The 144,179-nt window shown below is 46.4% G+C and overlaps 1 protein-coding gene across 1 annotated transcript; it reads left to right on the top strand.

Annotated features, from left to right (window-relative positions):
• Positions 1–77,536: 77,536 nt before the first annotated feature.
• LOC147701825 (uncharacterized) lies at positions 77,537–136,417 on the top strand. The gene is made up of 3 exons (XM_086928708.1): positions 77,537–77,781; positions 117,151–117,375; positions 135,943–136,417. The coding sequence occupies exons 1-3, from the start codon at positions 77,699–77,701 to the stop codon at positions 136,088–136,090; spliced, it is 456 nt and encodes a 151-aa protein (XP_086784834.1). The 5' UTR covers positions 77,537–77,698; the 3' UTR covers positions 136,091–136,417.
• Positions 136,418–144,179: the final 7,762 nt, after the last annotated feature.

Here is a 144,179-nt window from a genome sequence, read left to right as displayed (position 1 = left end):
GATGTGAGCCAAGCCACTCAGGAAAGGGAAGAACTTCAGACTAGCTACAGAGAACTGCAGCCAGTTAAACTAGAAGCGTGAATATGGTTCTTTTATATCATAAAGATAGCCTCAGGGTTCCAACCACAATCAATATGTTGTGAGTACGACTTTTGTAAATGAGTCCAAATCAATACGTGCAATTATGCAAAGTAGTTCTATCGCCCCCAGATGAAAATGACCATGACTTTTATACATAGTATGCTAATCCTGTTATGTGCTCATGTGCAGGGGACTTTTCCAAGAATCCTCATGCATAATAAATGAGGCTAGTTTCAAGGAAACCAATCAACATTTATTCAGCACGTAACTGGGTAAAAGGTCAGTGCTAGGACCCTTATCCAGAGCAAAGTAGGACAAATGTAGGCAGGGCTGGCTTTAGCGCTGGTGGCGCCCTGTGTGACAATATCTGTTGGCGCCCTTCCCAATGGCCACCTCTGCCACGAATTTCCTCACTAGCACCCTTTAAAAGTGCCTCTCAAGTCTCCATAACCACTGCCTCTCAGATTCATTTAGTTGTATAGCACCACTCATACCAGTGTAAGGTGTCAGGGCCCTTTACGCCTCACACACATTGCACAGAGACAATCATATGTGTGTAAATCAGTGTATAGGAAATGCTACATCAGACAGTACAACAAGGTGTAGTGTAGGAGTGACATGTCATTGATATTGGTAGGCAATATAGTTAAAGTACTTTTTCAGGAAAGGCACAAATTCACAATTTAAAACGTAACATCATTGTTAGGGGGTTGTCTTTCATAATAAGAATTGTTTTCTACCCCAATGAACCATTTTCACAAGATTAGGATAATGAAAGACTGGCCAAAAAACATATAGTTGTTATACCTTGAAGTTTGCATACAGCTCTAGGATGACAGTTAATAGCTCAATGTTCTATGTTAGGATTTTGACTTATAAACAAGTATCAAAAGGAGCTCTATTACAGAAGCAGTAACCCACTGACCTAGTTACATTATATGCACTTCGTTATCTACATGGTACACGTTCTTAGCAGCAGGCACTTTAACCCTCTGCGCTACCTTAGGATGAGTCAAAACTTCCACTAGTCAAACCTCCAGGTTCTTTCCAGGAAGACGATTGATCACAGTAAGTTTCGGGATGCCAGGACCAGGAAACATGTGCTCCTAAAATAATAATACACATTTTAAAAAATGCCGCCCCCACCCTCAGTCAACACCTGGTACGGTCACACTGATTGCACCGCCCTAGAGCCAGCCCTGAACGTAGGAGAAGGGTTGTTTTGCTACTTAGACCTATTTTGGGTTACAGAACAGTCCAAGCTCATTGTGAACCATGTTTCAGAGCATTTAGAGTGGTCCAGTCCATTCCATTTCACTCAACTATGGTCAGCTCCACACGTTTTGGAGGTCAAGGAGGCAAAGTGTGTTCCTGTGGTCCAGGTGAGCCCTGACACCTCAATTCATGGTTCTTATGTCTAATGCCAAAGCAATATGACATTTTCCCTCCCCTTTGATAAACTGGGGATTAAAGGAATTTTATTGACCACTTGTGCTCTTTGTGAGTGGGTATTATGTTTTGTTCTTAAAATGGTCTCTAATAAAACGTAGTTCCAAAAAAGGTCAGGTAGACAGCACAAGGCCAGGTGACTTTGTGTACAGAATGGCGGCCGGCACTGGTCGGGGGTGGTGAGCCGGAGTAGGGGGAAGACAAAAAATTTTTTTTTAACGTAATAACTTACCATATTGCTGCCGCGTCTCTCCTCCACGTCAGGACTCCCCCAAACAGGAACCAAGAAGCACCCAGGATTCGCTGACCAGTCGCAATGCTGCAATGCAGTGTTGTGATCGGTAAGCACCCAGGCTCGCCTGACAAATCATAACAGTGCATTGCACCATTGTGATTGGTCTGAGTGCTGTGGTTTGTCTCTCCGACAGTAACTGGGGGACTGGACATGTTCTTCACGCAGGCTGTCATGCAACCTGTATGGAGAACATGCGAAATACAAATGACTGTTTGGCCAGTTCCAGAGGGACGGCCAAAGAGTCATTGTGCATTTGGAGTGGGCAAACAACTTCTCCCCTGCCCTGCTCTGAGAGCAGAGCAGCCCTGCCTACCTGCAAAGCAGCACAGAAACAATAAATTATAACTTTGTTATCATCATTTTATGTTACCTTTATTTACACTGCTTTAAAGCTGTCTGGCAATGCTCCCCCACCTTAGCAGAGGAGCCGCCACTGGCTGTACAATACAGTCAAGAGCAAAATGATTTTATGATCTAACACAACAATTCTTATCCTGTGATCTGGGGACCCATTGGGGTTCGTGACAACTAATCAAGAGATCTGTAACTGCTTAAAAAGTTAAATAATATTTACAGATTAATAACGTGTAGTAATAGAATAGCAAAATTGTTAATTGACATTTTTAAGCTATTCTGTAAATGTGAAGGAATTTTAACTCGTGGCTAAAAATTATATTTGCATCCTTAAATTGACTCGTGGGAGCAGTGCATATGCATCAAATAGAATACAGTGTGGATGTTGGGTGGCCTGAGTTGAATTTAGAAAAACATTAGCCTTCCTATTAATATTTTGGGTTCTTTATATTTGTGAATTAAATAAAATATTTTATCATTTGCATTTTTGTTTGATGAATGCTTGTTTCTGTAATTATGTGTATTGTTTTGTGGTTCAAATCATCAAAATTGTTTAGGCCTGGGTCCAGTTCCAAATAATAACTCGATGGGAGGTCCTCAGATTCCAATAATGATTAAGCGGGGGCCCTTGATTCCAGTAATGATAAAGTGGGGATCCACAGAAATTAAAACGTTCAGAACCACACTGATTTAACAAGCCTGAAAGCTCTTGGTCTTTACATAAAATATCATCACCATACCACAGCTAACACCTCACCACCACAGCCATTGCAAAAACATTCGACAGAAGCAAACTCCATGTCAAAGTGTTATTTCCTCCTTTCATCCAGTTTCATACCCCACAATAACATACTCAGCCAATAAATGCAAACAAATCAATCTTCACTGTGAACATTGAAATGATTAGATATTACATCAAAAACACAGCAACACTACAGCATTCTGGAACACTTGTCTGATCTGATTACCTATTGCTCACTCCGAGACTCAAAATATTTAATTTTAGGCGACCTCAACCTAGACTGGAATGAGGAAAACAACCCACTAATCCAATCCCTGAACGATCTAAATAACAACAACCTTATCCAACACTGCTCTGAAGAAACACACAACAAAGGGACTACCCTGGATGCCATTATTACCCAACGCAACGCAATCCTTATCGACCACATCCTGCCTGTTGATTGGTCTGATCACTACCTCATCTTATTCCGAATCAGCCAACCGATCCTATGCACCCCCCCCCCACGCTGGACCCCCCCAAAAGGATGAGAAACCTGACTCAGATCACCCTGGCAAACATGGAGGAAAAGATGAGATCTCTCCTTCCCATCTCCACGGATGATCTCTCCACAACATAACTCACCTCTCACTATAACACAAACATCACTTTCTTTTTGGACCAACTAGCCCCCCTGAAACAAAAAAAAGCAAGAAACATACCATCCAGATCCTGGTTCAATACAGACATAAACTCCGAAAGGAGACACCTCAGGGCCACAGAATGACTCTGGCGGAAAAACCCAACCTCAATCCTTCGCGAGCAACTCAAATCCACTCGCAGGAACTACAAAAAACAAATCATTAACAACAAAAACTTCCTTCTTCTGCACCACTCTCCACAATGCAAAAAACAGGCCCAAGGAACTCTTCAACCTCATCAAGCAACCCCCATCCTCGATTGTGGCCTACCAATAACTGTGCGATAACTTCGCCAAGTTCTTCAATGACAAAATCACCAAGATAGAACCCTCCTTGGATCTCAACCGCAGTCCACCTCACAGGAGCCTGTACCCAAGGACAGGTGATATCGTATCCAATCACCCACCAAAACTTTGGACATCCTTCAACCCCTTCTCCGAATCGGTGATAATTAAACAAATCTCCACCTCCAAAACTTCTTAGCATGTCCTCGATCCTATACCCACCCAGCTCGCTAAAAAACTTAAACTCGCCCTAGTCCCGCTCTGGAGCAAAACCATAAACAGCTCCCTGAGAACCAGAACCATTCCAGACTGCCTCAAAGTCGAACAAGTCACACCACTTCTAAATAAAGGGCTTGGACACTAACAATTTGGATAACTTCAGACCTGTTTCCAATCTTCCGCTCCTATTCAAAATCCTGGAAAGGTGTGTTTTCCTGCAACTGACCCAACACATGAACAATATCATCCTCCTGGACCCCCACTAATCGGGATTCTGACAAGGCTGCAGAGACAGCAATCATTAACATCATAGACGACATCCACAAGACACTAGACACGGACCAAATCTACCTACTCATACTACTAGACATATCTGCAGCCTTCGACACGGTTGAGCACAAGCTACTCATCAAAGTACTTCAAAAAAGGATGGATGAAGAAGTGGTCCTACAGTGGTTCTCCTCATTTCTCCAGAACCGCACACAAAGAACAAAAATTAAAACCTTCTTGTCAGACCTACACCCCATCAGCAGAGGTGTCCCCCAAGAGTCAGTTCTTTCCCCTCAACTTTTCAACATCTACATGGAACCCCTCACCACCATACTCAAAAAAAACAACTCAACAAAATAAAACCCATCACCCCGCCTAAGGACCTCCAACAGGCCATTCAATCGCAGGTGCTGTCCAGACTAGACTACGGGAATGCAGCCCTCACAGGCACAGCTAAATGCCACTTAGCTCCCGTCAGAACAACTCTCAAAGCAGCAGCAGGAATGATCACAGGAGCAAAGAAGTATGTTAACATATCACCCACACTCAAAGAGCTAAAATGGCTCCCAGTCGAAATGCGTGCCAACTTCAGAACTACTTACCTCACACACATTGCCCTGCAGAGAGGGAAACCCACCTACCTGGCCTCCAAACATAAGAAGGCCGGTCAGACAAGGACCCTCAGGAGCTGCAATACTCTTCTCCTCATCCCGCCGAAAACCTACAAACAAAAAATCGCAGCCCACTCCTTTTCTGGTAGTGCACCCAAAATCTGGAATTCTATCCCAGTTCCCATCAGAACTACCCCATCCTTCCCAAAATGTCAAATACAGTTCAAAGACCTCTTTCTCAATTGTTCGCTCCTGTATCGTTAGCTGCCGCCTGAGCTCACTAGCTGGAGCCTGGCAGCAGCCCAATTCTCTGCGATCAAGACATCTACCTCCACAAAGTCACCGGATACCTCCCTCGCCCCCCCATATCCATAAAGGAGGTTGGCTTGAGCCAACATGCACACTGCTAGAACTTCATCAGACTTCCTTGACTTAATTTGGTATAGCGTGCCCAGACCTCCGATGCGCCATGAACCACTATGTATACTATCCTGTTACGGTATATTTTCCTTGGTACTACTGCATTTCTGTTTGATTTCCTTAACACATATGTTGTAAAGCGCTCCAATACCCTTGTGTCTGGCCAGCACTATATAAAACTCTTAAATAAATCAATAAAACACCAGAAAACCACTGTACATCTATGCAACATACCTTAGTGTATAACCTTCTAACCACTTCCACTAATTCACACCCTTAAACCCTCCAGTTATACGAAGGACATATTCCAGATACGTAAATGTGAACGCCAGAGCTTTAAATGAGCAGGTACTGTCTGATACTGGGTACTTGCTCTTCTTTGATTTGAAAGGCAAAGTGCCTGCACTTCTCAGCACAGCTGCTCTACATTTAATGGTAGAGTCCTGGCACTTTCCATGAGCAAACAGATACTCTAAACCATGGGTACTCATAGTACGGCCCGCGGGCCGGTGGCGGCCCGGCAAACCTTCCTTGGCGGCCCGTGGACCTTGCAAACATTGTACCCATGTAGTTAAAGAGTGTCTGCTGCAGCGCGACTCTGAGAGTCTCTGCTGCTCTGTGGGGGTCGGGCGATTCTCGCATAGCCAGAGTGGAGCTGCAGGGGATTAAGATGAGGTGAAATACAACAAAGCCTCATTAGCATGCAAATGGCCTTTAATGACCTGTGAAGTGCTTGGGTGAAGCTGTGTGTGTGTGCGCCTGGAAGCTGTGTCAGCCCAGGCGCAGGGTGAGATGACAGAGGGTGACAGAGGGAGGTAGAGAGAGGGAGGGAGGGAGGGAGAGAGGGAGTGAGGGAGGGGGAGAGCGAGGGAGAGAGGGAGGGAGACAGGGAGTGGGACGGGGAGTGAGAGAGGGAGGGAGATGGGGGAGTGACTGAGGGGGAGAGTGAGAGAGGGGGAGTGAGAAAGGGAGGGAGTGAGAGAGGGGGGAGTGAGTGAGAGAGGGAGTGAGAGAGGGGGAGTAAGGGAGGGAGTGAGAGAGAGACCGACAGATGGAAGGAGACAGAGAGAGACAGACAGAGGGAGGGAGATAGAGGGAGGGATGGAGAGAGGGAGCGAGGGAGAGAGGGAGCGAGGGAGTGAGGGAGGGGGAGAGGGAGCGAGAGAAGGAGGGAGAGAGGGAGTGAGAGAGGGAGAGAGGTAGAGAGGGAGAGAGAGAGGGAGTGAGAGAGTGAAAGAGAGAGAGGAGTGAGAGGAGTGAAAGAGAGGGGGAGAGTGAGAGAGAGAGGGAGTGTGAGAGGGAGTGAGACAGAGAGAGAGAGAGAGGGGGAGTGAGAGAGACAGACTGAGGGAGGGAGAGGGAAGGAGCGAGGGAGGTGAGGTAATAGAAATTTTCAGGTAGCTAATGTGTCCCCCACTCGCACCTCATCCAAACATACGTGTTCCATGTATGTCATGTAATTCCTTTTCTGTGCCTGCTAGAAAGACGCATATGCATTTGCGTCCAACGTTAACATGTCAGTTATACAGTTCCCCAAGAAAATCACGTTAATTAGGCTTCTAGGCCTATGGTGCCAACGTTACATGGTACACTTTTGGATAAAGCACACGTTTTCTCCACGTTTCCTGGCCCAGTCGAAGCCAGGCCCTTAACGAGACTCCAAGTTCTTTTCTGCCTCTGAAAGCTGCAGTTTAGGTATACATCCCTGACCTCTACCTTACATCCTGCCCAGACGAGCGGTGCCCGGCTCGGCCTGCTTGCCTGCCAAAGCGATATTTTGCCTACAGTTATCTGCTCAGCCTCCGCGAAAACACATTCCAGTCTAGTGAAATAGGTAAACATATTCCCGGCTGCAGAGCAAAGGGCCCTGCCTTCCTGTCTCCATGCAAGTAATTTACTGCACCCGTTACCATGGTAGGCCCATGGCCCCCGCACTTTACATGAAGATTCATATACACGCACTAGCATTCAGTGATGAACGTCCTCTGCCCGAGAGACCTTTTACTTCAGACACTACATCCTCCAACACATCAGATACCAGATATGCTATAGGTGCAGGTCGTTCTGACATCCCAGACATTAGTCGCCTCTACTAGTGCAAAAGTCAAAGCCCCAGCTCTCCCCAGTTACACGTCACGCTCTGTTGCGCGCGCATCTAGGCCAAAAGTTTCTGCTGAGCCTGCAAACTTTCTCTAAATCATCCTCCCACTTGTGACGTTTCATGTTATGTTTCTCTGACATGACCAGTGCACGCCCACGTGTACGCCTTCTTACACGCCTCCTGTTACGCACATGTGTTCTTATCTCTCTCTTTTCACCTGTTACGCCTACTGTATTCGATTCAATTATAACTGTTTTACTATATATATTGTGTGATGTTAATAAAATGTTGAATGTCCCTTCCTGAACCTTAGTGGTGATGGAACTCGATGTCCCATGCCTCGAGGCATCTCATTAAAGCCCATATGACTCAGATTCCACGGACTCTGCCTCTCATTTGATTGAGCTATCCTTATTGTCATTTAATGTATAGAAAAATAGTCCGGTAATTTTATTTACCACATAATCTGGCGCCCGAACAGGGACCCCCCTTTCCCCACTCACCGGCGATGTACCGCAGGCCTTGACCCCTTCTACAGCTGTGACGGATCCAGTGCACACCTGCGGGTTTTCCTGCTATCTCCCTCAGGCCTACGGAGGAGACGGAGACTGCGACCCGGCATCCAGACGAGGCGGTAAGGAATGCGGAGGATCCCGACCAGAGCCCCAAGTCGAGAGAGAGCAAGGTCCGAGGTATCCAGAGGCCCACCTGTTCCGAAGCGCATGCGTAGGAGAATTCGTAGCCTGACGCAGTCCAGTCCAGTCCAGTTTCCGAGGCCTTCAGTTTCTGCTTCCCGGTGAGTACCGTTGTTGGGAACGCATCTAGACGGGTTCATTAATTTGTGCCCGGTCAAGACAGGTCTGGGTACACAGACCTGGTCCAGACGTGTTCACTTAGGTGAATACGGTATGACGTGTCTCTTTATGGGACCGGTATGTCTGTACTGTTCTAGCAGTGCATCAAGTAATCCAGTATTCTAGTTCTCGATAATTTTCCAGAATTATGTTTTCATGTACCAGGTAGTAACTGTTCGAAAATGTTTTAATGTGTTTTCATGTTGTGGTATGAATGATTGTTTTCAATTCATTACTGTGTTTATTGTGTTCACGTTCAAATCAGTCCATTATGCCACTGTTCTCGAAATTACGTCAGATAGGAACTAGGAAAGGGATACTCGAAGAAGCAGTTCCCGTCCCGCCTAGGGACACTCCCGGACATTTTATGTACCATAAGCATGGCTTAGATGCCATACTGTACCTAGATTTGTGGGTGGATTATACTAAAGATCTGGAAGAGAAGTATAGATGGCCTGTCTCAGGGACATGGGATGCTGATTGCATCATGAGAGTAGAAGAAGCATTATGGAAAAAGAAAGCCAGACAATCCCAGAAAGATGCCATAGAATTATGGCATAAAGAAGCGCATAGAAGAACAGAGAAAGAGATCAGGAAAGCAGAGAGAAGTAGAGAAGAATCCGAAAAAGCTAGAGAAAAAGAGTTACTAGAAGAAGGAGAACGAGTCAGAATAGAACAACAAGACAGACAAAGAAATGCACTTATTACAGGTCTGTATCCTGTTCTCGCCGAGGGCCTGCCCAAGGCGACCCCGGAAGTACCACGTAACTTGCCACCACCATTGGTCCCGACTAAAGCCCGTCATAAACAGACCGCAGCAGACATTTTCCTTTCTTCCTATTTAGATGATGTAGCTCCAGCATATACTAATGTACACGTACCACCTGCTAATAATGTACAGCAGCCTGTTCAGTCTGTTCAAGCCAGGACCCCTCCACGTCTCCAAGACTCGCTTCCCGCACCTATTGTCACTTCCCCTACTGCTACTGTTACTGTTCCACCTGTTATTGGTCCTACCAATCCTTTTTCGACAGATGCAACCCAGAGTCCGCCTCCATTACATATACCTACTATACCCGCTATGACACCAGTAGTTACAACACAGCCAGTTCCTGTTTTCGCTTCCGCTTCAGGAGGCGCAACAGGAGGTCTCCCTCTCACCCCGCCTCAAGTAAAACGACTGATGCTTAGAGAGTTAGCATTACAACGCACACCCAGAGCAGCGACATTCACATCCCTTAAACAGTACATTACAGATATGATCCAGTACCAGGCGAAGACGAGATGATGCTATTCTCACTACGTTTACGACGAGTCACAAACTATCTGACTATTCTACCACATATGGAAGAACATCTAGATAACATATACCATTTCATTAGAACAGGGGAGAGACCAGAATGCATTCACGAAGCCATGGCACATAATAAGGTTGAGACACAGAAAATGATCTTACAGTTTTTGATAAATTGTTTGATAAGGGAACGAGATCGGCCAGGTAAAACCAAAGAAGAAATGGATATCCTGAGGAAGTGGAGTAATAATATAGCTGATGGTAAACATAATACACAAGGTTGTATAGAATCCATGTACAGAAAGATCCGTAAAGAAATTGTACTAATACACGAAAGGGAAAACGCAGCTAGGGAAGCCGAGATAGAGGAGAATGAAACCACAGAAGACGACGAGTTAGATGATACAGGAGAAAACCGAGATATGATAGCGTACGTAGGTAGAGCAAGATCTTTTGACAGACCCATACGCCTAGAAAGCAAGAAACGTTTTCTTTCTCCCATACCAGAACAATGTTCTCTTGAGCATTTATTCCAAGCCACTGATAAAGTACTGAAACAACGAATAGGTTACAGTGAACTTAGTACCATGAGTGAACAAGAACTAGCACGGTCAGCAGTACAATGGGCTGATAATAACAGCGTATATAAAGATGATTCAGTAGCGCAAACATTTTTTAATCTTTCCCCAACCGAACAACGCTTAGCTGGTATGTACATGGTCCAGCATCTCATTACACTATATGAGAGTCAGCATTCTGATCCAGGTCCCCTATATAATATATTGGAAGAATTACTCCTGAAAAGATGTAGAGGCCTAGGTACCGATTTAATTAATGTCATTCTAGAACAAAGACACAAATACAGAACATTTCTGACTCCACATTTTGTTCCTGTTCCACCCCCAGTAAGGAAAACATTTTATATAGACAGACAGAATCCTCTACGAGAAGTTCATCCCGTTCAGACCCCAGGGGGTGCGCTTCAACGAGTATTCGTATACACACCCTTAAGCAAAATGGAACTATTGGAAATGAAGAAAATAGTGCCCTGTCATGATAAAGATCCAGCAGGGTTTCACCGTGAATTAAAAGACATGTAACTCATGGGGGATTATACCTATCCCGATATTCTTAAAATGTTAAAAGTATTGTTGCCGCCTGGTATTTACGAAAAACTTAAAGAAAAAGAATGGGAGGTGGGAGATAAAAAGATTATCTGGACTGAATTAGAAAACGAAGAAAATACACGAATCCCAGGTACTGGTCTCGGGGACAAAACTAAAGCATTACCAGGATTATTAGTACAGGTCTTGCCGAGGTTATTGGCAATTAAAAAGGAAGACTGGGATGCAATCTCAACCTGCAAACAGAAACAAGACGAAGACACTAGTGATTTTTATTCCAGATTCGAGAAATGTTTTATTATTAATAGTGGCCTGAAAACAAGTAGTGAATCATATCCACATCTTTTTGTGACCAAACTAGTCGAGAATTCCTTACCCCAAGTTAAAAATAGAGTACTGAAAGTCAAGAGTACATGGCAAAGCAAATACCCCTTCTCAAATGTTACAAATGGTACAGTACCATCAGAACCGAATTAGAGAGGAACATGATCATGAACAGAGGCGTATGAAAGATACGAAAATGAAAGTGCTAGTAGCACAGTCTGTTCCAGCAGACGGTCAGAAAAAGGGTACAGCACCGCCAGGTCATTCTGCAGCTCCCGTTAAAGGGAATTGCAACTATTGTAAACAGCCGGGTCATTATATAAACGAATGTACCGTTCTGAAATACAATATTGCTACCGGCAGAACGAAAGAAAGACCGCGTCCTCCTAGACAAGAACATGTCCCACAGCATAATCCACAGAATACGCAACCACCACAGCAAGCACAACAGACCGTAGCTGTACCCCAACCCCAACCTATTGCTGCCACGCAACATGTCACGCAACAAATGTACCAGTATGCACAGTCAGATTACCCCGATTATCAGCAGTACTCATGAAACAGCCTAGAGAGGGAGGTTGGCTTGCCTCTTATTGAGGTTCCTGTAGATCAAGAGGGTCCCTACGTACATAGTCAGGTATTAGGGAAAGACAGAAAATTTTTGATTGACACAGGGGCGAGCAGAACTACCATCAGTCATGACGAGGTTCCAGGGGCACCCCTCTCAGGCTCACAGAATGTTTCCCTGGGTTTTTCAGGAAAGCCTATTGTTAATGAAGTGTCAAAGCCAGTTTCCCTAGAAGTTGGTCCATTGTCCCGTACTACAGACTTGTTACTTACGAAAGCATGTCCTGAAAATCTGCTTGGTATTAAAACGTTGAAAGCACTAGGAGCAGTAATATGTTGTTCTCCGGAAGGAGTGAGATTATTTTTACGTGATTTCAAAGGTCATTATGTGTTGAGAGATTTTGATCCAAGATTGCAGAATGTACCAGCGCATTTATGGGCACAAGGTCCAACTGATGTAGGTTGTATGCACATTACACCTTAACGTGTTACACTCAAGCAAGGAGTTGTACTACCCCGAATCCGACAATACAAATTGCCCCCCGAGGCTGTAGCAGCCTTACTGAAAATTATTGACGAATTGATTGTCCAAGGAGTAGTTATAGAAACTGACTCCAATGTATGTAATTCTCCAATCATTCCGATTCTTAAACGAACTGACCCAAATGCACCACCAGTCTACAGATTGGTGATCGATCTTCGAGAATTAAATAAATGCATCATTCCTCAGTACCCAGTAGTGCCAGACATATCCTCCCTATTGACGGCTATTGATTCCGAAGCAGCGTTCTTTACTGTAATCGATCTCAAGAACGCTTTCTTTAGTGTCCCCATTCATCCGGAAAGCCAGTATCTCTTCGGATTCTCTTTAAATGGCCGAAGCTTCAAATTTGCACGTGCACCTCAAGGGTTCACGGAAAGTCCTAGTATTTACAGTCAAGCCCTGAAGAGACAACTAGACAGTATTCACATGCCTGCTGACACTGCTCTGCTCCAATATGTTGACGACCTGTTAATAACAGCACGGACCGAACGTGACTGCGAGCGCGCGTCACTGACTGTCTTGTATTTCTTGGCCGAAAAGGGGCATAAAGTGTCCCCTTCGAAGCTACAATTCTGTGCCCAGCAAGTGGTATACCTTGGGCACTTGCTGTCCAATTGGGGGAGACAGTTGACACCAGACCGCATTCAGTTAATTGCACATCTTCCACAGCCCAAGACACAAAAGGAGGTACGGGCCTTTATTGGCCTCACCTCGTACTGCAGACAATGGATCCCTCAGTATGCATATCTAGCCAAACCACTCATACAGTTGACAACACAGGAGGCAGCGACTTCGACTGTCCTCCCTTGGACTCAGGAACACACACAAGCTTTTGACGAATTGAAGAAAGCCCTATGTCAAGCACCTGTTTTAGCGACACCATGTTACAGCAAACCTTTTATACTTTTTGTTACTGAACGCGATGGCACAGCATTATCTGTGCTCACACAAGATCAAGCAGGAAAACACAAGCCTTGTGCTTATTTTTCTAGTACATTAGATCCAGTGGCCCAGGCTCTGCCTGCGTGCCTCAAATCAGTTGCAGCAACAGCTCTAGCAATCAGACAAAGCGACTCAATAGTGTTAGGACATCCCCTGACAGTCCATGTTCCACACTCCGTGGAAGTTCTTTTGAACCGAACCCAGACACAACACTTGACCATAGCAAGACTGACAGGATATGAACTGACACTGTTTCAGCCACACATAGAGATCAGACGTTGCAATACATTAAACCCTGCAACATTGTTACCCTCGAGCACCATTGACCCGACACCACATGACTGCGAAGAAGTCATCAATACTGTAACGAAGCACAGACAAGATTTGACTGACATTGCATTGCCCGACCCAAACCTGACACTTTACGTGGATGGTTCATGTATGAGAACAAGCACAGGAGAGTTAGTGGCCGCATATGCAGTGACCACTGAAACTGATGTCACAGAAACACATCGTATTGAAACGTTGTCTGCCCAAGCAGCAGAGCTCATTGCTCTGACCCAAGCCTGCATCCGAGCCAAGAACCTGAAAGTAAACATATATACAGATTCACAGTATGCATTCGGAGTTGTTCACGACTTCGGTATCCTCTGGCAAGAAAGAGGTTTTTTAACTTCTCATGGCGCCAAGATACAGCATGGTCCCCTTATTCAAGCTCTGTTAGAAGCAATACACTTACCTGCATCCATTGCTATCATGAAGTGCAAGGCACATACGAAAGTCACTGATACTATTTCCCAGGGTAACGACCTGGCAGATCGAACAGCTAAACTCACAGCTCAGACTCAAACAGACATACCGACAGATCCGACCAAGACTGAAGTACCAACACAGACACATTGTATGGCAGTGAAGGATCCCACTCTAGATGTACTCGACATACAGACACATGCCACTCCAGACGAAATCAAGAAATGGACTGAACAAGGAGGGATCCAAACAGAACAGGGATGGATGACGAAGGGAAGAACCACATGGTTCCTCCCCGACTCTATGGTTCAAGTTATCATTAATACAGCACATAGTCCTGCACACTTAGGAGAAAAAGCCATGTTAGACAGTATTCAGAATCTATGGTTCAACAAGCATTTACGAGCAGCAGCAAAACAGAAAGTGCGTACCTGCATGATCTGTTGTCAGTTCAATCCAGGCAAAGGCATTCCCGTGGAACAAGGTGTATTTCATCCTCCTGACCATCCTTTTGAAGTCCTCCAGATGGATTATATCCAGATGGACAGATGTAGTGGATTCAAATATGTCCTCGTAGTTGTATGTGCCCTTTCCAGATGGACAGAAGCATATACAGTCCCAGATTACACTGCCGCGACCACTGCCAAGCAGTTGGTTCGTGAATTCTTCCCGCGATACGGCTTGCCCCGTGTCGTGCACTCAGATAATGGACAGCCATTCTCGTCCGAGCTTATGAAACAGGTATCACTCCTGTTAGGTTACCAGTGGAAATTTCACTGTGTACGACACCCCGAAGCAGCTGGTTTGGTCGAGCGACACAACCAGACTCTGAAAACACGATTAGCTAAGATCTGTGCAGAAAAAGGTGTAGATTGGATCGTAGCCCTGCCAGTTGCCCTCTTTTATATGCGCATGGTAGCTCATTCCAGAACCGGACTATCTCCCTATGAGGTAGTCTTCGGCAGACCTCCCAATATGTGGGGTACGCCTATGCCTCGTAAAATAACCGATGTCGATAGTAATATGCTGACAGATTACCTAGCTTCCTTGATGTCTGCACTACAATCTTGTCATTCACAGGTTGCGGCTGCCTTCCCGGACAACACCCAAGTAAAACCGCATGAAATCGTTCCAGGAGAATATGTTTACGTTCGCAACTTCGACAGATCAAGTCCTCTGGAACCCAGATGGAAGCAGCCAAAGCTGGTGTTGATGACCACGAGGACCGCAGTAAAGCTAGAAGGTCGCAAGGGGTGGCTCCACTCCAGTCATATAAAACGAGTTCATGGACTGTGTCCAGAGACTGCAATTAAGGACTGCCCCCTTTCAGACACTGACTCTAAACTTCCCCTGCTAGAAAAAACTCCACAACAGGAGTACCGAGCAAAGTTGAGGTCTAGTAAGTCAGACAGCGTTTAATTGTTTAAGTCCCCCTCGGGTTAAGCGGTTAGACAGGTTTCTGACATGAATAAGATAGACCCAAGTAGTCAGAGAGATAGGCGAATCGAAAAGAGAGAAAAATATTGCAAGAACTTGCATAGTCGATGCATCATAACGTTAATTTTCATGTTTATTCTGAGCATTTCGATATGTGTAAGCTTCCTGTTACATGATTTCTTTCCTCCTTTTAATACACATGTACATACTTTCTCTAATGACTCTGTAGAACACACTTTCAGCGACCTGCCCCCTCATGAGCTGTCTTATCGATTAGCAATGCGCAACAATACATTCATTCGTATGTTACACCATACTCACCAGACCAGCAATGCCACAAATTGCTGGGTATGTGGCCGACTCCCACCGTATCAGAAATACAAGGGAGCTCTGCCCCTCTTTCCCTACCCGTTTACACATAATGGTTCATGTGGAGCATGGTTTGCTTTAATGTCTTCCTTAGACAGTGAGTCCACAGTTTCCCAAAGCAATTGGATATGGGGGAACCTGAATACAGTTATGAATAAAGCATGTTTCCCAGACGCAGACGGTCTTCCCCAGAGGAGAGGGACTGATCTAGAAAATGAAGTGTATGAATTAGGTAACTTTTCCCTCAATCTCATGATCCTAAACGTCCAGTCCGAGACTAATTCGAACTTGCCGTTTATAACAGTTTTACCAGTGAAAGGTGAATTATGCGTTAGAAAGAATGGCTCAGTACATCTAGGACACAGTGATTGTAATACTGTGGTCGAATTCAGCGATAAAGGAAAGTCTACTTTCAAAGCCTCTCGCCATTCTTATTTTATTTGTGGTCAGACAGCTTATGTACATCTGCCCCCTGATTGGGATGGGACGTGTTATATTGCGTTCCTGTTACCACCTGTTTTCCTAGCCCCGCCTGATTATCATCGAAATTCACGACTTATGCATGTCAGACACAGAAGAGACCTTCCTCCTGTTATTGATTATTCCGAATCAGCATGGGATCAGTATAAGGATTATGTTAAAGGATACTTCTGGTTCATAGGTCCTGTCCAGAACAGTAAAATAATACGCAGGTTAACAAGAACCCTTGAAGTGGTAGTGAACGAAACTACTTTTGCTTTAGGTAACCTGACCGAAGAGCAATCTGCTATGAGAATTGTTGCTCTTCAAAATCGCCTTGTCCTTGACGTCATCCTGGCCGATAGGGGCGGGGCTTGTAGAGTGATCGGATCCAGTTGTTGCGTTTTTATTCCTAATAACGCGCCATCCGTGTATAAGGCCATAACAAGGCTTCACGAAATTGCCCACCTGATACACCAGAATCCAGGCACCTGGACTTGGTCCGGTTGGCTCTGGAGTGTGATGTCTGCCTGGGGATGGAAATTGCTATCATTCCTAGGAATAATACTGCTTATTCTATTCAGTTGTTGTTTCTGTCTGCAATGTGGGCCAGCGATTTGCGGCTTGTGCGCCACAGCTTGTATTCCCCGTCCAAGTTCACGTTCCCGTTCCCGAATAAAGAAAGAAGAGCAAATGATGTTATATGAACAGATAGATGGTCTCATGAATATAGACATATCCTAAAGGGTGAGGTAGGGGCCAAGGAGGGAATGAGGTAATAGAAATTTTCAGGTAGCTAATGTGTCCCCCACTCGCACCCCATCCAAACATACGTGTTCCATGTATGTCATGTAATTCCTTTTCTGTGCCTGCTAGAAAGACGCATATGCATTTGCGTCCAACGTTAACATGTCAGTTATACAGTTCCCCAAGAAAATCACGTTAATTAGGCTTCTAGGCCTATAGTGCCAACGTTACATGGTACACTTTTGGATAAAGCACACGTTTTCTCCACGTTTCCTGGCCCAGTCGAAGCCAGGCCCTTAACGAGACTCCAAGTTCTTTTCTGCCTCTGAAAGCTGCAGTTTAGGTATACATCCCTGACCTCTACCTTACATCCTGCCCAGACGAGCGGTGCCCGGCTCGGCCTGCTTGCCTGCCAAAGCGATATTTTGCCTACAGTTATCTGCTCAGCCTCCGCGAAAACACATTCCAGTCTAGTGAAATAGGTAAACATATTCCCGGCTGCAGAGCAAAGGGCCCTGCCTTCCTGTCTCCATGCAAGTAATTTACTGCACCCGTTACCATGGTAGGCCCATGGCCCCCGCACTTTACATGAAGATTCATATACACGCACTAGCATTCAGTGATGAACGTCCTCTGCCCGAGAGACCTTTTACTTCAGACACTACATCCTCCAACACATCAGATACCAGATATGCTATAGGTGCAGGTCGTTCTGACATCCCAGACATTAGTCGCCTCTACTAGTGCAAAAGTCAAATCCCCAGCTCTCCCCAGTTACACGTCACGCTCTGTTGCGCGCGCATCTAGGCCAAAAGTTTCTGCTGAGCCTGCAAACTTTCTCTAAAGCATCCTCCCACTTGTGACGTTTCATGTGACGTTTCTCTGACATGACCAGTGCACGCCCACGTGTACGCCTTCTTACACGCCTCCTGTTACGCACATGTGTTCTTATCTCTCTCTTTTCACCTGTTACGCCTACTGTATTCGATTCAATTATAACTGTTTTACTATATATATTGTGTGATGTTAATAAAATGTTGAATGTCCCTTCCTGAACCTTAGTGGTGATGGAACTCGATGTCCCATGCCTCGAGGCATCTCATTAAAGCCCATATGACTCAGATTCCACGGACTCTGCCTCTCATTTGATTGAGCTATCCTTATTGTCATTTAATGTATAGAAAAATAGTCCGGTAATTTTATTTACCACAGAGGGAGGGACGGAGAGAGGGAGAGAGGGAGGGAGGTTGAGAAGGAGTGAGAGAGGGAGGGAGAGAGGGAGAGAGCGAGGGAGAGAGGGAGGGAGGGAGAGGGGGAGTGAGAGAGGGAGCAAGGGAGGGAGAGAGGGAGCGAGGTAGGGAGAGAGGGAGAGAGGGAGGGAGAGAGGGAGGGAGGGAGAGAGGATGTGAGGGATAGAGGGAGAGAGAGAGGGAGAGAGGGAGTGAGAGAGTGAGAGAGAGAGAGAGAGTGAGAGAGAGAGGAGTGAGAGGAGTGAGAGAGAGGAGTGAGAGAGAGAGGGAGGGACTGAGAGAGAGTGAGAGAGGGAGGGAGTGAGAGGGAGTGAGAGAGAGAAGGGGAGTGAGAGAGACAGACAGAGGGAGGGAGTGAGAAGGAGCGAGGGAGGGAGAGAGGGAACAAGGGAGGGAGTGAGAGAGAGGGAGTGAGAGAGAGAGGGAGTGAGGGAGAGAGAGAGGGAGTGAGGGAGAGAGGGAGGGAGAGAGAGAGGAGTGAGAGACAAAGGGAGTGAGAGAGAGGGAGTGAGAGACAGAGGGAGTGAGAGAGAGAGGGAATGAGAGAGACAGACAGGGAGGGAGCGAGGGAGGGTGGGAGCGAGGGAGGGTGGGAGCGAGGGAGAGAGAGAGGGAGCGAGGGAGGGAGAGAGAGGGAGAGATGGAGCAAGAGAGGGAGCGAAACAGGGAGCGAGAGGGGGAGGGAGGGAGAGAGGGAGGGAGAGAGGGAGGAAGAAAGGGAGAGAAGGAGGGAGGGAGAGGGGGAGAGAGGGAGGGAGAGGGAGGGAGGGAGGGAGTGAGTGAGTGAGTGAGTGATTGAGTGAGTGAGAGAGAGAGAGAGAGAGGGAGTGAGAGGGATTGAGAGACAGACAGACAGAGGGAGGGAGCGAGGGAGGTTGGGAGTAAGGTAGGGAGGGAGGGAGAGAGAGAGAGGGAGCGAGGGAGGAAGAGAGAGGGAGAGAGGGAGCGAGACAGGCAGCGAGGTAGGGAGGGAGGGAGCGAGATAGGGAGGGAGAGAGGGAGAGAGAGAGGGAGGGAGAGAGGGAGGGAGAGAGAGAGAGCGAGAGAGGGAGTGAGTGAGGGAGGGAGAGAGATGTGTGTATGCCGAGTCTGGTGGCTCAGTGGACGAAGGCATCTGCTGCAGGGACCTGTGATCAACCTCATGGTCATAGTTTTTTTTGTTGATCTAGCCTGCACTCTCCCCCACTGACCCCGCCCCCACCGGTGCGGCCCTCAGACACAAACCACACTGCAAATTTGGCCCCCGAGAGAAAGTTTGTGAGTACCCATGCTCTAAACAGTGAGTTCCTGCACTTCTATATTTCCAATTAAAGCACTGCTGAAAGGTATCTCAAAAGAAGATGTGACATTGTTTCTTAAAAGCGCCAGCCTCTTGTTCGCCAGGACACCATAAGACCAGACCAGAGTGCATATAAAAAAAAAAGGCAACATGTTCTGGACCGGCATCCTAGTATCTATTAAGACCAGTCTGACCCTGTTGTGGTTTAGGAGAAATCTGAAGGTACATTTTTTTAAAGAACACTACATCACCACACAGTTGGAGTCCATTTAACTCTCAGAACCCACCTATTGTTCGATCATTGACTGTATCTTGACTTTGAAACTCTATAGTGCTCGGCTGTCTTTCAACTTGGTTAGCTCTTTCCTATCATATAAAGATTGTCACCTCTGCAAGTGACAGAGAAACTATGGACTGGAAATGCTTTCCTACTCCTTTGTTGGAGGCATAGAGCCACCTTTTTCCTGGACGTAAAGAGGGATCATATGGTCAGTTCTCTCTGAAAAATAGAAGCTCCCAGTTACCTAGATGACTTGAGCTAGTCCATTTGCTTTCTGTAGCTTCAAACCGTGCGCAAGTCATCGTAAATTTAAATCATGGCAGTTCATGACCATGGGATAAATGATGATCCTCCCTCCTTAAGTGACCCTCCAGTGACACATCAATGTCATCTGCAGAGCTGCCACCAGGGCAGGTTTGCATGCTTTCCGTAAGTACCACACATTGAACACTAGCTCAAGGCCTGATGCCCCACTTGTTCAGACTATGCTGAAAATATTTGCTAGGTAAACTTTGCTGCGTTGTCTCTTTGTTGTTCTTGCTTTTCCAACAAGAGGTTAGTTTCTAAGAGCTGGGTAGACTAATAAATCACTCCTCTTGCTGGAGTTTTGCCAGATTGGGCTAGATCATGCACAATTGGGCTACATTTTTCTCGGTTGTGCAGTACAATATTGTTTTGTGTGGGTTGCTAAATTTTGGGCTATTTTATAAATTACTTTGAACTATTTTTAGCATATTGGGTTAGAAATTTGTTGCTGAATATATCAGTATTTTATCAATTCTAAGCAAGAAGTCTGGCTGACTGTGAGCTCGGAGCATTCCTATACAACACATGAAAGCATTTCATGAATGAAGCAATGTAATAACAGAAAATGAACGTTATGAACGGGCTATTGTTAATTGTCATGGTAGAAATGTTGGGCCACAGTTGAGTGTATGTAATAGTCTAGTCTCTGTTAGAGGGTGTTAGAGAGGAAAGCACAATGAACGGAGGACCACGTGAACATTAATGTGATTGACTCAAATCCTGCATGAATAATAGCATTTAAAATACCTGAATATTGATGCACTTTATTTGCTGAGTTTGCACAGCTCTGTAATATACTAGATATACAGAGCATGGTGGTTATAGATATTTAGTAAGAAACCGTTCCACCCATTTTCTATCAAAATGATTTTGTGCCATAAGTGTGTCACAAAAGTGACACGAATCGATGCAAAACAGTTTTTTCCAATTTACTTTCCAGTGCTAACCTTGTTTTGCGCTGGAAATAACATGAAAGTAATGCAAAGCATCGCATAGCGCTGCTTTGCGTTACTTAGTGACAGGGGGCGCTAAACCCAATTTACTAAATAATGTAGACTGGGTTTAGCATCAGAAAATGGTGCCCTTTTGTAGTAGGCGCAAGGAAGTAGAAATGAATACATTTCTCTTTCCTTTTCTGACTTTGTACTTGAGCTGCACTGTACAGGACACATACAAAGAGGGAAAATGGTTTAAGTCAGGATATGCATGGTATTTTGTACTGGAAGTGTACCCTTCCAGTACACTCAGTGAGACACCCTTGCACTGTGGCGCAAAGGTGCCTCCGTGGTGCACAGCAGCTGATTTCAGCACCGGCGATAGGGAAAGGGGATGAGAGTGACATATTTCAGTAAATTTGGTGCTCTCCTTCTCTCTCCTTTTCATGCAGCGCAGCATTTGCACATTATTTCAGCAATGTGATAACAGCCATTAAATGTTATGGACTGGCAATTGTCATGGCGGCCATGTTGGCTCACAGTTTATTGTTTACAACAGTTTAGTTTCTGCTAAAGGGAGAAGTGCAATGAATGAAGATCAACCTTCAAATCAGTGTGGTTGTGAGATTCAGGGTTGCCCAGTTGTCGGGGTAAGCCGAAACGCGTTGTCGTCCTGGTGTTTGGTGCCTTAACAAAAAATAAAGAATTATAAAGCATCCCACTGTTGTTGTGCAGTCCGTGTGGAATTCTGCTGATGAGGTGCAGCTGACTCTCTAATGAGAGAGAGTATTTGTGGAAAATATTATGATTATTTTGAATTTTAAATAACACTAGCTAGCTAGAACCAAAGGTTTCAGAATGCTCTGTTATGTAATAACGTTTACAAGTGGTACTTGAGGGGATTCATAAGAGTCATAGTTGAGTAATACAGCATTAAGTGGTTATGAAGTCACTCAAATGTATATTAAATGTTGGGAGTATCTCTCTAAGCTACATGAAAATATTGGGAGGAGTAGCCAATTGTCAAGACCCCAAACCATGAACTATAACAGTGGCTCCAAACTGTGCCAAATATTACTGTTACTTCATGCTTCTTAGAAGCCTTATAACTGAAAGGTGAAGAACAATTTGCTGGAATGAGTGACAGATTGTTGTCAATCTGATCATGACTAAGCACCACACAAAAGAAAAAGTGTGTGGGGGGGTACTACCATTGGTGCACCAGGGGCCAAACCCTATTGATCCTTCATAATTGATTCAGTCACATGACTACCGGTTTCGAGGATAGTCTCTCGTTCATGCTAACTGCATGTAGAAACTTTTCCTCGGTGGGCTTCAGCCGACAGGGACTGGTCTTGTGTGATTCCGAGTACGCACTGCCAGTAACCTGGCCCTTCCAGGCCAGTGCATAACAAGTTTGTCTTACGCTCTCTGCCTGCCATAGTGCTTTCTCTGTGCTCCTGACAGGTAAGAAAAATACGTATGTTAACATTTTTCAGTTGTCTGATCCTGCAGTACACTTGCAAGTCCCATACATGCTAATGAAGCCGATTCAAGCCACAATAGAAGTCAATTGAAAAAAATACATTCTCCCTACTATTTTTTTTTTATCTCCCATTTCCCTCTTCTAAAATGTTGGCATGTGTGTATGTTGTTCAACTCTATGGTCCTTATTTTATGAGGTAAAAGAATGAAAGGCCTCCCAATGAGGAATTTAAACTGGTGGCCCGGAGGCTGCACACAGGTACTCACCGCACTGTGCTACCTCCCTAGCCTCCCACACCCATGAAAGCCATCCACAGGTGCTCCAACCACTGTGCTACCTCCCTAGTCTGCCCACACCCATGAACTGAGAAAGTGGGTCGCCTCCGCTGCCACATTGTCTGCTTCCTCTTCCAGCCCGAGGACAGCATCCTGAAGGACAGATTCAACACTCTGCAGAAGAGGAAGCTTATTGAACCCAGGCCGGGAGCGCACATCGCGCAGTCGGCGCTCCCCCATCATGCAATCCGAGGTCTAGGGAAGCAGAGCTATCATGTTAGCTTTCACAAATCTTATAGTCTCACACCTCAGACAGCAGGGATATCCCCCAGGGAGGCACACATCACACATTCTCATTCACAGCAGAGCTATCCCTTTCACTGACACATCACACTGTGTGAGTGAGGTACAGGGCAGCACAGCTGTCACCATGGCTTTATCAAATCCGACAATACGGACTTCACACAGGGCGGCACTGGCACATATCACTCAGTCTTCGCAGCAGAGCTATCATTAAGACTAACACACTTTTAGGATCTCCATACTCGGAGAGAAATCCCTTGCTTGTCGTTCCAGTAACTATCGATGTTCCAAAGAGGTCGCCTGGGGGCATCACTGGTGGGCCATGATAGGCTGGTCTTTGTTCAGCCCCGAGGTCCCTGGCGCCTGTGACCCAAGCAAGTGGACTCCATGCGGCCCTTTGGGCACCTGATTCGTTTTAGTGAAGCCCCCTGCAACGTTTAATACTGTCTGGCTCCCCAGTTGGGGTGGGGGGGGACGGTGTGAGGGACAGTGGGCTTGTGAATGCAGAGTTTCAGTGAGAATCAAGCCTGTAGTGAGGGAGCTGTAGTGTTGTAGAACAGGAACAAACTACACCGACACTAGGTATGGTAACGTGGAGCTTTATTCCAATCACGTCTGCCTTCCTTTTCTGTCCCGCTTCTCACTACCTTCCCTGGCCCCTCCTCCTCCGCCTCCCTGCTATCTTCCCCACCGTCATACTTCCTCTGTCGGTCCTAGTGCCCAGCTCATCTAACAACGTTACAGGAGCAGCTCTGCTTCAGTTTCTCCATTTCGAGTCCGCGTCGCTCTCCCTTGTTACCTGGATGTACGTGGGGCGTGCGAAGGAGGTTGTGTGGCTTGCCCTGCCTTAAGCAAAAGGATTGTCTCGACTGCTTGCCTGGGGAGGGAACTGGTTCCGCCCCCACGTATGTTTAAAGACTGTGATATTGATACAGGATTTGAGAGACAGGATTCAAAATTTGCAAACATTCGTGACAAGAATTTTCAATTCTATTAAGAACTAGGAGGCGAGGATTATGCTAGTCTCATTTCTTTATTTAGAAATGTCCAGCAGCCATGTAAAAACTACATTACCCAGAAACACTTGGGTCATAACCATAGAGTCTGTACTATAAAAGAGCATGTAGACAATCCCACTTCCTCTTTCTTTGGTGAGAAGGAATTCCAGGAGAGCAGAAACAGTACATGAAAGTCAATGCAAAAGCAAACCCCAGTCCAGGGCAACGAAGAAAAGATCAAAACAGCCACTGTTGAAGGGCAGAACAGGAAACAATCTTCAAAGAAGAAGGCAGGAACAGCCATGCCGCACTTCAGGCACGTCATTTGGGATCAGATCCTGAAAAGAGATATAGAGCCGTAATACACGTTCATCATATACAGGAACATGTTAAAGAAGGGTGGGGAAAGAAAACAAGTCAATAGTAACAATTTGAACACAGTGCAAGTTGTGAACATTCTTCAGAAAATACAATGCACAAACAATGGGTGGGATAATCCTCGCCTCCTAGTCCTTAATAGAATTGAAAATTCTTGTCACGAATGTTTGCAAATTTTGAATTCTATTTCAGGACAGGAGGCTCCGATTATGCTTGTTTAAAGCTCATCCACCACAACAGAGGCAACAGTAGCAATAGGCTTAAAGTAAAAGGTCTTGAAAACAGAATCTGATGACCAGTCAACAGCTTTCATAATGTCCCACAAGGTGACTCCCAAAGAGAAGGCCTTAGAGGCCATGGCTCCACGGGCAGAATGAGCACCAAACACAGAAATATCAATGCCCGCTTCCCCCATAAGCCACCGTACCCAGCGAGCCAACGTGGCCGGAGTAACGGGGCGAAAGGGCTTCTGCAATGCAATCAACAATTGGCCTTGCATATCAGAGCGAAGAAGAGAAGTACTCACCTCATAATCTTTAAGACATTGGACAACACAAAGGTTAGGCCGAGCAGGAAACGAAGGGTAAGAAATTACTTCAGTATTGGTTTTAGTGCGCCTGGAGAGGCGAAATGTAACACCCTCAGGTGTGAAGCTACGCCCGCAAGATCCAAAGCGCGGACATCAGATATCTGTTTGCAGGAAAGCAAACACAACAACATAGTAAATTTGGCCAAAAGTTGTTTTCGAGATAACAAAGTATTGACCGGCCAGGCTTCCAAGAAGCGTAAGACAACCGAAACATCCCACAAAGAAACATATTTGGGACGTGGAGGAGTAGCCAGACGAATACCCTTAAGAATCTTAGTCACAAGAGGATGTTCCCCCACAGGTTTCCCATCCACAGGAAGATGGCCCGCCGAAATAGCGGAATGGAAATTGTTTACTGTGCGGTACGCTAGACCAGAAGAAGAAGATAGAGAGGCCAAAAAATTGGCTATCAAAGAGACATCGGCTGATGTCGGATCAACTTGCCGTTGAGCACACCAATCACTCCAACGTTTCCATGAACTTCTGTAGCGTTTGTGAGTACCTGGGGCCCAGGCGTTGCTGAGAAATCTGGTAGCGTCCGCAGAAAGTTTATAGAGGAGTTAGAGATGCACTACCTTCAGTTGAGCTTGATGCTGATATGTTTGAAATGATTTAACTTGATTTTTTCTATCTGTTTGGTTGGCGTGCTGCAAGGGTAACACGTTTGTCTAGACCGTGTCAAAACTATAAACTCCCTACCTCGAGACCATAGGTCCCGACCCCAACGCACATTTTCCAATGGGATCTACCCAAATAGTATTAACAATTTTTCTCAATGATACAAAAAATAATATATTTCACCTTTTTGAACATTTATTTTGACAACATAAATATTCACATGATCTTTAAATCATAAACTTTCATTTAAATGTAGTGTAACACATGTTATAATCTTTTAAAAGAACATAAAAATATGACAGTCTTCTTCTGTATTTCTTTTCACAAGATGCTCTATGCATTTCGGGTCTCACAGGACCCTTCATCGGGAGCAAGTGCCATCTACAAAAATAATGCACAACAATGAGCTTTTTATCACAACTGGAGTAAACAGTATTGCAAATGAACAAACAGTAAAGTTAAAAAACATGCATTCTGAATGTACTCAAAATGAATGTGTGTAACCCAAATAACCACACCACCGTGATAACTTCAAAAATCCAAAGAACTTGCTTACTTGATACTTTCAAGACCACGCCCATGGTACCTGAAAAATTCACAATAACCCTGCGCCAACACAACTTCTTAATGGATTACTGATGACCATAACCAACGTTTCGAAGTCAACTTACCAAAGGACGACTATGAATGTATCCAATCCTGATCCTAGTTTCAAAAATTACTCTGATGCGTGGAACGCGACCATGTAACAGCCCCTGGGAACAACAATACAAGAACATGGTATCTAAGTTCAACCTTCTCTCATGCGGTCTTAACAAACAACACCCTCTAACAATTCCTTATAGTTACAACCTCCCAAATCTTACCGGTGTACTTGTAGAACTCAATAAAAACTCTGCTTGAACCTCCTCCAATATTTGCCACTCCGCGAAAAACTCCGCTATCACCAAACGCTGTTGTCTACGATTTCCGCAGTAAACACTAACGTAGGACCTCTCTATTTATATATCCTTCAACTCCGCAAACTCCGCTCTCACGAGACGTAGTGACCAGCAGGTACAGATAATGGACACTAACAAAGGACTTCTGAAAGGATACTGTGACAGACAGAACCAACAACACAACACTGAAAAAGGACTCCCCCGTCCTTAAATCAGCCGCCATTAATGCGGTAAACAAATACCTAGATTTAAACTTGTCGTGAAAAACTGATCAAATAACCACTCGGTTCCAAACAACAATCAGAAAAACCACAAAAAATTATAAAATAATGTGACAAATGTGTGAGCATACTCAGAATATTGAAAACATCATATTATTCGTATATACAGGTATTGTACATGTGTACTTATCAGCAGTTGACCACAGACATGAGCAGAATTTATAAAAAACAAGACAGATCTATCCGTTCATTTAAACCATTCGGTTCTTGGGTCCCCAATTTTTTTATCCAGAATACTTCTCTCTGCAGGAGGGATCTAATGCGATCCTCTCCCTCAGGGAGAACTACTTGTTCAAGCACTCCAAATCTCAATTGAGCTATACTGTGTCTCTCATTTGTCCAATGAGATGCTAGATTACTTTTCATATTTTTGTTCCGTATTGTACTTTTGTGTTCTGAAACTCGCACTTTTAGTTTTCTCTCCGTCTTTCCTACATAAACTTTCCCGCAGGGACATTTGATGTAGTATATGAGGTTCATAGAGTTACAGTCTGAGTTGTGGTGTAATTGTATCTCCTTTCCTGATAGTGGATGCAAAATAGTGTTTCCAGGGATAACATTACTACAGTGAACACAATTCGTACATTTTTTCATGCCTCTGCTTAGCGATGGTTCTTTTTTGTGTGTAGAAAATTTCAAAATCTCTTTCAGGTTCTTAGATCTGGTGTATTCAAACAATGGTTTGATATCAAATAAACCTTGAAAATCAGCTTCCTTTTCTAGCAAAAACCAATGGCGATTGATAATATTCTTGATTTTTTGGGTGCTCGTATTGAACTTAGAGACAAATACATGCCTTTCTTTTTTGACCTTAGGTTTTTGGATTAGTAGATTTTTCCTTTCCATTGCGTGAATGCGCTTGTTTGCTTGTTCAATGACATCGGTTGGATAACCTCTTTCCTCATACTTTTTTGCTTGAATGTTCAGCTGTTTTTCAAAATCTTCTTTATTTGAACATATTCTCTTAAGTCTCATAAATTGTGAAAAAGGAAGGTTCTTCTTGAGGCTAGGAGGATGAAAGCTTTGAAATTTTAAGGCATTGTTGACATCCGTGTCTTTTCTGTACAGAGTTGTAATCAGTTTTTTGTTTTCTACTTTTAACATTACATCCAAAAAAGATATTTGGCGGTCACTTATATCGTAAGTAAATTGAATGTTGTCGTCAAAAGTGTTCAGTTGCTGAAGTTTCCTTACTAGGGTTGGTCTTTCTCCAGTCCAGATTATGAAAATATCGTCTAGGAACCTACAGAATAGTTTCGTAGATGATTGCCATTCTTGATCATTGAAAATGTTATCAAATTCAAATTTGGCCATGTAGGTGTTGGCGTACGCCGGGGCTCCAGAAAAACCCATCGACATGCCTTTCTGTTGGAGAAAGAACTGATTGTTCCACTGAAAATAACTGTGAAACAAGCAAAAGTGTAGGATTTCCAATACGAAGATCTTGTCTGCTCTGATGTTGTTTTGCTGAAGCAATGCCCATTCTACTGCCTCTATTCCTGCCAGATGGGGAATAGAGGTGTAGAGAGATTTTACATCTACAGTACATAACAACAGGTTTTCAGTGTATGTGATTTCTTCGATTTTGTTCAGAAAATAAGTCGTGTCTTTAACATATGAGTGCCATTTTTGGACGAACGGTTGAAGAAAAGTGTCTATGTATTGACCTAATGGTTCGAAAATAGTACCACATCCAGTGACGATGGGCCTCATTGGCGGATTTCGAAGATCTTTGTGAATCTTGGGAAGCATATACAGCTTCGGTTGTCTTGGTAGATCTGTGGTAAGGAACTGACGTGTAGAGGCTGAAATATTTCCTTCTTCAAAGGCTTTGTCCAAAATCGTTTTCAAGGTGACTTTGAGTTCTTTGATGGGATCTTCCTCCAGTAGTAAATATGTTGATGTATCTTGCACATGTTCATTCACCTTGGCCATATAAAAAGTTGTCTCCATAACCACAATGGCTCCACCCTTGTCGGCCTTTTGAATGATCAGTTGGTCATTATTTTGAAGGTTGAGGAGAGTCCTTTTGTCATGGAATGACATATTCTTTTTCTTTGTTTTGTTCAAATTTAATTGATGCAAGTCATGTAGAACAGTTTTCTCGAACGCATCCAGTACCTTGTGGGATACTGGGGCTTGGAACTTAGATTTGGGTTTGAATTCTAAAAATTCAGATTCTGGTCTTTGTGTTTGCTCTGTAAACACATTGTTGAAGAAATGTTTAAGCCTAAGAATCCTCATAAATTTATAAAAAGCTACCTCGATCTCCAGACTGTTCGTATCGTAAGTCGGTACAAAACTTAGACCTTTGTTTAGGATATTAATTTGTTGGTCCGTGAGTGGTGTGTTGGAAATATTAACCACTAAGTTGGTCTTTGGCTTCTCAGCCATCCTTTTTACGGATACTTCTTCTGGTTTTTCTAAGTTTTTCGATGAACTGGGTGTTTGGCTTGCATCCGTTGCCTGGGGTAAAAAATCCCAGACCCCGTCTCGTGAGAGCGGAGTTTGCGGAGTTGAAGGATATATAAATAGAGAGGTCCTACGTTAGTGTTTACTGCGGAAATCGTAGACAACAGCGTTTGGTGATAGCGGAGTTTTTCGCGGAGTGGCAAATATTGGAGGAGGTTCAAGCGGAGTTTTTATTGAGTTCTACAAGTACACCGGTAAGATTTGGGAGGTTGTAACTATAAGGAATTGTTAGAGGGTGTTGTTTGTTAAGACCGCATGAGAGAAGGTTGAACTTAGATACCATGTTCTTGTATTGTTGTTCCCAGGGGCTGTTACATGGTCGCGTTCCACGCATCAGAGTAATTTTTGAAACTAGGATCAGGATTGGATACATTCATAGTCGTCCTTTGGTAAGTTGACTTCGAAACGTTGGTTATGGTCATCAGTAATCCATTAAGAGGTTGTGTTGGCGCAGGGTTATTGTGAATTTTTCAGGTACCATGGGCGTGGTCTTGAAAGTATCAAGTAAGCAAGTTCTTTGGATTTTTGAAGTTATCATGGTGGTGTGGTTATTTGGGTTACACACACTCTTTTTGAGTACATTCAGAATGCATGTTTTTTAACTTTACTGTTTGTTCATTTGCAATACTGTTTACTCCAGTTGTGAAAAAAAGCTCATTGTTGTGCATTATTTTTGTAGATGGCACTTGCTCCTGATGAAGGGTCCTGTGAGACCAGAAATGCATAGAGCATCTTGTGAAAAGAAATACAGAAGAAGACTGTCATATTTTTGTGTTCTTTGAAAAGATTATAACATGTGTTACACTACATTTAAATGAAAGTTTATGATTTAAAGATCATGTGAATATTTATGGTGTCAAAATAAATGTTCAAAAAGGTGAAATATATTATTTTTTGTATCATTGAGAAAAATTGTTAATACTATTTGGGTAGATCCCATTGGAAAATGTGCGTAGGGGTCGGGACCTATGGTCTCGAGGTAGGGAGCGTCCGCAGAAAGGCCTGACACCGCCCATCGTTCCCCGAAATCCGCCACGCCAGGAGAAGGAGGGAGCCTGACTGAACCAGGGGATGCGGATTCTGAAGCGGATCCAATAGGAGATTCCACTTCCGAGGAAGAAGAAATGGCAATGCGCATGCCATTTCCAGGAGAACTGGGAACCACGGCTGAGCCCTCCACAGAGGAGCAATCAGAATCAACTCTGCCCGAAAGCGCGTCGCATAGGCCAGAACCCTGGGGATCATCAGGAATGGGGGAAACGCGTAACAAAGGGATGACGGCCACAGTTGAAGGAAAGCATCCGTGGTCAGAGCCTCCGGATCCGGTCTCCAACTGAAGAACTGGGGAAGTTGGGTGTTGAGACGGGACGCAAAGAGGTCGATCAGTCAAGGGCCCCAAGCCCGGACGAGCTGGCGAAACACACGAGGATGGAGTCTCCAGTCGCTGAAGTCGTTCAGATACCTGGAGTTCCAATCCGCCACCAGATTGCGACAACCAGGAAGGTATTCCGCAATAACTGTGATCTTGTGATGAAGGCAATAGTGCCAAAACTCCTTGGCAATCTCCGCCAACAACCTCGACCGAGTCCCTCCCAGTTTGTTGATGTATCGTAATGCTGATACATTGTCCATCCGGAGAAGTATGCAGCAGTGGGACCGAAGGGGTGACAGACACTTGATCGCGAACGACCCCGCCAGCAATTCCAAACAATTGATGTGGAGGGAAAGTTCCTGCGGAGACCACCGCCCCCCTGTCGAGATCGGACAGGCTCCCCAGCCCCAACGACTGGCATCCGACTCGATCACAATCCCGGAGAGGATCTGAAAAGAGCCCGGCCGTTCCAGGCCTCCATATGATCCAGCCACCACTGCATTTAAGCCTTCGCCTCCTCCGAGAGAGGAATCTGATCGGAATAACGGAGGCCCCGTTGAAGATGCTGAATCTTCAGACGCTGCAGTGCACGGTAGTGCAGCTGAGCTGCGAAAATCGCCTGCAGGGAAGATGCTAAGAGACCAACAACTCGTGCTAACGATCTCAATGACACAGTCTGACTCAAGATAACGGAAGTCAATTCCCGTTTGATATATCGAATCTTCTGATGAGGTCACAGAAGTTGACAAGTGAGGGAGTTGACTCTGAACCCCAAAAAATCTATCACTTGAGTCGGATGTAGCACAGACTTGGGAACATTCACCAAAAACCCTAGGGACTGAAGAAGGTCGATAGTCCAATCCAGATGAGTCATCAGTTTGACAGGACAATCCGCCAGAAGGAGGATGTCGTCCAAATAGATGATCAATCGAACCCCGCGACTGCGGAGATTTTCCACAACCGGACGTAACAGCTTCGTGAAGCACCAGGGTGCTGACGAAAGGCCGAAGGGTAGAACCTGATACTGATACCAAGTCCCCATCCACTGAAATTGCAGAAAGCGGTGTTGTGGAGGGAAGATTGGGAAAGAGAGGTAAGCATCCTTGAGGTCCAGACGAACCATCCAATCCCGTTCCCGCAGGAGATCCCTCAGCAGATGGATGCCCTCCATCTTGAAGTGACGGTAAACTACCCCCGCATTGAACTCCTTCAGATTGAGAACTAACCTCGATCCCCCTCCCTTCTTCTCCACCAGGAAGACGGAGCTGGCAAAGCCCTGAAGGTGGCGCACTGCCGGCACAATCGCCCCTTTCAATTCTAGAGACTTGAGTTCCTCTGTGATGAATTCGTGACTGTGCTTTGAGAAATGAAGGGGAAAAGGAGTACGGGACTGACGCAAGGGATGATAAAACTCGATTTTGAATCCCTGAACCGTCTCCAGCACCCAAGCATCGCCGGAGATTGAGCGCCAATTGTCTAGAAAAAGGCGAATCCTGCCCCCCAGAACAACACTGCATGCAGGAAGGAGTCTCACCTGAAGTGGCGGAATCCTGATATCCTCTGGAAGCGCCACCGGAACCTCCTTTCTTATAGGTGCCACGTCCTTTTCTGGAGGGGTAGAAATTGGAACGTTGGGCGTAGCCGGAATCCTGCTGTCCTCCTCTATGGGACTGATACCCCTTTTGGTTGGGTGGATTTTGACCACGGCCGGACGAGCATCCCCTGTATCGTCCGGCCCTGTTGAAAACCGGACGCATGGCCCGCTTCAAAGTCGCCTGGGCTTTGTCAATACTGCTAAAAGTACTGACAAGGTGAGTGAGCTCTTTTAAAAAAGGTTGGCCAAAAAGGAGGCCCTGAGCCGCAGCCCCTGCCTCGGAAGCCGAAAGTTCGGCCAATTTCGGGTCCAACTTGAGGAGAATGGACCGGCGACGCTCACTAGAGAGCGCACAGTTGGCGTTTCCCAACTGACAAATTGCACGTTGCGCCCATTCAATCAGCTCATCAGGATCAACTGTGGAGGAGGCTTCCTTAGCCATGAAACCCAGATCCAAGATCTTCGTAAGAGGTCCCTGGAGATCCAAGACCTTGTCCTGACAAGCCCGCCAGGACCGATCCAGACCCTTCTTGGGGTCCTTAGCGAACTTCCGCAAGTAGGTCAGCATGGTAGGGTCGACCTCAGGCGTGTCCGCTAGGTTATCCGCCAAATCGGGCCGCGGACACTCTGAGCGGAGACGCGCATGCACATCTTTATCAAATGGTTGGTGGATATGCTGCTGCACATACTCCGCCACAGCCGAGGAGGGAAGCCATGCAGTAGAATGTGGATGTAGTATGTCAGCAGGCTCGAAATTCAAAACAGTAGGGTGACTAGGAGCATCCACAAAATGTTCCTTACATTTACGATTCTTTGGCGGTGGGGGAAGGACCTCAGAGGAGGACGAGGAAGAGTGCTGGTCATTGTAGGAAGGTGGATATCTGACTATGGTTACCCCCAACTTTTAGCCTGGTGTTTTGCTGGTTTTTCGACTTAGTTGACCTGGGACCCTGCTATTCAGGGCCCCAGGCCTACTGCTCTCTCTGTAAAATGGATTCCATGTACCTTAGGTACATATCTAATTGGATACTGAGTCACCTTACCAGTCCCTGTACAGTGTACCTTAGGTACCCAGGCATAGGTGTACCCAGGGCCTACCAGGGGCTTCAGCATGTACTATGCCACCCCTGGCTGGCCATCCAAATCTAATGTGTATGTAACAAGGACCCCCTGAATTAACGAATTTTGTAATTCCTAGGTCAGGGAAATAAGCACAATTGAAAAGTAGCAACCTAGGCAATTTGACACTTTAAGTCACATATAGATCAAAAATATATAAGAGTAAACTACAGCTGGCTAAAACACAAGTTTTTATTAATCAATTGACACAATTAAAAAAGTTCATTTATATGACATTAAATAGCAGTTAAAAATTCACAGTATATAATTGACATTCACACATTAATAATTAACAAACAATAAAAAATGGGAGTAGGTGGCATGAAAATTCAGTCTCTACGCGCGTTTCGGCGGCCAGCGCCTTCTTCCTGGAGCAGCCACACAATATTAATGGGTAATTTTAGCAAGAAGTTGTTTAAAATAAATTTTCATTTTCTTGTTAGAATTCTTTCGATGTCAGATATGATAAAACTGATTGTTTTGGTGATTAAGTAGTTAAACCCGCCAACCGGAACCCTTTATGTGGATGGGTGCTGGATAAGATTCGTTCCTGGATATTCTAGATTTCTACTAGACTTTATAAAGTTCTTTTAAGATCTTGTCATTAATTTTGCAGTTTGTTAATGCATTTTTGGTACAGTTCTGAAAGCCTAAAACGATGGATTCTTGTCTTTTTCAGGTCTCAGGGACGTAAGGAGGTTCTTGGTCCTCAGGTGTGTAGAGAGTAAGGTTAAAGGATCTCCCTGCCTAAAGATGGTCGGCAGGGCTCCCTATGTCCGGTGGCAGGTAGTACGTCTCGTTGAACGGCAAGCGCGGGAAAAAGTAATGACAAGATCTTAAAAGAACTATATAAAGTCTAGTAGAAATCTAGAATATCCAGGAACTAATCTTATCCAGCACCCATCCACATAAAGGGTTCCGGTTGGCGGGTTTAACTACTTAATCACCAAAACAATCAGTTTTATCATATCTGACATCGAAAGAATTCTAACAAGAAAATGAAAATTTATTTTAAACAACTTCTTGCTAAAATTACCCATTAATATTGTGTGGCTGCTCCAGGAAGAAGGCACTGGCCGCCGAAACGCGCGTAGAGACTGAATTTTCATGCCACCTACTCCCATTTTTTATTGTTTGTTAATTATTAATGTGTGAATGTCAATTATATACTGTGAATTTTTAACTGCTATTTAATGTCATATAAAAGAACTTTTTTAATTGTGTCAATTGATTAATAAAAACTTGTGTTTTAGCCAGCTGTAGTTTACTCTTATATATTTTTGATCTATATGTGACTTAAAGTGTCAAATTGCCTAGGTTGCTACTTTTCAATTGGCCATCCAAATCTGACACAACTGGCTGCACGACAGCTGGGGCAAGGTGGTGTAATCACCCTTTGCTTTAGATATAGTATCCCTATATCTAACCCTAAAATGGACACATATATTCCTATCAGTCACTCCTATGGCAGGCCTTAACAATCCTGAAGGCAGAGTGCTTGGAATTATGTGAGATGGTGCTCTGGCATGAGCTGAGCCCGTTTGCAGCTTGCGGAACCAAGTCCTAATAGCTGTTCCATGAAAACGCGTACCATATACCCTTAAGTGCATTATAATCCTCGCGGTTATTTGCCAACTCTGGTATCGCTTTATCAAAACATGTCGAGTAAGGTGTCATACGAATTGGAATACTAACCCCTCGCCAATTCTGGCGACGGGGTTAGCATTCCACCCTTCTAGAGGGACACGACATGTATGTAACTGTGAACCCCGGTTAAAGTTAACTCGATCCTCAGCATCACAAAATGGATGCTGCCACCACAGACACAAGTCTGACCTCCTGCTGCTGGGAGTCCTTCCAGCGAGGAGAGCTTGGAAAAAGGGTTACCTGTGAGGGGCGGTGCTAGCACCATCCCAGACAGGGTTTTGTGTATCCAGGTAGGCAGGGCTGAGAGGAATTTGACTGCAAGTGGCACCCCGGTGCTCACTGTGCATATGCCGGCTTAAACCAGTTCCAGGGGCACACCAGCCCCTGAGCTGGGGAAAGTCCAGACAAGGGAGAGGGGTGTAACCACCCCCCTCCTGGTTCCACCCATGGGCAGGACCTAGTCGCGTGCCAGCCCCTTTTTTTAGAATAAAGGTAGGAGCAGGCCCCCTTCCCAAATTAGATCATTCTGAATCTTGAACTACTTTCTACGAAAGGAACTCTTGATACCTTCTGAAGACTCTCCCTTGTGGCTAAGGAGTAGCCACCCTGCAACCGCAGGCACCATCTAAGCATCGCGGTTTGCTGTAAGTCCATCCTCCGCATCAAGACTGCCCAGCTCGACGAGACCCGGATTCCCTGGCATCTCTGACCTCTACCTGCATCATCAGCCCAGCTGAGATTCGTGGGTGTGACGAGACCTGAGGGACCGGCCATCTTCAAAACTGCACGACGCTTAACCAGCACGACCGCCGAGGGATCCTCGAGTGAGTGCTTTGGGGTTTGAGAAGCCCTAACCCTGAGCAGCTCCAGCACCGAAGTCCAGCCCCCAAGCATCCACGAGATCTGCGTGGGGCCCTTCTGCTCCTTGCTGCTCACCGTGTTGTCCGGTCACTTGCCTGCTGGCTAGTGGCCCTCCTGATGATGTACCACGACGATTTCACCGCTAGTCTGGACTGGCCTTTGCTCCCTTCCAAAAGAGGAGCACCCCGGGCCCTCCTGGTCCACTCCAGACGCCATCTTGACTCCACCGCGTGGGCTTGCCTTTGCCAAGGCATGTTGCTCCAATCCTGGTCCCATCATCGCCGACAGCGGACACCTTCGTGGGACAGCTCGCACCTCCAGCCTGGTCGCCGACAACGCCTCTTGGTCCGAGGGACAGCAGAGTCCAGCGTCGCCCACTCACCTGGTCGAGGTGACTTCATCCGGTGCCATCCTGGTGCCCACACAATCACTGGCTAGTGATTAAGAACTGAGTCCCCTCTGCTTTCAGGTCATCTCCATCACTGATCCAGGCTTGGATCACTCCGAACATCTTCACTGGTCGCCTGCCAGCAACTTCTTCTTTTAGGCTCCATAGACTACAACGAGGATTCCCGACGTCTTTTGAACCCTATGCAGCCGCGGCCCCTGGGCTAGGTAACCTGAGCATTTCGGTGCTCCAACGTAGGTTCACTATCTAAGTGTCCAGATCATTTTTTGTTTTTAGTCTACCTAGTCGGATTCGTCTGGAAACAGTAACTTAAGAAATACTAGCCTCCATAGACTTTGTCCCGCATCCCGCGTGAGAGTGCACACTCTGCACCCGATCTCCCTAGGCCTCCTGCTCCTAACCTTAGTGTTCAGTAGTGTAGTCCTAGCGATCCTGAAGCCTCTGGATCTTGTTACTTACCTGCTAGTATTTTGCATTCAACTTTTAGTGTATATGGTTTTTCGTGCCCCTCGGGCATTTGTGTAAATTGTGCGACTTAAAGTATTTTCATAAGAGTTTTGTATTGTGCTTAGCTCCCTGACTCATAAAGAGTTCAGGGTAGACTTGTTATAAATAAATATCCTTTATTTTCATAACAACTTGTGTGGTGTCCTTTCACTTGGTGTTCAAGGGGTATATGTGATGGTATAACAACTGGCTTAACACGCCCTCTAGAGTTTAGCCTAAAGACTGCTCTTGTCCATGCTACTAGGAGAGCTGGTCTATAAGGTTGACTTACAACCACTCATCAATAAGGGTCGTTTGGTATGAAACACAGTGATCACTAGAATAGTGAGCACTATATATTAACATCATACATGCTGCACAGACCACTTCTGTAAGACAGTCGGGCAACAAATCTTCATTTACTGCCCCCTCTTCTTCCTTAAAGTAGCGATTCAGTCACGTGACTACCGGTTTCGAGGATAGTCTCTCGCCTCATGCTAACTGCATGTAGAAACTTTTCCTCGGTGGGCTTCAGCCGACAGGGACTGGCCTTGTGTGATTCAGAGTACGCACTGCCAGTAACCTGGCCCTTCTGCTCTCTGCCTGCCATAGTGCTTTCTCTGTGCTCCTGACAGGTAAGAAAAATACGTATGTTAACATTTTTCAGTTGTCTGATCCTGCAGTACACTTGCAAGTCCCATACATGCTAATGAAGCAGATTCAAGCCACAATAGAAGTCAATGGAAAAAAATACATTCTCCCTACTATTTTTTTTTATCTCCCATTTCCCTCTTCTAAAATGTTGGCATGTGTGTATGTTGTTCAACTCTATGGTCCTTATTTTATGAGGTAAAAGAATGAAAGGCCTCCCAATGAGGAATTTAAACTGGTGGCCCGGAGGCTGCACACAGGTACTCACCGCACTGTGCTACCTCCCTAGCCTCCCACACCTATGAAAGCCATCCACAGGTACTCCAACCACTGTGCTACCTCCCTAGTCTGCCCACACCCATGAACTGAGAAAGTGGGTCGCCTCCGCTGCCACATTGTCTGCTTTCTCTTCCAGCCCGAGGACAGCATCCTGAAGGACCGATTCAACACTCTGCAGAAGAGGAAGCTTATTGAACCCAGGCCGGGAGCGCACATCGCGCAGTCGGCGCTCCCCCATCATGCAATCCGAGGTCTAGGGAAGCAGAGCTATCATGTTAGCTTTCACAAATCTTATAGTCTCACACCTCAGACAGCAAGGATATCCCCCAGGGAGGCACACATCACACATTCTCATTCACAGCAGAGCTATCCCTTTCACTGACACATCACACTGTGTGAGTGAGGTACAGGGCAGCACAGCTGTCACCATGGCTTTATCAAATCCGACAATACGGACTTCACACAGGGCGGCACTGGCACATATCACGCAGTCTTCGCAGCAGAGCTATCATTAAGACTAACACACTTTTAGGATCTCCATACTCGGAGAGAAATCCCTTGCTTGTCGTTCCAGTAACTATCGATGTTCCAAAGAGGTCGCCTGGGGGCATCACTGGTGGGCCATGATAGGCTGGTCTGTGTTCAGCCCCCGAGGTCCCTGGCGCCTGTGACCCAAGCAAGTGGACTCCATGCGGCCCTTTGGGCACCTGATTCGTTTTAGTGAAGCCCCCTGCAACGTTTAATACTGTCTGGCTCCCCAGTTGGGGTGGGGGGGGACGGTGTGCGGGACAGTGGGCTTGTGAATGCAGAGTTTCAGTGAGAATCAAGCCTGTAGTGAGGGAGTTGTAGTGTTGTAGAACAGGAACAAACTACACCGACACTAGGTATGGTAACGTGGAGCTTTATTCCAATCACGTCTGCCTTCCTTTTCTGTCCCGCTTCTCACTACCTTCCCTGGCCCCTCCTCCTCCGCCTCCCTGCTATCTTCCCCACCGTCATACTTCCTCTGTCGGTCCTAGTGCCCAGCTCATCTAACAACGTTACAGGAGCTTCTCTGCTTCAGTTTCTCCATTTCGAGTCCGCGTCGCTCTCCCTTGTTACCTGGATGTACGTGGGGAGTGCGAAGGAGGTTGTGTGGTTTGCCCTACCTTAAGCAAAAGGATTGTCTCGACTGCTTGCCTGGGGAGGGAACTGGTTCCGCCCCCACGTATGTTTAAAGACTGTGATATTGATACAGGATTTGAGAGACAGGATTCAAAATTTGCAAACATTTGTGACAAGAATTTTCAATTCTATTAAGAACTAGGAGGCGAGGATTATGCTAGTCTCATTTCTTTATTTAGAAATGCCCAGCAGCCATGTAAAAACTACATTACCCAGAAACACTTGGGTCATAACCATAGAGTCTGTACTATAAAAGAGCATGTAGACAATCCCACTTCCTCTTTCTTTGGTGAGAAGGAATTCCAGGAGAGCAGAAACTGTACATGAACGTCAATGCAAAAGCAAACCCCAGTCCAGGGCAACGAAGAAAAGATTAAAACAGCCACTTTTGAAGGGCAGAACAGCGAAACAATCTTCAAAGAAGAAGGCAGGAACAGCCACGCCGCACTTCAGGCACGTCATTTGGGATCAGATCCTGAAAAGAGATATAGAGCCGTAATACACGTTCATCATATACAGGAACATGTTAAAGAAGGGTGGGGAAAGAAAACAAGTCAATAGTAACAATTTGAACACAGTGCAAGTTGTGAACATTCTTCAGAAAATACAATGCACAAACAATGGGTGGGATAATCCTCGCCTCCTAGTCCTTAATAGAATTGAAAATTCTTGTCACGAATGTTTGCAAATTTTGAATTCTATTTCAGGACAGGAGGCTCCGATTATGCTTGTTTAAAGCTCATCCACCACAACAGAGGCAACAGTAGCAATAGGCTTAAAGTAAAAGGTCTTGAAAACAGAATCTGATGACCAGTCAGCAGCTTTCATAATGTCCCACAAGGTGACTCCCAAAGAGAAGGCCTTAGAGGCCATGGCTCCACGGGCAGAATGAGCACCAAACACAGAAATATCAATGCCCGCTTCCCCCATAAGCCACCGTACCCAGCGAGCCAACGTGGCCGGAGTAACGGGGCGAAAGGGCTTCTGCAATGCAATCAACAATTGGCCTTGCATATCAGAGCGAAGAAGAGAAGTACTCACCTCATAATCTTTAAGACATTGGACAACACAAAGGTTAGGCCGAGCAGGAAACGAAGGGTAAGAAATGACTTCAGTATTGGTTTTAGTGCGCCTGGAGAGGCGAAATGTAACACCCTCAGGTGTGAAGCTACGCCCGCAAGATCCAAAGCGCGGACATCAGATATCCGTTTGCAGGAAAGCAAACACAACAACATAGTAAGTTTGGCCGAAAGTTGTTTTCGAGATAACAAAGTATTGACCGGCCAGGCTTCCAAGAAACGTAAGACAACCGAAACATCCCACAAAGAAACATATTTGGGATGTGGAGGAGTAGCCAGACGAATACCCTTAAGAATCTTAGCCACAAGAGGATGTTCCCCCACAGGTTTCCCATCCACAGGAAGATGGCCCGCCGAAATAGCGGAATGGAAATTGTTTACTGTGCGGTACGCTAGACCAGAAGAAGAAGATAGAGAGGCCAAAAAATTGACTATCAAAGAGACATCGGCTGATGTCGGATCAACTTGCCGTTGAGCACACCAATCACTCCAACGTTTCCATGAACTTCTGTAGCGTTTGTGAGTACCTGGGGCCCAGGCGTTGCTGAGAAATCTGGTAGCGTCCGCAGAAAGGCCTGACACCGCCCATCGTTGCCCGAAATCCGCCACGCCAGGAGAAGGAGGGAGCCTGACTGAACCAGGGGATGCGGATTCTGAAGCGGATCCAATAGGAGATTCCACTTCCGAGGAAGAAGAAATGGCAATGCGCATGCCATTTCCAGGAGAACTGGGAACCACGGCTGAGCCCTCCACAGAGGAGCAATCAGAATCAACTCTGCCCGAAAGCGCGTCGCATAGGCCAGAACCCTGGGGATCATCAGGAATGGGGGAAACGCGTAACAAAGGGATGACGGCCACAGTTGAAGGAAGGCATCCGTGGTCAGAGCCTCCGGATCCGGTCTCCAACTGAAGAACTGGGGAAGTTGGGTGTTGAGACGGGATGCAAAGAGGTCGATCAGACAAGGGCCCCAAGCCTGGACGAGCTGGCGAAACACACGAGGATGGAGTCTCCAGTCGCTGAAGTCCTTCAGATACCTGGAGTTCCAATCAGCCACCAGATTGCGACAACCAGGAAGGTATTCCGCAATAACTGTGATCTTGTGATGAAGGCAATAGTGCCAAAACTCCTTGGCAATCTCCGCCAACAACCTCGACCGAGTCCCTCCCAGTTTGTTGATGTATCGTAATGCTGATACATTGTCCATCCGGAGAAGTATGCAGCAGTGGGACCGAAGGGGTGACAGGCACTTGATCGCGAACAACCCCGCCAGCAATTCCAAACAATTGATGTGGAGGGAAAGTTCCTGCGGAGACCACCGCCCCCCTGTCGAGATCGTACCGGCTCCCCAGCCCCAACGACTGGCATCCGACTCGATCACAATCCCGGAGAGGATCGGAAAAGAGCCCGGCCGTTCCAGGCCTCCATATGATCCAGCCACCACTGCATTTAAGCCTTCGCCTCCTCCGAGAGAGGAATCTGATCGGAATAACGGAGGCCCCGTTGAAGATGCTGAATCTTCAGACACTGCAACGCACGGTAGTGCAGCTGAGCTGCGAAAATCACCTGCAGGGAAGATGAGGTTCCGTGACAATTAAAGTGGTGTTTTCGACTCGTTCAAATATGGACGAGTTTGGTATCTATGAACCGCAAATGACGAGTTTAGTGGGTGTACGCGTTTTCGCTACGCTGGCCTGAACCGTTCGTCTTATTCGTGGGTTTCTTCATCTGAACCCACGGGTTCCATTTTAGATACAGCAGCCATTTTGTCTCTTGCCCTCAAGTAGCCAGCGAACGGACACTGTCCGCTTCGTGACCCTGGGATTCCCAAGCTCTTGCGGAAGACACGTGTTCCTTTGAGGGTGTCTTTATGACGAGGGGGATGACACTGCAAAGGCAGATGGCCCCGCTCGAGGCTCATCTTGCCGTGTCGGTCTATTGTTTCAGCCGTGCATTCATTAGGCATGTCTCCTTTGATCCTGCAATCGTGTTCCCGATATCACCCCCTTACACTCTTTTCAATCTGTTGACTATCTTCTTCTTCCCTTGCACCTGTTTCTGACTCTTTACTTAACTCGTTTATCACCGGAATGGAATGTACTTAATGGTGGGATAACGTACTTTTACAGTTGGGAACCGGCGATGCTACTGTAATTATGTCCGAGACCCTGAATACATGAAAGCAACTCTTTTGAAGTGTACTGTGGGAACTGAGTTGTAACCTTTTGTTCGCCATGTTGTGCTATGACAGAAATATGTATAAAAGGAGCGATCCACAGTTGCAATTTGAAGCAGTCTCCTAGAACCTACATGCGTTGTACTTCTTGTGACTTCTGTGTTCCCTGCAGTAAATAAACCTCGATCTTTGACGCCGAAGGAAGTGTCCCGTGTCTCTGTCATTTGTACGCCGGAACAGGTAACCCACGAAGGTTTCAGGTGTTGTCCCCTGGCACCGCTGGGCCTTAGAATAGCCCAGTCCTTCAGTTGGCGCCCAACGTTGGGCGACATCAGCGGTACCGGTCCAAAACCCGACGATCGTGAGGAACTTCGTGTGAAATCTCCGAGGGAAGGTGCACCCCACTTCATCGATCCTGTTGTTGTAACAAGTGGCCCGAAGACTTTTCCCGAGAAGATCCCCACCTCCTGACGGCTGCGACGGACTGATGCCCTGACTGTCGACCTGTTTTTGCGCCCGGCGTAGTCCTTTGTACAGCGAGACGATTGACGGGCCTTCCTGGTGACGCCATTGCTCTTTCAGTTAAGTATTTGTGGGTCGCTCCCAGAGTCCTTGGTTGTTCTTGAAACTTGGTTGTTTGCAAGGTTCCAAAAACCAAGGGTCTTGCATTTTTGCGAGGATATCGTAAATCGATAACCCTTGAAGTTTGTGAAACTCGGTTAGTGTGCACGATGCCTGGCCGTAGTACTTTGTTTAGTTGCTTTAAAAGTTGCGGTGCGGATTCCCGATTGGAGGACTCATGTCCGATACCTCCAGTTGGAACTCCGGTCTATGAGCTATATAGTCGCCATGGAGTGGGTCCTATCGCATATAATGATTGCTGGATCCGCTACACTAAAGATGATGGTGTCCTTAGTTGGCCACCTCATGGTAGTTTCGAAACAGCAATTTTGGATAATCTTGAAGCAAAATTGTTCAAAAAGAAATCAAGGCCGGCCATGTTTGATTCCTTTCGGTTCTGGCGTAAGGAGGCCAAGCAGAAAGAAATCAAACAGCTTAAACGAAATAAGAGGGAAGGTATCGTTACGACGATGAGAAATGCAGAGCAGTTTCAGCTAGACAAAGAAGAGTAGGAAAAGGAAGTTTTTGATAGATTACAACGTATGGCGGTGGATAAATGTTATCCCGTTTTACCGTTGAGTACTGATAAGAAGGGAGAGGAAGCGGCAGAGGACCCTTTGTTGTCCTATCTACTGAAGTCACCACCTCCATATGCACAGGATACTACAGCTCCTGTGGTTCCTCCTGTTCCTCAACCTGTTGTTCCGGCAGCTGCTGGTCAGCCTGTCGCTGGTCCTGTCCTTCCAAATCCCCTTGTTCCTCCAGTCATCCCTATTGCCTTACCTGCTCCTGTTCCTACTGCTCCACTGCCTATACCTTCTCAGTCTGCTGTTCCCGCTACTTCTGATCTTTTGGCTACTCCTACTGTTCCTACTGCTCCTGTGTTTAGTCCCCATGTTGTTGCCCCTGTACTTCTCTCCTCTTCTCCGTCTGTCCGTAGTCGCATTCCTAATGCTGTCGCTAACCTTTACTCTCCTTTTGGACCGATCCTTGGGTCCGATGTTTCCGATGTCCCTCAACGACGAAGTCAGATTCCTGGTGGTAGGGAGAGTGATACGTTAATTAAAATGGCGCGTAATTGGATTAGGTACCAAGTTAAAAACACCCCGCTCATAATTTTTGAGACCTTCTCTCAATTCAATGAGCCCACACAGAGATTTGTGTTTGAGGAAATGTGTAAATGTTTACGAGAAGTGATGGATAATGATGAGGTAGACAATGTGCCGCCCGAAGTGACTGAACTTCAGCATCAGTTTTCGAGTGGTATGATTGTGGGTAGTAATGTTCGACGTGCTGTAGAACATCTTCTATCTTTTCGGCCTACTGTAATACCTCGAGCATTGTTTAAGGATGAAACTGAGGAGTGGATGGCTACACCTGGTCAGTATCCTATGCGAGAAGTCCCCCCAGTGTGGATGCCAGGTGATGCGACTGTCAATCCTGCTATTTTGCCACACTTCCAGAGAGTTTGGATACACCTCCCATGGAAGCGGTCGGAAGTTTTGCAGGTCAAACAAACTTTGCCTGACCCCCGTAAAAATCCTGCAGGTTACTATAAAGAGTTGTCCCAATTAGTGGATGCTACTATCATGAATCTTGCCGATATCGACATGTTGTTCTGCAACGTAGTACCTCAACCAATTTGGGCAAAAATCCGTCAAGAGAATCACGTAGCCGAGTTGAGCGGTGATTGGGCTGCTCTTGCGGCAGCCGACGGTCGACAAGTTGGTGGGGCTAAGCCTGAACAGATTATTGCGAATCTGCCCCAGAGGATTATTACGCTAATGAAGACACTTATGCCTGCAATGAGAGTTAATTGGGATAAACTGTCTGCGTGCAAGTAAAAGAAGGACGAGAGTGTCTCCGATTTCTTTACGAGATTTGAGGAGGCATTCATCGATCACAGTGGTCAGGATATGAGCACTGAGGGAGGTCAGCGGTTGTTCATAGATAAATTTGTATCGAATTTGTTGCCTGACCTTAGCAATAAATTGAAAAATTCTGAGAGTTCGTGGGCTGTTTCTACCTCTGCTCAGATATTAGCCACTGCTCAATATTACGAAAATAGGGAGAAGGAGGAAAATGATTGTGCGGATAAGAAAACAAAGATCTCAAAACTAAAGTTCTGTTACAGCAAGCGTATCCTCCGCGCTCAAATCAAAATGCCTCTCAACAACAGAATAGATCACAATCGCAATCTTTTAGGTCGCAGGCGCGTAATGACTCTTCCACGCCGAGATCTATGCTCGGATATAATCAATGCGCATACTGTAGAGGAGAGGGCCATTTAAAGTTTGATTGTCCGGTTTTACGCGACCGAAATAGTGGTGGTTCGGCTAGAGGAGGTCGTAGTGGTCCTCAACAGGCTTCGCGAGGTAGAGGTCGTGGTGTTACTCAGAATCAAAATGAGCGTTCTAATAATTCATCTGATTCTAACAATTGCTTTGATCAGCGTGGTTCATCGTCAGGTAGATCTGCACAGTATCATGTGGATGACTGTTACGTCGAGCATGATATTGATGACGGTAATTACTAGGACAGCCACAGACAAAGAGAGGGAGTAGTATCAGTTCCGGTTGATCAGAGAGGGCCTTACGTCGCAGTTGCCACATCGGGCGTAGTTGAGCCTTTTCTGTTGGACACTGGTGCAGCGAAAAGTTCCATCATGCATTCGAAACTCCCTGGCGCACCTTTGTCTGGCTTAACGAATGTTTCCGTTGGATACTCTGGCGCCCCCGTTAGCAATCCGGTTTCTAGCCCTTTGCCCCTCACAATTGGGCCTCGTGAGCTGGAAGCTCCCTTGATTTTGACTACTGGTTGTGGTGAAAATCTTTTGGGCCTGGATTTGTTGAAACGATTATATGCGACCTTGTATTGTTCTCCTGCGGGAGAGGAGCTTACTTTGGGTCAGAGAGTGATCTCTCCTATGTACTTGTCAACTGATAAGCTCCCACCGGAATTGAGTTCTCTTCCTGAATCTTTGTGGGCAACAGGTCCGAATGACGTGGGCCTGCTTGACATCTCGCCATATGTTGTCCAATTGAAATCGAATGTGCGATTGCCACGTATTCCCCAGTATCGTATCTCTCTTGATGGTGAACGAGCGTTGTTAGCAATCATCTATGATTTGATCAAGAAAGATGTTATTGAGGAAACTCGGGGAAACGTGTGTAAAAGTCCTGTATTACCTATCTTGAAATGCACTGATCCATCCAAGCCTCCTGTTTACCGTTTTGTTATTGATTTACGGGAGGTGAACAAAATTGTGATTCCACAATTTCCTGTGGTGCCTGACATTACGGCCTTCCAGCCTCTGCTTCTTGGTTCTCAGTGATCGATCTGAAGAATGCTTTCTTTAGCATTCCAATTGCTGAGGAAAGCAGAGATCTATTCGGTTTCTCATTAGGTGGTCGCAGCTTTAGGTTTAAACGCGCTCCTCAGGGCTACTGTGAGTCCATCGATATACAGCCAAGCCCTGAAGAGCCAACTCGATGCGTTTGTGTTACCGGCTGGTGCGGCCTTGATCCAATATGTTGATGACTTGCTGGTGGCTGCTGACACAAAAGAGATCTGCAAAACTGCTACGGTATCGCTGTTACAGCATCTCTGTGACTTACATCACAAGGTAGTGATAGGAAGGGGTCCCAGTAGCATAGGAACAATAACCACAAAAATTAAATTGAATCAACCAAACATAAATTTAGTCCACATTGTTTTATTCACAATGGGAGAGCATATTGAATATACAGTGTTTCAGAGCAATGAATTAGTGGTTTTCACAGTGCCCCAAAGCAATGGAAAAAGGGGAGGGTGGTGTGTGATAGTGTGAGGAAGTAGTGAAAGAAGGAAGGAAGATTCTTAGGTGATAGTGTAATCAACAAATATAACTCATTTGTCTATGTTACAAATTATGTACAAAGAACAGGACCGTCAGGTTCATACAAATGTTTCAAGCAAAAATCATCCTCCACAAGGTTCAATAAATGAAAACAATGGGGCGTGGAGTTGATATTCAAGGGCAGATGGTTGTCGACGTTTCGACCCTCATATGTGCAGATAGTAGTACTAATCTTGCTGCGGGGTCTTCATCAGGACTGGAAGGTTGGGACATAATGGGCTGATGTGCTTTCTTGTCCTTGATAGATCTAGGGATACACTTTCCCGTCTCTAAAATATATATTTCTATATCGAATAGGTTATGTGTCCCAACCTTCCAGTCCTGATGAAGACCCCGCAGCAAGATTAGTACTACTATCTGCACATATGAGGGCCGAAACGTCGACAACCATCTGCCCTTGAAACCCCCCTATCAATATCTTACATCACAAGGTGTCACCTTCTAAACTGCAATATTGTTGTCAAGAAGTAACCTATCTAGGCCACTTATTGTCAAAGGAGGGAAGAAGGTTGACCCCAGAGAGAATTGCAGCGATCGCTCGAATGACTGTGCCAACAACTCAGAGAGATGTGCGTGCCTTTCTAGGTATCACGTCATACTGCAGGCAATGGATTCCAAATTTTTCATTGCTAGCGAAGACATTGGTAGCCCTCACGTGCAAGGATGTTCCAACTCCTTTGCCATGGACTGAAGAGTGTCAGAAAAGTTTTTCTGAATTGCGTGATGCGTTGTGTTCGGCTCCTGTGTTAGGTACTCCTGACTACAGTAAGCCGTTTACACTATACGTTCACGAGAGGGTTGTGCGTTGAGTGTCTTGACGCAGCAATTTGGTGGTAAGCAGCGTCCATGCGCATATTTTTCCTCGACCTTGGACCCAGTAGCTAGAGCGTTGCCGAGTTGTCTAAGAGCAACAGCGGCGGCTGCGGTGTCCATTCGACAATCTGCAGGTTTGGTCATGGATAATATGCTTACGGTAATGGTTCCGCATGCAGTTGACACTCTCTTAAATCGTACAAAGACTCAACACTTGACGAGCGCATGGTTGTCCGGTTACGAGTTGACGCTTTTGGCAAGTCATATACAAATAAAGCGCTGTAATGTCTTAAACCCGGCGACGTTGTTGCCGACTAGTATGGAATCAGATGATGTACCACCACATGATTGCTATTTGTGAACTGAGGAAGAAACAAAGGGTCGTGTTGACCTAAAAAACACTCCATTGGCAGATCCCGATGGTACCTTGTATGTTGATGGTTCGTGTTTTAAGTTGCCGAATGATGATGTGACGACTGCGTATGCTGTGGTAACGTTGAGTACGGTTGTGGAAACTGCGAGATTGAATCAGAATTCCGCGCAGGCGGCAGAATTGATTGCGTTGACGAGAGCGTGTGTTTTGTCGAAGGGAAAGCGAGTGAATGTGTTTACTGATAGCCAGTACGCATTTAGCGTTGCACATAGCTTTGGTCGATTGTGGAGAGAAAGAGGCTTTATGACATCGCATGGTACGAAGATCCAACACGGACAGCTCGTGAACGATCTTTTGGATGCACTTACATTGCCTAAGCAAGTGGCGATTATTAAATGTAGTGCGCACCGAAAGGTGACGGATGATGTTGGTCGTGGTAACGCATTTGCGGATGAGACTGCTAAAGAGACAGCTAGAAACCTTGCAACACGAATGTACGTGACGAGTTCAGTAAGGTGGCCTGCAGAGACTGGTATGTGCGAGGACACTATTGAGAGCGTGAAAGCGATTCAGAATGAGGCCACCGAAACTGAAAAGACTAAGTGGAAGGAGAGCACAGGAAAGTTAGATGCGCACGGATGTTGGATTGATTTGTCGGAAAGTCAGGAGTGGATGTTGCCGGATGCATATGTGCTAGCTGTTGTGACTATGGCGCACGGCTTGTCATATATTAGCGCGAAAGGTATATGCAAGTTGCTGTCCCCTGTATGGAAGTATGACGGTATCGCTAAGTGTGCTGAGAGAGTGGTTAAGAATTGTATGGTATGCATGATGTACAATCCCGGCAAGGGCACCCCTACTCCACCTGGCCATTTTGCTCCTCCTACATGTCCCTTTGAGGTTATCCAACTGGACTTCATCCATATGGAGAGATGTAATAACTTGAAGTACGTTTTAGTTGTGGTTTGCGCGTTCTCCAGATGGATCGAAGCCTATCCTCTCAAAGATAATACTGCCCTGTCCACAGCGAAAGTCCTACTGAAGGAATACTTTCCTCTGTATGGAATGCCACGGATTGTATGGTCAGATAACGGAAGTGAGTTTGTGGGGAGTGCGATGAAGAGTGTGTGTAAGGGCCTTGGAATTAGACAAAAATTCCATAGTGCCAAACATCCCCAGTCAGCAGGTTTGTTTGAAGGGTACAATGGTACTCTGAAACTGAAACTTGCTAAAATCCAAGCTACGACTGGTTTGTCATGGCCTGATGCCTTGCCTCTGGCTCTCTTGTCGACCAGGGCGACTGTACACTCTCGAGTAGGGCTTAGCCCATATGAGATTGTGTTCGGCCGTCCTGCGAATGTTTGGGGAGTCCCTAGGCTTAAGGCCTACGAAAGTCTTGAATACCCAATGTTAATTGATTATCTTCATGATCTGACTGCTAAACTGAGGTTAATTCATCAACAGGTCTTAGAAGCACTGCCGGCACAGACAGAGGGTCCTGGACATCGGCTCCAACCGGGTGACTGGGTGGTTACCCGTAATTTCGGCAGGAAGCGCAATTTGGAGCCGAGATTCGTGGGCCCGTTTCAGGTCCTCCTTGCCACAAGAACTGCAGTTCGTTTGGAAGGCCGGAAAAATTGGGTGCACGCCACCCACACCAAAAAGGTGCCTATACCTTTACCCGCTGATTCGTGGGTGAGGACAGGAATCGCCGCAACGGAAACAGAAACTCCAGTAAAATTTGTGCCGTTCAGTGATGCTCAACCTGTAGGAGACACTTCATTGCAGTCAGATACATTTGTTGAACCTTCATCATTGGAAAACTCAAGGCTTGAACTATCATCTGATCGACAGGACTCTGTTCCGCCACCTGAACAATTATTCGAAGTGCAGACTCGTCCTGGAAGAAGCAGATATTTTCTTCGATCCCACAACAAAGACTAATAAAACATTTTTTGCCTTTTTCCCCTTTTTGAAATTCACATTACCCCTTATTGTTATTTTTGAACATTATGAACAATTGTAGCCTCTATTAATTTTTGAGTTCTTTTCCACATGTGTTTTGATACAGCTAGGAGATTTTGTATTACACTTGAATGCTTGATTAAAGAACCTTACATCCGGGTTGACCGTAGGACAGTGCGGGTACTTCCTTCTGTTTAGCAGGTTCCTGACTCTAGGTCGGTACTTTTGTCGATTCCTAGGAACTCCTGGGAATTGATAATCGCTACTCAGAACGAAGTGCGTCAAGAACGTTGCAGACGTTTTTTTTAGAGGATGGAATTCTCAATGTTGTCGGAAATGGAGAAGACTCTAGCTCAAAGATCAACACTACACAGGGTTGTACGAACTAAATGCTTTCTGTTTCAGGTGTTCCTGCTGTTCTTAACTGTTTCCATGTTATTGGTGGGTGGAGTATATTTCGGATTACAGTCGTTATTGCCTTCTGCTCTACCTACTTCCTCTTCTGAACCAAAATCTACTCCCACTGTTTCTCCACATTCCTTTCACCCTCTACCCCAACACGAACAGGTTAGACGTGCGGAATTCATGAATAACTCATTTGTTCAGCTTCTTCATCAACATCAGTTGGTGATGAATACTACCAACTGTTGGGTGTGTGGGTTAATGCCACATACCATGGATAGGGGAATTCCGTGTTTGGTTCTTCCTTACAGTTCCCAGGGGTCAGCTCGAGCATTCCAGACTATGTTTCGTAGCGCACTAGATTCCTACCCCCATCGAGAGCCACGCACTGCAGATCATGGTCCTGGCCCGTACCACAAGCCTTTGGCAAGAGCGATTGCTGACTTAGATAGAGATATTTTTGACGCGTCGCTTATCCCAGAGGAAGAGGTGCGAGCATACAGAGATCTGAGTGAGGCTGAGTATAGCATGTCAGTGGGTGATAGACAGCTTAAAAGCTCGTCTCCGATCTGGATCGTACCCCATCTCGGTAATTTCTGCTTGAAAGGTCTTGGCCGAAGCCCGCGAGCTCAGCTTTGGAGGAGTGCTTGTACTGAAACGTATGTTTTACCAACGTCCTCTTCCCCTGTTCTTTTGACTGCCAAGGGTACATACTTTGTATGTTACGACCGCGCATATACATGGTTGCCTCGTGACTTCTCGGGCACCTGTTATATTGCGAATCTGTTGCCACCGACCTTCACAGTTGGGTCGGACTATCACAAGACTAGAGTTGTGAGAGGTGTTATTAGCGAAGAGGACACTGCCGGTCAAGAAGCAGGAGACTTCTTTAAGGGTTTCCTGCCGTTTTGGGGACCTATGATCAATAGCAGGAACCTGAGACAGTTGACTCGAGTGGTGGAATCGACTGCTAACATAACTGCAAGTGCCCTTGGTAATCTGACAGCAGAACTTCAGGCGGACAGGCTTATGACGTTGCAAAACCGTATGGTTTTAGACGTTGTTCTTGCAGATAGAGGTGGTGTATGTAAGGTGATCCATTCGAGTTGCTGCATTTTCATCCCGGATAACGCTCCAACCGTCTATGAAGCCATTTCGAAGTTGCATAAGATCTCCGAGTCCATACACGTGGACGTAGGTGATTGGACGCTACTAGGATGGTTTTGGGGCCTGATGTCGACGTGGGGTTGGAAGATTCTGATGATCATTGGGGTTGTTATAGCATTTCTGTTCACGTGTTGTCTTTGTGTGCAGTGTGGTCCTGCCTTATGTGGCCTCTGTGCTACGACGTGTATAAGACGGCCATCTGTTACCAAGGAAGCATTGATGGATAGAATGATGCTGCAGCAACATCTGAATGATCTGATGAATATCGAGATCGATTCTGATATCGACTAGTGCTTGCCTACATGAGGGCAAAAGGAGCGTCTGAGGTTCCGTGACAATTAAAGTGGTGTTTTCGACTCGTTCGAATATGGACGAGTTTGGTATCTATGAACCGCAAATGACGAGTTTAGTGGGTGTACGCGTTTTCGCTACGCTGGCCTGAACCGTTCGTCTTATTCGTGGGTTTCTTCATCTGAACCCACGGGTTCCATTTTAGATACAGCAGCCATTTTGTCTCTTGCCCTCAAGTAGCCAGCGAACGGACACTGTCCGCTTCGTGACCCTGGGATTCCCAAGCTCTTGCGGAAGACACGTGTTCCTTTGAGGGTGTCTTTATGACGAGGGGGATGACACTGCAAAGGCAGATGGCCCCGCTCGAGGCTCATCTTGCCGTGTCGGTCTATTGTTTCAGCCGTGCATTCATTAGGCATGTCTCCTTTGATCCTGCAATCGTGTTCCCGATATCACCCCCTTACACTCTTTTCAATCTGTTGACTATCTTCATCTTCCCTTGCACCTGTTTCTGACTCTTTCCTTAACTCGTTTACAGCCGGAATGGAATGTACTTAATGGTGGGATAACGTACTTTTACAGTTGGGAACCGGCGATGCTACTGTAATTATGTTCCGGGACCCTGAATACATGAAAGCAACTCTTTTGAAGTGTACTGTGGGAACTGAGTTGTAACATTTTGTTCGCCATGTTGTGCTATGACAGAAATCTGTATAAAAGGAGCGATCCACAGTTGCAATTTGAAGCAGTCTCCTAGAACCTACATGCGTTGTACTTCTTGTGACTTCTGTGTTCCTTGCAGTAAATAAACCTCGATCTTTGACGCCGAAGGGAGTGTCCCGTGTCTCTGTCATTTGTACGCCAGAACAGGTAACCACGAAGGTTTCAGGTGTTGTCCCCTGGCACCGCTGGGCCTTAGAATAGCCCAGTCCTTCAAAGATGCTAAGAGACCGACAACTCGTGCTAACGATCTCAATGGCACAGTCTGACTCAAGATAACGGAAGTCAATTCCCGTTTGATATATCGAATCTTCTGATGAGGTCACAGAAGTTGACAAGTGAGGGAGTTGACTCTGAACCCCAAAAAATCTATCACTTGAGTAGGATGTAGCACAGACTTGGGAACATTCACCAAAAACCCTAGGGACTGAAGAAGGTCGATAGTCCAATCCAGATGAGTCATCAGTTTGACAGGACAATCCGCCAGAAGGAGGATGTCGTCCAAATAGATGATCAATCGAACCCCGCGACTGCGGAGATTTTCCACAACCAGACATAACAGCTTCGTAAAGCACCAGGGTGCTGACGAAAGGCCGAAGGGTAGAACCTGATACTGATACCAAGTCCCCATCCACTGAAATTGCAGAAAGCGGTGATGTGGAGGGAAGATTGGGAAAGAGAGGTAAGCATCCTTGAGGTCCAGACGAACCATCCAATCCCGTTCCCGCAGGAGATCCCTCAGCAGATGGATGCCCTCCATCTTGAAGTGACGGTAAACTACCCCCGCATTGAACTCCTTCAGATTGAGAACTAACCTCGATCCCCCTCCCTTCTTCTCCACAAGGAAGACGGAGCTGGCAAAGCCCTGAGGGTGGCGCACTGCCGGCACAATCGCCCCTTTCAATTCTAGAGACTTGAGTTCCTCTGTGATGAACTCTTGACTGTGCTTTGAGAAATGAAGGGGAAAAGGAGGACGGGACTAACGCAAGGGATGATAAAACTCGATTTTGAATCCCTGAGCCGCAGCCCCTGCCTCAGAAGCTGAAAGTTCGGCCAATTTCGGGTCCAACTTGAGGAGAATGGACCGGCGACACTCACTAGAGAGCGCACAGTTGGCGTTTCCCAATTGACAAATTGCACGTTGCGCCCATTCAATCAGCTCATCAGGATCAACTGTGGAGGAGGCTTCCTTAGCCATGAAACCCAGATCCAAGATCTTCGTAAGAGGTCCCAGGAGATCCAAGACCTTGTCCTGACAAGCCCGCCAGGACCAATCCAGACCCTTCTTGGGGTCCTTAGCGAACTTCCGCAAGTAGGTCAGCATGGTAGGGTCGATCTCAGGCGTGTCCGCTAGGTTATCCGCCAAATCGGGCCGCGGACACTCTGAGCGGAGACGCGCACGCACGTCTTTATCAAATGGTTGGTGGATATGCTGCTGCACATACTCCGCCACAGCCGGGGAGGGAAGCCATGCAGTAGAATGTGGATGTACTATGTCAGCAGGCTCGAAATTCAAAACAGTAGGGTGACTAGGAGCATCCACAAAATGTTCCTTACATTTACGTTTCTTTGGCGGTGGGGGAAGGACCTCAGAGGAGGACGAGGAAGAGTGCTGGTCATTGTAGGAAGGTGGATATCTGACTATGGTTACCCCCAACTTTTAGCCTGGTGTTTTGCTGGTTTTTCGACTTAGTTGACCTGGGACCCTGCTATTCAGGGCACCAGTCCTACTGCTCTCTCTGTAAAATGGATTCCATGTACCTTAGGTACATATCTAATTGGATACTGAGTCACCTTATCAGTCCCTGTACAGTGTACCTTCGGTACCCAGGCATAGGTGTACCCAGGGCCTACCAGGGGCTTCAGCATGTACTATGCCACCCCTGGCTGGCCATCCAAATCTGACACAACTGGCTGCACGACAGCTGGGGCAAGGTGGTGTAATCACCCTTTGCTTTAGATATAGTATCCCTATATCTAACCCTAAAATGGACACATATATTCCTATCAGTCACTCCTATGGCAGGCCTTAACAATCCTGAAGGCAGAGTGCTTGGAATTATGTGAGATGGTGCTCTGGCATGAGCTGAGCCCGTTTGCAGCTTGCGGAACCAAGTCCTAATAGCTGTTCCATGATAACGCGTACCATATACCCTTAAGTGCATTATAATCCTCGCGGTTATTTGCCAACTCTGGTATCGCTTTATCAAAACATGTCGAGTAAGGTGTCATACGAATTGGAATACTAAACCCTCGCCAATTCTGGCGACGGGGTTAGCATTCCACCCTTCTAGAGGGACACGACATGTATGTAACTGTGAATCCCGGTTAAAGTTAACTCGAGCCTCAGCATCACAAAATGGATGCTGCCACCACAGACACAAGTCTGACCTCCTGCTGCTGGGAGTCCTTCCAGCGAGGAGAGCTTGGAAAAAAGGTTACCTGTGAGGGGCGGTGCTAGCACCATCCCAGACAGGGTTTTGTGTATCCAGGTAGGCAGGGCTGAGAGGAAGGTGACTGCAAGTGGCACCCTGGTGCTCACTGTGCATATGCCGGCTTAAACCAGTTCCAGGGGCACACCAGTCCCTGAGCTGGGGAAAGTCCGGACAAGGGAGAGGGGTGCAACCACCCCCCTCCTGGTCCCACCCATGGGCAGGACCTAGTCGCGTGCCAGCCCCTTTTTTTAGAATAAAGGTAGGAGCAGGCCCCCTTCCCAAATTAGATAATTCTGAATCTTGAACTACTTTCCACGAAAGGAACTCTTGATACCTTCTGAAGACTCTCCCTTGTGGCTAAGGAGTAGCCACCCTGCACCCGCAGGCACCATCTAAGCATCGCGGTTTGCTGTAAGTCCATCCTCCGGATCAAGACTGCCCAGCTCGACGAGACCCGGATTTCCTGGCATCTCTGACCTCTACCTGCATCATCAGTCCAGCTGAGATTCGTGGGTGTGACGAGACCTGAGGGACCGGCCATCTTCAAAACTGCATGACGCTTAACCAGCACGACCGCCGAGGGATCCTCGAGTGAGTGCTTTGGGGTTTGAGAAGCCCTAACCCTGAGCAGCTCCAGCACCGAAGTCCAGCCCCCAAGCATCCACGAGATCTGCGTGGGGCCCTTCTGCTCCTTGCTGCTCACCGTGTTGTCCGGTCACTTGCCTGCTGGCTAGTGGCCCTCCTGATGACGTACCACAATGATTTCACCGCTGGTCTGGACTGGCCTTTGCTCCCTTCCAAAAGAGGAGCACCCCGGGCCCTCCTGGTCCACTCCAGACGCCATCTTGACTCCACCGCGTGGGCTTGCCTTTGCCAAGGCATGTTGCTCCAATCCTGGTCCCATCATCGCCGACAGCAGACACCTTCGTGGGACAGCTCGCACCTCCAGCCTGGTCGCCGACAACGCCTCTTGGTCCGAGGGACAGCAGAGTCCAGCGTCGCCCGCTCACCTGGTCGAGGTGACTTCATCCGGTGCCATCCTGGTGCCCACACAATCACTGGCTAGTGATTAAGAACTGAGTCCCCTCTGCTTTCAGGTCATCTCCATCACCGATCCAGGCTTGGATCACTCCGAACATCTTCGCTGGTCGCCTGCCAGCAACTTCTTCTTTCAGGCTCCATAGACTACAACGAGGATTCCCGACGTCTTTTGAACCCTATGCAGCCGCGGCCCCTGGGCTAGGTAACCTGAGCATTTCGGTGCTCCAACGTAGGTTCACTATCTAAGTGTCCAGATCATTTTTTGTTTTTAGTCTACCTAGTCGGATTCGTCCGGAAACAGTAACTTAAGAAATACTAGCCTCCATAGACTTTGTCCCGCATCCCGCGTGAGAGTGCACACTCTGCACCCGATCTCCCTAGGCCTCCTGCTCCTAACCTTAGGGTTCAGTAGTGTAGTCCTAGCGATCCTGAAGCCTCTGGATCTTGTTACTTACCTGCTAGTATTTTGCTTTCAACTTTTAGTGTATATGGTTTTTCGTGGCCCTCGGGCATTTGTGTAAATTATGCGACTTAAAGTATTTTCATAAGAGTTTTGTATTGTGCTTAGCTCCCTGACTCATAACGAGTTCAGGGTAGACTTGTTATAAATAAATATCCTTTATTTTCATAACAACTTGTGTGGTGTCCTTTCACTTGGTGTTCAAGGGGTATATGTGATGGTATAACAACTGGCTTAACACGCCCTCTAGAGTTTAGCCTAAAGACTGCTCTTGTCCATGCTACTAGGAGAGCTGGTCTATAAGGTTGACTTACAACCAATCATCAATAAGGGTCGTTTGGTATGATACACAGTGATCACTAGAATAGTGAGCACTATATATCAGGCCAACTTCTCACAGTCATGGCTTTCAACTTCCACTGGAACAGCTCTCGATTTAGATGAGGATAAAGACTGCGCCAACCTGCGAAAGTCAGAGGTATGGGGATTGCCTGGAGACAAAGTAGACTTCTTGGAAGGCACCCAACCCTGCTGCTGCGCATATTTCGTCAAATGGCGCTTCAGGGGCGTAATAGCACGCACCAGTGCCTTATTCATAGAATGTTGAACCCCTTTGTCCAGTGCCTCAACAAGGTCCTGTTCAAAGAACTCAGACCCCTCTTCCTCATAGTCACCTTCCTCCTCATAGTAATATGAATCACTCATGGCACACTGGAAGTGTGTAGTCAAATTGCCCACTAGGTGACTGAAAATCCTGTATGCCAGTGGCAAAGTTTGAGGGAGTGAAAAAACCTCACAGCAAGCAAGAGAATGCAGAACAAACTGCGTGATATAAACTGTTAAAAAGTGGAGGGAGGCTTGCAGTCAACAAAAAAATGCTCACTCTCGGCAAAGCCTATGCAAATTATCCAACCGGGGCTTTATTGGAAGCTCCGGTGTCACACGGGGACAGCTGTGAGGCCGTGGGCGTGTTTGTTCACAGACAAACTATCAGCCGACTCCATTCTCTGAGGAATGCGGAACGAAGAGAAATGAGCACCACGCATGTGCGGCAGCCGGCAAGCCCCACAGACAAGGAGCAGCTCTCGCAAGACACGCGCGAGGCTGCCCTGACCCCTAGCTCCACTCCACAAAGTGCGGGGACCCAGGCGACACGCGCCCACCCCGGGAGGCGAACTCACGCTCCCTGCCGCGAGCGCCGCAAAGCCCCTAAACAAAGCAGCAACGAAAACGAAAAGCGCCGAAGCTTAAGAAAAGCGCGAACCAAGCGCAGAAGTAATGCGGCAACAAGCGCGAGCAAAGCGCTAAGCACAATAGCACAAATACAATCAATTATAAACGTCAATAGAAGAAAAACACTTATCTGGCTGCGGAGCAGCAAAGAAAGAGGAAGTGGGATTGTCTACATGCTCTTTTATAGTACAGACTCTATGGTTATGACCCAAGTGTTTCTGGGTAATGTAGTTTTTACATGGCTGCTGGGCATTTCTAAATAAAGAAATGAGGCTAGCATAATCGGAGCCTCCTGTCCTGAAATAGAATTAGCTGTTTTTAATTGTTTTTTTTTTAGGTTCAGGAAAAGAGATTTGTTGGGGGAGGGGATGTTTGTAGATCACAAAGAGGCGCTTACACTGCTGTTTAGTGAAATAGAAGGCTTTCACACAATGTAAAATCTTCCATTCAGCTCTGAGGTCCCTTTATAAATTTACATTTCCAATACGTGGCGGTTTCATTCTGTGTTCTTCTTACTTCAGACAACAAGAGAGCGAGGGAAAAAGGCACTCTTAGTCCCCCAGGGGAATATATTCAAAATCAACAAAAGAGTGACTGACTATTTAGAAACACACTAAAAGAAACACACAAATGTTTTTAGAAGGACCCTCAGTCTCCAACCTGGTTGGAGACATGCTTCATCATTGGGTCCCCACCGGATACGCCGAATGCCGTTCCGGTGTGCTACGACGCCTGCAATTGCAGCGGAGCAGGTTGTGATTTCGTGCAAGTGCAGTGGATCACATAGAGGCGCTTACACTGCTGTTTAGTGAAATAGAATGCTTGCACGCAATGTAAAATCTTCCATTCAGCTCTGAGGTCCCTTTATAAATTTGCATTTCCAATACGTGGCGGTTTCATTCTGTGTGCATTGCACTTTAGGTCTGTTCGAGGGGCGCTACTGCTACAGTAAGAGGCTTGCTTGAGGGATAGGAAAGTGACGGGACTGGGTGATGCTGGTTATACTCCTGCATATTGGGGTTCAACAACAATCTTTACATTTTTGGCAGATCGCGTAATTTGCCCGTGCATGTAAAAGTAACATAACATGCATGTTTGTAAAGTGCACGTTTACCTCTGGGGGTTCTTGGCCTGAATAACAGAGGTTTATTGTTACCCACTGCAGTGGCACTCAATTTATGTTTCAGGCAAATATGTAATATAAAAGTACTTGTATTTTTTACAGTCTCAATCACACGTACATCCCTCAATTTTGTGTAATCTAATCTCAGTTGCATTCACAGCACCGCGCTGTGCCTGATATACAAGAAAATATCTGTAAATCTCTCTGTTTATCACTGCAACAAGATCTCTGTTGTGTCGGTCAGTGGTTTGATGCAGAGGTAATCTTCTGAGGAACTGCTTCAATTGTGTGATCCTGGGCAGCTCGCACTGTACCACCGTGCTTAAGATTGTAATACATCAAAGGGAAGAGTTGTTAGAAGCACACTAAAATCAGTGCATATCATTGTGTAAAAATGGGGCAGCTGTAAACTTACTTCAAGCATAATACCAGACAAGTGCGCTACCCTTTCCAGCTTGGTAACTGAGTTGAGTTCTGTTCAGTCTTTTCAATATTGTGGGAATATGAGCAGGTTAAATTAAGAAGCATGTTTCGAGAGCTCTTTTTATTTTCTGGATAAGTGCAGAAGCCTTGTGTACTTGGCAACCTGTATTGATTCCGAATCACACTCCGAGAGAGATTGAGTCTCCCCGGCGATCACGTTTAGATAGACTCCCCACTCCCGCCTGACGGGACTCTCATGATTTACCCGCCTTGACGAGTTGATTGAAGCTCCGATTTCTGACCACGCAGTACTCCCCTGCATTCCCAACCTCCAGATCCAGTCTCCTTGCATTGATCATGTTCGGATCGCTACGTTGTTCCCGCCCGATGGTACTCCTATGACCCACGCTGATTCTCCCATCGATCTGTCCCGCTGTTTACACCGGACAGGACCTCCTAATTGCTGCCCTGCATACCAAACTATCAGCACTATCCATCTATCAACCGAGGCCTGATAAAGATCCCAAATTAAGAGGATCGAAACGCCGTTGACCACGCAGCGTAATCGAAGACGCGAACATACAATGTGGTTTACCTAAAACTATAGCCAGCCCTCAGTAGAACCAAATAGACCACAATTCAGCTGGAACCATATTGTTGCCTCAAGTCACTGTAAATATTCTTACATTAGTCACTTTGCGCCATCTTTGCTGTTCACATTGTCACTTGCGTCGCCACCGTGCACATCACTTGCACTTCTTGAGCACCAAGTACAATTTGGGTTGTACCAATTGATTTGTTTACAGTGCTGCTACAACTGTAACCTGTTGAATTACTATTTTGGATAAATATGATGCCATGAGCACATTTATAACTAAGAATGAGTCTCCTTTTTCCTTTCTGATAATGTTTTTAACATATTGGTTGTAATTGTCTTTAAATAATACCAGTTGGTGGAGGAGGAGCTACGCTAGCAACCAAGATGGCTGCGTAAGCTCCCGGCTCCGCCGACCTCCGACTCCTGCCAGAAGATCCTGTCATTTATCCTGATTTTGCGCCCTGCCTCCGTGTGTATGAACCGAACTACAGCTTAATGGTGCAATCCAGAGCTTTCTACCGGTTTGGTAGACGAAGTTACGTCGTGTGGCAGTTTGCGGCCTAGACCAGCTTGGAAGCCGGGGTCTCGAGTACTGGCCCAGCCGGGTTTCAGTTGAACAACAGCGGCTGTAGTTGTGTGACAGGATCCGGTCTACCGAAGTGGAAGTATTTTTTGGGCCGAAATCGATGGCGATTGACTGAGTTGGTAAACATCAAAGGAGGGGTGACGATGAACAACTAAAGCTGTGAACGGGGGCCCATGGCCAGGTGGGCCAGTCTGGCCACCACCGGTGTTCGCTGGGTTGGGATCTCCGCCTGCGGTACTGAAGTCCGGATTGATATTAAACCGAATGACAAGTCCCCCTCCGCTGTTGTCCGTTCCACATTTATCTGTTCCCCCCGGGGAGACCGGGCTTTCTGGGGCTGTGAACATGACCGAAACCGACCGATGAATGGTGGAACGGACTGAGAGTGACCCGTCACTACAAACTCTGCTGGAAGCCATCGGGTCATTTCATGATTGTGTTGAAGCCCACACTCACATAATGATCGAGCGTCTGTCTGGAATCGGGCAAAGTGAACCGGACCCTACTCCACTACAAGAAATGGAACGACTCAAGACTCCCAAGATGGCCACGTCGTTGGAAGAAGCAGACCCTGTACTATGGGAGGTGTCGGAGCCTCTGACCGATGTTTTGGTTGATCAAAGCGAGCTCGATGCTGTAAATGGATTGTCTGGCCTACAATCGTTGCCGATCAAGGAAGGACTGCTAGGTGCTCACTTTTCTGAGTCTTTTGATGGGAACTGTTGTTGGCTCGTAACCGCGTCTCTCCGCCATATATCGGCACCACTAAGATGGCGGATAAAAAGAAGCTGGGAGTCCAAGACGGCGAGGAGAGTTTTTGGACTTGATGGTATTCTCTGCGTTTTCATCTCTCTGCTACATCTCAATTTGAACTTTGATACATCTTTTCCGTGTTCTAACTATCCAGTAAAGGCGACAGTTTGTCCACAAGGGGCAGTGGCGTAACGAAACTTCTGGGGGCCCCCCTGCAAAGTACATGGAGGGCGCCCCCCAGTGGCCCGGACCACCACCTACCACTCTGCCTCACCGACAAAAATAAGCAGTCACCAAAAGCTGTATTTTCAGCACTTATCTGTGCATACTTCGAACAGCAAATATAAATAGAAAGTACTTTTATTGTGTTTTTAGGCTGCGCGAATGATGAGATCCATGACTGATGATTAAATACAACAAAGACAGAAAAGTCACATTACAAATGAATACCTACTTTTTTATTTATAACCCCATTTAGTGCCAAGACAAGGTCTTTCCAGGCTCTTTAAAAACATGGCTGGCATTTTTCATTTTGGCAACCCTACTTTATATTTCTTTTCATGTAATGCAGTCTCACAATACAGCAGTAAATGTAAATTTCAAATGCAAGGAATAGGCAGAGTGGGGGCCCAAGGGGTACTGGAACCAGAAAAACCTAAGCCTTGGTAACCAGTTTAAAAAGGTATGTTGACTGTGCACCTCCGTTAGAGTGTACAGCTGACTGTGGTGGGCACTGTAGCACCCAACACGTTTCGATAATGTACATCACACGCAGACATGAAATAGTGCACAATGGATAGAGCTTATATAGCACATAGCTCAGAAATACCATATAGCTGGATGGCACACAGCTCCCAAGAGAATTGCAAGTAGTTTAAAACACACAAAAGCATCAAACAGAATGCACTGGACAGACCTTGCATACACCCCACATAGCGCAGATATACTATACAGCCGGCTGCAATGTGGCCCAGAAGAGCACTTTTCATTAGCATGAAACACACAATCGTCCCACACAACACATTAAATAGAACATTTGCCTACATCTAACTAAGCACAGACATGGTATTTGGGCTGTGGGCCATATTTCCATAGAATTCAGTATATAAACATAAATAACGTAACATAACATGTAATTGCGGCGCCTATAGTAGTGGATCTCTATCTATAACTTGGTCATCAGAGTGTGCTACAACAAAGACTATGATGCTGGGCTGGTAAACATGAGGGCCAACCCATCTTCACTATTGAGAGGCTCAGAAGCGCACCATTTAATTTATGAGGCAGACCGCCTAGCCAAAGGACTGATATGAGACAACTGGTGCACCCATGCAGCAGCTGCGTGCTACAACTACTGCGCTGATAGCCCGAACTCTACGCCACTCTATTCTATGCCACTGCACTCTACTGCAGTCTACTCTGCATCACTCTAATCTGCGTCACTATACTCTACACTGCTGCACCAATGCACTCTGCCTCAATGAAGTCTATCCGACTTTATTCAAAACCAACCCACTCTATGTCAATCTACGCTGTACCACTGTACTTAATACCACTTCAGCCTAGGCCACTTTACTCCACTCTGCAACACTCCACTCTTTAACGCTCTTCTCCACTCTATGTCACTCTATGACACTACCTGTGGAATTCCACTATCCGCCATTCCAATCTATGCACTGCAGTCTACTCTGCACCACTCCACTCTGTTCTGCACTTCTCTACACTGCACCACTCTACACCACTCTACTCTACACCACTTCACTGTATGCAAATGACTCAAAACCAATGCACTCACAGCCACTGCACTCTATGCCAGTCTACTCTTCACCACTGAACTTTATGCCACTGCATTCTAGGCCACTCTAATCCACTCTACAACACTCCACTCTATGATGCTCTAATCCACTGTATGCCACCCTGCGACGCTACTCCACTCTACGACACTATGCTACTCCCTCTACGCCACTTCATGCCATTTTACTCCATTATATTCTACGCTACACTCCAGTCTACTCCACTACTCTACGCCACTACACTCCATGCCACTATGCCACTCTACTCTACGACACTACTCCACTCTATGCCATTTCATTCTGCTACACTACTCCTCTTTGTGCCACTCTACTCTATAACCATCTACTCCGCTCTACACCACTCTATAACACTTTACTCCACTCAACCCACTCTATGCCACTCCACTCTGCTCTACACCACTCCTCAACACTCAGTGCCACTTCACTCTATGACACTCTGCTTCACTCTGCAATACTCAACTATGGATGTATGTCGTTGCAACGCATGCATTTACATCGCATGCCTTTACAACGCAATTATTACAACGCAGTCCACTACAACGCATAGTGCTTTGGGGCGCTGGATAGTGAATAGTTTAATTTACTATTCCAACTCCAGTCCCCGTGGACACTAGGGAAGGTTATTGGATAGTAAATTAACCTATTCCCTATCCTAGAGCGCCCCCCAGAGAAATGCGTTGTAATAGTTTGCGTTGTAATGGTTGCGTTGTAAAGGCTCTGCGATGTAAAAGTTGTGTTGTAAGAAATGCGTTACTTACCTGTAACTGCAGTTATCCAGTATTAGTGTCTTTCATAGATTCACATGCCTGAATCATTCCCCGTCGTCGAGACGGGAGCCTCCGGTACATAAAAAAGTAATGTCCTAAGACATACATAAAGAGAATAGGTCTAAGGGTCTAACCTTAGTAACCTATCTAGGTCCTTATGCAGGAAGGACCAAATAGAGTAGGCTCCAGGGTCCCACCTTGGTAGCCTATCTGTGTCCTTTTGTAAAAAAGGACCAAAACAAAAGGAACAACCAATCAGCTACTACCTCCCTCTAGAACCTTCCTGTGAGGAGCCTCAGTCTCTCAGATTTTCGTACGCACCAAGTTGGATAGGTGTAAACCTGTAGAGAGAGGTGAGTCCTTCCAGGGGAGGCGGGAGGGTGCATGTGAATCTATGAAAGACACTAATACTGGATAACTGCAGTTACAGGTAAGTAACGCATTTCTTATCCAGTATTTGGGTGTCTTTCATAGATTCACATGCCTGAATCAGAGTAGCAAGCAATACAATATGCACATTCTGTGAAGATACAGACAGTATATTACTGCAAGTAATGAACATTTGTGACTGTAGGAAAAAAACAACAGCATACAATGTCATGCAGAATCTAGTAACAAAGAAATGTGCATACCAGTCAAGGATGGTGGGAAGTAGGAGGGCTCACCTCACTGGAATAGATGGCGAAGCACTGCTCTGCCCACTGCTGCGTCTTTCGTCAGCTCAGCGTCCAAGCAGTAGTGCCTGGTGAAGGTATGCGGGGACTTCCAGGTCGCCGCTCTACAGATGTCTAGGAGTGGCACTCCAGCAAATAGTGCCGCAGACATAGACATGGCTCTGGTGGAGTGGGCTTTGGCCCGTGAGTCCAGAGGTCTTCCTGCCTTCTCGTGGCAGAGAGTTATGGCTGAGGAGATCCATCGTGATATGCTCTGTTTAGTTAAGGGCATGCCTTTCCTAGGCCTGCTGAATGCGACAAAGAGTTGGGATGACTTCCTGAATTGTCTTGTTCTGTCAAGATAGAATTTTAGGCATCTTTGAAGGTCTAAAGAGTGCAGTGATCTCTCAGCCGGGGTAGATGGGTTCGGAAAGAATGATTTAAGAACCACCGGCTCATTAAGATGGAAGTCCGAAGGGACTTTGGGTATGAAACGTGGGTTGGTACGCAGGATGACTCTGTCCTCCTTGAATTGAATGAATGGGTCCTGGACGGAAAGGGCCTGTAGCTCGCCTACTCTTCTGGCCGAGGTCAGAGCAAGTAGGAGGGCTGTCTTCCACGACAGGAATTTTATGTCAGACTTGTGGATAGGTTCGAAGGGATGTTTCATCAGCTGGTGAAGAACTATGTTGAGCTGCCACGTTGGAGGGACAGGTTTTGGTCTAGGGAAGGACCTAAAGAGGCCTTTCAGAAATTGCTTAATGAGTCTGTCCGCCCACAGAGAGGGGCCCCTAGAAGTTCGAGTGAACCTAGAAATCGCTGCCAAGTGGACCTTGATGGACGCATGGGCCAGGCCTGAGTGCGCCAGGTGTAGAAGGTATGGCAGGAGTTGTTGGGGAGTGACCCGGAAGGGGTGTAGACCCTCCTTTTCACACCAGATGCAGAAGCGTTTCCACTTGAGAGTATAGGTCTTTTTTGTGCTGTTAGCTCTGGCGTTGGACAGGACATCTTTGCACTCTTGTGGGATGTTTAGATGGCTGAACTCACGGTAGTCAGGAGCCAGGCTGACAATTTCAGAGGGCCCAGGTTCGGGTGGAGAACCTGCCCGTGAGACATCGTGAGCAGGGTTGGGTGACTGTGAAGACGAAGAGGTGGGTGGACGGATAGACGGTGGAGCTCCGTGTACCAGTGCTGCCTCGGCCAGGATGGGGCGATGAGGATTAGAGTGCAGGGCTCCGATTTCATTTTCCTGATTACTCTGGGTATCAGTGGGAATGGCGGAAAGGCGTAAGCAAACACGTTCTGCCAAGCTATTGAAAATGCATTCCCTAGAGTTCCTGGTTGGGGAAGCCTGCTTGCGAAGCTTGGGCATCTGGCGTTCTCCCTGGTGGCGAAGAGGTCTATCTGTGGTGTCCCCCACTTCGTGAAGATGTGGTTCAATGCACTCTCGTCTAACTCCCATTCGTGGGATAGGGACTGTTCTCTGCTGAGGGCGTCCGCCAGGACATTGTCCTTGCCTGGAACGTATTCGGCTTTGAGGGTGATGCCATGTTGTAGAAGCCAGTTCCAAACTCTCTGAGATTCTCGAGAGAGAGATAGCGAGCGCGTCCCACCCTGTTTGTTCAGGTAGTGCATAGTCGTGGTGTTGTCCGTCCTGACTAGCACTGGGGAGTTTCTGATGCGCGGGAGGAACGATTGAAGCGCCAGGAAGACCGCCCGTAGCTCTAGAATGTTGATGTGGAGCTTGGACTCCTGTGGCGACCATTTTCCGTTGGTCTGCAGTTCTTGTAGGACTGCCCCCCAGCCCTCCAAGGATGCATCCGTGGTGATGATATGTGGTTGCGCCGGAAGCAGGAACGGTAGTCCTTGCGACAGGTGTTTGTCTGAAGTCCACCATTGTAGATTGTTGATTAGATGTTGAGTGACTCGTAAGCGGTCCTCGAAGGATCCCTTCGCTTGTGTCCATTGTTTTGACAGTTCTTCCTGAAGGGGGCGCATTTTTAGGCGGCAGTGAGGGATGAGTAGGATACATGACGACATCATGCCAAGGAGCGATTTGAAGAGGCGGACGGTCAGAGACTTTTTGGATGCCACTGACTTGGCCAAGGAGATGAGTTTCGACTTTCTCTCCTGTGATGGAAAGGCCTTCGTGCAATCCGTGTCCAGGGTCGCTCCTAGGAAGGTGATGACTCGAGCTGGTGTCAGGGATGACTTTTCCCTGTTGAGGGTCAGTCCAAGGCGGCGTAAAAGATGCAGACAGGCGCTGGAAGATGCAGCTGCGGCTGCTCTCGACGGAGCTTTTACCAGCCAGTCGTCCAGGTAAGGGAAGACCTGGTGTCCCTGCTGGCGGAGATAGGCTGCGACAGGAGAAAGGCATTTCGTAAAGATCCTTGGAGCAGATTTGAGGCCGAAGGGGAGCACGCGGAATTGGTAGTGTATCCCTGCGACTGCAAACCTTAGGAACTTTCTGTGACCCTTGAGGATAGGGATGTGATAATAGGCGTCCTGTAGGTCGAGTGATGTCATGTAATCGCCTTTTTCCAGGAGTCCCAGGATCTCCTGTAGCGTGACCATTCGAAACGATTGCTTCTTGAGAAACACGTTGAGGGCTCTTAAGTCGAGAATTGGACGCCATTTCTTCCCCTTCTTGTGGATGAGGAAGAAGTGGGAATAGAAGCCCTCCCCCATCTGGGCGTGTGGAACTTTTTCTATCGCGCCTTTCTGGAGCATGGATGTTAGTTCTTGCCGAAGCAGCCGCAGGTGTCTGTGAGGACGCTTGACAGGTGGTGTCTGAGGAGGGTTTGAAAGGAATTCTAGAGAGTGGCCGAATTGAAGGAGTTGTAGAACCCACCGGTCTGTCGTTATTTGCCGCCAGTTTTGAAGGTAAAAGGAAAGTTTCCCTCCAAGTCGCAAGGGAAGCGATGGTGGAGGGGCTGGCCAATTGGAAAAGTCATTGTCGATTGCCTGCTGGTCTCTTCTGTCCTTTCCCTCTGTAGGACGATTTATTGAAGGAGGACTGACGTCCCGACTGGTTTTGGCGCTGTTGAAATTGCGTCTTACCCTGAGAGTAAGAGTAAGAGGACTTGTTTTGATAAGATCCTCTATAGGAGGATTGTCCCCTCCCCCTGTTGGCACGAAAGGACTGAGTGCGAGATTGCAGAGTGCCCAGGGCTCTGGCTGTGTCAGTGTCCTTTTTAATTGCAGTGAGGGCTTCGTCAATCTTCTCGCCGAATAGATGATCGCCATCATAGGGCATATCTAAGATCTTGGTCTGGACCTCCTGTCTGAAAGAGGTGGCTTTAAGCCAGCCTTGGCGTCGTAGGACAGCGGCTCCCGCCAGCTGTCTGAATCCAGTCATGGCCACGTCAATGGCGCAGTCTATCAGTTCTGAGGCCGATGTTTGGCCCTCAAGGAGGAGCGAGTGTGCCTCCGCTTTAGCATCTTCCGGCAGGTCGGCAATGTAGGGCGCGATGTCCGCCCAGAGTTGGCGGTTGTAACGCCCAAGAAGGGCGATGGAATTGGCAATTTTCACTGTTGTCGCAGAGGTAGTGGAAAAGCGTTTCCCAACTGCATCTAACTTCCTGCCTTCTTTATCTGGTGGTGTCGATAAAGGTGATGCAGGGTTACGCGAGTTCTTCTGCGCCGCCTGGGTGACCACAGAGTCCGCCTTGGGATGACCCGTGAGGCATGCTGGAGCTGAAGACGTAGCTCTGTACTTTTTATCCAGTTTGGGTACGATTACCTGTAGGGAAGCTGGAGATTGCATGAGCTGCTTGCCCTGTTTGAGTAGATAATCAATGATCGGAATCGATCTAGTAGTTTTCTTAGTTGGTTCTTTAAAGTCATAGAGGAAACATTCAGTTTCCTGAGATTCCATTGACATATGGAACCTTTTGGCAGCCCTTTCCATGAGGTTATGGAACCCTCCAATATCAGCAGGTGGAGACTCAGAAGATTGTGGCTCCGGAGAGGCTGGAGAGTGAGTAACATAGTCCTGGTCCGCATCCACGTCCGTATCATCATCTCGGACTTCCCCTTCTTCATGTTCTCTGTCCTCTTCCTCGGACGAGATAGGGTCTTGAGCAGGGTCCTGTGTCCTAGGAAGGACCAGTGGAGGGGGCCTAGGTCTTGTCCCTTGTGCAGGAACGGGCACAGATGGCTGCGGGGCTGGTGGGACAGTAGGGGTGGCTTTCTGCGGAAACCGCAGTTTGTAGTCTTGGACGAGAAAGCTCAAGTCTGCAACCAATGAGGCCGGCAAGCACACCATTGGGGTCACCTGGGTGTGGACTTGGGTAGGCACTACTGGAGGGGTCGATTCCTCAACCTCCTGCTCTTCGTCCGTACTCTGGCACTTGACAATTAGGTCGGAAGGACTAGTGGCTTGGGTAAACTCCTCCTCCTCCTCCGGCTCCTGGTCCTGTAAGAAGCAGGATGGTGTCAGCTGTTGGATCTTACTAGGTGAGGTCATCTCCGGAGTGATCTGCCTTTTGGTGATCCTAATGGAGACATGGGAAGTCTGAGCGTCCATTGCGTGTGACAAGAGCTCGGATTCTTTCCAGGTACCAGTAGCCGTCGGTATAGTCTTCGTCGACGGTGCATCCGTCGACGACCCTCTCGTCGACGGAGCTTTAAGCAGCGTTTCCTTCGTCGACTGCTTCGTCGTCGGCGCCGTCGTCGACGGAGCGCCCTTCGTCGACGGAGTGTCCCTCGTCGACGGCTTCGTCGACGGTGTGACTTTCGTCGACGGTGTCGTCGTCGACGTCTTCGTCGACGGTGCTGTCGTCGACGCCCTCGTCGACGGTGCCGTCGTCGATGTCCTCGTCGACGGTCTTGTCGTCGACGGTGCGGAGGATGAAATCGGTCGTCCTGCTGACGACGAGTAGGTTAGAGTCGTCGATGATGAGGACGCCGACGATGCCATCGTCGTCGATACCGTCGTCGTCGATGTTGAGACGGTTTTAGGCGATGAGAAGGTCGCCGATTGCGCCGTCGTCACCGTAAGCAGTGGTTGCTTCCTAGGGACAGGAAGGTCCTTGCTAGATACGGCAGGCTTGCCCTCTGAAGACTTTTTAGACCTCTTAGGAGGGGTCGCTGAGTGGCCAGGCGAGGAGGCCCTAGGCCTCTTCAGGGAAAGTTGTGAGGCGACCGACATGCTCCCACCCTCGGAAATGAGGTCGGTCGGTTTGTCTTTGAGCCTGTTCAGCCAGATAAGAAGTCTCCCTTCCCGGTCTTTCTGGGTTTTGACGGAGAACTTACGGCAAATCTTGCAGTCGATGGTCTTGTGGTGAGGGTAGAGGCAATACAGGCATTCCTCATGTTCGTCGTCCACGTGGAGCCTTAGTTTACCACAGGAGGCACAGGGACGGAAAAGTGCTCTTTTCTTGACGTCAGCCATGGTAGAAAGTCGAAAAAACTGTGAAGTTTGGAGAAAATACGATATTCCTGAGGAGAACTCAGGTGGAGACTCCCTAGCACAACGTGCGGTAGAAAATCTGAGAGACTGAGGCTCCTCACAGGAAGGTTCTAGAGGGAGGTAGTAGCTGATTGGTTGTTCCTTTTGTTTTGGTCCTTTTTTACAAAAGGACACAGATAGGCTACCAAGGTGGGACCCTGGAGCCTACTCTATTTGGTCCTTCCTGCATAAGGACCTAGATAGGTTACTAAGGTTAGACCCTTAGACCTATTCTCTTTATGTATGTCTTAGGACATTACTTTTTTATGTACCGGAGGCTCCCGTCTCGACGACGGGGAATGATTCAGGCATGTGAATCTATGAAAGACACCCAAATACTGGATAAGTGTTGTTCACCCTCAACTATATGACACTCTAATACAGTCTACACCCTTCCAATCTACGACACTCTACTACCTCCATGACAATCCACAACACTATGCCAGTCCACCCTATGCAACTCAATGAAACTCCACTCAACTCTACTCTACACCACTCCATGACTCTACGCCACTCCTTAACAGCCCACTCTACTCCACGACACTCTGCTTTACGACACTCCAGCAGAAAAGCAACTTGCGCCTTGTCCGTCTTAATGCCCCTCCCATGCCTCCCATGCTGTGTAGCAAATGGGGAAGGTTCAAATATGAACATTAATCCTACCCAGATAATCTAATTAATCGAATCACTTGCTTAGTGATTTCACACCAGCCAGAGCGGTCACCCCATTTCCATTGGTGTACTCAAATGCATGCTATGTGTTTCTAAATTATCCCTACTGAATAAGTATAAGCAACTGATAATGAGCCCTTAAATGTCCACTCTTCTGTAAAAAACAAAATATCGAATCCAATGCTTAATTTGAGCCTGTGGGTTCCGGTGCTCGGCATCAGAACTAAATTGTCAGCACCTGCACGTATTACCGCCTGCCCCATGGCAGAGCAGGTGGCTGAAATAGGGATGACCACAACATCAGCCGGCCATTAATTCAATATACGTTAACAATGATTAATAACTGCCACACAAGCCATTCTTTGAGATTTGGGGGCAGGGAATAGTATGAATTGTAATACCTGCAAAAGTGCGAGGGTTAGTAGTTGTCTTGGTACTGTCATTGGCAGCAACAATGGATAGTTTAAGTTGCAGTAGCCTTCTGGCAAGGGCCCTGGCACCTAATTGATCTCAAATTAAGCACTGCATGTGAAGCTTAACGGGGCTAGATGAGACCAAGCAGTACAGGAAGCCAGCAGGTAATGATCATGCCCGAACACAAACAATAAAAAACAGATAACATTGCATTATAGATAAAACGGAAAACCTTTTAAACCAATGAAATTATGGGTTGGACAATTACCTATGACCGGCAAGGATAACATTGGCAATAATTAAATTAAGGCCGCACCAGTCAGTCCTGTGCCGCACGGTCCCTCTCAGCCACCTCACACTTCAAGCGCATTTTAAATTGCGCAAAGTGGCATGCGCATGAAAATGACCAGCCCCACCATAGTATGGGCCCCCTAAGGGTGAAGACTGCAGAGACGCGGCGCACACCAGCCCCCCCCAGTGGAAATCGCACATCTAATTATCATTGTTTCCTGAATTATGCGACGTCAATTTTTACAAAGTGCCCTGCTAAAATACAGTATAATCATAGCTTCCAAGTTTTCAGATTGCTTAAGTGTGACATTTTCATAATTTTAGTGAAATTATGAGTGACATTCAACCACTATAAGTGACACTCTCACGCAAGCAAAATCAGGCAATGAAGACGAGGGAAACATATAAGTATCAGCAATAACATTCATTTGAGCAGCAAGAAACTAAAATCCTAACATTGATGCAAAGCACCAGTGCACAACATAGTTTTCTTGAATTTCATGGTTCTTATTTATACAACAGCACACATTCCTTTCTGAGGCACTGCACAATGTTCAGCCTCTTCATTTCTGATGCGCACAGTCTGTCCTAGCTGCCAAGTTTTGCGATTGCTTAGGTGTAACATTTCAATGGTTTCAATATACTTAGGAGTAACATTCAGCTGCCAAATGTATGACACTTAGAGTGACACTTTCTCTCTATTAAAACAATGGAAAGATATGCATTGAAAAAGCTAAATATCAGAAATTACAATATTTTGAAGAATGAGAAGCTCTAAAGATATCTTGAAACTAATAGAAAGCTCCTGAAATGAAATCTCACTAACCTATAACCTCTTTATAAGATGACCATACTGTAAAACAATTGCGGCAAAGCCTTTAATGGCAATGAAGGCACATTAGAAGGAAGTTTGCAGGGGCTGTGTGCCACTAGCTTAGCCTGACAAGACATCAATAGTGGATCAACACTATGTAGAAGGCACCAAGTACATGTACATGTATTTATAAAGCGCAAATCACCGACCCAGTATCTAAGCGCTTGCTTAGGGATCCCGTCCTGGTATTCCCCTGTGAGATAACCCAGGCAGGGTATCCACAAGGTGAAAGCCAGGCATCCCGTTGCGAGGGGCTGTTGTGGAGATTAGGCAAGCTATTGCCCAGAGTCGCAGTGTGTGAACCCGTGAGTTGAGAAGGCACCGGAGCGAGAATTGTCGAGTCCGTGGACATTTTAGGACTCAAGACCCCGCCGAGCCGGGAATTGAACCCTGGTCCCGGGCTGATCTCTGCTTCCAGGTCTGCCTCCTCTAACCAGTGAGCCATACTTCTCCAAGTAAATTATGGAGTGCAGTCTGTCTGAAAATATACTGAGATTAAGAAAAGCATGCCTCTGGCTCTCAGTACAATAAGGCTGAAAAATGGAATGGTGGCGTAGTAGGGTAATGTAGGATGAAGAGCTGCTGACAGTCCAGTCCTGAGCTGTCAGAGAGCTCACTTATGTCTGCCAGCCAGACTGGAAAAGAAATACCCCCCACTCCAGGGCGTCACTGCGACAGAAAATAAACCTGGCAGCAGACTAAAAGTGCCCACCCTTTAACAAATTAGAAAATTTAAATTGGCCCACATTTGCAAATAAAAGCAGTTTTGAGCATGCTCTATAGTTTTTGCAATGTATAGAAAAGACTGCATGCAGCTAGGCAAGTCATCTTTGTTACATTATGAGGGAAATCAACAGTATTACATGTTGCACTAGCCACAAACAGCCAAATGAAATTAACCCACACACTGACTGGTCATATGATCTATACTTCGGGGCATGGGAGATGTTGGTGCCTCAAGGAAAAAGAAAGGTGCTGCCCGCTAACTCCACTGATTTCCGAGATAGAGAGTCCCTCATTTAAGCTGCGGGCAAGGTTTGGTAATTATATGAGGGAGATAACATGACGCTGCACAGCAAAGCCAACACTATAAAATCTTCCTTCCAAGAAAACCTCCTCTCCTCTTTTAATTGTGTGCGGCCTCTTGAGCGCATGTGAATCAGCGCACTGAATGTAGACTCGGTTCCTTTTCAACATCGGTTTTGTAAAGCACAGACTTATTTCCTAGCCACGTGGATTCTCTGCGCACTACGTGGTTATTCCTATCCCAACACTTGGCAATGTATGTAATTGTGCCTAACTAACATGACGTTTAACTAAAAATGACATTGCCATGAAGTAAGTGGTAAATGAGACATAATAGCTGCAGCCCTCTGGCACTACGATACAAGCCAGCAAACAGGAGGTGTGCACTGCTTGGCTAATGCGTTCACACTATAGATAAAATACCATTACATCTAAGATGACTGAAGCTTACCTGACCTTGATGTGCCGAGTCTTCCGGAGACAGACTTTGTTTGTGTGCCAGCTATTCCAAATTAATGTAGCTGGCATCCTTTTCTGAACACACCCCTTTGAAGGGTGGCTGACTGTCTGGCAGTGTGGTTGCTGGCCTTTGTATTTCACAAGTGCTGTGGCTGTGTATGAGTGTCCTAGAAACCGTCCGTTTAATTTACCTTTGCAGCATAGTAGTTTCCCTGCTGCCTCAACATGTGATCAATGTTGTCCCCTATGCCAGACAGTGCTTGTTCCGCTGCTCCGATTATTTGTTTTTTTCCTTGTGCCCATGGCACGGCATTTTTATTGTGCTTACAGATTACCGTGTAAACATAAGTTTACCCGCAGCCCCTACCAGAGGCACTATTCCACTGAATGTTTTCCTTGTCCCGCACCACTGCTTGTCTTTCCTATCCGCTGTTTTTCCCCTGCCTTTGTCAGGGCTTGCCTACCAGTCCTGTTGCCTACCTGCCCCCTTGCTTGTATTTCTGCTCCCTGCGCTTGTTTGTCGCTCGGAGAAATTGGTGGAAAGGTGATTTGAAACTCGCAAATCACGCCAGCGCAGAGAGAGCAGAGAGAGCATCGGATTGTCTGCCAACAGGTCACAGAATAGAGGCCAGGGAAAGGGAGGGGGCGTACATCCAGGATCAGACTCAGAATCGGCACAAAGTGGGGCTGGGGTGATTGTCGGGTCAGCGGATCATCAAAGAGGGAATGATTACACCCATCTTAGAAAATAGCACAGCCCAGGCCATAAGCACAGAAGTGCGAAACAGTCCTTTTAATTTGTCTTTGCAGCATAGCAGCTGCAGCGGCTTTACGGACAGGTGGACATCGGTATCAGAGTGACTGTAGAGTAGACCAACGGCCGCTATGAGGAGCCTCCAAGTAGTCTGGTCCGGTCAGTTACAGCAGGACACCAAGAGGAGAGGCACAGGCGGCGGTGCGAGTATTGGCGGCTTCAAAATCGAAACTTTCAAACATAACTTCCGCCCGCTCGCACCGCCCAAGTTATGACTTTATTTTCTGGCTCGGGCGGGAAATGAACATTGTTGCATTGCCCCAGTGAGAGCACAACAGAGGCAGCCTGGCCGGTCGGAGCGACCGGAACCACCTGCTGGCAGATGATGACGTATATTAAACTGTTCAAACACCAGAGCAGTGCATTAAGTGGTTGCTCACTGTGTTGCTGCGAAGGGGGCCCGACCCGTGCTGGGGGCCCGTGCTGGGGGCCCCTGGAGCACAGAGGCCCCCCCGCACTGCGTGGTCTGCGGGGGCCTGTGTTACGCCCCTGACAAGGGGTTTGCACGTCTGATCAGACGGGTCAAGGATGAGACTGAGTCACTGGGTTTAACATTGAGTCTTGCTGGACATGGGGTTTGCTATCATGATGCGTTCGGGAGGTTGGGCGGTGTTTAAAGTTTCCCCTGTTGCGCTACGTACATGCGGCTTTATAGATTTCTTGACCTTAGTCTGGGGATTCTTGGTTCTGGCAGGGAGGAGGAGGGACCGGGGGCGAGTCTGAATATGCCCTCCTCCACTTTCTATCTTTAGTAGTTAGTTAGTTGGGGCGACAGGCACACTGCTAGGTGGGGTTAGGCAATAACCATATGCAGGGGTGCAGGGTGGGGGGATGGGTTTTTTATTTTGTCTTTGTCTTTTATTCTATGTTTTCTTTTCTTCACTCTCTCGTCACTTCCTTTACAAATATAGTTGTGGAACATCCGGACTTCGATTGTCTTCTAATATCTGGTGGTCATGCTTCTGTTATTATCCTGATTTTTTGGGTGGACAGGCTCTGAGGACTGGCGCTTAACGTGGATTATATATTGTACTGTCGCACATCCTACTTCTTAAACGTTAGCGTACGTGTCCCGACTATTCTTACATTGCTCGTTTGTATCCTGTTACTATGCCTGTTCACCTTATTATTGTATCTGAATGTATGGCACCCGATATGTCTATTTCTTTCTTTGTTTTGAAAATAATAGAAAGATTTACAAAAAAATAATACCAGTTGGGATACCATATGTTTATATTATACTATTCACCCCAATCCCAACGTGGTTGATGGGATCATTGCTCCTGTAGTTTATACAAGTAATCTTATTTCAAGCATAATGCCAGACAAGTTGGCTTCCCTTCCCAGCTGGGTAACTGAGTAGAGTTCTGTTCAGTTTTTTTCAATCCTGTGGGAATATGAGCTGGTTAAATTAAGAAGCATGTTTTGAGAGCTCTTTTTATTTTCTGGATAAGTGCAGAAGCCTTGTGCATTATTCTATAGAACATTATTGCCCGTCTGTTGAGACTTTCTTTCTCTCTCTTTTTTCTCTTTTTCTCTTTTTTTTTCTCTTTCTCCTCTTTTCCTCTTGCTTTCAGATTAAAAGGACGCGGTAGAAAATCTGTGGTGTTTGACCAAGTATTTCTCCCTCCTCTCTTACTGTACACACAGGAACTTTACAAGATGCCACTGGGGTATTCATAATGATCTCTGGTTTAGGGATTCATGCTCAAAGTGAGAAATATTTACATTAGTCATTGATATTATATTTCACTCTGCTCTTACATCTTTATGTCCCCGAACAAAACTATTCTTGTGTGATGTCCCTGTCAGAAGATCCAGTGATATGCATATCTGGGATCACCTGCCGGGTGGCGTGTTTCAGTGCGAGGGACCCCACAATACCTCTGTTAGCATGTGCAGGACTCTGCGCATTGTCAATGACGCCATCTTGGCTGCTGAGCAGGAAGGCGCCTCCTGCCTTCAGGTCTGCAGTGCCAGAAATCGCCTGGAGCAGTACCAGACAAAATTAAGCTTTGCTGTGATTAGCTGTGGTACTCTGCTCATCATCTGGGTCAGTGCCAGGTAACATGCACCTGCACCATGATTGGCTACAGTACTCTGCCCATCTTCTTGTGCAGGGCCAGACAACATGTCTCTGTGTCTTGATTGGCTGCAGTACTGTGGCCATTCATAATCAAGGGAGAGTGAACTCTCTCGGTTTTGCAGGGTCTGGATTTCTCCAGTGTTGACCTGAAACACTTAACCAATCATGACCTTCGGAACAAGGTATCATCACTATGGTGTAACGTTGGGTGGCGCCAGCCTCGGATTGGTAACACGGGCACTCGGGCAATGCCCGAGGGGCCGGTGTCTGAGTTCCTGCTGTGGGCTGCTTTTTTGAGCAGCCCACCCCCGATTTAGCAACAGGCAGAGGTATCACTCCGTTTGTCTCCTGGCCGGCCCCTTAATGTATGCACATACTGAGCAGAACAGGGGGCCTCAGTAGATGTGGCCTCACTTGTTTTCAGGTGTGTTTCACTAGTGTAAACTAATGCGTGCATTTTTTTTAACCCCCCCCCAACCCCCTTCCTACTTTTCAATGCACTTACGCTTAAGCAGTGATTTTAGGAAAGGCATTATGCAAATGGAGGCCGATTTTTTGTGTGTGCCCGGGCCGATTTTCAATCCCAATCCGACCCTGGGTGGCACCATGAATGAGTTTTGCACCTAGGTTCTCGCTACCCTAGGTGAGTACTGCCGCCTTCCAAGGGAAAGTACTGGAGGGATCCATCTGGTGATGTATAAAATTTCCTCCTGTATCTTAAAAATGGTTTACTTTAATATGGGTGGAGAATACAAGGGTAAGATTAAAAGGAAAACAAGCATTTGCAATGTATATACACACGTTTGAGCTATTCATATTGCAAATAACAATGATTTTATTTTTGTTTTTATTTTAAAAACATAAATAAAAGGCATTGTGATTTACAATGCCAATAACTGAAATTCGCATAACTGCGAGACCTATTGCATTGCAAATGCAATATGTCTTGCCTTTGCGAGAATTTAAGCCTTATTTACCTGTTTTCAAAACCAACACATAAAGAAAAGATTTGTCATTTACAATGCCAAAAGCTCAAACTTTTGCAAATGTGAGACCTATTGCATTGCAAATGCTTGTTTTTTGCGCTTGGAAGGTACAAAACAAACGTTAGGTTTTAGGGGAGGGCTCTGGTTCTGGGTGAAAAGGGTCGTGGGGAGGGGCTGGTGGGCGGGTGCATTCGTGACACAACGACCCCCTTCGCCTCATTAGCAAAGGAAGAGACCGGGAGACAGACAGACCAACGCTGAAGCACAGAGCAAACACTGCTAAAACAGGAAGAGTTGGAAGACCGAAGCAGAGAGCAGACAGACAGACGCGACTGAGGTGCTGCGATGTCATACTATAGGCAAGGAGAAACCTACAGCTACTACGAATGTGAAGACTCAGACTGGGGTCAAGAAGAGACCCCCGATTGGTGAGTACCTGATTCTCAGACGTGCCTCCTACGGCGGCAGCACTGCCTGGAGCTTGCCCTCATGCCCCGGGATTGTTACTTGTTTATGCCGCCTTCCTGTTTCTAAGAGCTATCAATTTTTGCAGCTATGCCCCGGGATTGTTACTTGTTTATACCGCCTTCCTGTTTCTAAGAGCTATCAATTTTTGAAGCTAAGAGAACACATCCTGGAGTTGTACTTGTTCATGCTTAATACACCTCCGTATTGTTTCTAACCGCTATTACTTGTTGCAGCTATGAGAATTGAAGGTCTGTAACCAAAAGTGCCTTTCCTAAAATGTCGCTGTGTGTGATGCAGATGAGCTGGTTTGTGTTCTCTAAAACCCACAGTCTGCATTTATGCGCCAGGCCTCAATACTAATACAAGTTTCCTATTGATCCAGACACCTCCCACATATTGTGGCCGGGGGGGGGGGGGGGGGGGGGGGCTATTAAATAGTGCACCGTGTGCGATATTGTCTGGTTGTACTGTGGTTTTCTGTTGCATTCAGTTTTGTTGCGCCGTTACCTTGTTTTGTGCGTTAATGTGTTATTTATCTTAAATATAAACAACAAATTCTGCTACATTTCTAGCCAACAGCAGCATCCATTTGGTTGTGGAGGCCTCTGCAGCAGATAGCTTAGGGCAGCCATTTAAACTCTTCTCACATGGATATCAAAGGGGCCGCTGGGCAGACGAGAGGTGTAAGGAGGTGATCCTCCACTGTACCCCAATGACGATACATTATTTTACCCCATCTCCACGGTCTGTTTGCTACATTTTCAGCCCATGCCCTGAAATGGAGTAACTTACCTTCATCACAAGTTCCTTTCCCGAACACGCATTTACCACTGAGGTGGTAACTAGCACTGCCCCGGCTCTATTCAGTCAGCACCGGTGTTTCATGGCCCTCAGGAGAACCGAGAATGGTGTACAGGACCGAGTTTGCAGTGAATCCACAGGCGTTGGACCCCAACCAGGCCTGGGCGGAGGAGGCCCGCGTAGGCCTTGTATAACCATTTTACAACTTAGCACCTTTCCACGGACACCATCCGGCACGCGGACACACTCACGAGCCGCGGGGTGGCGCGCCTCTGAAAGGAGGCGACACGCATGAGGGCGCAGCGCCGCCTCAGACGGTTTATGTGCAAAGCCCACCACCCCCGGGTCTGCTCTGCATCGGTGCGCAGGAGAAGTCTGTCCAGAGCAGGGCACTTGGTGAGGATTGTGGAGGCCCCAGCAGACAGTTTAGGGCAGCCATTGAAACTTATCACAGCTTCGGCAAAAATAGTGAGATCAAAGGCAGGCGGGAGGGGTATGGATGGAATCCGCCACTGTACCCAATGACATCACGTGGTTCACCCCATCTCACACCGCCCCGTAGCCTGGCTGTTAACCCGTAGTTGTTCTTCTGTACATTTGTGCGCCGAGGTAGCTGCTTGTTCCTCTGTTCTTTGTCCCCATGAGCCCCGAGACCTCAGACCTGTGTAGCAAGGCCATGACAGAGATATCTCTAATTTACACCCATGACACACACGTGCACACCCAGACCACGGCACTGGCCGCGTTTGGGGCAGAACAGGGAGAAGCACCAGTTATATATATACACAAGGATATATTCATTTTTGGAAAATATGGTGAGATCTTGCTACATTAAAACTTAAAAAAAACAGTAGGCATGTGTCAGACATGTCTTCTGACCAATTGCTGCTTTTTTGTTTCGTGGGGACTGGTGTTAAGAATCCTCACTTTTTGTAGTCAAAACAAGTAAAGTAAATAGGTGACAATCTTTCTGGTGTACACGCAGCTAAAGGCTGAGGTAGGGAAACAAAAGTGGAGCTCGTTTTTAGTACTCTGAAGTTGGTTGAAACAAAGGTATGGTATGGAATATTTTTGTTTCTTAATTAAGTAAAGCCCTTGCAATAGAACGCACAGTGAAGCACATTATAACACAAAACACAATCCTATCCAAAACCATTATATTAAAAAGTATCGTAAAATTGTCCATCTACAATTCAAATTAATGAGCACATCCAATGAGCAAAGTAAGGCATATAAACTTCTTATCCACAGGTTAAATAATTTAGGAGAGGCGCTCGTCTGCATACCCTGGATACTCTGTGTTCTTTGGAGTACTCGATGGGGCAGATTTACAAGCCCCTTGCGCCACTTTTGCGTCACTTTTCATATGTTAAATGTGACGCAAAAATGTGGCTTGTAAATCTGCCCCAATATTTTTAGCCAAAGAAGCAATTCTACATTAAAGCCTACCGGCTAAGCAGGTGGGGGCAGGGCCGTCTCAACATGGTCGATGCCACCCATATTCCGCGGTTTTGTGTGATAGGCTGGAATTACAGGCAGTGGGCTAGAAACCAAACCTAATTGTTTCTCCTCAACAATAATAAATAAATAAAGGGACGCAATCGCTCCCATCAGTTCCACCTCGTGACCTGGAACCTCACAACTCCCAGGCCATACTTCGCGCCTGAAGAAAGTATTAAACTTGACATGCTGCCCTCCTCCGTCTCACGGTTAACACACAGCACCACCCTCTCCTTATATGAACAGCACACATCACGTGACAACACCCAATTCAAATGCTTAGCAGCAAGGGAGGGTTAAAGTGCAAATGCTCTTAACGAGTTTAGAATACGCTCGCAGCACGTTCTAATTATCATCCATTTAAAGTGCATGCGCAAAGGTGTCATCAAGTGCATTTGCCTCCCCCAACATGCACACCCCGTGCACCCCTCACGTATGGGCATTTTAAGGATGTTGGCGTCCCTTGGCCAGCCGTATTTTGGGGGCTCCTGATTCCAGCGCTTTGTGCCATGTTTAGCTAGGTCCCTGGCAATGCAAAGGAACACTATCCAAATTCAAATCTGTGATTACATTTAATCATCACGGATAGTAACGTGTTTTCAATATCGTAAACCAGCAATAGCTCACTAATATACAATTAGTATTACTGACACTCTCTCTTTTCTCACATGTGAGGTTCTGTTTTGATCTGAAACTTTTTTTATGGGTGTTTGCCTGAAATATAAACAAAACATTTCTCTGCAAAATATCCGTAATAGACTCTGAAACATCATAGACATTAAAAAATAAATTAAAGGAAAACAGTATTTAACAATCTGTTTTAAGAAATATTCAAGTCATCAGGGCAAAACTCTGCAGAACATGGCTGGCTCTGGGTGTGGAGGCTCAGGGGCGTAGCTAGAGCTTGAGGTGCCCGGGGCCATCCCTCAGATTGCCGCCCCTAGGTGGGGGAGGGGGGCGGGCTGGGGATAAAGGACGGTGGGCACTTGAAAGAAGTCCGAGAGACACGTAGTATCCCCGGTGATAGTTACCTCGATCATGCACGTTACATGCACATACATGACATTTTTAAGACAATAACTACCACCCAAAGAGCTACTGACTTCGCTTTCTCTGTTGCCCTTCTAGCTTTGGAAAAGGGGAAGGACTTTGCATGTCACAACTTTAAAATATAATGTGGAAAATTGAGGCTGAAGCTTTTATTCAAATTATGCAGCAGTGTTGACTAAATTGTGCAACAAGAAAAAGCAAACTATGCAGCATAATGCAGCACATTATGTGATAGTATTAGTTCATTTTTTTTTTTTTACGCTTGCTAACACTAGACATAGATTAGGTGGCAAATGCGGCAAATCCATAACTATGCCAAAAAGGCCAGGCCTGCACAATCACATAATTCCAGTGGCCCTGCCCATAGGTCCCTGCTCAAGGAATCATTCTATCATCTGTAACAATCGACATACAAATTATTGTGGTGTGAATTAATGATGAGTAGAATGTTTTTTCATTTAGCCAATGGAAAGATAAAACATATTTTTGTTTTACTTTTTCCATTAATTTATTTTTATGTAATACTGCAATTTCGTAATGGCCTCAGAGTAGGAATACATTTTTTTTAAAAACACGAGTAAATCTATATGCTAATTATAAACACATTTTCACTAACTTTTTTGGGAAAAGGAAATCCTTTGCAAAGCGTTTCTGTCATATCATTTTTGCAACTCCTAGGTACCTTGTGATTGAAGCCTGCAGCCTCTTTAGTGTGAGTGAGTGAAAGTGTTCAGGATGGCTGTGCTTGTTGCAAGGTGGTTAAACATAAATGTGTCGCTTTTTTACCAATGCCCTTCGGGTTATTCTTTGCCATCCATGTTATCCTTGTAGATTGTGTCCAGTGCTATCAAAATCCATATAAGGGGATTTGTATTTGAATCTTGAACTTGATTCTCATTCAAAATCTTGTAAAATCTTATGACCAGGCACTTTACCAAAAAGTTCAGTAGGTCCATTGGTGTCTTGCGGAGCAGATATTTCTCTAGTAGCTAATTCCCCATATTTGAATGAATTACTGTTGCAAGCTTCACATGTCATAGTAAATTCCTCTGGGAAAACATACTATCTATACAATGCCCCAAACTCAGGGTGAGTCCCAATAGAATCCACCAGTCAACTTCCCAACTCATGAGTTGACTGAGCTGGCCCATCACTTCAAGCCAACACCCATGTTCAACCTTCAATTTCCAGCATCTGTTAGTGACAGCTTTGCAAATGTCCAAAAATTGCCAGCAGATGAAATGTAGAGCGACTCAAATCTTCTAAATAGCGCCCAAATAAAAGCAAACAAAGCAATAGAAAAATAAATATAAATCATAAATGATTTAGTGCCAATGTAGAATATATACCTACCTCGTCAGCTTTCTGCTGCACTAAGATCAAGAGGCCTGGAGTTATGTGGCAGGGGAGGACCAAATCATATGGCAGGGTTGACTAAATTATTTAGCAATAATAGGCATATTATGCAGCGAAATATGGCACATTTTATGATAGAATTACTTCATCATTTTGTCATTTTAATACTGTCTGGGAAACGATTTCACCTCATTAGTAGCTGTATAACACCCAAGTATAGCAATAACCAATGAAAGATGACTATTCAACCCTTGGGAAGAAAAGTCTTAACACTGTACAGGGACACACGTCGCTAGGTTTCCTTAGCTTTTGATTGTTTTTTATTAAAAAAAATGTTAACATTTGCAGATTATGTAACAGATGATAGGTGCTGTGGCAAGTGCGACGATCGCATAATTCCACTGGCCATGACTAAAATGCATCTTTTGACTTTAGCTGCTGTAGATTTAAAACAGTTGCCTATTCACAGCTATGTGAAAAATGCCACTTCCTGGGGAAAAGCTAAAACATACATTAATAGACCATGTATGAAAAATACATGACGAATAACTGTATACCTACTGTATGTCAGTGGTCAAATGAATAATCCTGGGTCCTATTTGCAGAATGTGATGTGGGGCCGAGTCTCCCATATCTCACCGGTATTCTCTGACCTTGGGCTGAATGGGCCTCTTTGAATGGTTTGGGGGCCATGTGGAAGCATAAGGCTCCCGTGTGCCACAGGGGCTGCAGGGTCTACGTTGTGATTCAGCGGGCCCAAAACTCAAAGGGGCACAAATGCGGCAAATGATTATGCCCATAATTCTCTCTCACCTCTTTCAATTTTGAAAGCTGCCCGTCAGTGCCTGCAACTTGCAAGTACAAAGCACTTCCCGCCGGCGCCCCAAGGCCAGTATTGACTCCTCAACACAACACGACTAGAGCGTAGCGGTGAACGCGTAATGCGTCATCACTGCTACGTTCTGGTTGCGAGGCTGCGCACACTAAACTGATTGACTGCCCGGCGGCCGCGCGGCACTGGAGCCCCGTTGCGGCCGCCTTAATAATTTTTGGGGACACTGTTCGTTCGAATCGTTCCCCCTTATCCCCCAAATAAATTATAAAGGCGGCCGCAACGGGCCCCCAGTGCCATGTGGCCGCGGCCGCCTCAAAAATGGTGCCGCCTGGGGCGGACCCCCCCCCCCCCCCCCCCCCCCCCCCCCCCAGGTACACGGCTGGGGAGGCTTGAAAGACTGGGGCCATTACTTGGGCCAGATCCTACTTTGCCTATGCCTTAAAACGTCTGTGCCCCCACAGAATTCCCCTCTACCTTAAGATTGTTTTGCTTCTAGGCACTCCAGTGTCCTGTTGGTCAGCCATACTGCTAATAAAAAGGCCTTAAAATGGCAGTGTTAAAGGGCAAGTGCTCATTGCAGGGTCCAAGTTGCCGCAAGGCAGCGTTCTAATGGACCCTCCTTAAAGTAAGAGGCAAGAGTGTATAATGTGCTTGTACCTTCCCCCCATGCGCACCTCATACTCCCCCATAAAATACGCCCCTATATCATTACCAGCGAGGTAAGATAACCCTTGGCTCTGCAGTGTCCAATTCCTCCATGATGCAGCCACTTCCATCGGATCAAGTTTGAGCTGCATAAAAACTGTGGAAAACAAGCACTGGCGTTGCCAATAGGTCTCACATTAGGAAAGTGTGAGCTATTGGTATTGTAAATGGCAATAATTTTTTTTATTTTGTGTTGGCATTGAAAATATATAAATTAATAGCATTGTTATTTATAAAGCCAATAGCTTACACTTTCCTAATGCGAGTCCTATTGGCTATGGGAATGCTTGTTGTTAGCCAGCAAGGACAGTGCTGTTGTGGTGCTGAGTGATGCTGTTATGGTGCTGAGTGATGTGGTGGTGTATTAGAGTGATGTGGTGGAGTCCCAGAGTGATGTGGTGGTATCCCTGAGTGATGTGGCGGTGTCCGTGAGTGATGTGGTGGTGTCCGTGAGTGATGTGGTGGTGTCCCAGAGTGGTGTGGTGGTGTCCCTGAGTAGTGTAGTGGTGTCCCTGAGTGATGTGGTGGTGTCCCTGAGTGATGTGGTGGTGTCCCTGATTGATTTTGTGGTGTACATCAGTGATGTGGTGGTGTCCCTGAGTGCTGTGTTGGTGTCCCTAAGGGCTGTGGTGGTGTCCCTGAGTGCCGTGTTGGTGTCCCTGAGGGCTGTGGTGGTGTCCCTGAGGGCTGTGGTGGTGTCCCTCAGTGCTGTTGTGGTGTCCCTGAGTGGTGTGGTGGTGTCCCTGAGTGGTGTGGTGATGTCCCTCAGTGCTGTGGTGGTGTCCCTGAGTGATGATGTGGTGGTGTCCCTGAGTGATGATGTGGTGGTGTCCCTGAGTGATGTGGTGGTGTCCCTGAGTGGTGTGGTGGTGTTGCTGAGTGGTGTTATGGTGTCCCTGAGTGATGTGGTGGTGTCCCTTAATATTTAACACAGAAACTGTAGTAATGGCCCGGACTAGTGCTTTAATTACGTTTTAATACTTGCTGTTTGACAGCTGAGTTTACTGGACTTAATATGTATTGTTAGTGTTGCTGGGGCTGTTATTAAATTGTTCCTTGTAATATTAGCAGAGATCCTATTAACAGCATGGGCATAGTTCACACTGACGATTTACATGTATGCATTAGTGGTGCAGCAGGCGCAGTGACACTAAGACGCATAGGGGCAAGGGACCTGGCCAACAGTATTTTATGTAAAGCTAATGTTTTAATTTACATCTTTTCTTGGTGATGTATTTTACGGCTTTTGACAGAGTTTCCTGGGTCCGTTCTCTTTGTAAAATATAGGCAAAAATGACATTTTTATTTATCTTGACGACTACAAAGTAATAGCATTTTTCGTGCATTTAAACGTATGCGAAGAGGGAGTTGTGTTTTTACCCCTTACTTCAGCAGTGACTTCTATTTTTTTTCTGGAGCTTAGCTTCCTGCTGTTAGTTGATTTGCATCTCACAGATGCTGCCAGGCAACAGATTTCAATCTTTATGACGCAGCTTAAAGCATTAAAGTATCCTGTTCTTGTTTCGTTTCCAACTGGTGAAAACATGTGATGTTTCACACTCTTGCAAGCCATGGAATTCCTTCTTTTGTTCTGCACACTTTCAGGCGGCCAGAATACCCCGCCATAAACCTCACAATAACAATAGCCCCAATAAAAAAAAAGTTCAGTCGGGACGTCTGGCCTGGAGGCCTGCAGTGCTTAAACCCCCAATGACCCGCTGTCCACAACAAAATGCAACTGTTTATAACCGACCAGTTAATAAAAAAAGACCTTTACGTTTTGCAATATTTGTTATATTCTAACATTTCTCACTTTAAACTTTGTTTTCCCATTTTACACAAGGCACCTCATTCCAGCTAGTGTTCACACGTGTTTAATCGTCCTTGTGTCCGTGTTAGTAGTCAGCTGGGACTGATTCTGACAACGTTTTTGTTTGCAACAGGAAGCCAGGTCAATGTTCGGCGTTTACTCTGGCTCTATAAATTCTCAAGAAGTATATTTACTCGGAGTGAATTATTTCCTGGTACAGTTTTGATAATAGTGCTTCGTGTGTATGAAGCAAGCACTTTGGCATTTGTTCGCTGGAGCTATGCAACATAAATGTTAAAACAAACATGCTTCTGTTTCTAGGAAGGAATTTCCAATATCCACTAGGCACAAGGACAAGCCTTGTAGCAGAGGTTACCAAGCATTCCCTTAGTGGTGGATATCAAATCCCAAGCATTATGGTGACAGTTTTACTGATGTATTCATAGAACACTGCTGCGAAGTATCTCTTTAGTGAAACACAAGTTGCATTCTGGGACTTGTAGTTTAACTTTTAATATTATAAGTATGAGTTAAAAAATCACAAGATAATAAACTGTTGTTGGCTACTAAGACAGGGCTGTTTATCACACATGACATGTATGTTGAAGCTACCCTGCTTTCTATGTCCTAACACCTCTATTGAGAATGCAAAAACGTTACACGCCAGCCCTGCCAAGGTCCCCAGCTCCATGAGTGATGTGCTGCTCTAGTCCAGGTTTATACTTGGAATTCTGGGGCTTGTAGTCTTGTTTATTCTACTCTAAAACAGGGCTACAAATCCAAGAATTCAAAGGGGGAAAAAACTTGGAAGAAAGCAGGTTAGCTGAGACTACCGCAAGACGCTGGACCAAACATATTCTCAGACTGTACTTTGAAGGACTGGGTTATTTAAGACCCAGCGGTGCCAGGGGACAACACCTGAAACCTTCGTGGGTAACCTGCTCCGGCGTACGAATGACAGAGACACGGGACACTTCCTTCGGCGTCAAAGATTCGAGGTTTATTTACTGCAGGGAACACAGAAGTCACAGGAAGTACAACAAGTGTAAGTTCGAGGAGACTGCTTCAAATTGCTACTGTGGATCGCTCCTTTTATACAGATTTCTCCCATTGGGTTACATGGTACACAAAGGTTTACAACTCGGTTCCCATAATTATCCCCGAGAGGGGTCACTTTGGTCACTTTGATACATTCAAGATCCGGAGCATAAGTGCGGAAACATTTGGCGGTTCCCAACTGTAAAAACTCATCTTCCCACCATTAGTACATTCCAATCGGCAGTAAAACAGATCGAAGAAGGAACAAGGACAGGTGCAGAGGAAGATGGAAACAGTGGGGAGATCGAAAAGGGTGTAAAAGGGGAGGTATCGGGAAACACGAGCTACAGGCATCAAAGGGACGTGCCTAATGAGATGCACGGCTGAGACAATAGACCGGCACGGCAAGATGAGCCTCGAGCGGGGCCATCTGCCTTACAGTATCATCCCCCTCGTCATAAAGACACTTTCAAAGGACATGTGTCTTCCGCGGATGTCTTGGGAATCCCAGGGTCGCGAAGCGGACAACGTCCGTTCGCTGGCTACTTGAGGGCAAGAAACAAAATGGATGCCGTATCTAAGATGGAACCCGTGGGTACAGATGAAAAGCCCACGTAACAAACGAACGGTTTAGGTTAGCACAGCGAAACTGCGTACACCCACTAAACTCGTCATTTGCGGTTCATAGATACCAGACTCGACCATATTCGTGCGAGTCGAAAACACCACTTACAATCGTCACGGAACCTCAGACGCTCCTTTTGCCCTTATGTAGGCAAGCACTAGTCGGAATCATACTCGATATTCATCAGACCATCTAGATGTTGCTGTAACATAGCTCTGTCCAACCGAGCTCCTTTGGTAACAGGCGGCTGTCTTATACCCGTCGTAGCACAGAGGCCACATAAGGCAGGACCACACTGCACACAAAGGCAACACGTGAACAGGAACGCCACAACAACTCCGATAATCATCAGAATCTTCCTACCCCAAGTCGACATCAGGCCCCAAAACCACCCAAGTAGCGTCCAATCCCCTACATCCACGTGTATGGATTCAGAGATCTTATGCAACTTTGAGATGGCTTGATAGACGGTCGGAGCGTTATCTGGAATGAAAATACAGCAGCTCGAATGGATCACCTTACATACCCCACCTCGATCTGCTAAGATCACGTCTAAAACCATACGGTTTTGTAACGTCATAAGCCTATCCGCCTGAAGTTCTGTGGTGATATTACCAAGGGCACTGGCAGTAATATTAGCTGTCGATTCCACCACTCGAGTCAACTGTCTCAGGTTCCTACTATTAACCATAGGCCCCCAAAACGGGAGGAAACCCTTGAAAAAGTCTCCTGCCTCTTGACCGGAGTGTCCTCTTCGCCAATTACGCCTCTCACAACTCTAGTCTTGTGATAGTCTGCGTCTACAGTGAACGTCGGAGGCAACAGGTTTGCGATAAAACATGAGCCCACAAAGTCGGAGGGCAACCATGCATACGCACGATCATGGCAGACAAAGTATGTACCCTTGGCAGCCAGAAACACAGGGGACGAGACCATCGGCAGAATGTAATTCTCGGTGCAAGCCCTCTCTCCAAGTCGAGCTTTCGATCTTCGGCTGCGACCTATTAGACAAAAATTACCAATGTGGGGTACGACCCATATCGGAGGCGAGCTTTTAAGCTGTTTTTCACTCGTGAGCGCACTATACTCGACCTTACTCAGGACCCTATAGGCTTGTACCTCTTCCTCTGGGATGAGCGACGGCTCATAGATATCTCTATCTAAATCTTCTATCGCTATAGACAAAGGCTTATGATACGAGCCAGGGCCAAAATAGGGAGAACGTGGCTCTCGACTGGGGTAAGAATCTAGTGCGCTTCGAAACATTGTTTGGAATGCTCGAGCTGAACCCTGGGAACTATACGGTAAGACCAGATATGGAATTCCCTTATCCGTGGTATGTGGCATCAGCCCAAACACCCAACAATTAGTAGTATTAACCACTAACTGGTGCTGATGAAGGAGCTGAATAAAGGAATTATTTCGGAATTCTGCACGTCTAGCCTGCTCGTGTTCGGGTAGGATATGGAAAGAATGAGGGGATGTAGTGGAGGTAAGTTTAGGGTCAGAAGTAGGAGTAGGTATGGCAGAAGGTAAGAAGTACGACATCATGTAATACACCCCACCCGCCAATAGTGCAGAAACAGTCAAAAGCAATATGAACATTTGAAACATAAAACATTTGGTACGAATAAGTTGTTGCAGTTTGAATCTTTGCGCCTGAGCTTCTTCCAAGTCCATCAGCTTTGAAAACGCCATCCCCTATGACCGTCCGCAACGTTTCTTGACGCACTTCGTTCTGTGTAGCAGTAGTCAATCCCTAGGAGTTCCCAGGAACCGACAGTCTTTAACCTAGCGTCAAGACCTACTAACCAGAAGGAAGTACACGCGCGGCCCTACGGCCTTTATTCACAATGTATATGCAAAATGTCTCTCAGCTGTGGAAGCAAAAATACATATGGAACGAAACTCAATATATACAAAAATAATTACAATGATACGGGTGTTCAGACTGATCGTGGAAAACGGGAAATGCAATTGTCAAGGGACAAAACAAAATCTTTTTATTTGTCCTTAGTGCTGGATCGCAAAAAGTATCGAGTTTTCCCAGGACGTGTATGTTCATCAAACAAAGGATCCGATGAGGGAACAGGGTCCTGCTGATCAGTCGAATGTTCCGGTCTTGAGTCTTTTGGTGGCAAATGTTCAACAATGTCTTTCTGCTGCACTGAGGATTCTCCGCGTCGCTAAAAGGTACAAAAGCCGGCAATCCTTCGGATTCAGCTGAAGCAATGCCCCTCCTCACCCACGAGTCTGCCGGTAAGGGTATAGGAACTTTCTTCGTATGGGTGGCATGCACCCAATTTTTTCGGCCTTCTAAACGGACGGCAGTTCTCGTGGCAAGGAGGACCTGGTAGGGTCCAGTGAAGCGGGGCTCCAAATTCTTCTTACGGGCAAAGTTGCGTGTTACCACCCAGTCTCCGGGCTGGAGCTGGTGGCCTGGACCCTCCGTCTGCGTCGGCAGTGCTTCGTAAACCTGTTGGTGAATTAACCTCAGTTTAGCAGTCAGATCATGAAGATAGTCAATCAACATTGGGTACTCAAGACTAGAGAACACACCCGGTCTAGGGACCCCCCAGACATTCGCAGGACGACCGAACACTATTTCATAGGGACTAAGCCCTACTCTGGAGTGTACGGTTGCCCTAGTTGACAGTAAAGCTAAGGGTAAAGCGTCAGGCCACGAAAGACCAGTCGTAGCCTGAATCTTCGCTAGCTTAAGTTTAAGGGTGCCGTTATACCCTTCAACCAAACCAGCTGACTGGGGATGATTGGCGCTATGGAATTTTTGATTAATTCCAAGGCCCTTACACACACTCTTCATTACACTCCCCACAAACTCACTTCCGTTATCAGACCATACAATCCGAGGCATTCCATACCGAGGAAAGTATTCCTTCAGTAGGATTTTCGCAGTCGACAGGGCAGTATTGTCTTTGAGAGGGTAGGCTTCAATCCATCGGGAGAACGCGCAAACCACAACTAAAACATATTTCAGGTTGTTGCATCGCTCCATATGGATGAAGTCTAATTGAATCACCTCAAAAGGACATGAAGGGGGAGCAAAATGGCCAGGAGGTGTTGGGGTTCCCTTACCAGGATTGTACAACATACATACCATACAATTCTTAACCAACTGTTCAGCACATTTCGTGATACCATCATTCTTCCACACATGGGACAGCAACTTACAAATACCTTTCACACTAATATGTGCTAACCCATGCGCCATTGTCACAACAGCTAGCACATACGCATCCGGCAACATCCATCTCTTATGTTCCGACAAATCAACCCAACAACCATTCGCATCCAACTTTCCCGTACTTTCTTTCCACTTCGTCTTTTCAGTCTCGGTGGCCTCATCTTGAATCGCTTTCACACTCTCGATAGTGTCCTCACAGATACTAGTCTCTGTAGGCCACCTAACCAAACTCGTCACATACATTCTAGTGCTAAGGTTCCGGGCAGTCTCCTTAGCAATCTCATCCGCAAATGCATTACCACGACCAACATCATCCGTCACCTTACGATGCGCACTACATTTAATAATCGCTACCTGCTTAGGCAACGTAAGTGCATCCAAAAGATCATTCACAAGCTGTCCATGCTGAATCTTCGTACCATGCGACGTCATAAAACCTCTCTCTCTCCACAACCGTCCAAAGCTATGGGCGACGCCAAATGCATATTGGCTGTCGGTAAACACATTCACACGTTTCCCTTTCGCTAACACACACGCTCTAGTAAGAGCAATCAGTTCTGCAGCCTGGGCAGAGTTCTGATTCAATCTCGCAGTTTCCACAACAGTATTCAAAGTTACAACAGCATACGCAGTCGTCACATCACCATTCGGCAATTTAAAACATGAACCATCCACATACAAAGTTCCATCTGGATTTTCCAAAGGAGTGTTTTTAAGGTCCACTCGACCTTTTGTTTCCTCTTCAGTCCTCAGATAACAGTCATGTTCTGCTATTTCATCTGACTCTGTGCTAATTGGTAACAAAGTCGCCGGGTTCAGAACATTGCAACGTTTTATCTGAATATGACTTGCCAACAGCGTCAACTCGTACCCAGACAACCTCGCACTCGTCAAGTGCTGAGTTTTCGTACGATTCAAAAGAGTGTCGACCGCATGCGGAACCATCACCGTAAGCATATTATCCATGACCAATCCTGCTGATTGTCGGATGGACACCGCAGCTGCCGCTGTTGCTCTCAAGCAACTCGGCAATGCTCTAGCTACCGGGTCCAAGGTCGAGGAAAAATATGCACATGGACGTTGCTTACCACCAAAAGGTTGCGTTAAGACACTCAAAGCACAACCTTCCCTCTCGTGAGCATATAATGTAAACGGCTTACTGTAGTCAGGGGTACCTAAAACAGGAGCCGAACACAATGAGTCACGCAATTCAGAAAAACTCTTCTGACATTCTTCCGTCCATGGTAAAGGAGTTGAAACATCCTTGCACGTAAGAGCCACCAATGGTTTCGCTAGCAATGAAAAATTTGGAATCCATTGCCTGCAATACGACGTGATACCTAGAAAGGCACGCACATCTCTTTGGGTTGTTGGCACAGTCATTCGCGCAATTGCTGCAATTCCCTCTGGGGTCAACCGCCTTCCCTCCTTTGACAATAAGTGACCTAGATAGGTTACTTCTTGACAACAATATTGGAGTTTAGAAGGTGACACCTTGTGATGTAAGTCACAGAGATGTTGCAGCAACGACACCGTAGCAATTTTGCAAATGTCCTGAGTATCTGCAGCCACCAATAAGTCATCGACATATTGGATTAAGGCCGCACCAGCCGGCAACGTAAACGCATCCAGTTGACCCTTCAAGGCTTGACTGTAAATCGATGGACTCTCACAGTAGCCCTGAGGAGCACGTTTAAACCGGAAGCTGCGACCACCAAGAGAGAAACCGAAAAGGTCTCTGCTTTCTTCGGCAATCGGAATGCTAAAGAAAGCATTCTTCAAATCGATCACCGAAAACCAAGATGCAGAAGCTGGAATCAGAGTCAGTAGCGCCGTGATGTCAGGCACAACAGGGAACTGAGGAATCACAATTTTATTTACTTCCCGTAAATCAATAACAAAACGATAAACAGGCGGTTTCGAAGGATCAGTACGTTTTAGAATGGGCAGTACAGGGCTGTTGCACACGTTTCCCCGCGTTTCTTCAATAACATCTTTCTCGATCAGATCATAGATGATCGCTAACAGTGCTCGTTCACCATCAAGAGAGATTCGATACTGGGGAATACGTGGCAATCGTACATTAGATTTCAGCTGAACAACATAAGGGGAGATGTCAAGCAGGCCCACATCATTGGGACCGGTGGCCCACAAAGATGCAGGAAGAGAACCCAATTCCGGTGGAAGCTTATCGAGAGACAAGTACATAGGAGAGACAACCCTCTCACCTAACGTAAGCTTTACACCCGCAGGAGAACAATACAAAGTTGCATACAAACGTTTTAGCAAATCCAGGCCCAAAAGATTTTCACCACAACCAGTAGGTAAAATCAACAGAGCTTGGGGGAGGAGCTTCGCGGGCGACCAAGATTGCCGCGTAAGCTCGGAGCTCCGTGGACCGTCCGACCCACCGCAACTATCCTGCCTGAAATCCTGGTCCACATTGGTGGAATTGTAATGCTGGTGGCCTGCTGAGGTGGGGACTGCAATCGGCTTCCGAATCGGTGGATCCTGAGCAAAGTTACGTCGAGCTGAACTCCGCTCCATGACGGTGCCATTGTCCCTCCGGACTTCGTCACTTCGCACGATCGGACTGCGTAGTGCCCGCCTGCCGCCTTCGTTGGTGAAGTAACTGCGCTCCTGCTTGAGCCTTCGGCACCCTGGTCTTGCCTTCTTGATCCGTCTGCCTTTCGGCTGTGGACCCAGACCTGTTGCCACCTCGCCTTTGTTCTCACGTACCCATCATGGCGGGCAGAGGTGATCCGGACAGGGCATCGAATAAAGGTGGTCGGGGCAAATCGCAAACGCAGAATAATCGCATGGAGCGATATGTGAATCTCAAGTCGCCACCTACATCTGGGGCCGTCTCTAAAGGGACCCCATCGACGAGCCCGCCGGATGGATCGGACCCCACCCTCGTGGACATCATGGGTGCCATTACTAGCCTCCGTGCCGACATGCAGCAGCAGCACGAGACCCTGACTCATAAAGTGGACTCCATGGCTGTTGATATCACCCTCATTAGGGCCGACTTGGGCAAGACCAACGAGCGTGTGAAGGCTCTCGACATCAAGACCGCCAGCCTAACCTCGGACGTTTCCGAGCTACAGACTGAGGTCCGCAACCTGCGGACGACCGCTGATCTGTTCTCAAGGCGGCTGGAGGACTTTGAGGGGCGAGCCAGGCGGCAGAACGTCCGCATAGTAGGGGTACCGGAAGGATCCGAGAATGACGCAGCTGACCTATTTGTGGAGGACTTGGTTAAGACTCATTTGGCGCCCTCTGGACTGAGTAACTTTTTCTCAGTGGAGCGTGCCCACCGTGTACCGGGGGGCCCGCCGAAAACGGGAGCGTCGCCGCGACCGATTGTGGCGCGCCTCCTCAACTTCAGAGACCGGGACGCGATCCTCCAAGCTTCCAGATCGCATGGTCCACTTCACTACCAAAATGCGGAGGTGCACTTTTATCCGGACTTCATCAGGATGGTGCAGCGTCAGCGCCTGAGCTACGCGGGGGTGAAGAGACGCCTCAGAGACTTGGGTCTCAAGTACTCAATGATGTTCCCTGCGAAACTCCGTACTGAGCACAAGGGACGTGCCCTCTTTTTTGACTATCCTGAAAATGTCAGTGAATGGCTGGACACTGTTTCGCCTGCTCGTGACGAGCAAGAGGATGAAGTTGGAGGCGCCTCGGGCGGAGCGGAGCGGCAAGACTGAACTAGGAGCTGATGCTACCCCCACCTCGAATGACCGCCGGACTGGTGCTTTGTTACTTAATGGTCTCTCCTTCATTTACATGGTGGGTGGCGGGACGATTTCACGGAGATTCCTTACTCCTCTGGGTCTTTCGTAGAGTAGTTAATGGGGCGACAGGCACACTGCTGGTTGGGGGGGCTTTTTAGTCTACTGCAGGGGTGCAGGGTGGGGGGTTTGTTGGGGACAGTTATTTTGTATGTTGTTTTTTCCTTTCTTTCTCTTGTGTGGCAATGGGACATTGGTGCTCCTGAACTGTTTTTGATGCGGGTGTCTTTGGGCATTGGGTGGGACGGGCAGTGGGGGGATGGGGGGTAGGATGTTGAGAATTCTCAGTTGGAATGTTAACGGGTTGGGTGACCGAATCAAGAGAGGGGTGGTGATACATCTGATTAAACGGCACATGCCAGATATTGTCCTTCTTCAGGAGACGCACTTGGTGGGCAACGCTTGTAAAGCTCTGAATCGTAAGTGTTACAAAATGGTGGCGCACTCGGGGTTCTCTTCCGGCTCCCGGGGGGCGGGCATCCTCGTGCGCGCGTCCTTTCCCCTAGAGATAGAGACCACCTTGATTGATGACAGGGGGCGGTACGCCGCCGTGGCTGGTGGATGGGAAGGGCGTTCCCTCACGTTGTTTCCTGTGTACGTCCCCCCGGGGCTCCAATCTAGTACCTTTCAGGACCTTGGTGGTGCCATCTTGTCTATGCCGGCTGGCCGGTTGATAGTGGGGGGTGACTTTAATTCAGTTTGCTCTGGTCTGCTTGATCGCCAACCGCCCCGCGACCTACGTAGCCCGCAGATGTGGCTGCCATCCTTTCTCGAGTCCATGGGTCTGGTAGACGGGTGGCGACTTCTGCATCCCACGCTCCGTCAATTTTCTTTCCTATCGGGTGCACACGGGAGTCTTTCTCGCATCGACTATGTCCTCACATTGGCTTCGGACGCACTGGCCGTTTCCGAAGCCCGCTTTCTGGCGCGGGGCATTTCTGATTACTCCCCGTTATGGGTCTCCTTTGACTTTGGGGTGGTCCTGTTGGAACGACCGGCAGCGGTCAATCCGTGGTATTTCCGGAACTTCAAAACCCGCTCCCTCCTGGCCAAAGCCATTGATCTTTATTTCTCCGAGAACGTGGGCTCGGTGAGGTCGGCCGTTACGCTTTGGGAAGCCTTCAAGACGGTGCTCCGTGGCGAGGCCCAGGCGCTCATCGCTGAGGCCCGCCGGACTAGGGATTCTGACATGCTGGTTGTTGAGCAGGAGGTCCTGCGACTCGAGGCCCAGCTGGGGCCCGAGCCGGACCCCTCTGTCCTGCATACCCTCTCGCTGAAACAAGCGGAGTACCATGCCTTGGCCACGAATGCCGCACTCGCTCTAGCCAAGGAACAGCGAGGCCGCATCTACGACGTGGGCGATAAGGCCGGGAAGTTGCTGGCTTGGTTAGACAGAAGGGAGATGGCCAGCCGTGTGGTACCCGAACTCCTCGGAGATGACGGTGTGGTCCTTACGGACCCTAGTGCTATCGTTGACTCATTCGCTGGCTACTTTCGGGGGGTCTATGAGTCTGCCTCGGACTTTTCGGAGGCGGACTCATCGGCCTTCCTCTCGGATATTGACCTACCCTGCCTTTCCGAGGATGAGAGAGCGGACCTGGATAGAGACATCACCGCTGACGAGATTGACCTTGCGATCCGCTCCCTACGGACCGGAAAGGCCTCCGGGCCTAACGGCATACCGGTGGAACTGTATAAAATCCGCTCGGACGCGATCTCCCCGCACCTCCGTAAAATGTTCTTGGAGTCTTTTGAGAGGGGCTGTCTCCCCCTGGATCAACGACTAGCTACCATCGTGGTCATCCACAAGGAGGGTAAGCCACGGGACGTCTGTCGATCGTACCGTCCTATCTCTCTCCTTAACGTGGAGCCCAAGGTCCTCGCCAAGCTGCTCGCCAACCGATTGATTGGCGTCATTAGCGACCTCGTGCACCCCGACCAGTCGGGATTCATCCCCCACCGAAACACCGCCCTCAATTTGCGACGCCTCCATGGTGTCATGGCCAGGGCCCACACTCTCGAAGAGCCGGCTGTCCTGGCGTCTCTCGACGCCACTATGGCCTTCGACTCGCTCGAATGGCCATACCTCTGGGCAGTGCTGACCAAACTCGGGTTCGGACCTGTCTTTGTGAGCTGGGTGAAGCTATTGTATGCGGACCCGATGGCTAATGTTACGGTCAACGGTCGCCTGTCGGCGCCATTCCCCCTACGTCGGGGTACTAGACATGGTTGCCCCCTGTCGCCCCTTCTGTTTGCCTTGGCCCTTGAACCGCTTGCAGCTTTACTGCGTGTGCATCCTGACCTGCGAGGCATTACATGGGCCCTGGCTTCGAAGACAGGGTCTCCCTGTATGCCGATGATATCCTGCTTTATCTGACTTCCCCCTACAGGTCCCTCATTGTGGCCTGTGATGTGATCAGATTTTTCGGGCGGTACTCTGGCCTGATTATCAACTGGGCCAAGTCCTCCCTATATGTCCTCAAGGGGGATACTCCACGTCTCCCCAGAGGCTGCAGGATTCAGATTGCCACGCGCGGCTTCAAGTACCTGGGCATCTACATCTCTGGTAATCCCAAGTTGAGGCATGATAACAATTTACTCCCTCCTCTTCAGCGGTTACGGCGTGATGTGGACAGCTGGCGTAAACTGCCGCTCTCCCTTCTTGGCCGTGCCGCTCTATTCAAGATGATGGCCCTGCCCAGGTTCCTATACGCACTCCAAAATGCTCAGGACCCGGTCCCGGCGCGCTACTTTCGTGATCTTGAAGGCCTTCTCTGGACCCTCCTCTGGGATGGTCGGCCCCGCGTTGCCTTCCACAAACTCACACTCCCCTGGTACGACGGTGGCATCGCCCTCCCGGATGTGCGCCGCTACTATTGGTCTTCGCAACTAGCTGCCCTCAACCACGGCTTCTATGGCCCAGTGGGGAGCCCCGGCTATGCCATGGATAGATGGCTGATGGGCGATGGTAACTATTATCGGGCCCTATACTCGAAGTCTTTTGACCGACGGTTGACGGGCCCCACCCGTACGGCGGTCCGCACTTGGCGGGCGGTTACTAAGGCACAAGGGTGGCAAGGCAGACTCACGAGGTTCACTCCCCTCTTTGACTCGGACATCCTGGGTAGACTATGGCACACCAAGGGATTTGATAAGTGGGACCTTATCGGCATCAGCAGGGTTGATGATATGCTCTCCAGGGGCTCAATTAAGACCTTCCCCCAGTTACAAACCGAATACCAGCTGGGCGCGACGGAGTTTTTTCGCTACGTTCAACTGCGACACGCGCTGCTCTCGGCCTCTCCGCCGGACGGCGTCATTCCTGAGAGTTCCCCTCTGGAAGACAGGATACTAGATGAGCACATGCCGGACAGCGCAATCTCCCTCTCCTATAAAAAATTGATCAATGTGCGCACGGACCTCCTCCTTAGTTTGAGAGACCAGTGGGTGGCGGATGGCCTTGAATTGGACGATGAGGATTGGCAGAGCGCAGTTTCCTCCCCTAAGGAGGTTGCCATTTCTTCCCGTCTTCGCCTCGTGCAATTTAAGATCCTGCGCCGAGTGTATATGACAGGACCCCGATTAATGCGCATGGGTTTCTCGCCTGACGGTCTCTGTCGTAGGGGCTGCGGAGCTCTTGCCACTTTCTTGCACATCCTTTGGGACTGCCCGGTGATCGCCTCCTACTGGAGGAGAGTGCACCGCGTTATGGAGGAGGTGACTGGCGTGGCTGCTCACGCTGAAGCCCGTCGATGCCTTCTGAACGTATGGGAGCCTTCCGATCACAACGTTGCGCAGACTAGGTGGGTTACCCATGGGAACATGGTAGCTAAGAGGGACATAGCCCAGAAGTGGGGTGCGTCCGAGGCCCCCCTGCTGGTACAGTGGAAGGCCAACATGGACTGGTGCATGTTCAGGGAGAAGACAGTCTATGTGGCCAGAGGGAGACCTCGAACTTGGACTAAAATTTGGGGAGCATGGAATGAGTACAGGGGAGATGTGTGCTTACCGCCTGAATCAGTCAGCCTGCATGATAATATGTCTCCCTAGCCTGTGACGCCAACTGAGCTCTATTGTACTGTATTCTCCTGTCACCTTCCCCCTCCCTCCACCTTCCCATTCTGCAACCTATCCTTGATGCACATTTCCCTGCCTTCTTCCCTTACCCATCCCCGACACCCAGCGTCACACTATCCCCACTGCCACTTTCGCGCCCGCGGGCGCCTTGTTGTTGCATTCATCTTAATATAAAATTAACCTTTGACGATTATGTCTCAATTGTTTGACACTATTTCTCTCCTGTTATTCCTGCTGCCTTGCCTCCGGGATGTCAGGCTGAATAGCTGTGTGTTCTGATTTCAATAAAGGTTTTCAAAAATAAAAAAAATAAAAAAAATCAACGGAGCTTGAAGCTCACGAGGCCTAATTGTAAGGGGCAAACGGCGCGAAACTGGATTGCTAACGGGGGCGCCAGAGAATCCAACGGAAACATTTGTTAAGCCAGACAAAGGTGCGCCAGGGAGTTTCGAATGCATTATGGAACTTTTCGCTGCACCAGTGTCCAACAGAAAAGGCTCAACGACGCCCGATGTAGCAACTGCGACGTAAGGCCCTCTCTGATCAACCGGAACTGATACCACTCCCTCTCCTTGTCTATGGCTGTCCTAATAATTACTGTCGTCAGTTCCCTGATCGACGTAATAATCATCTACATTGTACTGCGCAGATCGTCCTTGCGATGATCCACGTTGGTCAAAACAGTTATTGGAATTTGATGAGTTATCTGAACGATCATTTTGAACACCACGACCCCTACCACGTGATGTCTGCTGGGAACCACCACGACCTCCTCTAGATGAGTTACCACTGTTACGATCGTTTAGAACAGGACAGTTGAATTTTAAATGACCCTCCTGTCTACAATAGGCAACTGATTGTACCCTAACGAAGATCTTTGAGAAGAGGAGTCATTTCGAGGTTGCGACCTATTCGATTGCGACTGCGATCTATTTTGCTGAGAAGCATTCTGATTCGAACGCGGAGGATAGGCCTGCTGCAACAACACTTTGGTTTTAAGTTCTTTCGTCTTTTTATCAGCACGGTCGTTGTCTTCTTTTTCTCTGTTTTCGTAATACTGTGCCGTAGCCAATATTTGAGCAGATGTAGAGACGGCCCACGCACTCTTAGAATTTTTTAATTTATTGCTCAAGTCGGGCAACAAGTTAGAGACAAATTTATCCACAAACAACCGTTGACCACCCTCAGTGCCCATATCCTGACCACTATGGTCGATGAATGCCTCCTCAAATCTCGTAAAGAAATCAGAGACACTCTCGTCCTTCTTCTGTTTACAGGCTGACAATTTGTCCCAATTCACCCTCATAGCTGGCATAAGTGTTTTCATTAGTGTAATTATTCTTTGAGGGAGATCAGCAATCAACTGCTCGGGTTTAGCACCACCAGTTTGCAACCCATCCGCCGCTACAAGGGCAGCCCAATCACCACCTAATTCGTTTGGATGATTTTCCTGACGAATCTTAGCCCATACCGGTTGAGGTACGACATTGCCGAACAGCATATCGATATCAGCAAGATTCATTATCGTAGCGTCTACGAGCTGCGACAATTCTTTATAGTACCCTGCAGGATTTTTGCGAGGGTCAGGCAGAGATTCTTTCACCTGCAACACTTCCGATCGTTTCCATGGGAGATGTATCCACACTCTCTGGAAGTGTGCCACTACCGGAGGTTGAGCCCCAGGAATAGCTGGCATCCATACGGGAGGGACTTCACGCATGGGAAACTGACCAGACGCATCTAACTGTCTCTCAACGTCCTCAACGAACGAGGCCTGTGGTATCGGAGTAGGACGGAAAGATAACAACCGCTCAACAGCGCGTCGAACGTTGGTATCCACTATCATTCCGCTCGAGAACTGAAGCTGTAGATCAGACAAAGCGGTCAACACATCGTCAGATGCATCAGCCGATATCTGGTCGCGCAGAACCTTGCACATTTCTTCAAACACGTACCTCTGTGTCGGTACATTAAATTGACAGAACGTATCAAGTACAGCACGTGGAGGATTTCTAAGAGGGTACGTCATCCAACCCATCGCCATGTTATATAACGCAGCACGTTCCCTGTTACCGGGAAGCTGACTACGTCTTTGAGGACCGTCCGAACCAGCGGACCCAAGAACAGGGCCAAGAGAATTGAAGAAGCTAGCCGCAACCGGAGAGGTACGACTTCGAGTAGATGGAGAAGTATAGCATAAGGGATTAACAAGAGAAGAGGTAGAAGCAGAAGAAGCAACAGGAGTAAGTAGAGTAGGAGCAGTAGCGGGAGCAGGAGTATGTGGAAGCGGAGGAGCAGTAGGAACAGCAGTAGGCAAAGGAGCGGGAACAGCCGGAAGAACGGGTACAGTTTGAGGAACAGGTTGAGGAACAAGTACAGGGGGAACCACAGGAGGCGCGGTACCCTGTACATACGGAGGTGGCGACTTCATAAGATAGGACATTAAAGGATCCTCAACTAATTCTTCCTTGTTATCCGACTCCGTAGGCAAAGCAGGATAGCATTTATCTATGGACATACGCTGTAGCCTATCAAACACTTCCTTTTGCTTATCCTCCTTATCACGCTGAAACTGCTCTGCTTTCTTTACAATGGCAGCAACACCATCTCTCTGATTGCGTTTAGTCTGTCTGATCTCTTTCTGTCGGGCTTCTTTACAGGTGGTGCAAAACACGGCAGCTAGGCTGGTGCTAAATGCAACCCCTAGATCCCCCTCCAGACCGTTACTTCATGAGCTTCACTGGTTGCCAATACGTCAACGAGTGAAGTTTAAAACTTGCTGTACTATACACAAGGGCCTCAACCAATTGGGACCTGAGTATTTGGCGAACAAATTTATTCCTTATGTTCCCATCCGTGCCCTTAGATCTAGTGACCAATTGCTACTAAATGTTCCTAAGATCACGAAAACCAGGTTGGGTGGAAGAGCATTATCTGTTGTGGGTCCCAAATTGTGGAACTCACTTCCGTTGTCACTAAGGCAATGTAATGACCACTGTCAATTCAGAAAACATTTAAAAACGTTTTTGTTTGGTTCATTTTAAATTGTTCCTTGTTCACAGTACTTTTAACTATGTGCTCCCTTTTTCAGTTTTGCACCGGCAGTTACAGCGCGGAGATACTCCCTTGGGAGTTTATTCATAGCGCTATATAAGCCCATAAATAAATAAATAAATTTACGCCACAACCGAAAGGCATCAAACATGGCCGGCCTTGACTTTTTCTCAAACAATTTAGCCTCAAGATTATCTAAGATCTCAAAACTACCATGAGGTGGCCAACTAAGGGCACCATCCTTTTTAGTGTAACGAATCCAGTATTCATTAAAAGTAATCGGGCCTAGCCCGTGCTTACTGTAGAGCTCATAAGTGGGAGTTCCAACCGGAGGTATCGGACAAGAGTCCTCCAGTCGGGAATCCGTACCACAACGTCTGAAACAACTAAACAGAGTACTGCGACCAGGCATCTTGCACACTAGCCGAGTTCCACAAACGTCAAGGGTTACGGGATTTACCAAGTCCCTGCAAAGAGCAACAACCCTCGGTCTTTGGCGGCTGCAGTCGTCAAATATCACAACAAAGTACCAAGAACCACAAATGCAATGGAACCATGCAACAACTAAGCAACCACAACCAAGAACTCTGGGAGCGACCCACAAATACTTAACTCAAAGATCGATGGCGTCACCAGGAAGGCCCGTCAATCGTCTCGCTATACCAAGGTCTACGCCAGGCGCCAAAACAGGTCTACAGTCAGGGCAGCAGTCCGTCGCAGCCGTCAGGAGGCGGGAATCTTCGCGGGAAAAGTCTTCGGGCCACTTATTTCGACAACAGGATCGATGAAGCGGAGTGCACCTTCCCTCGGAGATTTCACACGAAGTTCCTCACGATCGTCGGGCTTGGACCGGTACCACTGATGCAGCCCCACGTTGGGCGCCAACTGAAGGACTGGGTTATTTAAGACCCAGCGGTGCCAGGGGACAACACCTGAAACCTTCGTGGGTAACCTGCTCCAGCGTATGAATGACAGAGACACGGGACACTTCCTTCGGCGTCAAAGATTCGAGGTTTATTTACTGCAGGGAACACAGAAGTCACAGGAAGTACAACAAGTGTAAGTTCGAGGAGACTGCTTCAAATTGCTACTGTGGATCGCTCCTTTTATACAGATTTCTCCCATAGGGTTACATGGTACACAAAGGTTTACAACTCGGTTCCCATAATTATCCCCGAGAGGGGTCACTTTGGTCACTTTGATACATTCAAGATCCGGAGCATAAGTGCGGAAACATTTGGCGGTTCCCAACTGTAAAAACCCATCTTCCCACCATTGGTACATTCCAATCGGCAGTAAAACAGATCGAAGAAGGAACAAGGACAGGTGCAGAGGAAGATGGAAACAGTGGGGAGATCGAAAAGGGTGTAAAAGGGGAGGTATCGGGAAACGCGAGCTACAGGCATCAAAGGGACGTGCCTAATGAGATGCACGGCTGAGACAATAGACCGGCACGGCAAGATGAGCCTCGAGCGGGGCCATCTGCCTTACAGTATCATCCCCCTCGTCATAAAGACACTTTCAAAGGACATGTGTCTTCCGCGGATGTCTTGAGAATCCCAGGGTCGCGAAGCGGACAACGTCCGTTCGCTGGCTACTTGAGGGCAAGAAACAAAATGGATGCTGTATCTAAGATGGAACCCGTGGGTACAGATGAAAAACCCACGTAACAAACGAACGGTTTAGGTTAGCACAGCGAAACTGCGTACACCCACTAAACTCGTCATTTGCGGTTCATAGATACCAGACTCGACCATATTCGTGCGAGTCGCAAACACCACTTACAATCGTCACGGAACCTCAACTTCGAATAGTGTGTGAATATGTGTGGGTGCATGTGTATGCTTCTCTGACACCAAAGGCACAACTGCTAGGGGTGGCACGGACTCACGTGAAGCTGCAATGGTTAGAACACTGGGCTCGTGCTTTCGGAGTTCACGAGTCTGTACTAATCAATTTGACCTCGCCCTGAGACATGCTTTTAAAACCCATTATCTGCAACTATGTAAATCCAAATGGGCTCAGTTGAAATGAACCAGGACCACTACTCCCAGAATGCATTAGATTGTCCGAATGGCATCACTGGCCATTGAGGGTCAAAGGATTCCTTTCCGAGGTAACCTTTCCAATGGTTCAGCTGTGCTCAGCAGGAGACGCCCCAGCAATCCATGCCTACGGGGTGGATGTGGTGGTGGTGGTGGTTGTGGAGGTGGTGGATGTGGTGGTGGTGGATGTGGTGGAGGTGGTGGATGTGGTGATGGTGGATGTGGTGGTGGTGGATGTGGTGAAAGTGGTGGTGGATGTGGTGGATGCGGTGGTGGATGTGGTGGTGGTGGTTGATGTGGTGGTGGTGGATGCGGTGGTGGTGGATGTGGTGGTGGTGGATGTGGTGGTGGTGGAAGTGGTGGTGGATGTGTTGGATGTGGTGGTGGATGTGGTGGTGGTGGGTGTGGTGGTGGATGTGGTGGTGGTGGTGGATGCGGTGGATGTGGTGGTGGATGTCATGGTGGATGTGGAGGTGATGGTGGATGTGGTGGTGGATGCGGTGGTGGTGGTGGATGCGGTGGTGGTGGTAGATGCAGTGGTGGTGGTGGATGGGGTGGTGGTGGTGGATGGGGTGGTGGTGGTGGATGGGGTGGTGGTGGTGGTGGATGGGGTGATGGATGTAGTGGTGGTGGGTGTGGTGGATGTGGTGGTGGTGGGTGTGGTGGATGTGGTGGTGGGTGTGGTGGATGTGGATGTGGCGGTGGATGTGGTGGTGGATGTGGTGGTGCATGTGCTGGTGCATGTGGAGGTGGATTTGGAGGTGGTGGTGGTGGATGTGGTGGTGTTGCCGTATGTGGTGGTGGATGTGGTGGTGGATGCGGTGGTGGTGGATGTGGTGGTGGATGCAGTGGTGGTGGATGGGGTGGTGGATGTGGTGGTGGTGGTGGATGCAGTGGTGGTGATGGGTGTGGTGGATGTTGTGGTGGATGTGGCAGTGGATGTGGCGGTGGATGTGGATGTGGCGGTGGATATGGATGTGGTGGTGGATGTGGTGGTGGATAATCCATAGTGATATTAAATATACTCATATGAAACGAGGGAAGGGTGAGGAGCCTCAGCAAGGAGCCCGGAGAGGGCAGGAAAACTAATGGAGGAACGGGATGGCAGAGCTACAGAGGAAGGGCAGATAAGGGAGAGTAAGAAAAACAAATATAGTCAGAACTAATTCACAACTGCTGACATCTGTGAATGTTCAGCTCATGAGTCACGAGGTTGTTAACTTCTGTGATAGAAGAACACCTTCACGAGAGTACACCTTCTGGGCAACGGAGTGCTGCCCTATATAAAGTTCCTTTTAAAGAACGAGAGCTATGGAAATCCAGCCCAGGCAGTGAGCAATGCATGCCCACGGGCATTTCACATGTTAGTTGCATCCTTGATTTTAAACTACACCACAAAATCTTAGTATGTCACCTCTTCAAAGATCATATTACACTGCCAGAGCGCTTTGACTTGGAGGAGGAATACCAATGTAGGTGGCATCTCTAATAGAGACCAAAGCTGTGTAAATGTTCCCTACGAATGCCACAGTGACGCAACTGCTTCTACGTTGTCAAGCCTGCCATTTTCAGTGTTAAATGGGTGCGTATGAAATGGCTGGGGTGGGGCCCTCAAACTATTTCATATCCGTCGTTTATTTCAAATATTCTCCAGAAATTGTAACACACTTCTGAACTTAATTGAAAGAGAAACTCGCACAACTAATCTCTGTGGAGGGCGGCTGAAAAGAATAACACATTTCTCCCTAAGCTCGATGAAACTGTATTAGGTGCCATCCAGGGTCATGGAGGAGGAAGGGAACAGAACGGACAGCGGGGGAGGGGGAAGGGAGGGCTGTTGAGCACGAGGAAGCAACAACAGACAAAGGGGCGTATGAGGGTGCACCAACAAGTGGGAGGGGGATGGGGTGGATAAACCAGCACGTGGGCACCGGAGGAGGGCAGGGAGAGTGCAATGAAAACAAGCTACGTTTGTGATAAGCATCACTGGCAGCCTGGAATTCCCATGTGTGAAGCGGGTTCCAGCTGCTACTTTAACAGCAACTCACCTTTCCAGCCCGGGCCTGTTTGATATGTCCAGGTCGGGGACCTTACTTTTCTAATCTTCATGGTGACACAGTCCCCCTGCCTACAAATGCAAGCACACAGGCCCTCTAAAAGTATTCATAATAAAGAAGCTGCAGGAGGTACGCAACTATACCGAAGAATACCCCTGAAACCAATGAACTAAATAAAAAACGTCCCCCTGAGCACGGCAGGAATGTCGCGAGTTGCAATGTCAAGAGATTGTTTCAAACGTTTAATCCAAAATTTAGGCAAGGATCTTCAGGTGGATTGACAAAGGTATTTTATTCTTTATTTGATGGGACGATATTCATTTCATCACATCATCACTCCATAGAGCCAACTAAAATGCATATCAGCATACATTTCCACTTCGCCCAATGCATTTCGTGCACTGTTTGCCCTTCGTCAGGGGAGTTCTATACAAAAATAAGGCAAAGAAATCATGAGTAACCAACCAACATTGGTGTACCTGCACATTCACCCAGGTGAACTCGGAAGGTGTAACGAAATAATAATAGACAAGGCACTGAACCGTGCTAACTCTCAGGGGAGGAGGGTCAAATCGGGCGTCCATAAATTGCCATGCAAACAAATTTACTAAAAGTGTGTACTGACTGTTAGAACGAAAATCATGGACATACACAAATCGCAAGTGTGTCAACCAAATAAATGAATAAAAAAACGGGTGTACCATTGTTAAGAGCACTATAAGAGCTCAAGAATTGTCGCCTCACATGTGTTTGTAAGTAAAAAATACTGGCTGTATCAAGTGTGACAAACATGCTAAAATCGCAGTGTGTAAACCAACTCAATGACTAGTAAGTGAATGCGGGTGCATCCTAGTTATGAGCTTGTAGCAATTTAACAAACAAACGAAATAAGGTGACAAGAGGGCCCAAAACATGCTAAGTCAAGGCTGATGGTAAGTTAACTTACTTCAACGAAGTGGCAGTGACTCAAGGCTGGTGTTCGAACAACGGTGCAGTGCACGGGACCCTAGATAATGTACTGGTGCAGAGGTAGGAGATGTACTACGTGTTCAAAGAGTAATGATATAAAGGGTGCAAGTGTGCCGATAACCAAATAACAACATAAACAAGAGGAATGGTACCAATAAATAAACCATCATAGGTCGCAATGCAAATAAAGTCAAAGTACACAAACAAACATTACATACTCAACAAGCCGGTTAGAACAACGCCACACTTTTAATGTGTTAACGCTATTAAATGGTTCTGTCTTTCACCACATTTTTGCAAATACTGCCATCTTGTGTCCCTTGGCAGTATTTTTTTTGCTGAAACGATTACTGATACCGTATAGCTTATGGATTGCATGTCCTCTGGAGAGCTACACTATAATTGTGCTGTAGCATATGCGTCACATCCTAAGTCTAAAAAGAAAGATCAAAGATGCAAGGATACAGGAGTGGGTGGGAGCTGTGCAAGCCAAGCATTAAAAATAATAAAATCATATTATTCTTAGAATTAAGAGAAAAGAAACGATCTGCATAGCAGAATGATAGTGGGGAGAGGGGGGGGGGGATGCGAAACACAGCCTGGTGACCGTGAGAAGTGTGAAGTAGGGGGCGGGGGGGAGTGGATGCCTGAAGTGAAGCTGCTGGCGGACCACGCTGGGGAAGCAACAGATGGCTGGCTTTGTGGTGATGCAATGGGGAAGCCTGTGGGGAAATGCGCGTGCTTGTGTGCTTGTCTTCACATGAACTGTTGGATTTTTGACTTTTATTCAGAGAGTGGCCTTGAAATGCAGGGCTCAGTGGCCAGGGCTTATCTTTAGCTCTGAGTTTTAAAAATGTCAGCTCAGCTGTTGTATTTTTTAGTGGACTGGCCCATACGCACTGCAGCAGCTGTGTCCCTGGCTGTAGTATTTTTATTTTTAACTTTCGAATGCCGGACTTGAGGGAGGGCTGTGCTCGCCTCTGATGCTGGTGTGGGGAAGCTACTGGCGTTCTGCAAAAGAGCGTGTGAGCGCAGTGTGGCCACATTTCATTTCGAAAAACACGAGTAGAAGCAGCTGTAGGGGCTACACACGTGCAAAAGACTCGAATAATTAGCACATCTGAAGCACAGCGATTCAGACATGTTTGTGTCTGTCATGCGTGCTTAGGAGGGGGAGGAGTGCAAAGTGACACAGGACACAGAAAAAGAGATTGAATCCTGAAACAAAAGGCAGAATTAGGCAACATTAGATGGAGGAAGTGTTTGATAGAAGTTTTAAGTAAACTGGAAATCAAAGCGGCCCAATTAACCACTTAATTTGGAGCAAGTATGCAGAGAGAGGAGGCAGGCGCTGGAGAGGGAGGGGGTGGGCTGCCCATATGGAGAGGGGGGTGGGCTGCCTGGCTGCCTCTGATGATCTAATGCGAGTCAAGGAAGGCAGGCGCTGGAGAGGGAGGGAGGGGGTGGGCAACTCGAACGACCATATGGCTGAGAGAAGCTGTGTGAGGGAGGCTGGGCTGGCTGGGCTCGTTCACGAGAGGCTTGTGGTCACGTGATTCTCCCGCTTTTCACATGCACTGTGAAGAAACTGCAGTCGAAACTGCAGTGGTTTGACTAGTCGATCGAGCACTTGAATTCTCGCCATTTTCCAATGGAAAAGGCGAGACCTAAAAAGACTGGGCAAATGTCGGCTATGTCTTCTGACAAAGTGCTGTTTTTTTAGGTCGAGCCTAGCGGCAGCGTGCATGCACCATGTTGTATATTAGTTCTTCATGTAACATGGCTGACAGTGGTCAGTAGCCCTTTCTTTGTGTTCTTATCTCTTCTGCCTCCCAGAATACCTGTCAGTGTTCTAACTTATACTAGGGTGTTCTACTCTTGTCAGTTGATGGTCTGGTCATCTGGCGAGTTGTACGCTCATCTGTGTCTTAAATAAAACTACATCTAACCTAACTAGAAGTGTCCTACGACTTATTTACAACACTGCTCGCTCTGCAGGGCATGCTGTAGTAGGGGATGCTGTAGAAGTGCTATTGAAGCCCCGCCTACTCTCCTCCCATATTTTTAATGGGCTAGTGTCATTGTCCTTGGTAAGCGCTGGCTTCCTATTCATTATGAGGCTTTTTAGTCCTGCCGTGATACCGCCCTCTCTCCATTTCTTACCCCCTGTATCCATTTCTTACCGCCCATAGGACTGGACCTTTTACTTTCCTCGTTACACAGCATGCTTTATCTAGTGGGTGAACACTATTCCATACTCATCCAGTGAAGTTCTATGCGTTGTTTTTTTTGTAACATTTGTTTCTGGGTTCTTTTCTCAATTTTTGTGGCCATTTACTGTCCAATTTATGTTAAAGCAGAGTAAAGTCAAGGGGATTCGTACGTTTATAAAAGCAGAGGCACCACTCCGAAAGAGATGGACCTCAAAAGAAAGAATGTGGTTACTACTTAGTCAGAAAAAGATCTTTAAAGTGAATATATCATTACATGTGCGCAAGGTACGGCTGCCTGAGCAGCATAACGTTTGTGATTTTCCCTACATTCTAGAATGTAATTTGTTAAAATTGTAACAACTCTTGTTTGCAACCTTACTTAAAAAAAATGTTTCAATGTTATCCACAAATAATTAGAATCTGCGTCCAATTAAAACTGGAGTGGTTGCAGTGAGGTAAAAAATATGTATGGTTGTCACTGATATGAGGGCGTGCACAATTGTAATCTTTACATGGACACTTACAACGGTAAGCCCTGTGTGCCTTTTGTGCATGCAGCATAATGGGGCATATACTGAACTGCGCAAGATGTGCTGCTGCTTTACAAATGGAGGCGTCTTGTAGGGGCACGGGGTCTGATGACGTGAGATCCTGCGTTGATTTTCATTGTCTTGTGTGATTGTCCTTTGTAAAGGCTGGCTTCTGATTTGTTAATAAGCTTGTTAGTTTCTCCTTAGTACCTCCTTGTCTTCATTTGTAACCTCGCATGAGGACTGGCCCCTTTACATCTGTTCTTACACTGCATGTTTGTAAGCACTATTTTCTTTAATGAGTTTCTCCAATTGCAGGTACAACATGCTTTCGTGCAGCATTCTGCACGTCATGCACGTTTTACTATCCTAGCATCCCGGGACAATGGCTGCCGCTTCTTTGAAGTGAAATAGGCCTCGCATTTACAAGAGTTTGAGCTATTGGCATTGTAAATAACAATGCCTTTTATTTATGCGTAAATTATCAAAACAGATCAATAAAAGGCATTGTCATTTACAATGCCAATAGCTTAAACTCTCGCAAATGCGAGACCTATTGCATTGTAAATGCTTGTTGTAAAGCAAAGGTGACCATCTTTCTGGGCTACATGGAGGAAACACTGGGTAGGAAAGCAAAAATGGGGCATATTTTTAGTTTACTGAAATCTGATGGAACCAAAGAAATAATGATAAAATGTATATCTACTAATTTATTGGGCACATTGAAAAAGTGAACTATCCCAGGTTGGGGTGATAATTCATTCACGAATGGGTGCAGCACAAAAACATTCTCATTTTTTTAGACATGGGGGCATTTAAGTGATTCACCCAGAATCACTAATCAGCATCAGTTACAATTTGCAGCCTAACTCAGTCATAGTTATGAGGTAGTTCAACCTGCAACCTACCTCTAATCTAAATTTTATTAACCAACCTATACATAAATCTGTTCATAAAATTCTTCACTAGCTGCAAAAATATTAGTTGCTAATTGCAACCAGTTTTTGAGATCCTTAATTCATACATCTGTTCCTAGGTCTACAACTAATCTCTGGGGGCCTACTGTATCCTGGTGACTCTTCTTCCTTGGCAGCTCAGCCACAGCTTCTCTATGCTTATGTTTTTTTCTCTATAGGTCATTTGCCCGTACCCTTAGTTTTCATTTTCCCTCTGTTTCTCTTCTCAACCCTTTTCCCATTTCCATGGGACAACTATCTACTCAAACAAACTTTTCTCAAAAAATAGACTTGTTTTAAACACAGCTCAGTTTTGATTAAGGAAAATGGGCTGTATTTAAAAGCAATCATAGCCATGGTGGACTGCTCATCAATGTTGGTCACCTTCTAATGACCCCAATTGTTCACCTTCACTATAACTTCACGCATGGTCCACCCTGCATGGAAACTTGGCAGTTCCAAACCACTCAATGACCTTGTCAGGACAGCCTTGCACTGTATACCATTTACACTGTAAGCATTTTTTGTAAATTGCACTTAAATATTGAACACACTGCCAAGAAAGTCAATAGTTTGAATAGTAAAGGTGTCATCATTCTTCTGTTCCCTTATTCATTCTACTCCAGTTTCACACTCATTCCCAAACATGGGCTCCCGCCTCAGTTCCCAATCAGGGGATAACCTTGGATTTAGAAGCGCAACGATACGCCCATTCCTGGGAAGGTAGAACCTATAATTATCCTTCATATTCCATGTATGAGAAACCAGAACCTGTTCATTATACATATACAAAATCGTATTCGGCCCATAACTTATATGAGATTCCAATTTCAAACAGATATGATGCCCTCTATAACAACGATTATTTGGATGAGGTGGATTGACTGCCATCCGTCCCACCGTCCAGATCTTTAATCGATCAGTCAAAATCTGTTGTGCCTCTCAATTTAGTAAATGTATGTAAATGTATAGGCATTTATATAGCGCACTACTTACCCGTAGGGTCCCAAGGCGCTTCGACCGCTGCAGAACCCTTCCTGGCTTCCCTGAGAGATGGTCCCTTAATGGGTATCTCCAGGGTGAGACCAGGCATCCCCGGCGGTCTGGTGGGGCCGTTAGTGAAGATGAGGCAAGCTAATGCCCAGAGTTGCCGAGTGTGATCGCTGATCAGAGTGGGCACCGAGGCGAGAGAATTATCGAGTCCGCTGACCCTGGTCCAGAAACCTGCCGCGCCGGGAATTGAACCCTGGTCCCGGGCCGTCCTCTGCTCTCGGGTCTGCCGCCTCTAACCAGTGAGCCACACTAATTCACTGAATTTAGTAAAATCTGATATCCTTGAGAGCACTTATGCCACTTCCAGCGCAGAATTAGACATCTCTAAAACAGAGCCGATAATATTTAGCCCTGCATGTTTTTCTTTACAAGGTGCACCCGTCCCTCCCACTGCTGACCTATGCCCTCCCCCCTTAACATATGCTCCAATCATCCAGATAGTGACAGAAACTCTCAGAGAGATACTGAAAGTCACTCTAATTTACACCTGCATTCACCACTATACACGACTGTAGAGCCAGGGAAGCCCATAATGACCCTAATTCCATCAAAATTCTATCATGGAACATTGCAGGTTTGGCTGCAAAAGCCAATGATCAAACGTGGGTAGCTTTTATCAGAAATTACACTATACTGTGCTTTCAGGAGACCTGGCTCACCGATAATAATGTTTATATTGAGGGGTTCCAAAGCCTTTTTGTCCCTGCATCCCCATCACCCAGTGGAAGGGCGGAGGGGGGTCTGGCAATATTCATTAGCCTCTCCCTGGTGTCACAGACAAAAAACAAGCAACTGGACAATAGGAATATACAGATTCTGGAGCTCAGAAAGGGCAAAAAAACACTCACTCTGGTTAACTTCTATAATTCCGTAATGCCATCAGGTGGATGTTATATTACCAAACTCTATGAGTACATCCACGATAACTTGGCAAATCTACCATGGAACAAAATAATAGTTGGCGACTTTAATGCGCATATCTGTGGACACTCGCAACCGTTAACTTTGGGCTCGTTGGGTTGTGGTAACATGTCAGGCCTTCACTTTGCACACTGCCCACAATGCTCTAACATGAACAATCTAATAGATGGTCTGGACTTGAGAATTGCAATGTCCCTGAAAGAGGACACCTTTATATATGCAATTCCAACTTATAAAGGCTCAGAGCAGGGATCCTTTATAGACCATATACTCCTCTCTGTCGACATGGCAAACTCAGCTATAAATTTTAACATCCACAAAAGTATTTACAGCGACCATAACCCGATCTCTGTGGAAGTCAAAAACGGACTGTTTGAACTCCGCAAAAATCGCAAAGATCCGGGTGTCCTAAAACTAATCAATGGTAACCGTCGATTAAAGTGGACTTCGATAAACAGTGATGCCCTACTTGAATCCGTTAAAATGAGTTGTGATCAAGAACTCACTCTCTGCACCTCTAACACCACACCTCCGGATCTCATATTATCTGCTTTTTCTGTGTTGACTCGAAGAGTTGATCAACTACTCTCAGTACCATCGAAGGGACTAAACAACCAACAGCCAAGATGGTTTGATCACACCTGCTCAAGAGCCAGCCGACAACTAAAATTGGCTCTTAAGAACAAACCAAGGGATCCCACATTAATAAAAATTTTGCGCTCTGAATACAAATCTGCTTTGACATCACGTAAAAAGGTCATAAAGGCGAACATTTGGGAATCCCTACTTGATCCATCTATCCTGGGCAACAGCTCCAAGTTTTGGAGCATAATCAATAAACCGATGTTCGATGACCCTAACGCTGCTACCATCGAAACTGGCATACCTAAAAATGAGTGGGTCTCCCATTTTAGCGTAATTTTTAAGAGCGACGATACTCGGCAAACACAAGCTCCCAAACTTCCCGTAGAAGCCCCGCTGTTGTTCACAGACAAGGAAGTGGAAAGAGGGATCCGTTGTCTAGCTAGTAACAAGGCTCCGGGACCAGATGGCCTTCCCCCAGATTTATTTAAATCTAACGTCTCCTTTTGGGCCCCAATCCTCACGGCGGTGGTCAATGCTGGAGCCACTACCGGGGCACCAAAGTCTTGGGGAGCTTCAACTATTGTACCTGTGTACAAGAAAGGAGACAGAAGCAATGCAGCCTGCTATAGGCCAATTTCCCTGATCAACTCAGTTGCCAAGGTTGTTGGTGAGATCATCTTAAACAGGCTGTCCGTATGGGCCAAAAACAATAAAGTTATGTCACCAGTACAATACGGCTTTAGACCAGGGCATTCTACAATAACCCAATGCCTGAATCTCTACCTAATCAGTGGCAAATACACTTTGGCCAGAACCGGTACACTAAATATGGCCTTTATGGACCTCTCATCGGCCTTCGATTGCGTTGACAGAAGTAAACTTTGGGATGTCTTGTTGAAAATGGGGGTTGAAAAAAATCTAATCAACTTCCTGGCCGACCTCCACAGCGACACACATGCAAATGTGCGATACACCAAAGACTTAAAAGTAACCAGAGACTTCAAAATAAATTGGGGGGTTAGACAGGGCTGTATTTTAGCACCTTTTCTTTTTAACCTATACATTAACGATCTAGAGGAGTACCTTTTAAAAACAAATACGGACTACCCATACATAAGGAAAAGGGGCGTTCCTGTCCTGCTCTACGCCGATGACGCCGTCCTTATTTCCAGAACTGCACTTGGCCTCCAAACTTTATTAGACTCTTTTTTTCAATTTATGAACTCTCGAGGCCTGTGTATCAACAATGCCAAGTCATATGTCATGAAGGTAGGATCTGGGTCTAAAAAGTCCCACCCATTTTCTGTTAATGGGGAAAAAATGCCTACTACAACAACCTTCTCATATCTTGGTGTATTTTTTTGACAGTAAACTTACATGGGAACCCGCATTAAAGAAAAAGAGAGGAGATCTAATAAGGACCAATGCTGCAATAATTGACTTTGCTCGGAAAATGGGTAACACACCAGTGGTCGCGCTGATGAAACTATACCAAGCCAAAAGTATATCAGTCGCCTGCTATGGGAGTGACCTTTGGGGCTTCTTACCAATGGCCGATCTAGCAACCACTGAAAACAATTTTTTAAAACAAGTTTTATGTCTACCGAAGAGCACGGCCAACTTCTCCACTCACGAGGAACTGGGCATGCCCTATTTAGAGGATAAAATTGCGGTAAATCCCCTCTTGTGCTGGTTAAATTGTTGGATGAACAATGAAATACCTTTCACCCAAAACATTTTATCTGAAGCTCTCAACTGGGAAGGGAAATTCAAGATACCCTGGATAAAGTATGTTCGAAATTGTCTTCAAGATCTGGGCAGGATGGACCTCTTCTTAACACCACAGTTAGCAACAAAGCGCAATGTAACATCTGTAAAGGATACTTTTTTAATGACTCGACAGTTGGCTAGGGAAGAGGCCGAATTGAAGAAGGGTAGCGTGATGAGTCATGCCTTAACTAAATCATGTATTCAAATAGAACCATATCTATCCTGGGCCATCTCCAGATAGGGGCGCTTTTTATTGACTAGATTTTGTTTTTATTTATTCCAGCTGATGCTAGCCGTGCCCAGTGGAGCTCATAGGGGACAAGTGTTGCCAGCTTACGGCTGCGACAATAAGTCTCCGCAAGATCTGGCGCACTTTTTATTTATATGCTCCTATTACACGTTACCACGAAAACTAAAAACAGCCCTGAAATTTAGAAAAAGTATGGAAGGTTAACAAGTCTCTGATAAACTGTACATTCACATTTGCATGAACTGTGATAGGCTACTACGCGATCTACTGTTTTAAATTGAATATTTTTAACTAATGAATTGTTTATACAGGTGTTCTTCTCTGTACTTTTATGACTGACTTTACCTACAGTCGAATAAAGAAATTTTGAATTGAATACTCCAGTGTGCTGTTTTAACCGTGGTGAAGCAGGAACTCAAGGGAGAGCAAGATAGAGCAATGGGGCAGTTGTACTGGGTAAATTGACAAAAACTTTACGCAAATAGTTAACGGAAGAAAAGCCCATCCCTAGGCAGAACTTTGCCTCTAGTTTCAACTTTATGCATCCACCAGGACGCCTGAACTCAGTTCCCTTGTAAATAGGCTAGCACCGTCAATGAAACCTTATCTGCAGGCATCAAAAATGGAGGCAGAAATCACTTCCTATCCTGAACCATCAATGTCTGATTTACATGGAATATAATTCAGGATTGTCCGGATGTTTTCAGGGGTACCATGTATTTCACATCTTTGACCTTGATTATATTATATAAATCTATTGAGCATCTGCCAGAGCAACTGCGGTTCACCAAAGTGTAATCCAGTCCTCTCAGTAAAGGGTGGAGGGTGTCACAGTAGTCATCTGGGGCCAGAAGTAGGTAGCCCTTTACCGATCGGAATCGGCCGAAAATACCGATTTTCGGCCGGTTCAGATCGGTAAAGGGCTAGGGAGATGTAGGTGCACATATTCGGTAATTTTACCGAATCGTTATTATTACCGAATCGGTAATAAGTACAGATTCGGTAATAATTACCGAATCTGTAATATTTACCGATTCGGTTTTATTTACCGATTTGGTAAAATTACCGAAAATGCTATGTGGGTAGCCAATTTTCTATTGGCACATGGCTTACAGAATCGGTATTTTACCATGGAATACAAATCCATGGTAAAATACCGATTCCTGTGTATATGCACATCTGTGCATGTACACATGTGCCATGTGACAGACAGACGTGCCCTTAGGGCATGTCTGTGTGCCACATTGCACACATGCCCGTTTAGGGGGTGCTAGAGGGTGTCAAAGTGACACCCCCTGCACCCTTGTGAATTCTTTAATTACCGATTCGGTAAATACCGAATCGGTAATGCCTAATCATTCCTTTGGGCTTCAAAGCCCATAGGAATGAATGGACATTACCGATTCGGTATTTACCGAATCGGTAATTAAAGAATTGTTAAGGATTCGGTAACGAATCCAGATGTTGGGACCTACATCCCATTTACTGATTTTGAAATACTGAATCGGTAAAATTCGGTATTTCAAAATCGGTAAATGGGATTTATCTACATTGGGCCCCTGGTCTGCTCCGTACCTTATCAATTCTTGGCTGACTTAGGGATTGTCTTTACATTTCTTCATGTTCTCAAAGCCTAGACCGTAATCAACTCTTAACGGTTTGAAGGTCCTGTAGTTTCTGGTCAACCCTCTACTTAACAAACATCTGATCTGATGCTGAAAGATAAGTCATGCTGCTTTTTCTCTTCATCGGCTCCTGAGCGATTCATTACATTACACAAAGGATTTGTCTCAGTGGAAACTTGGCTTTCTTGACTTGATACGCCAGTCTGTTTGAAAACATTAAAATTCTCTATTTCATCCTTCTCTTCCCCCTTTTCCTGCCTTTCTTTTGATCTGGATCAAATTACAAGGATGAAAAATAAGTCCAGGGCCCCAAATCTAGTGGGAGTGGCGACCACTTGCACAAATTAAGCATTGGTCTGGTCTGGTATGTGTGTAGTATAAGTAGAAATTATATTTGTACAAATATGTATGTTAGGCTTCTGTACACCAGGAATATAAGCATAAACATTCTAATAAATCTAATTGTCTTGTTATTGCTGTGCTGTGTGTCTTCTTGAAGGTGTTATTGTGGCGAGTGTGAATATATGGAAGCAGAAGAGGAGAATATCTGCTGCCATCAACACAACTGCATGCTGAAGAACATGAGGGACTACGATGTGAACTGCATTAAGTTCCACCCAGCATTTCAGTCTGTGGTGTTAGATCCATTTGTCCTGGAGACGGCCTACTACAGCTACCGAATGACAAATTATAGACGGGGCAAGCTGACCATCGCTGAACTGCAGTGAGTATGATGCCAACAAATGCAAAGAAGAAGTAGGGTATGCAGTGAAGCCCTGGAAGTTGCAGACATGAGCAAAAATACCCAGACAGCCTGCACTAATGAATGACGTGACTAACCTCCCTTCGCTGCATGTAGGGTTACCATCTTTTGTTCAAGGCATTTGTAAAGTGCATTTTCTAATTGAAAAGTTCCCATTTTTGAACTATGTTTATAAACAGAAATACAATTTTCTGCTATCCCCAGAACCCGAGGCCCTCCTGTCTTCAATCCATTTTGATATTTTATAATGTAACAACAACAGCACCAATGTATTGCAATGTAGCAAGCTGGTATCATAATATGCTAGCAACAGTGTGGGCTTGGTGTGTATAGGTACCCTATTCCAATACCACACTCTGGGAACCTATTATTATCGCCCCTAAGATATCAATATCAAGCAAATCTTTGTCAAATTCTTTCTATGAGTTCCTTGAATATTTCAGGGTCGAATGGACGGCACACACATTAATGCTATCAAAGAGGAATGTAACTTCTGTATACGACCCCTACTGTTCTATTTATTTCAGATTTTAAAGTGATCCCAGGTAGCATGGCAGGCATCGACTATCCAGCCTATATTTAAACGAGCATTGGCAAATCCAATAGGTCTCGCCTATGCAAGGGCTATCAGCTTTGCCAATGCGTTTTAGCTTTGTTGAACACATGCATGGCTGCTGTTCAGCATGGCTTAAAGTTAGGGGCATAGATGAGAGTGGCGTGGAATGTCAGAATGGAATGGTGAAGAGTAGAGAGGAATGGAGTAACAGAGTGGCGTGTATTGGAGTCGCATAGTGTGGTGTATAGTGAAGTGGTGTAGAGTAGAGTGGACTGGTGCATTAGCGTTGAGTGTTGCAGACCATACTGGTGTAGAGTGCAGCGTACAGAATTCTGTAGGGTTCAATGCAGTGGCGTAGATTAGAGTGTTGCATAGTAAAATACAGTGTGGTAGAGTGCAGTGGTGCTGAGTGGAGTGGTGCAGAGTAGAGTGGAATAGAGTGTAGTGATGCAAAGTAAAGTTCCACAGAATGCAGTGGTGTACAGTGGCATAAAGTAGAACAGAGTGCCATAGAGTTCAGTGGCACAGAGTGGCGAAGAGTGCAGTGATGCAGAGTAGAGTAGCGTAGAGTGCATTGGCATAGAGTGCAGTAGTGCAGAGTTAAGTGTTCTATAGAGTGCAGTGGTATAGAGTGGCATAGAGAGCAGTAATGTAGAAGTGGCGTAGAGTGCAGTGGCATAGTGTATACCAGAGCAGAGAGCAGTGGCAAAAAGTATAGTGGTGCAGGGTAGAAAGCAAGAGTGTAGAGTGCAGTGACATAGAGTACAGTAGAGTGATGCAGAGCACTGTGGCAAAGAGTGCAGTGGCATGGAGTAGTTTGTTTCAGTGTATAATGGTGTAGATTGTGTCAGTGTATAATGATGTAGAGTGAAGTGGCATAGAGTGTAAAGGCGCGCCAAAGGCAACCCCGTCTGCGCCCATCCGCGCCGGTCCCGCGCCTAGCGCCTTGACCACGTGTCGACATCTAGTAGAAACTCCACCAAGCCGGGTCTATGCTCGCGACCTTTTATTGAGCCTGGATCGTGGAGGTAGGAAAGGGGGTTGTTATAGCCTGAGGTCGGACGAGGCCTCACAGGTAGGCACTTAGGTCTGCTCAGCATGTCAATCTAGTCTCCCAGCCATTCTACTTAGACCTGTTTGAGCTGTCACTAGCACTTACAAGCTCAAAGGGGAGGGTATGCGGAGCAACATAAACTGCCTTTTGATCAACGCAAGATCTCTGGTGAAACACAGTCTTGAGTGCGCCGAGATGATACAGGATAAGGAGATAAACATTGCCTTTATTACAGAGACCTGGACGGATGCGGCTTCTGTGCCAGATATAGTGAAAGCTACCCCTCCAGATTACCGTAGTTTTGTCTTGGACAGGCCTAGAAAAAAAGGAGGGGGCCTGGCAATCATTTATCATACCTCCATCATAGGGTCCTTCCAACCGGTGGTCTCGGAGACGTGTGAGGTCTTGGGGTTTAAGCTCATTTTGTCCGATCATCAGACTTTTAGAGGCTGCCTTCTTTATAGACCCCCGGGGACCAAGACCCAGTTCCTAGAAACAGTTGGTAGCATCCTAGAGGAAGCCTTATGTGCAAAATCCTTTACAGCCCTTGGAGATTTCAATTTTCACCTAGAGAGCAGTCTAGACTTGGACACAAAAGCCTTATCGGAGGTGATGCATGGGGTAGTATTAACTCAGGTGGTCACGCATCTGGCAGGTAACACGCTGGACGGAATATTCACAAACAATCCTGATCTGAAGTTTGTCAAGACTGATCCCGTCACCTGGTCTGATCATGCCTTAGTGGTGTTTAATATCTCTGCCTCCTTGCAGCATAGGGCTAGGCAGGTCAGGAAAACAGTTAGGACCTGCAGATCCTGGAATAAGGTCGAAGGAAGTGTGTTTGAGGACCTCTTGGTGTCCTCCATGGTCACTCTGCCAGAAGACGTGAACAAAGCGGCGTCCACGTACGCCAACTGGATTGACCGCGCCTGCACTACACTTGCCCCACCAAAAATCTGTCGCCCCACCCGCACTGTTCCGTCAGTCCCCTGTTTCTCCGACAAGCTCAGGGAGCTCAAGGTGGGACAAACGAAAACTCAAGTCCAGCCAGATGGTATATAAGATATGATACAGAAGGCCAAAACGAACATACTTTACCGACCGAATTAATGGGGCTAAGAACTCACCTAAGGAAGTTTTTAACACGGTATCGAGCCTGGCCACGCCCAAGCCAGTGATCACTCCACCTAGTGAGGAACTCTGCGAGAACTTTGCCAAGTTCTTCCTTAGTAAGGTGGACCTTATCTTCACCTCACTTGAGCCTCAGGTCAGGCAGAGTTTACTAGAAGGCACTCACAGGAATCACACGGTCAACCTACTGGAAGCCAAATTCTTAGAGTTTGGCCCGGTGAGCTCCGAAGAAACTAAAAAGCAGCTGCATGCCACAAAATCGAGTTCTCCCCTTGACCCTTGCCCGGCGTCAGTGGCCAAGCTGGCGGCAGCCCCAATAGCCGCTACCCTTGCTAATCTTTTTAATCAGATGTTTGAAGTAGGGGACTTGTTAACATGCTGGAAACGGGCATCCATTTCCCCTTTGCTAAAGAAACCCTCTCTGGATATCGCCGATCCTAATAGCTATAGGCCTATTGCCAGACTACCACTGCCAGCCAAACTTATAGAAAAAGTCATGAACTCTCAGCTCTGCGCATTTCTGGGGGCCACTCAGGGCGTGGACATAGTGTAACATGGGTTCAGATTAAGGTCATAGCACCGAGTCTGCCCTGATCAAATCGACTGAGGAGATTAGGAAGGTGATGGATGCGGGGGGGCGAGCGGCACTAGTCCTCATCGATCTCTCTGCGGCCTTCGATACGGTCCACCACAGTATTCTGGTGGACCGTTTGGAGAACTGCGGGATCCAGGGTAGGGCCCTGAGCATCCTGAAAGCCTTTCTCACCAACAGGGTTCAGGTGGTGGCCATGGGAGAGTTCGAGTCAAGACCTTTCGAGCTCCCCGGGGGGGTTCCTCAGGGATCCTCTTTAAGCCCCACCCTTTTCAATATATATGTCTCCTCTCTCGCCCCGGTTATCCGATCATACGGGTTCGAATCAACATCCTATGCAGATGATACTCAGATCGTGGTATCACTGCTTCCGGGGAGAGAAGATGGCGTAGCCTCTAAGTTTCAGGATTGTATGGCAGCAGTCAGCACTTGGATGGCCAGAAACTGCCTAAAACAGAACTCGTCCAAAACTGAGGTTTTACTCTTCGGCTCTAATGTCAACTTCTGGAGTCCCAAGTGGTGGCCCGAAGAGATGGGAACCCCCCCACTCCAGTAACTAAGGTTAAGAATTTGGGAGTCCTGATCGATAACCAACTCTCCTTCAAACCCCAAGTTAATGCGCTGACCTCTTCCATCCACTGGTCTCTAAAAATCATCCTGAAGATTCTTCCCTTTTTACCGATGGGTGTAAGAAAACGGTGGTGACGGCACTTGTGCTCTCCCGCCTCGACTATTGCAACAGTTTATTCCTCGAGGCCCAACAGGGGCTGCTTAACAACCTGCAGGTTTTGCAGAATGCCGCAGCCCGTCTCGTTATGGGCTTGCCAAAGTTCGCCTCCGTCTCCTGGGAACTTGTGAAGCTAGACTGGCTCCCAGTGCATAAACGGATAACTTTTAAATCATTGTGCATAGTTTTTAAGGCGGTCCATGGTCTTGGCCCATCGTTTTTGCAACAGCATTTCCAGTGGTACAATCCGGGTAGACATCTCGGGTCGGCCAGCTTGGGGCTGATCAGGACTTCACACATAAAGAAAGCACGCTGGGGGGGGGCAAAAGGTTTGTTGAGGTGCAGCTAATGCCTGTAATGCCCTACCAACGGCATTGAGACAGAGCAGGGATCTGCTGGCTTTTCGGAAAAGTCTTAAAACCTGGCTATTCACTCATTAGGTTGGAGGCTTGAAGCCACGGGAGCTATCACTACAACGCCAGGACACCGGTTGGTAACAGTGCGCTCTATAAATGATATAAATAAATAAACAAATAGAGCACAGTGGTGTAGAGTAGATTATAGTGGCATGCCTTTACAACACAAATGTAAGTATTTTGCAGGTAAGTATAAAGCCTTTATATATATATATTTGGTATAAAACATTACGTTGTTGCAGTGAAAACTACACCATATATATATTATATACATATCTACTCTCTCCATCTCCTCCTTTTAAGCAGACAAGGGAACACAGCGGGGCTCTAAGATACTTGTTTATTTCTTACTCTGGCATTACGTGTTTCGGCAATAAGCCATCTTCTGATGCCTGATGTGCTTGGTGTTGCTTTTGCTATTCGATTTATAGGTGCTCCTAGTTGACGGAAGCACATCTAATCCGTATTCGCTTAGGAAAACATTCACACAGTACATTTGAAAACTTCAAGCCCCTTCATGCATTGTGTTCTTCACATGGAAGAACGTCTTCTTTACCCTGATTGTAGATTTTACACACAGTAAGTGCGGGCTGTTAATAAAAGCGTAGTCAGGTTCACAACCCCCAAATTGTACAAGGCAAACAAGCAGTCCCTTTGCCCCTACTACCAGCCACAGTTTTCCGACAGCTGCAAACACGGACACAACAGTACAGTGACCATGCCTCTCCATGCAGTCATGGACTGTTCTTTAACAGCAGGATTTCGTTTTCCCTTGGTTTTGCAGCGGCTCACAGTTTCCAATCCCTTGGAAATACTTAACGTAGCTTTTCCACTGATGGCCTTGAAGACTTGTCAGAAGGGTCCTCCTGCGTGTCACTGGCTACACGCAATATATACTCACTCCATCTCACACATATATGTTTGAATATATAGCACTGTGATAATCCTATGCTTAAAAACTTTGATAGAAAAGCAGACATTTGAGGTGAGCAAATTTAGAGTGTCGCCGGTGTTGAGGGTGCTCTATACAGGAGCTGCCTGCCACCTACACTTGGGAACTACCCAGAGTTCTCTCCTTTTTTGCATAATTTATGCGTCACTCTATTCCTGCAAGGGTATTGTTTTGACTTATACTGGGTGCTCCCTTGTGTCTGGACAGAGCTAAACCTCTCTGAAGAGCTGTAATGACAGCAAAACACGTGTCAGGGGTTGCTTTTATTCATTTCAGGTTGGCTTGGATGGTATTTTACCTATCCAAAGCTGTAATACTGTGCCTGGAGTGGTAAATGTCTTTTGTCATTTTACAGCTCAGCGTGAATACACTGCAAATCCTATGCTTGAAGACTTTGCTGTACAAATAGCAAAATACTTTGTCCATTTCTATCTCGGCTTGGATAGCACTGTGCCCATCCTATGCTTAAAAACTTTGATAGGAAAGCAGATATTTGAGGTGAGCAAATTTAGAGTGTCGCTGGTGTTGAGGGTGCTCTATCAGGAGCTGCCTTCCACCTAAACTTGGGAACTACCCAGAGTTCCCCTTCTTTTTTGCATAATTTATGCGTCACTCTATGCCTGCAAGGGTATTGTTTTGACTTATACTGGGTGCTCCCTTGTGTCTGGACAAAGCTAAACCTCTCTGAAGAGCTGTAATGACAGCAAAACACATGTCAGGGGTTGCTTTTATTCATTTCAGGTTGGCTTGGATGGTATTTTACCTATCCAAAGCTGTAATACTGTGCCTGGAGTGGTAGCACTGTGCTAATCCTATGCTTAAAGACTTTGCTGTACAAATAGCAAAATACTTTGTCCATTTCTATCTCGGCTTGGATAGCACTGTGCCCATCCTATGCTTAAAAACAACTTTGATAGAAAAGCAGACATTTGAGGTGAGCAAATTTAGAGTGTCACTGGTGTTGAGGGTGCTTTATACAGGAGCTGCCTTCCACCTAAACTTGGGAACTACCCAGAGTTCTCTCCTTCCTTTTTGCATAATTTATGCGTCGCTCTATGCCTGCATGGGTATTGTTTTGACATATGAATATATATATATAAAATATGAACACAGACCCACATTAATCAGTATTGCATATTAGTGTAAATAATATACATGTTTTTAAATTCATATTTTAGAATATTTAGCATTTACTACTTTTACACTTGTGTATTTTTGGGCAATTTTAGCGGCAACAATATTTCTTTCCGATAATTTGGTACTTACCAATATAGGTATAGGAGCATGATATTGTGTCAAACAATATTTTTGGCACAATTTTTCTCAACGATATTTTTTATCACAATATTGTGTCAGTGAAGCTACAGAGACAAATTGCAGCACACAACATAAATAAACATGCACTCAATGATACAGCCAACAACTTGAAAACATTTGTTTAATAATCTCAGCATGACCAGTATCAGATCACTACTCAGAAATAGGTACTTAACACTGGAAATAAGCATGGACCCTCTCATTTGCGGCACAATTTAACATAAAAGGCGATACCGGCAATGCCACTACATTAGATGGCAGAATGCAACAATAGTAAATAAATACTATAGAGAAGTCACACTGATGGCTGTTCAATAAGACCTCCCATAGTCATATCTCCACTCTCAACGCATCAAACAACGGTGCAGTGCCCAGAAACAGGCGTACAAGGCAGCACAATGAAAAAGCACATCTGCGTATTGCACATTCCAGCACAAATTCTGTAATCATAAAGACCTATCTCAGCAGAGGTAAGGAATCTTTACTGAAGATGACAATATTTAATGTTGCATTTCTGTTTGCAACTAAGGTTTAGAAACGTATAATATGTTTGTAATATTTGTGATTTCCATGCCACTACTCACGAACGGCCTGATTTAGATGTTGGTGGGTGGGTTACTCCATCACAACAGTGATGGCTATCCCATCCGCTGAAATATAAATCCTATTATATTCTACATGATTTATATTTCAGCGGATACGATATCTGTAAGCCTTAAGTTTCCAAACAGATGAACTGCCAATTGAAACTATCTTTATAACAAACACACACTCAGCCATGAGACCGCAGACTTACTCTCAGGCCACTTATAGAGTATCTCTTCAACAGTCAAAATCATTCATCTTAAATTTATTTTACATATTTATGTATGCGATTGCATATTCCGTTTTTTTCCCAGTGTTATTCCAATGGATTCAGTGGGTTCTATAATAGTACATTTGCAGTTAGGCGTCTAGGTAAATAAGCTAGGATGAGTGGGGAGCTGTTATGAGGGTAGGTAAGTATGTATTCGGATTTCAGAGAGTTCCGCTTGAGGCTGTTTTGAGAAGGCCAGGTTTGTATTGTAACTATTAAATGCAATCTGTTTAATGAGGCTAATTTTATAAGCTCGTACTTCCTCATAAACATGAGGTCTCCTATTAGTCCTGATCTCATGTAACAAGGAATGGTGTCTTACAATGTCTGCATCCATGGTTCTTCAGCACTGTTCTTAGTTCTGCTAATTTATAGGGGCAGGTTGACATGTAGAGTGGGCCAGGAAAGGGGTTCTTTGTGTAAATTTTGTGTTTATCCCCTTTATTTTTTATATGTTATTGTGGTAAAGAAGAAACGTGCAGTGTTGAGGTAAGTTGATTGAAGATTTATTCAATCTAGTACAGCACCCATGACCGAGCACTCCCGTTGCGTAATAGGATCTCTCCCAACTGATTAACATTGACAGAGTGCTGCTACTCATTGTTCAGAGCCCGATCAATCAATCAAAGCATATGTAAAGCGCACTACATACCCGTGAGGGTCTCAAGGCGCTGGGGAGGGGGGTTCGGGGGGTAGATGCTGCTACTGTTCAAAGAGCCAGATCTTGAGGAGTCTCCTGAAGGTTAGAAGGTCTTCGGTCTGCTGTAGGCAGATGGGGAGGGTCTTCCATGTCTTGGCCGCAAGGTGGGAGAATGATCTGCCGCCGGTGGTCATTCTTCGGATGTGGGGTATGGTGGCGAGGGCGTTGTCTGCGGAGCGGAGCTGGCGGGCGGGGGTTAGAGGCTGAGTTGTCTGTTGAGGTACGCTGGTCCGGTGTCGTGGAGTGCCTTGTGTGCGTGGGTGAGGAGCTTGAAGGTTGTCCTCTTGTTGATGAGGAGCCAGTGCAGGTCTTTCACGGCGATGATGGCAGTTTTGGTGCTGTGGTTGCTGCAGAACCCTGACTGGTATGGGTCCAGGATGTTGTTCTCTTCAAGGAAGCTGGTCAGTTGTTTGGTGACGGCCTTTTCGATGACCTTTGCCGGGAACGGGAGCAGGGAGATGGGTCGGAAGTTCTTGAGGTCCTTGGGGTCCGCCTTGGGTTTCTTTAGTAAGGTGTTGATCTCTGCGTGCATCCAGCTCTCCGGGAAGGTCGCTGTCTCGAAGGAGAAGTTGATCGTTTTCCGTCGGTGGGGTGCAATGGTGCTGCTGGCTTTGTTGAAAATGTGGTGTGGGCAGGGGTCTTCCGGGGATCTGGAGTGGACGGTGTTCATGATCTTGATGGTGTCATCGTCGGTAATGTTGATCCAGGTGAGCAGGCGGTTGGTGGTCGTCGGAGCGGAGGTGTTGGCTGTTGCCGGGGTGGTGACGGCGTTGAAGCTCTCATGAATGTCTGCGATCTTACGATGGAAGAAGGTGGCCAGCGAGTCGCACAAGTGTTGTGACGGTAGGATGTTGTTGGTGTTGGAGCTGGGGTTGGAGAGTTCCTTCACGATGCTGAAGAGCTCTTTGCTGTTGTGTGCATTGTTGCCTAGGCGGTCTCTGAAGGTGGTCCTTTTGGCAGATCTCATGCGTTGGTGGTGTCGGCGGGTGGCGTTCCTGTGGCCTGTGTAGATTCCGGTGTTCTTTGACAGGTCCAATTTTTTTCTAGTTTTCTCCAGGTTTGCTTGGAGGCCTAGAGGTCTTCAGTGAACCAGCTGGATCTCTTGCTGGCGTGGGTGTTGGGGGGGGGGGGTTTCTTGAGCGGGCGAGGGTGTTGGCGCAGTTGTTGATCCATTGTTTGAGGTTACGGGCTGCGGTGTCCGGGTCGGTTGGTTCTGCGGGTGGGCTCTGGCCAAGGGCGGTGGTTAGCTGGTCCTCGGTGGTCTTGCCCCAGCTGCGGTGAGGCATCTGCTGGGTGCGGTGGTGTGTGGTGGATTTCCAGTAGGTGAAGTGGATGCAGCGGTGGTCGGTCCAGTAGAGTTCGGTGGTGCTGTCGAAGAAGACGTGGGTGCTCGCTGAGAAGATGGGGTCAAACGTGTGGCCAGCGGAGTATGTGGGTGCTGTGATGAGTTGTCTGAGTACAAGGTTGCCGATGTTGTCGATCAGGGTGGAGGAGTTGGCGTCGTTGTTGTTCTCGAGGTGGAAGTACAGGTCCCCGAGCAGGATGTAGTCCATGGAGGTGAGGGTGTGTGTGCTGAGAAGGTTCGTGATGGAGTCGCTGAACTGCGGTCAGGGTCTGGGGGGTCTGTAGATGAGGGTGCCTCTGAGGGTGGTGTGGATCTGGAAGTACAGGTGTTCGGCGGTGCAGAGGGTGGCGTTGGCGTGTGTTAAAAATTTGAGAGTGTTTCTGTGGACGGTGGCAGTTTCTCCTCCTGTTCTGTTGGTGCGGTCCTTGCGGGTCATCTTGTAGCCTTCCAGGATGGCTATGGCGATGTCAGGTGCCGAGGAGGGGGTCAGCCAGGTCTCCCAGGCGACCTCTGGGGCGTTGGTGTCGATTACGGCCCAGAGTTCGACGGCGTATTGGCGGGCAGAGCCGGTGTTGAGCAGGATACATCTGAGGAAGTTGGTTTCCATGTTGGGCGGGTTGGCGGGCCGGATGCTGGTGAAGCTGCAGTTCCGGCAGGAGAAGGGTCCTTGGGTGCTTTTTGGGGTTGCCTGGCAGCGGGTGCGAGATCGTCTGGCGTTGAGTGCGTGGAGAGTGCTGGGGTCGTAGCAGAGGCGGGCGTTGTGGTGTGTGCGGGGGCAAGGGTTCCTGGCGCTGGGCGCGGTCCAGGCACAGACGGCGCAGACAGGCTTGCTATAGGTGCGCCTTCGGCGCACGCTGTGCGTGTCCGCTGCACAGCTGCGCAGCGTCTGGCATATATGGGAAGGTGGGAGGGAGGAGCAGGCGGGAGCAGCGAATGGGCAGGCAGGCGAGTTGGGCCACAGGGCGGGAGAACTAGTGGTACAGAAAGCAAAACGAGGCACAAAAGAAGGGGAAAACAGTGTTACATAAGGCAAAAACGGGGCACAAAGGATGGGGAAACAAAGTCATAGAAGGCAAAAATCGAGGCACAAAAGATGGGGAAAACAAGTCATAGAAGGCAAAAACGGGGCACAGAAGAGGGGGAAAACAGTCACAGATGGCAACAACGGGGCACAAGAGAGGAGGAAAACAGAGTCACAGAAGGCAAAAACGGGGAATGGCATTGTGTTGTAACAACGTGGTCGTTGTAACGACTGCTTTGTTACATAGCGCTCGCGGAACCAGGTTTGAACAATGCCTTAACACAACGCACAAGACGTTCTCGCCCACTCTACAGCACGAGAATGAAGCTAATCACTAGAGTTGTGTAAAGATTTACCATGCAAATGTAATCTTCAACAAATTGCCCCCAGCCCTCTTGCAGTTTTCTCATTCCAACTCCCTTTTCCTTATAAGGACACATTCCATTGTCCTATTTCCATATTCCACATTACATAGGAACATTCCAGCAACTCTACAACAGCGTATTTATTGTATCACACAGCTGGGTAGGGGCGGGCTGCTCTTGGCTTGTTCTCCATGCAGGCAACATAACAGCCTGCATGGAGAACATACCCAGCCTCCTATTCTCTGGCTTTGCGCTGATCCACAGTGCACAGACCAATCACAATACAGCATTGCTATTGGTTTCTTCAAGAATGCTAAAGCCATCTGAGACACACTACAGTACCATTGAACGCGAGGCACTCATGTGCGTTTGGCCGATTGATAATTTCAAGGGGACGTGAATTTGAACTGTTCACTGATCACAAACACTTTACACATATACTTAATGGTATGGGGCTGTCACCAAATGTGGTAAAGAAGAAACGTGAAACGTTGAGGTAAGTTGATAGAAGATTTATTCAATGTAGTACAGCACCCATGACCCAAGACTGAGCGCTCCTGCTGCGTACCAGTAGCTCTGCCAACTGATTTAATACACCAAACAGATGGGTAATGGCGGGCTGCTCTTTGCTTGTTCTCCATGCAGGCTGCATAACAGCCTGCATGGAGAACATACCCAACCTCCCATTCTCTGGCTGAGCGCCGATCCACGGTGCACAGACTAATCACAACCCGGCATTGCTATTGGGAGGCTGGGAACTGAGTACTTCCTACCCTGGAAGCGGGTGAAGAGGAAGTGAGGCAGTGGCGCCAGACAGTAGACAGGTAAGTGTTTATTTTTTTACTTTTTTCCATTCCCTCCCCAACACCCCTGGCCAGCGACCGGCCCCCTCCTCCCACCATTTAATACCGGCTGCCACTGATACCAAAGAATGGTATAGTGTGCACAGAGTCCAGTGGATCCCCAAAGGTTTACAGAGGATTATGTACATAATACCAAAAGTTCTGTGGGTGGTTGAGCAGTTAGACTTATGAGAGGACTTTGTTAAGCATTTGTTGTACACACTCGGGCAAGAAATGATCTTCAGCGGTTTAGACTTGCACTGGGCAAGGGTTAGATTGAGGTAGGTATTGCACTGCCAGCTGCACTGGGGCGGCAAGATGCAGAGGTCACTGGGCCCAATGTTAGTCAATGGACACTAAGGTGCAGATTGCATGTAGGTACCCACAGTTTCGGGGCAAAGGCCCCTGGGGTTAAAGCAAGCACAAGGGGGGCCACAAGGAAGCACCAACCATACACTAGCGGCACAGACGCAGCTGGGTGCAAATCAGCGTCGGGCACCAAATGCTTTTCAATGGGGAATCTCAGTCGCACAAAGAGGATGCAGGCTCGGTCCAGAAAACTGGATGAAGGTAACCACTGGCTGGGCAGGTAAGTTGAGATGTAGAAGGAGGCTTGGGCACTGACGGTAGGGCTCCCCAAAGTCGAAGGCTGCAGATGCAGGGGTGCCCATTAGGGTCGAATTTATTTTACCTGAGCCAGTCGCGAGGACCCTTTATGATGAGGATGCAGGCATCTTCGTGGAGAGAGGGTACAAACCGCTCCCAACTACTGATTTTCCATCTGACCTTGCTGCCCAAAGTGGAACTTGGTCAGGGGGGCAGCAATTCCACTAGCTGTGGAGACCCTGACTAGCATATAACAAATTTACATGCCCCATGCGCCATAGGTGCGCCACCTTTTGTGACGCACCAGCGGTGCATTTCACTGCCCATATTTACAAGGAGAGGAAAAAGCCCTGCATGACAGTTCCTGTCCTTGTGAAGATGGCCCCTGTGCACACAGCACTTTGCGTGAAAGGGGTATTGCATGGGTAATGCTGTGGGTGTTCCCACGCAACACCCCTGGAACCGGACACATTTCCAGATTTTTGAGAAATCGTAAACCTGGAAATGCGTCTGAATTCGATGCCTCCCCAACGGGAGGTGTACGGAGGTGCAACAAGGAGAAATGTATTCATTTCTCCACGTTTTTTTGCTCTTTCTAAGCGTGCTGCATTCTGCAGCACACATAGAATGAGGAAAATCACCTCAGGTGTCCCTTACTGCACATAAGCAATCATTAAAAAATGACGTTTTGCAAGTTGTAGATTTACTAAGTCCACATAGAAATTGAAAAACACAATTTCCGATTGTTTATGTGCAGGAAGGTATACCTTCCTGCACATAAACAATCATCCCCAATGGCGTAGGCATCCTTTGCACCATGGTGCAAGGGTGCCTGCGTTGGTTCATGGTAGCCCATTGTGTGCCAGCGCAGGGGAGAGTACAGGAATGCAACTTATTATTGTGAATGTGTTGCATTCCTGTCCTTTGAAAGTGCTGCAGCGTGGCGCAGCCAAAGGGCTTGCAATGGCACGCTGCAGCACTTTCTTGTAAATGAAGCCCCAAGGACATAAGTGGTTTGAGTGAATCGTGATGGTGTGACCATGTATAGTCTGGGATAGTAAGGATATTAAAGTCACAGGCCTCGTACCTCTATTTGATCATGGTACTCCTCTGTGAAAGTTGGTTTTAATAAGCTGTGAGATTTTGGTGGCGGAGACTTGTGGGCTGTACTAAATTACTTAGTTATTTCTTTAGTTTGTACAGGTGCCCATTGCACAGTAAATGTTTGTGTGGTAAGTAGGTGGTCCCAAAAAGGGCGTTTAGATGCTGTTGGGATTGTATATATGCTCTCACGAGCCACGTCACGAGCATTCAGCTGTGTCTGGAGGCTCGTGACGAGGCTATGCTTGTGGGGATGTTGTGATGTTTCAAAACATGTAGAATGCTTACAGTTAGGCCATGTTCTCGTTATTGCCATTATTGACTTGAACTCCGTGACTGAATGACCGGAATAAACTTGGTCTGCTTTTAACTACTTTCCGTGTTGTTCCTGACTTTCCTACACTGGCGACGAGCGGGAGCCTTGTTACCTGCGTTTAAAAGGAACCTTTGTGGAACTGGAATATATATATATATTTTTTTTCAATTTTATTTGGATTTCTATTTGAACTTTACCAGCGCTATCAAGATCGAACAAACAGCGGTACTGGAATACTTCTAATTTAAGGGAAGCGGAACGGAAGGAAGCGGAAATTGAAAATTTATTCTTTTACAAGAAAATTGCCGTGGATTACTTACTTTTAACACCGGCATCTTTTGAAATCTGCCTTCAACCCTCGAATTCTACGCGCGCAAGGGTTCGCGCATGGCTGCTTACTTCACCGCTGATCAACGCGACGCATGAGGTCATCGCGCAACGTCAGGAGCAGTAGAGAAACTGTTTCTATCACCATTTATCAACGTGACGTGTAAAGTCATCGCGCAACGTTGTTAAAGAGATTAGAGGCAATGATAAAAGTGATGTCTTTAGTGTGTCCAAGGATTTTGATAAATCTAAGAAGACCTTTTCACAGAGAAGTGAGTCTTCTCACAGAAATGATAATAAATTTAGAAATCAGAGATATGAGAAGAAAACCTCAAAACTGTTATGTTTTAGGTGCGGGAGTGATGGACATTTAGCAGACTGTAAAAATTGTCCTGCCTTAGGTAAAACATGCTCAAAGTGTTACGAGAAAGGCCATTTTACAAGATGTTGCAAATCATTAGCAGGGAAAATGAATTGCATAAATGAATGTTGTGATAACTATCAATGGGATGATGAAGAAACATTTCAGGTTAATACTGTCATTAATGTTTGTGAGGATGGGGATTGCACTAAGTTTCCATCTTGCTTTATAACTATTGATGAAGTGAGTTTGGAAATTTATGTAGATTCATGTGCATGGTACACTATCATTTCTTTGAATGTATTTCAAGGAAAATTCCCCAATAAGAAACTATGTGATTCTGATGTATCTCCTGGTGGCTACACAGGCCACAAAATTGATCTGATGGGTTATTTTGTTGCTAACATACAATTTTCAGATCGACATATCTCTGGGAAAATTTACGTGTCAAGATCTGGGTTATCGCTTTTAAGTTGGCCACACCAATACCAATTGGGAATGAAAATTGATAACAGAGCTGATCCTCCTGTTTATGTTGTACAACCATTTAACACTTCAAGTGTTGCTGGGGATAGATCATTGTTGGTAGAGGAATTACGTAAATCTTTTCCTACTGTTTTCAGTGGGACCTTGGGTCAATACAAAGGATTCGAACATGTCATCAAGTTAAATGAGAATGCTATTCCTGTGAGGCATAGAGTAAGGAATGTTCCTTTATCTTACAGAGTTAAGCTTAAAGAAATGCTAAAAGATCTTTGTGAAAAAAACATAATTGAACCTATAGAATCGTCACCCTGGATTTCCCCCATTGTGATTTCGATTAAGTCCACTGGGGAACTTAGATTATGCATTGACCTCCGCAGTGTCAATAGAGCCATTTGGGTGGACTCACATCCGTTACCTAATCTTCATGAGATGGTTTCGACCCTGGCTGGTGCACAAGTTTTTTCGTGTGTTGATCTTGCCAGTGCATATCATCAAGTTGTATTAGCTGATGAGTCTAAGAACATAACCGCATTCATCACACCTGAGGGTCTATATAGGTTTTGTCGTATGCCTTTTGGGTTGGCGAGTGCAGCCTCAGTATTCCAGAGGTTGATGAGGGATACCTTGGAGGGCTTGAACGGTGCTATAGCATTTCAAGATGATATTTTGGTGCATGGAAAAGATGATATAGAACATGACAATAATTTAAGGTGTGTGATTGCTGCTTTAGCGGAGAAAGGTCTTACATTACGTCTTGACAAGTGTAAGTTTAGGCAAAAAGAGGTGGAATACCTAGGTCATACTATTAGTGGAATGGGAATCAAACCAAAAAAAATCATGTAGAGAGCATCATTAATGCTCCGGTACCCACATCAAAAGAACAACTTGTGGCCTTCTTAGGTCTTATTGAATTTTATGCTAAGTTCATTCCAAATTTTTCGGTAAAGGTTGATCCATTTAGATGTTTGTTGAAAAAAAATGCTAAATTTAATTGGACTGATGAAATGACATGTGCTTTTCAGTCTTTGAAAACATTCATTGTGAATGCTCCATGTCTTAAACCTTTTGTAATTGGTGTGAAATGTATCATTATGGTGGATGCCAGTTCATCTGGTTTGGGTGGAGTACTTCTGCAGAAGGATAGTGAGAAAGAATGGGTTGTTGCATATGCGTCGAGGGCTTTGAGGGATGCTGAAAATAATTATTCTGTTATAGAAAGAGAGTTACTGGCTTGTGTTTGGGGAGCTGAGCACTTTAGACCTTTCCTTTGGGGTACAAGATTCTTAATTAAAACGGATCATAAGCCTTTGGTGTATCTCATGGCTCCAGGTGGTGGTAGGACAATGTCAGCACGTCTTGCAAGGTTAGCTTCGAGATTACAATCTTTTCAATACACTATTGAATATGTTCAGGGTAAAGCGAATGTACACGCTGATTGCATGTCGAGACTGATTTCTGACACGAATGTTTCTGAAGTGATTAGTGAAGAGGAGTGTGAAGTTGCTTTCACTTTTCGTGATGTTAATTTAGTGTGCGGTGAACGGGTCTCGTTGCAAGAGGACATTTGGATGGAAGAGATGAGTAAGGATTTGGAATTAGGATGTGTCAAGAAGTATCTTGTCCATGGTTGGCCTGAACAGAGGAAGTTATCTGGAAGTATGATGGGTTTTTGTAAGGTCCAAGAGGAACTTGCCTTGGAAAATGGTTTAATTCTGCGTGGTGATAAGATTGTACCACCATTTTCTATTAGAAAAACTCTACTTGACATTGCCCATGAGGGACATTTGGGGATATCCTTCACCAGAAGACGTTTAAAGGAGTCCTTCTGGTGGCCAGGTATTGATTCATGTGTAGATCAGTTTGTGCGTACCTGTGTGTTTTGCTCTAACAGTGACAAGACAGCTGTTGCCTTACGTCCTGAACCATGCCCCATCGATTTACCCTCAGGTCCCTGGCGTAAACTGGGGATAGACATCATTGGTCCTTTTAGTTGCTTACCTAAACAGGAAGCTTTTGGTATTGTACTTATAGACTACTATTCCAAGTGGCCAGAAGTTAAAATGGTTAAGGAGGTTACTTCTCGTCATGTGATAGAGTTTTTAGATGAGATTTTTTGCAGGGAAGGCATCCCTCAGGAAGTCGTGACCGACAATGGTCCGCAGTTTGTGAGCAAGGAAATGGAAGATTTTTTTGTAAAATGCGGTATCATTCATAGGAAGATTGCAGTTTTCCATCCTGAAGCAAATGGCCAGGTTGAGCGTTTCAACCGTGTTGTCAAGGAAGCCATACAACTTTCTATCAAAGGTAATTTAAATTGGAGGAATGCTTTGCAATCTATGTTGTTAGCTTACAGGACTTTTCCTAACTCAGTGACCCTGGTCACCCCATTCGAACTTTTACGAGGACGGAAGCCCAGTACCAAGTTAGTTCCTTGGTGGCTTAAAAAGAATTTAGTTGGTTCTGAAAATTGTTTAAAGGTAGATTTTGAAGCTGTTCAACACAGGGTTCAGTTGTACAAGGACAAGATGAAACATGATTTAGCCAAAAGAATTGGTTCTACCTCCTCTCGTTCTATTAAGGTGGGAGATTCTGTCCGTATTAAAAAGAAAGAGGGTGTCAGTAAGGGTTTACCTGTTTGGTCTAGTCCAAAGAAGGTTATTGAAGTGTTTAGAAATGCGGTCAGGGTTGATGGTGGCTCTGTGTGGAATTTGAGCAGAGTTTCTTTGTTTAATGGACCTAATCAATCAGCGGATGATTTGGACAGCAATGTTTTTCTGGGTCTGGGGGAACAGGGTGACCATGGGGAATCTCTTCATGCAGAACGTGATCCTAATAATATTAGGGCCACATGTTCTTATCCTTTACCAGAATGTAATTCTAACAATGCTAGAGACACTAGAGCCACTCGCTCTCATCGTTTACCTGTTCGGTTTGATGATTTTGTAATGAACTGCTTTTTTTTAATTGGTTTTTTTTTTAATGTTTTTTTTTTTTAAGGGGGGAAGGTGTGTTGGGATTGTATATATGCTCTCACGAGCCACGTCACGAGCATTCAGCTGTGTCTGGAGGCTCGTGACGAGGCTGTGCTTGTGGGGATGTTGTGATGTTTCAAAACATGTAGAATGCTTACAGTTAGGCCATGTTCTCGTTATTGCCATTATTGACTTGAACTCCATGACTGAATGACCGGAATAAACTTGGTCTGCTTTTAACTACTTTCCGTGTTGTTCCTGACTTTCCTACAGATGCCTTAATAGACATTTGCATAATCGGACTTATCTGAGTGTATCATAAGAGTTCTGTTTTAACATGCTTTTGTAGGGTGTGTGTAATATGTCTTGGGGGGGGGGGGGGGGGGGGGATTTTGTGAGCATGTTATGACCCCACTAAATCATGTAAAAGCACATACTCTACTACCAGGTGCAAAACCCTAAATTCCTTCTGCTTCTTCTTTTAGAAACTACCGACTGTACCGCTACACAGCATACCGGCAGCTGACGAGGTGGTGCTGGGGGATGCTAGGAAATGACAACCGCATAGACCTGCCAGCCTGTGCCATTGCTGCAATCCGCAACACTTTCCATTATGGTTATTCACACTTGTAGATTTATTTTGGAAAAAAGTTGTATTCACATTTTTGTGCAGTTAACAAAATTCTGTTAAAAAGACATTTATTATGGTGCACTAATTGCCAGTGTCTGTAAAAAATCCTTTATTGCAAAATACTTGATGGTGCAGCAAAGTTAAGAGCAGGCTTTTTTGGTAGAGACTCTTGTGATTAAGTTAATTTGTATATTATACCTTCCACCCAGAGAGAATGCTCTGAGATTTGCATGGAGTGGCGTTATTCTACAGTGTGCCAGTAATATTCTGGCTGGCAGGAGTGGACCATGCTTTATTTACCTGCGGAATAAAATCTTTTCTTCTACAAGTAGTAGTCCTCCAGGTCCAACATTATTTTGGCTGCGAGTTAAAGCTAGCACAGCAACCAGTGACACAGGAGTTTTTACTGTGGAACTTGTAATGCAGCAGACGGAATAGGCGTCACATTGAGACCACATATCCCATCCGCCAAGATAGTAATCTGGCCCTAAGTCTACTAATTATCCTTTAAAACCCCATACTTCTGCTGGAGTAACAATCACACATCATCCCAAACCTGACATTGATAAATTCCACCATCTATGTTTAAAGCCAATGAGCTCATGATGTAGCTCAACTCATCACTTCTCTTGGAGCTCAGGCCACCAATTACAAACCCACGGGCACCCGCTGAGCGCATGTCACGGCTCAACTAACTGGCCAATGGTGCTCATACTTCCGCAATAGCAAACTCGCAGACAGCAACCAATCTACAGCGCCAATTTATTCTTTATTTTATACTTCAAAGCTACTGTTACTCGCTATATCGTTCCAGCCTTCCCTTTTCTTTTGTGCTATTTTGTTGTTAGGTTTCCTATTAAAGGGAATGGCCCTTCTGAAAAATAATTCCCTGAAGGTCATAGTATTTATTTTAGGATAGTTATATTGCACCATAATTAAATTGAATGTCACATTCAAATACGATTGGTTTGGAGTTTAGGAGTTTCCACACAGTGCTTTCAACATCTTCAGCTATAATCCCACCACCAATATTCTTGACCTAGTCAGGCAACCCACCAGTAGAATGGGAAAAGTGGGTGGACATGTTTGAAAACTTTCGAATCCATGTATGGTCTAGACTTTTGCCCCAACAGAAAGAAAGCATTATTATTTGATGAACTTGGAAAAGAAATACAGCAAGAATTGAGATACCCACAAATGGCTTTGGAACAAGATGTCCAATCAATTTGGGATGCCTATAAAGAAGAAATACACATTTATAGAAATCATTGGGTGCATGCATTATTAGAAATATGGGACAACATCACTACTATATTCTAATTCATATCACATTGTTCTCCATGTCTTTTTGCCACTTTTATGAGAAGACAAAGAGTCCCATATGACAAAAAAATACGATTATTTTTTTTTTAAAGTGGAGGGAAAGTGTCCCATTTGATTTAATTTAACTTCGGATAGGGATTCTACAAAATAACCTGTCCTGACGAAAGCCATCGACCCATAAGACGCAAAGTTGGCTGAAACATGTTGACCTGGCTGTTCCAGAGAAATATGTCAGAGACAATGAATACCTATCTCTTCACATACTCAACTGTTTACTCAAGCATATGGTGACCAAATCTAGTTTCCTGTTGCGCTTCTCTCTGCCTTCAGCGCCATGAAACCATTTGGTGTACCTGCGCTTTAGAAGTGCTTTAACCCGTTAAGCGCATGCAAACATTCCGCCCCAGTGCGGACGTTCGATTGCGCTAACGGGATTCGGACGTCCAACGGTCGTGCGCAGGACTAGCGAGGCAGTGCACGCAACGACCGTTGGACGTCCGAAGCACGGAACGGGTTAAACATAACATTTCAACTTAACATCACATTTTTTAATTATACCACTACGTTTGATCTTTTTGTTTGTTTCAACTTTATTTCGGCTAATATAGCCATAAAAGCAGGAAGTACAAGAAAAAAAAGCAATTACACACAAATATATACAGTACCCTATACCAACAAATAGTCACATGATCGATCAGGTTACAATAAATAGAGTGGGGCAAACAAACAATTGATCTATATCAATGATTTTACAAGTACCGCATTAAAATCTAGATCTCACTTTATAATTTAAATAAAGAATTATTTTTCATGATTTAAAAGCCAGAATTTAAAACCTTTAAGAACCACATTTAAAAGATGAAATCAGTGCATTCTATGATAACTATGCTGGGTGGAGAAGACTACGGACCCTATTATTACATTACAGCTTGTGGCCAAGCTGTTTTCTAATGAGGTACACGTTAAATAAATACCTACTTATGCAAAACACTACCAGTTGTGAGGTGTTAGACTTAATTATACGCTCTGCCTCTTTGTAGGACTTAACGCTCATATTTTTACAGAGGGGTCTAATCCAACGGTCCCTAGGTGACTTCTAGACCGGACAAAAAAACATGAAATGGACATCGTCTTCTTTTGCCTTTAGAGAGCAGAGGATACAAAGGCCACTATCATTTTTACCCCCCACCTACAGGTATTTGCATTCGTCTGGAGCACCCCATATCCCTTACCCAATACAACAATGGAAGATTCCTTGGTAATCTGTCCGTTTGAGATAAATATCCAGGAACACTCGGACTAGGGGAGTTCTAGTTGGTAATTTGAGCAACCTACGTAAATAGTATAAAGTGATTTTCTTCCTGTTCAAAGTTGCTCTTACAGCAATGCCCCCAAACCTCAGCGCCATAAAGTGCCGCTGATTGAGCCTTTGCCTTAAATACTTCAAGTGCCGGCGTGATAGCTTTAGAATGACTCGCGCCGTGCACTTTTAAGATTGGCATCGAATTTTGTTTGAAGGACAATCTACTTTTTACCAGATGCCCCTTCCATGAAAGGGTACTATCCAACATAATACCTAGATAGTTGAAACTCCCCACATACTCCAGTTTTTGATTATTTAAGGCCAAATTCTTCCTAAAGGACTTTTGCGGGTTTATGGACATGTATTTTGTTTTAGATTAATTTATTTCTAACCCCTTCTCTACACAGTAACCATAGAATGAATTCACCAGATTTTGAAGACCCTTAGGACTCTGTGAGATGAGGATTGTATCATCGGCAAAAAGTAGTGCCGTGATCGCCTCGTCTCCTAGCTTCGGGGATTCATGGTCGCAGTCCCTTAGGTATGTAGGCATATCATTAGCATATAATGTCAAGCATATGGTGACCTAATCTAGTTTCCTGTCGCCCTTCTCTCTGCCTTCAGCGCCATGAAACCATTTGGTGTACCTGCGCTTTAGAAGTGCTTTAAACATAACATTTTAACATAACATCGCATTTTTTAATTATACCACTACGTTTGATCTTTTTAATAAAATGTCTCCTTTCTAAAGTTAGGAGGTATTTTTAAAACCTTTTTTGCTCACATGGTGGATCCCATATGGCCTCGGATTCAAGACAGCCCATCCTGGTGGAGGAGAGACCCAATGATTTAACGATCAGTGGCTAAGTACGCCCATGGCAGACAGTGTTGTGAGACCCACTGTTCAGGGTCTCACAACAATATTGGTGTTTCCCCCACCCCAGTCTCAACACAACTCTTCCACTCCATTTGATTTTATATCTTCATTTAAGAGAAGTTAGTGGAACTTTAACTTCTTCCTACCTCTTTTGATTCTTGAGTCCTTAGCACAGTCACACATATGTGCATGTATGATATGCATTCCTTATTATTCCCACATGGGTGTTTGTACACTCAGCATTTCTATTTTCCATCAGTGGAACACTAGTTAACTTGCACTCAATATTTTCTTAGATTCTTTTGTCACAGCTGCACCAAGTTTTAAGTGAACACGCTGTGTAATTTGACTTTCTCAATCTCCCACAGCATGTAATTCTGATCCAATCTGTACAGTCCAGGGAAAGTGTGACACATCAAGCAGAAGAAGCCCAGATGAAGAGAAATATTTTTTCTACTTCTGGGTGAGTCAAATTCGCCGTCTGGTTATGGTGTCATTGGCCAGTTGTTACACAGTCACAGATTATGGGGTTAGCCTACTGTCCACTGCAAATCCAGCAGTGGGGTAAAAGGGCATTCCTATCAAACCATAAGTCCAGCTCAACCGTCATCATCTTTACCAGACTCTCCAGAGTCCCTCAACTCCAAAGATTAATGAGCCAACGGGGCTGGTGGAGAGATTCCCGACATGATCATCCTTCTTTGTTCCAGAAATTATTTTTGGCAGCAAATGTAATATACATAGCCTTGGCACCGCATGACTGCACGTACTGCATGGTCGGATCCCTCCTTTTCTGGAGAAAGTCTTTGTGATTCTAACCCAAAGGCAGCTCCCTCCCAAAGCACTTTGGTACAAGGTTCCTAATACGGATTCAAATTCAAATGATGAAGAGTGCAGAGGATTATGAGGACATACATCTTACAGGAAAAAACTGACCAGTACTTGCAGTGGTACAGCCAGCTCTAGCACAACTGCCTAAAGCAATGGCAAAGCTAATAGGTTTCGCCGATGCCAAATCTGTTGGCTTTGTGTTTTTTATATGTTATTGAGCAATACAAACATCATGATGGGGGAAAGAATTGGCAACGAAAATAGCTGACAACTAAGAAGAACATACTGGTTGACCCACCCCCCCCCCGTCCCTCCCCCTCACACATGCTATACTTGAAGATGAGACACTTTGAACCATTAAAAATGAGCAAAGTTACTGATTGCTGTGCATGGGACATCCTGGGATCATTTCAGGATGCCTTGTTAGAGGTAGTAGATGCTATAAATGCAATTTTATCAGTTCATGGTGCATTTTTCGAATTAATGCTATGCCATGAACTTATATACGTGAAGTGAGTAATTGAAAGAAAAAGTACCACCAGTGTTGCATAGAAACAGTAAACTGGAAAGTCTGCTTAGGCTGTATAAAGTACGCTCTGTCTTTGTTATTACTGGGGGTGATAGCCATGTGAAAGGCAGTTGCCAGTCACTTCAAACTGGCAAGTGATTTTACTGAAGAACAGAATGCTGTACCGAGTCAACCTCCAACTCCCTCCCCAACAATGGCCAAGCCTAATGAAACCGAGCGCGGTATCCCTGAAGCAGGCGCCACGCTCAGTTTTAAAGTTTGAAATATTTATTGAAACTGAGCGCGATGTCACTGAAGCGGGCGTCACGCTCAACATGCAAATACAACAAAATAAAGCAGCCGCCATTGTCCCCGTAAGTGTCAATAACAAAAATAGTGCTCACTCATTAGATAAAGCTATCCATGTAACGTGCCACGTAAAAGGTCCAGTCATTTTCGGCAGTAACAAATGGCAACAAGGCGGTAACAAGGAGGGACTAAAAAGCCTAATAATGAATTGGAAGCCAGCATTTACCATGGACAATGACACCAACCAATGAAAAATATGCAAGGAGAGTGGGCGGGGCTTCCACGGCATACTCTATTACAGCATGCCTTGCAGAGCGAGCAGTGGATGAGTGCTGTCGCTAGACTTGACCTAAAAAGTACCACCAGTGTTGCATAGTAATATTGAGTTTGAGAAGTCTGCAGGGGCTGTTTGAAGTACGCTCTGTCGCGGTGATTAATGGGGGTGAGAGCCGTGTGATCGCAGGGTAGTTGTAAAACTTGCTATGGCATGAATTCCTATGCTGTAGGTTTAAAAGCAACGGTGATGAGGGTTGAAAACTATGGCGAAGGGTGGTGGTCAACAAGAGAGACTGCATGTACATGTCCTGTCTACGAATGCAGGTTTAAAATGTTAAGAAAAGTACCTGCAGCCACTGGAAAAACCAGCCTCTGGGCAGTGACTGAAAGCTGTACTTGGACCATGCTCCACGCCTTGGCATGGACAGGCAAAGCACGAAGACGTGCAAAGTGACCAGTGAGAAACATGTAATTAGAGTAATGTTGGAATCAATAAATGGTAAGTAAAGGTAAATATTGGGTGGGTTCTTAGTCCCTTTTAATGTTTTCAATTTTTAATACAAGAGGTTTGTCAAGCGCAGCGCAAGCGATGTGCAGGCGCAACCTAAAAAGGCCTCTCCAAATTGAACAGCACATTCTGAAAGATACTCAGGAAGCTTAGAAGAATTCAGATCTGAGCTGACCTTGCCCAGCCTGTGTGAATAACACCCACAGGGCTCCAAAGATAATACATTGTTCTTGTCTGCAACCTATACAGTTTAGCCTTCTAGAACTATTTGATCTGACACGGTTTCTCCTTCTCCTTCTCCTTCTCCAGGCATTCAAAGTAGAGATTTTACCTCAGGTAATGTTCTGGTGCTTTAAGACCAGAGAAAATGCTTTAAATGTGTCACCTAGCAAGTAACGGTTTTCTAAAGCTCTTGAATACTGAAGTGTCTTGGAGCTAGCGACCTCCAGAAGGATTAATGTACAGATGGCCTACTTTAAAGAAGAAACAAAGCCATGTCTTTGATAACTTCCTGAAGGAGACAGGTTTTGTTTAGGAAAAGTTCCAGAGTTTGCAAGCTAAAAATGAAAAGCTTCTACCTCCCTGTCTAGTCCTCTTTATTTTGGGGGTAGCCACTGATCTGGTCTAGGAAGATCTTCACTCATGACGCAGAACATACCACTTCAAGGTCTTTTGAAAATATAGAGGACCAGTGCTGTGCAGGGCTTTATGCACTCTGTTGAGAGTCTTGAATTTTACCCTTCCAGATACGGGCAACTAATGAAGGTCAGAAGCAGAGCACTAGAATACAGTTTAGGAGGTCAGACTAAGATGGTCCTCCTCCTGTCTCTAAGATGGTGGATGGATTCTCTCAGTCTGATATTGGACAGCTTCTTCCACTTTTGGTGACTATTGATTAATTGGAGGGCTTACTGTGGTCCATTATGTGACAGATCAGATGCATCCCACGGAATTAATACAATGAGCCAGATGTCCGAAAACATTGAAATCACTGAGCAGGTCAAAGGTGATCATAATTCATGAACCTTGCCCTCTCAAATCCATATCATGGCTTCACTTACTCTTCTTCACACTAACATTGGAAAGGGCTAATTCAGTACATAATCGCTCATTTGATTTCCACTTCGGTGATGCTTAAACAACAGTTGGGCACATTCAACAGATTCTTATCTGCGGTAGGTCAAGCGGAGAGCTTTGAATTTTTGCTTGTTTGCCTTTGGTCATCTGGACTTTTTCGCATCTCATATCAAAACTAAATTCTTTGCCATTTGGATGGGCAGGAGTCACAGCTCACTGAGGGACAATTCCATAAGCAATTAGTTGGTAACTTTGCCTTCCCTCCAATCCTGTCCTTCCTGCTGGAGCTGCTGCATCTCCATCACAAGATGTTATTTGGCTCCAGTTAAAACGAATTCTTCATATAATGGATGAAGCAAGCCCTTACCTGCCTCACATTTTAAATAACAATTCTGCCTCTTCGCAGCTCCCAAACGGCTCCTACATCTTCCTATATACTCAAGGAATGTCATTTTTGGAGCATGAACTCTTCTAGATTTACATGCTGTTCATTGTTCTGCCATCTGACTGATGATTAGGCCTGGAACTTAGATATTTCCCTGTCTTTTATCTTCCTTAAGGCTATTGACCAGAGTTGGAACCCTACCAACTACCTATGACACTAAACATAACCCCCCTAATTCCCCAGTATGTAGACGCCATTGTGTTTCTAAGCAAAGTCAAATCTCTGGGTCAAATGTTCTCAAAAGAAGCAGTGGCGCATGTGACAGTGAGATTCAGTGCAAAGCGTGAAACTGAAGTTGCGGAGATATCACAGGATACCCTGGAAGGACGAGACGTGTGTTGTAAAATGAAGGGGGCAGATTGTTCTTGTTGGGCTTTTACAACAGGAGTAAGTGGAGACAGTCAAAGAAAGTGTACTCAGGGGTTGACAATTATCCTCAGCCTTCTACGTTTTTCAGTCAGAAGTTATGGAAAATACTCTCATTTAGATTTTGCAAAACTGTCACAATAAATTGGCACGGAAAGATATTAACCCCTTCCCTGCAGGCCTAATTCCCCCGCTGTGCTGGGGGGTGGGGCGCGCAGTACCGTGGCGCTGTGCTCATGACGAGCTCAGCTCGTCACGGCCACACCCT

Source organism: Lissotriton vulgaris, chromosome 7 (genome assembly GCF_964263255.1).
Source record: "Lissotriton vulgaris chromosome 7, aLisVul1.2, whole genome shotgun sequence".
NCBI lineage: Eukaryota > Metazoa > Chordata > Amphibia > Caudata > Salamandridae > Lissotriton > Lissotriton vulgaris.
This window is presented reverse-complemented; position numbering and strand designations above follow the sequence as displayed.

Excerpts from the sequence above, each read along its gene's own strand:
- LOC147701825 (XM_086928708.1), top strand. The coding sequence starts at position 77,699 with ATGTCATACTATAGGCAAGGAGAAACCTACAGCTACTACGAATGTGAA. Across the intron at positions 77,782-117,150 it reads CAAGAAGAGACCCCCGATTG|GTGTTATTGTGGCGAGTGTG; the intron begins GTGAGTACCTGA and ends GTCTTCTTGAAG. Across the intron at positions 117,376-135,942 it reads CTGACCATCGCTGAACTGCA|AAACTACCGACTGTACCGCT; the intron begins GTGAGTATGATG and ends TTCTTCTTTTAG.